This window comes from Sminthopsis crassicaudata, chromosome 5 (assembly GCF_048593235.1).
Source record: "Sminthopsis crassicaudata isolate SCR6 chromosome 5, ASM4859323v1, whole genome shotgun sequence".
Taxonomy (NCBI): domain Eukaryota; kingdom Metazoa; phylum Chordata; class Mammalia; order Dasyuromorphia; family Dasyuridae; genus Sminthopsis; species Sminthopsis crassicaudata.
Window position 1 is genome coordinate 121,196,617 of NC_133621.1, and position 144,179 is coordinate 121,340,795.

General features: G+C 33.4%; 1 protein-coding gene across 1 annotated transcript; it reads left to right on the forward strand.

The window, feature by feature from the left end:
* The first annotated feature begins 11,122 nt into the window (after positions 1-11,122).
* Positions 11,123-92,484, forward strand: SLC13A1 (solute carrier family 13 member 1). The gene is made up of 15 exons (XM_074268114.1): positions 11,123-11,252; positions 38,697-38,825; positions 47,236-47,372; positions 49,929-50,116; positions 51,615-51,672; positions 51,758-51,806; positions 62,409-62,557; positions 71,049-71,168; positions 75,042-75,140; positions 76,219-76,320; positions 80,124-80,230; positions 84,133-84,242; positions 85,851-86,012; positions 89,077-89,214; positions 90,547-92,484. Exons 1-15 carry the CDS (start codon positions 11,124-11,126, stop codon positions 90,682-90,684), a joined length of 1,815 nt encoding a protein of 604 aa, XP_074124215.1. The 5' UTR covers position 11,123; the 3' UTR covers positions 90,685-92,484.
* Positions 92,485-144,179: the final 51,695 nt, after the last annotated feature.

The following is a 144,179-nucleotide window of genomic DNA, read 5'->3' on the forward strand; positions in this document are numbered from 1 at the left end:
AAATGGGTCCAAGATTTAGGCATAAAGAATGAAATCATAAATAAATTGGAGGAACATGGGATGGTTTACCTCTCAGACTTGTGGAGGAGGAAGGAGTTTGTGTCCAAGGGAGAACTAGAGACCATTATTGATCACAAAATAGAAAAAATTGATTATACCAAATTAAAAAGTTTCTGCACAAACAAAACTAATGCAAACAAGATTAGAAGGGAAGTAACAAATTGGGAAAACATTTTTACAGTTAAAGGTTCTGATAAAGGCCTCATCTCCAAAATATACAGAGAATTGACTTTAATTTATAAGAAATCAAGCCATTCTCCAATTGATAAATGGTCAGAGGATATGAACAGACAATTTTCATTGAAAATTTAATTTCAATGAAATTAAAACTATTTCTACTCATATGAAAGATTGTTCCAAATCACTATTGATCAGAGAAATACAAATTAAGACAACTCTGAGATATCATTACACACCTGTCAGATTGGCTAAGATGACAGGAACAAATAACGATGAATGTTGGAGGGGCTGTGGGAAAACTGGGACACTGATGCATTGTTGGTGGAGTTGTGAAAGAATCCAACCATTCTGGAGAGCAATCTGGAATTATGCCCAAAAAGTTATCAAAATGTGCATACCCTTTGACCCAGCCGTACTACTACTACTGGGCTTATATCCCAAGGAAATACTAAAGAAGGGAAAGGGACCTGTATGTGCCAAAATGTTTGTGGCAGCCCTTTTTGTAGTAGCTAGAAACTGGAAGATGAATGGATGTCCATCAATTGGAGAATGGTTGGGTAAATTATGGTATATGAATCTTATGGAATATTATTACTCTGTAAGAAATGACCAACAGGAGAAATACAGAGAGGCTTGGAGAGACTTACATCAACTGATGCTGAGTGAAACGAGCAGAACCAGAAGATCATTATACACTTCAACAATGATACTATATGAGGATGTATGCTGATGGAAGTGGATATCTTCAACATAGAGAAGAGCTCATCCAATTCCAATTGATTAATGATGGACAGAATCAGCTACATCCAGAAAAGGAACATTGGGAAATGAGTGTAAACTGTTATTTTTACCTTCTGAATCCAATTCTTCCTGTGCAACAAGAAATTTGGTTCTACACACATATATTGTATCTAGAATATACTGTAATGTATTTAACATGTATAAGACTGCCTGCCATCTAAGGGAGGGGGTTGGGGGAGGAAGGGAAAAAATCTGAACAGAAGTAAGTGCAAGGGATAATGTTGTAAAAAAATTACCCATGCATATGTACTGTCAAAAAAAAAGTTATAATTATAAAATAAAATAAAAATTAAATTTAAAAAAAAAAAAGAAACTTTGGTTGTTCAGTTTTTTCAATTGTGCCCAATTCTTTGTGACCTCATTAGGAGATACTAGCATAGTTTGCCATTTTCTTCTCCATATCATTTTAGAGATGAGAAAACTGAGGCAAACAGGATTAAGTGACTTGCTTAAGATCACACAACTAGTGTCTGAGGACTGAAGGAGTCTTCTTAACTCCAGACCTGATACACTATCTCTGTGCCATCTAACTGTCTTATTAAGAAACTTCCAAAGGCATGAATCCTTTCTGCAAGGATAGGCAATCTCAGCCATGTGACATGTACAGATTACTATACGATCACTTTCTTAATCCCATTTCTCAGATTTATGATTATGGAGAAGTTAGCAATTATCCAATACTCTGCTAAACTTTACAGGGTCACACATAGACTTCTATTTCCCCAGAATTGAAATAAGTTAAATAACATACTCCCATATGACTGCAGAGCAAAATTACAAAATTAATTAAGTTTTGACTATCAGAAGATGATGTGGAATTTTTATTATCCTGAGAATCGAATCAAGAAGTATTTATTAAAACAATAAATGCTAGACATTATGCTAAGCACTCGACAAAAATAAAGCCAGTTCCTGTCTTCAAGGAGTTGCATTCTAATAAGAGAAGGTAATACATAAAAAAGAAAGCTAAGGATGCAGGGGAAATGTAGGTAAAGAGAGGGTACTGCTGTGGTGGGATGGGATATATAATAGAGAAATAAGTTTAGAGAGTAAAGAAAAAATTGAGCTTGGAGTAGGATGAAGGCATGAACAAGGCTGACCTGAACACTTCTAAAATAAAGGTTACAGAGGAAATTGACCAATCAGAGAGAGGGACTGCAAGGGTCTAAGGATATTCTAGGGTAAGAAGGCCCCAGAATCACTTAATTTACTAAGTGAGAAGTATGTTGTTATGTAGATGTCCAGAGAATCAGGAATGAAATCCAGAGAAAAAGAAAAACATGGAGGATCAGTGGTGTCCATTCAAAGAAAAGCTATCTGGGATTCCATGACATCTTCAATTATAGAGAGTGGGAATCTGAATGGTTCTTATATTAACTCACTGAGCCAAGTGGCCCAAACTTTTTATTGTCACAGGATACATATATAGAGAACCTTTATTCAACCAGCATTTTATTTAGTGCTTACTGTTTGCCTTATATTATAGACATAGGAATAGAAAAACTATAAAGGGAGTTGAGATAATACATGAAATAGAAAATGAAACAAGATAGAATACCAATATGTGCCAGATACATTTTACAGAAATTTATAGTACATGAAGACAAGTGGAACTAGTGTAAGTGGGAAGTATCAAGAAGAAAATTTGAAACAAGTCTTCATGAAAAAAAAAAAAAAAAGTATAATTTGGATACATAGGGAGAATGTGTCCTATGGAACTCAGCTTCTTAAACTGTGGTTTGCAGCTCCATATAGTATATCATAATTGAATATGAGGCTCATAAAGTTATGATTTATTATCAGTAAATGTCTGATTTGTAGGCCTATTTTGTATAACTATATGAACAAGGTCATATCAAAAAAATTTTTAAACAAAGTTTTTTATTTTCAAAATATATGCATGGATAATTTGACAACATTGACCCTTTCATAGCTTTGTTTCAGATTTTCTTCTCCTTCCCCCCCCCATCCCTCCCATAGATGGCAAGCAATTCAATATATGTTGAACATGTTAAAATACATGTTAAATCCAATATGTATAAACATTTATACAATTATCTTGCTGCACAAGAGAAATCAGATTAAAAAAGGAAGTAAATGAATAAGAAAACAGAATGCAAGGGAATAACAACAAAAAAACTGAGGCTGTTATATTGTGATCCACATTCAGTTCCCACAGGTCTTTCTCTGGGTGTAGATGGCTCTCTTCACCACAAGATCATTGGAATTGGCATCAATCATCTCATTGTTGGAAAGAGCCACGTCCATCAGAATTGATCATTGCATAATCTTGTTGCTGTGTACATGATCTTCTGATTCTCCTCATTTCACTTAGCATCAGTTCATATAAGTCTCTCCAGGCCTCTCTGAAATCATCCTGCTGATCATTTTTTATAAAACAATAATATTCCATAACATTCATATATCATAACTTATTTAATCATTCTCCAACTGATAGATATCCACTCAGTTTCCAGTTTCTTGCCACTACAAAAAACATTTCACATCAAATTTCTTGGGTGAAAAGGGGTAGCTAATGGAAAAAGTTTAAGAACCCCTGCAGAAGATCAGGAGGAACAAAAACAGTGAGGTAGAAATCAGAATTTTCTTTGCAGCAGATAGAAAGGAGACTGTTGTTTACCTGTTTGGTGTATTATAATAGATAGTCCCAGATTTAAACTCCAGTTGGAATTCTGGCACTGTAGCAAGAGCTCAGGTAAATCATTTAACCATGCTCTCAATTTTGCCTTCAATAATTGTTGTTATTTGTCCTTTGTTCTCCAGGGTATTTTGACTTGCCCGTGAATTGGATTTGTATGAGGCAGAGCTACTGATTGTCTCACTCCCAAAGTGTGTTCCTAGTTTGCTAGATAGAAAAAGCAGCATGCTGCAGAGGACAAAAAACAGAAATCAGTCAGAAAAACCTCTTAATTCATCTCTTAAGGCATACCACTGACTACCCTAGCTTTGTTAGCTCAAGCTACTTAAGATTTAGCGTTTGCTGGACTTGGAGTCAGGAAGATGAGTTCAAAACTAGTCCCAGACACTTAATAGCAGTGTGATCTGGGCCAGTCAGTTGTGAACCTCATTTTGGTCTTCTTGGCAAAGATACCAGAAGGGTTTGCCACTTCCTTCTCTAGTTCATTTTACAGATAGGGAAACTGCCGCAAATAGGGTTAAGTGACTTAACCAGGATCACACAATTAGGAATTGGAATTTGGCTCAGCATTCTATCCATTATGCCATGTTGTTGTCCTATTATTATTATCATTATTATTACTAATATTGTTATTCACTTAATGTTTTAATGTTCCAGGTAACTTTCTAAGATTTTAAGTTGCAGAGAAGATGCTGACTGGCTTTGGTAAAGGGATTATCCTTGTTGAAGAGTCTTATAACAATGAAAACACAGATTCATTCCATATGTACTAATGACTTAGAGGAAAGGCGTTATAAGATCACTTTGAACTAGAAGTAATTTTTGAGGCTATGTAGTCCAACCCTCTCATTTTCTACTCAGTAAAACTAAAGTCCTGAGCAGTTAGGTAAAAATAATATTTGCTATACCCACTTTGCCATATTGTTTTGAGAAAATTGCTTTGGAAACCATACAGAAATATGGGGATGTAAGGTATTTAATATTGGCTTCAATTTTACAAAGTGTATTGACACATATGGACAGATGGGTGGCACAGTGGATTAAGTGCAGGGCCTGGGGTCAAGAGGACCTGAGTTCAAATTCAGCCTCAGGCACTAGTTGTATGACCCTAAACAAATTACTTCACCTTCTTTGTCACAATTTTCTCATCTGTAAAATAAACTGATGGAGGAAATGGCAATTCACTCTAGTATTTGTATTAAGAAAAACCCAGATAGGGTCACCAACAGTCAGATATAAACGAAATTACAGAACAAGATGTTATCTTATTATCATAGAGGAAAAAATTAAAATAAATAAATAAATAAGGGAAAAGTTCTATACCAGGGTTCAAAATGTAATTTATATAACTATAGTATGGATAACATCACTGAAAAGAAAATTATATAATGAGGACCTAAAGGTATTAATATAGTACAAGTTTCTATATGAGCTAGTGGGAGGCGTGATCATTCCAAGATGCCCTTGTAGAAGTACAGTAATCACTTTCACATAGTGATCTGCCCTCTCCCTCCATCCCAAATATGGAAATACGAGTAAAATTATTTTAGTCCCTCTCTTAGTATCAGAAAAGAAGTATGATTTTTTCTTTTTTTTTTTTTAATTGGGTGTTTACAGCACTTTATTATAAATTTTGGGTTAATATTTATGCAATACTATACATATGTTTTAAATATATATTTCTCAGTTTCTAAACTTTTTCTGTCATCCGCCGGCCTTTGCCTGTTGTCTGCAGCAGTATATTTTAGCAGGGATGATACCAGTTGTGTTGTCATAGGGCAATTGAAAGATTGAGCACTCTGAAACAATGTCTTGTGAATTTGTGTTGAAGAAAACATGACTGTGTCACCTGAAGAAAAAGTTGGGGGTAAAAGTTTGGCAAGAGGATAACATAAAATTTTTCTTCAAATATTGAAAGGGTTGTTGTGTAGAAGATGGATTAAATTTATTCTACCTAGCTCTGGAGGGCAAAACTGGACCAATGGAGAAAAATTTGGGAGGAACTTTTTGGTTCAATAAAAGACAAAAAAAAAAAAAAAAAAAAAAAAAAAAAGCCTAACAAGTTTAAGTGACTTTATATGGTTACCTTGGGGGAATAGTGAGTCAGTGAAGGTCATCAGGAGAAGGCTGGATGACCACTTCTCAGAAAGTTCAAGCCAGGATTTGTGCTTTTAGCATGGGGCTTGACCAGATAACCTTTGAGTTCTTCTGCAATTCTGATTTCAAGGTTCTGCAGAAGAGATTAAAATTGGGAAAGTAGACAGATTTATAGAAATCCTATAAACTAATTTAAATGTGTCAAGAACTAAGCCTTAATCTTTTTTGTTCCCCTCCTCTCTTTTTTTTTTTTCCTTCATGCTTGAAACAATATTGTTATTACTGTTTATAGTGTTCTTTGGGTTTGTTCATTTCATTCATCATTATTTTGTGCAAGTCTTTCCATGTTCTAAAATTATTCAACTCATCGTTTCTTATAGCACAATAGTATTTTAACAAATGATAAGCATCCCTGCAATTTCTACTTCTTTGACACCATAAAAAGAACTGATTTAAACATTTTAGAATATATAGATTCCTTTCCATTTTCCTAATCATCTTTGGAAACAGTCAAGTAGTAATTACTGAGTCAAAGCATATAGGCAGTTTAATAATTCTTTTGTTGTAATTCCAGATTGATCTCCAAAATTGTTGCTTTATTTCATAATTCCACCAACAATGAATTAGTTTCTCAATTTTTTCCACATCTTTTCCAACATTGATCAATTTCTCCTTCTATTGTTTTAGCCAATCTGGTATGTGTAAAATACTATTGAAGGTTGTTTTAATCTTCATTTCTCTAATCAATAATGATTTAGAGCATTTTTTTCTTTTTTCTTTTCTTTTTTTTAACCTCTCCACCAAATTCATTCATTTATTTATTGATGGCTTGTTTAGTTTCTTTTTTAAAAATTATAGCTTTTTTATTTTCAAAATATATTCATGGATAATTATTGACATTCACTCCTACAAAACCCTGTGTCCTAATTTTTTTTTCCTTCCCTTCCCCCAGCCCCAGTCAGCAAATGATCCACTCTAGTAAACATGTGCAATTCCTCTATACATATTTCCACAATAATCATGCTGCACAAGAAAAATAAGAACAAAGAGAGAAAAAAAATGAGAAAAATGAAAATGCAAGCAAACAATAAAAAGAGTGAAAATACTATTTTGTGATCCACACTCAGTTCCCACAGTCCTCTCTGGGTGCAGACAACTTTCTTCATCCTAAAACTATTGGAATTGGTCTGAATCACCTCATTGTTGATGAGAGCCTTCCCTCTTCTCTTAACTCTAGGCCCAACAGGTGGGATTTGAACCCACATCTTTTGATTCCAGAACCAGTCTTCTTTTTTTTATTATGTAGCACTGCTTCCCTGAATGTTCACTGTAAATTTAAATTTTGAGAGAAAATGCTTTCTAATATAAGACTTATCAGTGCTCAAAACAATGCTCATTTACTTTTCCTAGTTCAGAAAGTCCGATCCTATTCACTAACTATAAGAAACTAGATTTTGATAAGGGGATTATCTTAAAACAATATTGTGGGGGAAGGAAAGAGGAGGAGAGGAAAGGCTGATCCATCCATGCTGAGAGTGCTAAACCTAATTCAATGCATAGAGCAAAGTTAGGGAGCTAAGAATAAAGTACTGGGTAAATATGATGGATCTCTCTATAAGCACTTCAAAATGTTCCTCCTCTCCACCTTCACACCAACACTACCACAAAAATTCTCGATGGTTTCATCTGGGAATTAAAAATCGGAAAAGTTTTTTGGCTTCTCTGGCCACAAATACATAACAAAGGCAGGAATGTGCCTGGTTTAAATCCCCTTGAGAATGTATTGTTTCTAAGCTTCTCCTTCTGCCTCCTAAACAACTCTTAAAAAAAAAAAAATGATAGCTTCTCATTTTTCTTTTTCTTTTTCTTTTCTTTAAACAATAGCTTCTTATTTTGAAAATATATGCAAAGATAATTTTCGACATTCACCCTTGCAAAACCTTATGTTCCAAATTTTTTCCTTCCGTTCCTCTCTCCTCCTCCTCTAGATGGCAAGCAATCTAATATATGTTAAAAGTGCAATTCTTCTATAAACATTTCTATATTTATTATGCTGCACAAGAAAAATTAGATCAAAAAAGGAAAAATAGCTTTTTATTTTTCAAAATACATGCAAAGATAATTTTAATCTTTGAACTTTTGCAAAACCTTGTGTTCCATATTTTTCTCCCTCCTCATTTTCTCCCTCCCCTAGACAGCAAGTAATCCAATATGTGTTAAACATGTGCAATTCTTCTATACATATTTATACATTTATCACGAGTCACAAGAAAAATCCGATCAAAAGGGGAAAAAATGAGAAAGAAAAAAATAAGCAAACAACAAGAAGAAAAAGGTGAAAATATTATATTGTGATCCACTTTCAGTTCCCATAGTCCTATGTGTGGATGCAAATGGCTCTGTCCATCACAAGTCTATTGGAACCAGCCTGAATCACTTTTTGCCCTCAACAGCTCTTGGAAGACCCTTTGAAACAGAGAAGCTGAGGGTGAGTGTGGAGAGAGGCTCTGGAGAGCACTGGAAGTGCTTAGGAGGCCAGCCCTGAAAGCTAAAGCTGATTAGTCTTTGTCCAGGGTCAGAGACGATTAGGAAGGCTGAGGGAATGTCACTCTGAGCTCGAGTTAAGTTTGCCAGGAGAAAATCAAGCAGCTAAGTAAGACCAGGAATTTGATTGCAAAGCTAAACAAGCCTGATGGTACTAGTTATTTAGGTAGGATTTTCTTAGTACTCTTAAAGAGCTTGGAACATAGATCAAAGGCTTGGCACTTAGGATAAAGAATATTTTGCTGAAGATGAAAGGCCTTCTAGTAAATAATTTGATAAGAAATCTTGGCAGGAGAAGTGGGGAATTGGGGTGGAGACCAGAAAAGTTATTTTTTTCTTCCTAGGGAAGATTTCTAGAAGTCTTTATTTAGTCCTTGCTATGTGACAGACATTTAAAAAATGTTATCTCAGGTACAGTGCCTATTGTGTGGCAGGCAGAATGCTCAGCACTTTACTAACATTTACTAACATTATCTCATTTGAGCTTCACAACAACCCTGGAAGGTAGATGCTGCTGCTACTACTACTACCACAACTACTACTACTACTACTATTATTATTATTAATGCCTATTTTCCTGAGGCAAATTGAGATGAAGTGACTTGCTGCTCAGAGTCACAAAGCAGAAAATATTTGAATCCAGACAGGTATAACTCTCTATCCATTTTAGTTGCTGTTTTCTCTAGTTCTATGAAATCTGCTCCAGAGACCTGTGATATAGCCCTGGAAAGTCTCAAAACCTGAAGTTAAAGGGGAATGGCAGAGTTCATTCTCCTCATAAAGTAAGAAAAATGTTCATAGCCTAGAACTCTAGCTGAAGCAGGAAATTTTAAAAAAATTTTTAAAATTAAAAAAATTCATACTATTTAATGCCTTGTGGAAGTATGCTTGATTGTTTCTGGCAGAAGTTATACAGCTATCAGAGCAGCATCTTGCAGAAGCTGTATGAGCAAAGCAGAATTGAATTAGCCCAAAGGAAACGTGAAATATGCAGAATTAGAGAAGCCACCCCAAATGTTTATAGAGTCTATTTGTGTTTGACCTGTGACAGAGCATTCTGAACTCATATTGATCTGATCCTGACAGTCAGGCACACTAACTTGTCACTAATATGTGCTACAATAGAAATCAAAGATTACTATATAATGCATATTTAATCACCCAACCTTTTAAATCATTTGTTTTATATGAGTCTGTCCACAGATTTCATACTCCAAAAATGTTAAAATGATGTGTAATGCTGGAGAAACTGAGCAAAATAGAGATTAGAGAGTATTCAATACAGAATTTATTAAATGGAGAGATTTACTGGGACCAATGGATCCAAGGTTGATCCCAGGGCTGAAGGAGACTATTGTCTCAAAGAATCCAGCCCTGAATATCGAATACAGCATTCTTTTATAACAAGGACAATGACAAAATGGGGGAAGTGCTGGGGGGGAGGCATCTAGGATGATATAACGGTAGGTACTGGTCTAATGATGTCTAAAATGGATAAAGACCTTTATCCCATCAATCATTAAGCGCCTAAGGTCTAAGGTATAAAACCTTTATCCTAATATTAAAAGGGAATGGTTATAACCTGATGCAGAATGACTGAATAGGAAAATTAGGGAAACTGGGCCAGGACATTAAAAGAAAACATATGTACCTCAACTGCATTGCTCACATGAGACTTCATCTTTTTATACACATTGATTAGAAAACCCTAAGTAATGATCAAAGAGCTTTATTTTTAAACTTTTAAGACCAATATTTATAATTGTACTCAGCTTTGTATTAAAAAAAAAATAAAAACACCCCTCCCCCAAAACAAACAAAACAAACCCTTTTGTTATTAACTTTAAAATAGTATAGTAGAAACAATATAGACTTTCAAGTGCAAATTCTGCCTCACCCATTTACTAACAGTTCAATCTTGGGTCAATCATTTATCTCTCTATGTCTAATTTTCCTTATCTGTAAATGGAAAGTGGGGCATGGCTTGATTAATTTCTAAGTTTCATTTTCCTATATCTCTTCTATCCTGTGGTGTTTATGGATTTAAAGTTTTATTTACTTTCAACAAGACTCAGTTTCTTAAATGGAATAATCCTGAAATCCATAAATAAAGCTAAACTTACACTTAGGAATAACTGCCTAAAAGGATTATTTTATGAGGACCAATTGCCTCTCCCACAAAAAACAAAGAAAAAACAAACAGAAAAATGCTTTACCAGCAAAACCAAATCTATTTATTCTATATATCTCTAAAATTTTCCAACCTTAAAGCTATGTCTTTTAGTGCTCCTTGTAAAGTCAAAAATTAATAAATGTATGTAATAAATACGAGTTATTTGAATACTGCTTATAGAAAATTATTTTTAAAAGTTAAATTTGCTGCCCAAAGGAAGAAGTAACATATTGACCATTCATTAAACCCTTAGTAGAATTAGTTTTTCATTTTAGTAAAAAGACTGCTTTCTAGTTAGTGTCAAAATATTTTTACACTAAAGTTGGGGGAGGGGAAAGAAGTAGAGAAAAAACATTATCAGTAGGGAAAAAAAACATCACTTTTTAAAGACAAACTTTATTAGTCACTATTCCTTCTGATTGTTCTTTGATTTCACCAAAACACTATTTGCTTTTCTCTGCATGTTAGGCACTAAAGCAATAAAAAAATCAGATTTAATGTTAACTAATGTTGACCACAGTGTTGCAATGACTCAAGATGATAGACTAGAGAAATATTAATCCAGGTTGGTTATTTAATGTCTGGCATCATTTTTTAAAGACAGTTCATATGAGAAATTGGAGATCTTTGCTCACAGAAATGAAGCTTCTTGACATCATTTTGGTTTATCGCAGGCTTATCCTCATCATCCTCACCCCACTGCTTTTATTGCCACTGCCTTTAATAATCCAAACCAAAGTAAGTAAATGATGAGAAAATTGTTCACTTGACTAGTTTCAATTGCCTTGTGTTTTCATTGCATGATCTCCCTGACTCAGATTTGAATGTGCTGAAATTATTGGAGTTTCAAAATTTACTTGGCTCATAGAGCTTTATCCATTTTTGCTTCTTAGTGATTAAGATTAGCTCTATGAGAAGATGGAGATAACAGCATTTCAACTAACTGGAATGTTCAATTAACCAGATTTTTTTTTTTAATTAAAATTTTGTGAGAATATAGGAGGGGGAAATGAGACAAAAATGAGGTAAAAGCAGGGATGAATTGAAAAGTCGACTTCTGCAAAATATCTTTAAATCAGATTTATTTCCTCTATTTCAAGGGGAAAGCCAGCTTTGGAGGTGATATATAAATTGTAGTTCTGGCTGTGATGTTTATTTGTTATGTGACCATGGCAAGTTCCTCAAGTTATCTGAGTTTCTATTTCTTAATCTGTAAAACAGGGATAGTGGTATGCATAATAAATGGAGTTAATAATAATTATAGTATTTCATAAAGCTGTTGTGAGGGAAATGCTTATAAAGCTTAAATGTGAATTGTTAGTTCTCTGTTCTTCACATGTTAAATGGATATGTATCCATATTCAGTTGTGAGAATTAAATGAGACACTGAAAAAGAAATTGCTTCGGAAAAATGTAGTATTATTCCTCATATAAAGAGTAAGCTAACCACAATACCACATCTAAATTAAGTTAGATTTTATTTTGACTCGTATGACATTCTGCTTAAACATTATTTTCTTTTAAAATATAATTATTTGAGAATTAAAAGAATAATTAAATTGACACAGACATACATAAAAAGCAACAGATCTGACTTAGCTCTTGTTTATTAAATATTAGACAGAAGATTTTTTCCATTCAAAAATAAAAATGAAGTTTTGGCAGTATAATTCTCTTTCAATGATAAAATGATAAATAGGAAAAGCATTATCTCATAAAGAGATATATTGTAAATAATGTCTATAGTATCTTTAGTGTGGGCATTTTTTAGCATGGTTTGATGGCAAAAAGATGAGTTTTAGAATCATAAGTTGTTTGTTCAGTTTTAGCTGTGTCCAATCATTGAGAACTCATTTGAGGTTTTCTTAGCAAAAATACTGGAAAAGTTTACTATTTCATTCTCCGTAGATCTATTTTTGTCAGGCAATCAAGTTAAATAACTTGAGTAGAGTCACACATCTATGAAGTGTCTGAGGCTGGATTTGAATTCAGGCCTTCTGACTTCAGTCCCTAGCTGCCTTCTGGAGTCATAGGACCTGTGTTCAAATCTTATTACTTTACATTTATGTGACATCAATTAAATCATTTTAATTAGAGTGTGTAGTTGCTCACTTGTAATGTGAGTGGATTAGACTAGATTAAGCTCTCCGGTGAGTATTTGGTACAATCACCAATATCAATCACACCTTCTTTGCATTTTGATAGTGATAAGAGTTGCTATGGTCAAAATAATTTAGTACTAATTAGCTAAGCTTTGAGATGGAGGAGAGGGGAAGGAAATAAGCCTCTCTCAACTCAGTCAGATGGTTTATTTTCTCAAACTAGAAAAGATTTGAAGATCAGAAACAACTATGAGAACCTACCTAATGATATTTGGAAATGTTATTTACCAAAGACCACCATCTAATGAATTTCTTTTGGTCATAGCAACTCATAAAAATATCGACAGAAGAATTACAGTAAAAATCAGCACTGAAAGAATCATGGATTTTTTTATATTTAATTTTGAAATTAAGACATAGTTTTTTAATATTTGGAATTTTTTCAACAGAAGAGAATTCTAACCTGAGAAATTCCTGTTGACCATTTATCAATTAGTGAATGAACTTTATTCTTAAAAATTTGAACAAGTATCATATATATTTTGAAATTGAGACTTTTATCAAAGAAACACTGCAAAGATTTTTTTCTTCAATTATTTCTTCTTTAAACTTAGCTGCATTGATTTTGTTTGTTTAAAAAAAAAACTTAAAAATTTTATGCAAATAAAATTGTTCATTTTGTCATTTGTGAGCCTCTCTTTCTCTTGTTTGCTCTTGAACTCATCCCTTAATCATAGATCTGAGAAGTAATTTCTCCCTTAGTTTTCTAATTTGCTTATAATGTGACCTTTTAATGTACTAGTTATCTATTTAGAGGTTTTTTTGATATGATATCATATTTCTGCCACACTAATTTTGACTTTTCCCAGAAGTTTTGTCAAATAGTGAATCTTTAACCCAGTAATTGGAATCTTTGTGTTCATTGAACTTTAAGCACCAATCAACCCCTTTATCTTTTAACTAGTATCAAATCATCTTGATCATTATGATTTTATAGACTAGTATGAAGTCTGGAACTCTTCAGTTTCATTCATACCTTTTTTTCCTCATTATTTCTTTTTAAGATTCTTAAAGGCTTGGGGATAGAGATGATTTTGTTTTTATTAAGAAGGTTAAGTAAGATGGGAGAGAGAAAATAGATATTTGTTAATTTTAAAAAAGTTTTAAAGAAAAAATTGAACAATCTCCATAACTTCCCTATTTTCGTTTTTTTCACTTTCTTTCATATGAACATAAGATTCATTTCAAGAAAGCCTATACTACACACTGTGTTCATAGCTGTCCATCTTTTCCTTCCTTCCTTATAAGGTTTCTTTTGTTTTCTGCTGTACACTTTTTAGTATGTTTTATACACATACACATATATATATATATATGTACACACATATGTTTATATATCTGATATATACCTATATATAAAATCACATACATATATATACATACTTAGACACAGACATCTATAATCATACAAATATATATTTATATACATCTGTGTATGGCCATACTGACCTTGTTTGTTCTTTTTTTTTCTTAAGGTGACTAATCCTTCATAACTCCAAGTATTTCTAAATTTTTCTAAATCCACCAAATCATCATTTCTTACACCATAACAATATTCTAACTTAGGTTATCTATGGATTTTAAATATTTAAATATTAAATAAATAAATAATATTAAATAATATGGCTAATATATAGTATAGTTTCCCCATCTTTCTCTGATTTTAAATCTATTTTAGCTTTAAGATCAACAATTACTAGCCCTGTTTTTTTCCTAATAAATTTGACTCCTAATCATTATTATTATGTTTCTGTTTTTCAAGTCTGTTTCAATCACATTTATTTTAGATTGAGAAAAGTAATAATAGCTAAAACTAGTTATGACAAAGCAACATTGTCTCTTTGGCCCTACTCAGCTTTTTATAACTTTTGACTTACTGAAATGTCTGAAAAGTTGATTGCTCTTTTTAATCTCAAGTATTTCAGTGAGATATTTGATCAAAATTCTTTGACAAAGAAGACAAGTAAATAAAAGCACTTTGTATTGAAGCAAAATTATTTTCTTAGAAAATGTAATTGGTACATGATGTACCATTGGCTTTTCTGTGGAGCCTTGGCTATAATGTACATGGCCCTTGTGGAAAGTAAAGGCATGAAATCAAGTGGCATTTGATGAAATGTTTCCCTTTTACCTTCCCTTCCAATCAAGCCATTTGTTAAAACTCAATTAATGGTAATGAAAGGCTTTTTCCTTGTACAATAAAGTAATTTCATTTTTGGCTACTTTTAAATACATATTTAATCATTCAATCAGCCACTAATTAAACTCAAAGAATAATGTCTTATAGTGACTTACAAAAAAAGTAATATATTTTTGAAAAGAGTGTACCTTTTGGTATAGGGTTGTTTTTTTATTTTTGCTTTTGTTTTTTAAAGAGAGCCTTTATCTGGAGGAAAAAAAAAAAAGAATGCAAAACTGGAAATATGCCATTCAAGTAGACACAGATCAAGTTAATATAAATTTCAGTGGACTAAAACTAGACGACTCTCAGGCTCTCTTGATAATCTAAATTGTATAGAACTAGGAAATGAACCCCAATTATGCAGAATTAGGATCATTGGTTGAAAGTTGTGAAAGCATGTTTAAGCTTGACTGAGGAAAAGGCCTTAAAATGATTAGAATTGTTCCAAAGTGGGATGAGTGGCCATCAGTGATAGTGAGTGGACTCCCTATGGCTTTCCAACAGAGGCTCAATGAATATTTGTGGATGATATGGTGGAGAGGATTCCTAATCATGTACAAGTTAAACTAGATGTTTTCTGATGGCCAGTTTAGGTTCATGAAAATTAATTCAAACATCCTTTCTCCAATTTATTATTATAAGAAAGAGGGAGAGGAAAGAGAAGAAAAGAAAGGAAGAGAGCTGGGGAGAAAAGAGAGGAACAGAGAGACAGAAACAGAAAGCTAACCATAACCATGAAATTATACTTATATAGACTTATCAGTTGGTTTGCTGATTTTTCTATTTTTCAACTGCTAGCTGTATTGTTGTAAAAACAACCTGAACTAGCCTCATAAAAACAGTCTATGATAAAATCTCTGAATTATTTAGCTATATTATTATTTTTCATTTTTAATGTAATCTTATGCTTTTAATCACATAATCTTATGCTTTTTATCACATTCTTTTATGACTACATCTCTTAACTTCCCTGTCCAATAAGCCATTCTTGGTTTAAAATATTTTTTTGTTTTTTAAAGAGGGAATAAAAAAATCAATTAGCACCAACCAACATATGAATAATGCCTGGCAATATGGGTAATATTCTATACCCATAGTCTTCTACTTCTGAAGAAAGAAACAGGGAGGGTTAGCTATTTGATATTTAAGGATTTTTTATCTCTCAGAGAGGATTCTCAGGTTTTCTAGTTGAAAGGAACCTTACTAATAAATTTAAATTTAATTTAAATTTAAAATAATCTTTTAAAGACATTCAGTAGTATCAGTCATATCCAACTCTTCATAACTCTGGGGTTTTCTTGGGAAAGATATTAGAGTGGTTTGCCATTTCCTTTTCCAACTCATTCTATAGATGAGGAAACTGAGGCAAAAAGGATTAAGTGATTTGTTCAGGGTCACACTGCTACTAGATATCCTATCATCTGGGGTCATCTCCAAGAATCTGATTTAATTATTGCCCCTGAATTCAGATGACTCCAGATGAGAGAAAATGAGGCTGATAACTTTGTATAGCCTCCCTCTTTTAAATCCAATTCACTTGCAACACTTGGTATCCCCTTCCCGATTTCATGGTCTTCTTCAAGAAAGACATACAACAACAATATAGTTGGCCCCAGGGCCCACGGATATCAGAATTTTAAGGTTGTTAAAAGGCAAAGTAGGGCAGTCAGAAATTCTGTCATTCACTAAGTTGAAAAATGCTAATAGACTTCCCAAGAGTTCAAAGGAAGAACAGATAGACCTTGATGCTAATTTTTACATGTCCAGAAATTTTTAACACACACGTGTGTGTGTGTGTGTGTGTGTGTGTATGTAAGGTGACCCTTTTGGCAGTCTGAGGGAAGTTATGGTAGATTTTAAAAATAAAATATATAAGATCACACACACACACACACACACAAAACAACCAAAAAAACAATTAAATACCAAAAAAATACCAAAATGTCTAAACAAAAATTTTAAGTTCATAGACAGAGAGCTAAGAACTGCTCTTGGAAATGTGGAAAGTATCATGTATCTATATGTTTCTCAAGTAAAATCAGGGAATTCATAGGAAATATGAATGTTTCTATTTTTTTCAACCTTATCTATGATTTTGTTCAATGGTCAGCCTTCTACCACTGCTGCTTACAGTCACTTAGTCTGTAATTTAAAACCTTAGAGAGTTGCTTGGGATAGAAAGGTTAAGTGGTTGGCCCAACATGACATAACCAGTACCTGTCAGAGCCGAGACTTGCAAACAGGTCTTCCTGACCCCAAGTCCAACTCTTTAACCCAATTCTTTGCATTGTAACACTGTTTGAAATCTCACTATACCAAGCAGATAAAAAGAAAAAAAGAAAAGAAAAAGACAGAGAAAGGCAACCCTAATGTTAAAAATTTATTATAGAGCTGAAAAGTGAGATGAATTTTTAAAAAAAGTACATTCATTTTCTTTTCATTTCTCCATTTGTGTTTTTTTAAAATTCAATTAAGAGGGAAAGTATGAGGGAAAAAATAAATATTTACTAATCAGGAGCAAAAATGAAGTAAAATTCTAAAAAAATAAAATTTTGCTGAAGTGAGAAATTGAGACTTCCCTGAAGTTTATTTTCCTGAATGTTAATGCTGGGAAAGATTATCTAGTCTAAGCTCCTAATTTTACAGATGAGGACTAAAAGTCAGAGAAGTTAAATAACTTAAAATCACACAGCTAATTAATCAAAAAACAGTAGTGTCTTGGTGCCAACTCTCATATTCTTTCCAGGATGTCAAATGACTAAATTTTTCATACATGCAGAATAACTAAAAAATAAGGAAAGGCTGTTGCTCAACTCTCCCCTAGTTGTGTCAATAAAAAATGTGTTAAATATCTACTATATCCTAGGTACTGTGCTAAAGGTTGATGATTTAAAAAGAGGCAAAAATCAGTCCTTACCTTCAAAGAATCAATATGAAAACATGCAAATAAATCTATATGAAGTAAACCAAGTAAAAAAGAAATAATTAACGTCTTACCTCTCGTTTTCCCCTTTCTTTCCAAATACTATAAAAGTAGGTGGGTCTGATTTGGTTCTATTGCCTTAAACTTCTTGGGAGTTTTGTGAAGAGAAAAAAAAAAATCTTTAAAAATCAGCAAATGTATTGTAACGTGTCAAGCAAATGATACCCCACTCTACTATGTGCAGGATGATATATTATGGGCTAAGTGATGCAGTGGATTGGAGCATTAGGTTTGAAATAAAGAAGATTCATCTTGAGTTCAAATCTGGCCTCTGGAACTTAATAGCTATTTGACCCTGAGCTATCAGATTAGTACTCTGGTACTATCAGAATCTCAAGTCTGTTAAAAGGTGGAGTAAGGCTGTCACTAAATACTACAATTAAATGATCTGAAGAAAGAAAGGAAAATGATTACAGTTCTTTGCCAAGAAAACCTCAAATGGGATCATAAAGAGTTGGACTAAAAATGAGTGAACTAAATATTAAGATACCTTCCTTTTCCTGCAGATCAGGATGGAGGATTTTTCAGTCATCAGGAAATGGGAAATACTGGAGAAGATATTCATCTACAAATGATGAAAAAGAGAGAAGTAGACTTAGTAAGAGGCAACAGAAAGAGAGGTGTCAAAAACCAAAAGGATTATATCTAATACCATCATTGATGGGTATGAAAGTTCAAAAATCAGTTTGTTGTAAAGGATTTTAAGTATTTTATTTTAACCCATTTTCCCCCTTGGATGAATTGCAGGTATAGGGGTGGAGTTCTATTCTTTAGGTTTTCATGGTAGTCAATGGTACCTTAATCTGCATGGATGTTATTTAAGATCAAAATAATTACAACCCATAGATTCTGGCCTTATTTTGCTACTAAAAATATTGATTCTAACATTGATCAGTCTAAACATACACAATAACTACCTTCGAATACTTTGGTCATTTCAAGGTAATTCCAGTCCTGACTTCCTTTTCTATCTTCTTTTTCCATTTCCTTCATGCTTGTGGATGATTTTAATGAAAATTAAACTTATTATTGGCAATTTTTTTTTTTTTGTCTATACAATAAACTTTTTATTTTTTCCTGGTTGATGTTCTATTGCATGTTCCACAGCAACTATTCCAAATTCCCTGTACTGTTCTAAGAAATACTTTACTACCTTCTTTTTCTTTCCCCTTCCCTATCAGCAGAAGACTTCACCTTGTATTTTATTGATAAAATAGAATTTATCAACCATGAGCTTAATTCTTATTTCAATAAATTTCCTCATTTCTTGTAATCTCTTTGTTCTAGACTCTCAAAAGGTGAGACCAGTCTTTCCACTTGTGTTCTTTATCCCATATCTACTTTTTTTTTTTCTCTTCTCTTTAATCTCTCCTTGATGTTAATTTGATTCTTGCCTTTCTTTCCCTTCTTATTCAGCTGGTATCAAGTCCTATTACTTCCTCCAAAATATCTCAAGCCTCTATACCCTTCTCTTTATTCACAAATAAGTCTTTCACTACAGGTGAATTTTACCTTTTATATCCATCAAATTTTACATAATACTTTCTATAGCTCTCTGATGCACTTCTGTTTTATTTTATAGTATATTTATTTGTGTAAGTTTCTTATCTGATCAATAAGTAGAAAGAATCACAAACGCAGTTATTGTATGTTACCTAATCTTTCTATTTCCTTTAGTACCTAGAATAATTCTCTGCACACCATTGGCATTTAATCAATATTTAATTGAATTGAAAAACTGTGGGATACCACTAAAAAATACTATCTTTCATTGCCTACTGGTTGTAAATATGCTATGGTTCAGTGTTTGTGCAGACCGTTCCTTCCAAAGTATGTGGTCACAGCTACCTTTAACCCAAGACATTAATTGAAAATTAATGCCTGTCCACATTGAGCCTATGTGTAATTGACCTTGTCTGTGGAGAATCAGTTTTTCAAGTTTATGAGTTTTGAAATGAAAAGAATTTTGGAAAGAAATACACTATGTACTGGTAAAAATTTGCTATAGATCAGCAGTTGAGAAACACTGATCTTGCCCAATTCCCTGTTTCTGAGGAATACTGCACTGTAATCATCCTCATAAGGATGCTATAAATCCTTCTCCTAAAATCTTTAGAGAAGACAATCCAATGATTTCATAGTGGTTGCCAGAGTCTCTCTATTCTTGCATTTAGGATGTGTATTTTTATATTTATTCTTTCAAATCCATTCTCCTATTTGGCCTACATCCCTTCATACAATTCCGAAGTCCATATACCTTCATCTAATCCTTAGTGGAAATAAATAGCTGTTCATCACACATGCAAAATATTTGAAAAGAGTTTTAACGTACATCTTCAACTTTCTTTTCTTTATCACAACTTCCTCAAATTCTATATGGCACAAAACAATTTGTTACTAAGGGTAGCCACTACAATGATGGGATAAGCAACTTTGATAACAATCCAGGATCTTAGCTTAATTCCCCATGATGGTGGTTCACCTCTGTATGAGCTTCTATAGAATGATTTCCAGTTTTCATGACCTTGCTAATACTTTTTTTCTATTCAGTATGATTTCTGCACTTATGGACATGATCATTGTGGGAATTTGTTGTGCTCTACTATGCATATTTGCTAAAAGCGTCTTGTTTTGCTTTTGTTCTTTTTTCAATGTGTATAGGGAAGAATAGAACATATGAGAGACTAAGTGTTTTTAATTGAGAAAAAAAAAGCATGTTATGAAGACTTTAATAACAACAACTAGCATATGAGCACTCACTGTCTTTAATGCACCAGGGGTGAGGAGTGGGTGGTGGAGGGTGAGGGGAAGGAGAAGAAAAAGAGGGATGGAGGGAGGAGGAAGAAACAATGTTTTCAGTCTCTGCCTTTAAGGAGCTTATAATGTCAAGGACAAAGACTATATAACATGTATCCAGATAAGTATATAATGTCAAGAAAAATATATTAACAAAAAACAAATCAAGAAAAAAGTGGAAAAATGGAGATCAATTCATCTATGAGATTTCAGGAAAGGTTCCATGATGGAATTGCCATATAAATGTATAATCATAGTATAGTAGGCAGGGGAACTGAGGAAAGAGAAGTTCATTTCCAAGAGCCTATGCCTTTTTTATCATGTTATGAAATACAAAAAAAAAAAAAAAATCACTAATGGAATTAAAAAGAGTAGCTGGTCAGTGGCTAGTCAAGGATTGATGTTAACATATTAATACCCAGGGCAGCTAGGTGGCGCAATGGATAGAGCACCAGCCTTGAATTCAGGAGGACCTGAGTTCAAATCTGATCTCAGACACTTAGCACTTCCTAGCTGTGTGACCTTGGGCAAGTCACTTAACCCCAGCCTCAGAAGAAAAACAAACAAACAAACAAACAAAACATATTAATACCCTTTTGCCTGTTATATATTCCTTATTTGATATGAATAAATCAAGTATGTATATTCACAGGATTGGAGGAGACTTCCCACTCTGGTCTTCCCCCTCCCTCTACACATAGTCAACAGAAGGAAAAAAAAAATTTCAATAGGTATGAGGAGATGAGGAGAGAGTGTATCTCAGAAATGGAGGGAAAGACTCTGTAATAAAAACACAAAGGTAGGAGATAGCAGGTTAAGGTCAAATACTAGTTAATAGTCCAAAGACTAGTTAATAGTGTGACTGGACTGCAGAATGAATGAAGGGAGTAATGTAAAATAAATCTAAAAAAAAGTAAGTTACAATGAGAATATAAAGTCTCAGAATAAGGTGTTTATATATTAGCCTAGAGGTAATGGAAAAGTCAATAAAGGAAGGCAATAAAGTGGAAAGAGGGCTAGATTTGGAGGCAACTAAAGGAGCATAAACATTTCTGATGCCACCCACTCCAGTACTCTTTGAAGAATAAAATGGTTTCTGAAAACTATGGACAATGATCTAAGTTTTGATTCTCAACAAAATTAGAAATTATATTTCATCCAGGGGTGGAGACAAGATGTCAAAGTAAAATCAGGAAGCTGCTTGAGCTCACTGGTTTCCCCCTAAAAGCACATGAAACCAAGCCTCTGAACAGAGTCTGACAGAATGAAATCAGTCTCCAGCTCAATAGACTGAAAAAAAACTTCAAGAAAGGTCAGTCTCACTGAGGTGAAAAGGGTGTTAAGTCTAGGTCAAATAGACTCTGGGAAAGCTGGTGGGAGAATCAGCAACTAAGATTCTCAATCATAGCTCAGTAGAGGAGCAAATTAGTGGGGCAGCTTCCAGGCCCAGCTCAGAAGGCAAACTCTGGGAAACCAGGCTGAAAGCTACTCTCTACAGTGAGCAAGACACCACCCACAGGGCCCCTGTACTCAAAGCCAAGGCTCAGAGCTGCCCAAGAAGCTTGGGACAGTGTCAGGAGCAGAGCTCTACTTTAGAAGTAAAAAAAAAAAAAAAAAAAAAAATAGGAAATACCAAAAGAAAAGGAAAGGAAATGAGCAAGAAATAGAACCTTGACCATTGAAAGCTACTACAGTGATAGGACAGAACAAAACACAAACTCTGATGAGGAAAGAATGTCCACAGAGAAAATATCAAAGAGTGATATAAGTTGATCTGAAGCCCAAAGAGACTTCTTGGAAATGATCAGGTATATACCTAATGATGAGGTCTATACCTCAATAAAATTAGGATTAATTGAGGTCTAGTGGCAGGTTTGGGGTACAGGGAGTCAAGTGGAGCTCCCCTGCAACCCCCTTGGATTCGGCGCAAGGATACAAAGTTAAATCAGGTCTAGTGGCGGCGAGAGTCCCCTGTAAATGAATTTATAGGCCCCAAAACCTAGATTGATAAAAAGAGGTTTACTGTAGGGTTTGAAAGTAAAGTTAAAGTCTGGTTAGTAAAAGGTATTAGATAGAGGCAGGACAGAGAGTCTGTGATGCAAAGCATGGTTGCTGGCATCTTTCAACTCTCTGCCCAGAGATGATTTCAGCTTGGCTCTTTTATCTGCTTGAAGGGGTATATGGGTAGAACCCAGGTTGATTCCTCGATAGCCAGAACCCACCAAATGGAGGTTGGACTACCTGAGCAGATCATTAGAATGGGGGCTGGGTACAACCCAAAGTGGCTCATATCCGGATCTTTCCCCTTGGAATACAAAAGGGTAGTTTTGACCAGATCTTGTAAATCAAAGGTCAGTCCCAAAGGAAGTTGTAGATCAGAAAAAGGAATCTTAAAGGGGGCTACACCCACATCAGGAAATGCTTCAAAAGACTTCAAAAAGCAAAAGAGAGAGAAAAAAAATGAGGAAAGAAATAAAAAGTATGCTTGAGAGAGTCAACAGTCTGGAAAAGGAAAGAAAAAAAATTATCTGAAGAAAAAAACTCCTTAAACAGTAGAATAAACCAAATGAAAAAAGAGATACAAAAAATAACTGAAGAAAATCACACATTAAAAACTAGAACAGGACAAATGGAAGCTAATGAGTTTATGAGATAGCAACAATCAATTAAAAAACTAAAAAGAAAGAAAAATCAAAGAAAATGTGAAATACCTGATTGTCAAAAGAGCTGACCTGAAAATAGACCTAGAAGAGACAATTAAAAATTATTACCCTCCCTGAAGTTCATGACCAAAAAAAGAATATGGATAGGATTCTACAAAAGGTCAATAAACCCCCCAATATTCTAGAAACAGGGGGAGAAATACTCATTGAAAGAATCCATTGACCACCTCTGGAAAGAGATCCCAAAAGGAAAACCTCAAGGAACATTGTTGTGAAACTCCAAAACAATAATCTCAAGGAAAAAATACTACAAACTGACAGACCAAAATGATTCGAATATCAAAGAGCAATAGTCAGGATTATCCAGAATCTGGCAGTTTCTACAATAAAGAATCAGAGGACCCAGAATACCATATTACGAAAGGCAAAGGATTTGGGATTACAACCAAGAAGTAACAACCCAGCAAGACTCAGATCATCTTTTGAGTAGGAGATGGAGCTTCAATAAAGTAAGAGACTTTCAATAATTTCTATTGAAAAGACCTAAACAAAAAATTTAATCTACAAACACAGGACTCAAGAGAAGAATAGAAAAGCAAATAGAGAAAATATATATGGATAAACTTTTTACATCCCTAGATAAACAAATGATATCTGTAACTCTGAAGAACTGTATCTGTCATTGGGGAAGGAAGAGAAGGACATTACTTAGACTGAGGGTGTGGTTGTGAATGCACTCTGATGTGATGACATCAAAGAAAAAGACATTAAGGGATGGGAAAAGGTCTATCCTGGAAAAAGAGGAAAGGGAAGGTATAATGGGATAATTAGTTCCCAATGCTCAAAAGACCTATAACAATGGAGGGGAAAAAGGGAGGAGGATAAGCATTGTCTGAAGCTTGACTTCATCAGTTTTGGCTCTATGAGGAAATACTTTAATCATTCAGTGGGATATAGAAATTTATTTAATCCTATAAAGAAGTAGGAGGAGAGAGAAAAAGAAAAGGGAGGGACAGGATAGAAGGGAAGGCAGAAACACTAGGGAAAAAAAGTAAGGGGGGGGGAAGAGTTTATAGTGGAAAAGGTAGTGGGTAAAGTGAGTTAAAAAAATTACTAAGAGAAGGAAGGAGCTAAGGTAGATAGGATAGATTTTAAAACACATTTTAGAGAAGTGGGAAGAGTGATAGGAGATAAGGTAGTGTAAAAAATAATAATAAGGACAGGATGGAGAGAGATTAAAAGAATATACAGGGGAGAAAAATAGGTTGGAAAAAAATTCAGAGCTGGTAATCATAACTGTTAATGTGAATGGGATGAACTCTCCCATAAAGCGGAAGCAAGTAGTAGCAAGTAGTAGCAGAGTAGATTGAAAAAAAAAAAAAAGAATCTTACTATATGTTGTTTACAAGAAACACATTTGACATAGAGTAAAGGTAAAAGGCTGAAACAGAATTTATTATGCTTCAGCTGAAGTAAGAAAAGCAAGGATAGCAATTCTCATCTTAGATAAAATAAAAGTAAAAATAGATCTTATTAAAAGAGATAAGGAGGGAAAGTACATCTTGATAAATGGTAGCGTAAATAATGAAGCAGCAACAATACTAAATATGTGTGCACCAAATGGTAGAGCAGGCAAATTCCTAAAGAAAATTTAAGCCAGTTACAGAAAAAACTAGACAGCAAAACTATTCTAGTGGGGGAGCTCAACCTTCCCCTCTCAGAATCAGACAAATCTAACCACAAAATAAACAAGAAAGAAACTAGGGAAGTTAATAGGATCCTGGAAAACCTAGCTATAATAGGCTTCTGAAGAAAACTGAATAGGGACAGAAAGGAATACATCTTTTTTCTTGGCAGTACATGACACCTACTCAAAAATTCACCATGTATTAGAGTAAAAAAACTTCACAATCTAATGCAAAAAAGGAAGAAATAGTAAATTCTCCCTTTTCATACCACAATGAAATAAAAATTATAATCTATAAAGGGCCAGCAAAAGGTAGACTAAAAACCAAATGGAAATAAAATAATCTAATTCTAAAGAATGAATGGATCAAACAACAAATCACAGAAACAATCCACAGTTTCATCCAAGGAAATGACAATAATGAGACAACATACAAAAACCTATGGGATGCATAGCTACATTAAAAAATAGAAAAAAAGAAGACCAATGAAGTAGGCATGCAACTAAAAAAGCTAGAAAAAGAACAAATTAAAACCCCCAATTAAATACCAAATTTGAAAATTTGAAACTTAAAGGAGAGATGAATAAAATAGAAACTAAGAAAACTATTTTTATGAAAAAAAAAACTGACAAAATAGATAAATCTTTGCTTAATATAATCAGAAAAAGCAAAGAAAAATTCAAATCGTCAGCATCAAAAATGAAAGAGGTGAATTTACTACCAATGAAAAAAGAAATTAAAGTAATAATTAGGAGTTATTTGCCCAACTCTATGGCAGCAAGTCTGACAATCTAATTGAAATGAATGAATATTTACAAAAATATTAATTGCCCAGGTTAACAGAAGAAGAAATAAAATATTTAAATGGCCCCATTTTAGGAAAACAAATTGAACAAATCATTAATAAACTCCCTATGAAAAAGGGTCAGAGGGATTTAGAAGTGAATTCTACCAAACATTTAAAAAACAATTAATTCCAATACTATGTAAACTATTTGGAAAAACTGGTAAAGAAGTACTATCAAATTCTTTCTATGACACAAATATGGCACTGATACCTGAACCCGGAAGGACCAAAACAGAGAAAGAAAATTACAGACCAATCTCCCTAATGAATATTGATGAAAAAAATTTAAATAAAATATTAATAAAGAAATTACAGTAACACATCAGTAGGATAATACACTATGACCAAGTGGGATTTATACCAGGAATGCAGGGCTGATTCAACATCAGGAAAACTATTACTATAATTGACTATATCAATAACAAAACCAACAGAAATCATATAATCTCAATGGATGCAAAAAAAACTTTCGACAAAATACAGCATCCATTTCTATTAAAAAAAACTAAACAGCATAAGAATAAAGGGAGCTTTCCTTAAAATAATAATCAGTATCTAAAACTTACAGCAAGCATTATTTGTAATGAAGAGATGCTGGACACATCCCCAATAAGATCAGGAGTGAAACAAGGATGCACATTATCACCACTATTATTATTCAACATTGTTCTAGACATTTTTACTTTAGCAATAAGAAAAGAAAATTAAAGGAATTAGAATAGGCAATAAAACTATCATTCTTTGCATATAATGTGTTGATATACTTAGAGAATCCTAGAAAATCATCTAAAAATCTACTGGAAACAATTCACAGCTTTAGCAAAGTTGCAGGATATAAAATAAGCCCACAGAAATCATCAGCATTTTTATATATTACTGACAAAGCCCATCTCACTCTATCAGTGAGATAGAAAGAATTTACAATTACTGTAGATAAAATAAAATACTTGAGGGTCTACCTGTCAAGACAAATCCAAGAGCTACAGAACACAATTACAAAACACTTCTCACACAAATAAAATCAGATTTAAACAAATGGAAAAATATCAATTGCTCATGACTAGGTTGAGCTAATATAATAAAAATGACAATTCTGCCTAAATTTATTTACTTGTTCAGTGCTATACCAATTAAACTGTCAAAACATTATTTAAAAAAAAATAAAAACAAAATTCATCTGGAAGAACAAAAGGTCAAGAATATCAAGGAAATTGGTGAAAAAAAAAATACAAAGGATGGTGACTTAGTAGTACCAAACCTAAAACTATATTATAAATAGCAATAATAAAAAACCATTTGGTACTGGTTAAGAAATAGAGTGGTGGATCAGTAGAATAGATTAGATACACACAACACAATAGTCAAGGCCCATGTCAATCTTGTATTTGATAAATCCCGTAAACTCCAGCTTCTGGAATAAGAGCTCACTATATGACAAACATTGGTGGGAAAACTGGAAAATATGTCAGAAATTCAGCATAAACTTATATCTCACACCCCATACCAAAATAAGGTCAAAATGAATGAATACATGATTTGGATGTAAAGGATGATACTATAAACTGAAAGGGATAATTTACTTATCATGTAATGGAATGATCAAAAAAGAACTAGAGAACATTTATGAAAGGCACAATGGACAACTTTAATTACATTAAAATAAAAAGTTTTACACAAAACCAACAGAAACAAGATTAAAAGGGAAGAACAAAGCTGAGAAAAGAATCTTTGTAGTCAGTATTTCTGATAAAGGTCTCATTTCTAAAATATATAAAGAATTGTGTCAATTTTATAACAATACAATACAAATCATTCCCAATTGATAAATGGTCAATGGATATAAATAGACAATTTTCAGATGATAAAATTAAATCAGTTGGAGAATGGCTGAACAAATTGTGGTATGTGAAGGTAATGGAATATTATTCTATAAAAAATGACGAACAAATTGATTATAGAAAGTCCTGGAAAGATTTACGTGAACTGATGCTGAGCGAAACAAGCAGAACTAGGAATACATTGTACACAATAACAGAAAAGCTTGGTTCTTCTCAGCAGTTCAGTGATCCAAAGAAATCCCAATAGACTTTGGACAGAAAATGACATCTGCATCCAGAAAAAGAACTAAGGATAATGAATGTAAATCAATACATGCTATGTTCACTTCTTTTTTCTTTCTTTCTTTCTTTTTTTAATCTGTTTCATGGATTTTGCCTTTTGCTCTGATTTTTCTCTCCCAACATGATTTATAAATCAATGTGCATTAAAAATAAATAAACTTACTACAATAAAAAATTTATATTTCAAGATTATGAACAGCTAGTAGAAGTATTGGGCAAATTACCAGAGACACAATTAGTCAGTCTTGACTTAATGTCCACTTGAGATGAGGTCTCTAGATTTTGTTACTCATTGGTTTTATTAGTATTTTTGATGAAGATATACATAACATTATAATCAAATATGAAGATGCCACAGAACTAGGTGAGAGAGCCAACATTTGAAGTTCCAGTCATGATCCCTAGAAAGATATTGATTGTAGATGCTTAATAGTTATTCATTATTGATGGAACATTGGATCAAATCTAATAACGTGATGCTGAACATGGAAAAATGCTTTTCATTTGCATCAAAAAATAACTTCACTTTAGAAATATGATATGGGAGAGATACAGCTCAGTAGCTATTTACAGAACATCTAGAGATTTCAGTGATTTGCAAGTCAATAGTGTGATATAGCGCAGCCAAGATACTAATGTTTCCTTAGACTGCACTGAGAAATAATGTCCAGGACTAGGGATGTGATAGTCTCTGTGCCCTCTATTCAGCTCAAATAGAATCTGAAGTATTATTTTTAATAATCTGAAGTATTTTTAGGAAGATCATTGATGAAATATGTATTGAATAGAAAATAATCTGAATATATCACACAGAAGAGTACAAGCATGAAGGACTGCTAGTTGATGTTTTATGAGGCTCATTTGGAGGATACAGAAAGGTTTATTAAGAAGTAGATTTAGTTACAGGCCATGCTACCTATCTTTGAACAGTCAAAAACTTTCATGTAAAAGAAGGATGAGATATATTTGTCTTAGTCAAACTTTGGCATAATGAAGAGTGGTGGGTAAGTTAATTTTACTTAATTCTCCTATTTTGCTATAAGACTTCTCATTGAGCAGGGGATATTTTGTAAATGTTGGCAAAGATCGAATAAGTCAATAAACTTAAAAACATAATTTTAGAGGAATAGACTTAGGCTTGAGGTTAGGACATAATTTCTAACCATTAGGCCAGTTTCAGGAGGTAATTTTTTTTTTCTTCAGATGCCTTGTAGAAGCATCCATTTATTTAGTCAATAGTCACTAATTAAGCTATATAATATATGATAAGCACTGTGCTAGGTGTTGAGGATACAAAGACAAAAATGATATTGCTCTCAAGGTAATTTGAGGGGGTGATAAATTTCAGCAAATTAGAGAAAGCTTTAGAGAAAAAAATGAAACTTGAGTTACTATCTTAAAGATAGATAAAGATTATGAAAATCAGGGACAGAGGAGGTTATTCATTCCAGATATGGGGAGTGGGAAAGACTTATTAAAAATATATTTTTCACTCTCTACTTAAAAAAAAAATAAGGAAAATTTTCCTTTCTCCAGTATTGTAGTCTCTCTCCAGTTCCCTGTGATCTTTCATAGTGCAATTTCTTTGCTTCTCTATGGTATAGTTCATCTGGGGCTGATAATCTGAACTCATCAAGATGAACTCTTACTATCTCACTATTTAAATTTTTTTCAAATTCCTGTTAGTCATTTATGCTCTGCCCTTTCCAGGCCAAAGATCATTCTCCTTGGCATTAAAAAAAATGCTTTTTTCAGTATTTGCTTTCTTTCCTCACTATTCTGTGCTTTTTTTGTTTCCTTTAGTATTATTATTACTTAGCTTTTTTATTTTTTGTGCTAATGAAAGAAAAATAAAAAAGGGTACCAGAATCATTTCTAGAATGGAACTACAAGGACATTGAAAAGTATTTCGTGTCGTAGTTTTTTTTTTGTTTTGTTTTGTTTTTAATTTCTTCTTCTAAGTATGTTCTTAATTTGGACTAGTTTGCTAGTTGCCTAAATTCTGAGTCTATTTTACAGACTACAAAACTAAATCTCAGAATTTAAGTATTTACTCCAAGTCAATTGATGTGGTAGATCTAGGGTTATAGCTGTATATTTTCTTAGATTGAGCTACTTTGAGGAATCCTTCTGAGAAGCAACATGAGAAATCTACAACAGATACTAACACTGGGGGTTTCCACTAAAAATATGACAATTGAAACCAAGAAATTAATATAGTGATGTTAAAGTTAAAGGAGTACATATTAAAAGCAACAAGAAGTAAAGTTATTGAGAGTAAGTAGTATCACTGAGCTGGGAAAAAACAGTCCAATATCATGGACCAGTTCTAGTTAACATGCAAGCTGTTTTGTGCTAGTTATTTTTTCCTTCACGACTAATTCTCTTGATATTAGGTTTCTGAGATTAAAAAGACTAGAGAACATAATAGATGGAAGCACAGGCACATAATAAGAGGAAATTTAGAAACACTGAATTAATAATGCTTGAGAAGGATAAAATCAAGAACAGGTGTGGAAAGATAAGGGAAATGAGACAAAACAGGAAAATGGTAAATTTTGGGAGAAGCTCAGAGATGTATTTTTCTTTTTTTTTTTTTTTTTTAATAATTTTTATAATTATAACATTTTCTTTGACAGTACATATGCATAGGTAATTTTTTTTTTTTTTTTTACAACATTATCCCTTCTGTTTCGAGTTTTTCCCCTCCTTTCCTCCACCCCCTCCCCTAGATGGCAGGCATTCCCATACATATTAAATATCTTATAATATATCCTAGGTACAATATATATGTTCAGAACCGCATTTTGTTGTTGTTGTTGCAAAGGAAGAATTGTATTCACAAGGTAAAAATAATCTGGGAAGAGAAACAAAATAAAGCAAAACAAACAAACAAACAAACAAAAAAACAATGCTCTCAGTTTACACTCATTTCCCAGTGTTCCTTTTCTGGGTGTAGCTGATTCTGTCCATCATTGATCAATTGCAATTGGATTAGCTCTTCTCTATGTTGAAGATATCCACTTCCATCAGAATACAGTATCATTGTTGAAGTGTATAATGATCCCCTAGTTCTGCTCATTTCACTCAGCATCAGTTGATATAAGTCTCAGAGATGTATTTTTCAAAGTTTGAAGAGCCTTAATTAGGAGGGAAAGAAATAAGGTTGAGGAAGACTTAATAAAAGGATTTTAGAGGAAAGCATAAAGGAGAGACAACTATAAAAAAGAGTGAAAAGAAAGTTAACAAAAATTGTCATTTTAAAGAATCATAGCAAACAACTAAAAGGTGTAATAAGAATTAAAATGATTATAATAGCTTGTAACAATAAACATTATTTAAATTAATTAATAATTGTTAAGAATTAATTATGAAGATTATTAAGAATATAATTATTAAGAATTATAACAATCACTAAAAAAAACAGGAAAATGACTATAAAATATAAGAAATAGAAACTTTCTCCAAAAAAATTAGACTGAAGAGTTCATTAGGGCATATGGTAGCTCAAGTATAAGGCATGTGATCAATACAAAGACCACTTATAATTCCAGAGGAACAATGATGAAATATGCTATCCGTTTCCTGATAGATGGTAGGTTTAGGGCAAATGCAATATTTTTGTATGACAATAAGGTTATTTATTTTATTTGACTATGCATATTTATTACAAATAATTTGTTGAGTGAAAGAGGAAATTATTTCTGTTAATAAGAAAGGAAGATGCTATAGATGAAGAATGTTTGTGCATTTTTAAATGATGTCATGGTATTGTTAGTTTTGCTTATCCAACTTTGTTAAAAGAGATCTCTGAAGGAATGGAGGGAGTCTTTTGTAAATGTTAATATGTATAAATCAAATGTAGCAATAAAACAAAAAAAATTGACACAAGGGAAAAAAGAAAAAGAAAAAGAGAAAGCAAAGAAAATGGTGGCCAGGTGGGGAGGGAAATAAATATTTCTTAAGCTTTTAGCTTGTTCTAGTCATTATGCTAAGTTTTTTACAAATACCATCTCTTTTGATGCTCACAACAGCCTTAGGAGGTAAAGTAATATTAGGACCCTCATTTTACAATTGAAGAAACTGAGATAGACATAAGTTAAATAACTTGTCCAGGATTATAAATCTAGTAAGTATCTCAGGCTGGATTTGACTTCATGTCTTCCTGATTTCATCTAATGACAGTTCTTCATTAAAAAAAAAAAGTCTTTAGAATTTTGTCTGGGGAACTTACAAATTTAATTACATTTTATTTAAAGTCATAGGATTTAGAGTTCTCAGTATCCTTGAAGTTAATTTAATACCCTTGTTTTGTGGATTTGAAAGATATGGTGCAGAGAGATGTTTGTTCATTTAATAAACAAATATTCCTCGAGCAATTGCACAGAACTCTGCTGGACATTGTAGAATCTGAGAAGAATAAGTGATGGTTTCTTTCTTCTAGGAGTTTATAGCTATAATGAAGAAATAAGGTGTGCACACAGAAATTTAAATGGCAATTAAGGTATGACAAAATACTATATGGATAGGACTTTTCTACTACATGAGGAGAAAGAGAAAGATAGACAAAAAAGAGAGTGTTCTTTCTGGCCTGACATATTATAAGAAAACAGGGCTTGTATGGGACTTTAAAGGATAGATTGGGTTTGTATTTAAATGAATATGAAATTTCTTGAGCTAATATTAGTACATCCTAGAAAGGTGAAGTAGGGATATAAAATTTTTGATGGCTAATTTTCTTTTTATTTCCATCTAGAAATATAAAACATATAAAATAAAACTGAGGGTTTCTTAGGGTGAATCATTAAGTCAATAAATAATAATATTGTGAAGAAGATAATATTATTATCCCTTTTTTACAAATGAGAAAACTAAGGCTGAGAGGTTCAGGATTTGAGATAGAATTTCAACTCAGGTCCTCTTGACTCCAAATTCTGTATTATGGGCTATCTAAATGGCAGAATTCAGAAAGACATCTTAAAGGAGGTTGAACTTGAGTTGTCTTGAAGAGGAGGTTAGAGTTCCAAGAAGCAGCATAAGATGGTAGAACCCTGTTCAAAGGTAATAATAAAGGAAATGGAATTTAATGGATGGGTATCAATAAATTATTTTGGCTGGAAAATAGAATATGTAGGAGGGAATATATAGTCATTTTCATTCAGTTATTTCTGATTCCTTGTAATCTCATTTAGTGTTTTCTTGGCAAAGGTAATGGAGTGGTTTGCCATTTCCTTCCCTAGCTCATCTTATAAATGAGGGAACTGAGGCAAACAGGGTTAAGTGACTTGCCCAAGGCCATATAGTTAGTAAGTGTCTGAGGCTAGATTTGAACTCAAGTTTTCCTGATTGCAGGTCTGGTATTCTGTCCACTGGGCCACCTATGTAAGAAGTATAGTAATCTGAAGTCAGATAGAAAGACTGGTTGGAGCTAGAATGTAAATAAAATACATTAAATGTCAGAAGGCAAGATATTTTCTTCTCGAGGCTTCTTGAGAAAAAGAAATATGGGTACTCCTTTGTTTTAAAAATATTGGTTTAGTGGCTGTGCATACAAACAAGAATGAGCTTTTGGAACAAGTGAGCAGATCAGCCTGAAGGGAGCATATATAGAGTATAACCCCTGAATGGAAGTTATACTACAGAATAGTGGGATATAATTTTGTGTGTGTGTGAGGAAAAGTGGTTAAGTGACTTGCCTATGTCACATAGCTAGTAAGTGTGTTAAAAATCTGAGACTGAATTTGAACTGAGGTCTTCCTGACTTCAGGGTTGGGGTTCTATCCACTGCATCTAGCTGCCCCTGGGCTATAAATTTGTAAAGAAAGGTTTGATCCAGATTCTGGAGGGTCTTGGGTATCAAATTTAGGGATTTGCTCTAGACTTTATTCTGAAAACAAAGGAATTCACAAGAGTCATACTTCCTAAGCAGAGGAGTGACATGGCAAAAATTGTGGGATTTTAGGAAAATTAATCTCAGGAGGAGGAAAGTCTAGTACATAGCATACTGTGTAAGCCTTTAATAAATTCTTGTGGACTGACTTGGTGAGTTGTGAGAGCTTGAATTGGGATATTGGAGAGTGGGGGTGGCAATGAGGCTATAAAGTAAGATTCCATTGTAAAAGTTATTATGAAGGAAGAGTTCAAAGAATTTGGTGACTGATTATTCACTGGAGAGTGAGGAAAAGAAGAAGTCAAAAATGAATCAAAGCTTTTTGAGTCCAGCTGCCTGATAAAAGGCAGGACCACTGAAATTTTTCTACTATTCACTATCCCCTTTTTAGCGAGGAGAAAAAAGAAAAGCTCGCTGTTTTTTCTCTTCCTCTGTAGTTTGGCTCATTTTTCTCCATATCTTTGTGGATGGAGACATTTTGAGACACTTAAAGCTTTTATATTAATTTGAATTTGAGTGGTTTAAAACTACTGCAGCAGTAGGAGTACGTATGTATCCTGAGCCATGAGGCTCTTCATAGCCTCTGTCAAATAATAATAGTGTTTTTCTTGTAGTGCACAGATTCAGAATGCATTATTTCCTCTCCCCCTTCCTTAATTGCTTCATGTTCTCTTTTGAAAATGATTGCAATGAGGGAGGCCTGTGATTGGCCCAGGTTTTCTCAAACTGTGCTTAGATGAGATCAAGCCCACTTGGGTCTTAATTCATCAGCCAAATTATTCTCTCTAATATCAGTCACTATGTCATAAAGAGAAGGGGGAGGGAGAAAACTTTTTTTTTTTAAACTGTAATTTACCTTTCATTTCCATTTAGGGCTATAATTTAAAAAAGAATGAAAGGGATTTTTAAAATATAATCAGCCACATTTCCCATGCTAATTTCAGTCTGTTAGAATTCTATTGAAATGTCCTCTAATCTCCAATCTGCCTAGTCATAGCATTCATTTCTTACCTCTGTGACAGATTTTTGGTTCTTTTTCCTTGAGAAAGGTAAGCCAGTTCAGTTGGTCTATTGTTAGGCTGAGAATGGAAAGAAGGCTGTGGAGTGGCAGGTCAGATTGGGGAGTTGGTCTAGTTAGGAAAATCATTCCCAAGAGTTGCTAGGAGTTTGAATTCCGGGATGGATATGCACAAAAGAAAACCAGAAGAGATTTACTGGGATTAATACAAACTCATAGCCACCTTTAGAGATGAGTGAAAGAGAAAGAGAAACGAAGTATTGGAAGACACAGGAAGGAAAGAATCAAACTGAGATTAAAGAAAAAAAAGAGATATTAAACTGGGGGGGGGGAAAGAATTGCAGAAATAAGTTAAGAATAAAGTGGTTCAGAATGAAAACAAGAACTTCTATGGAATAAAAAGATAGCCTAGCATGACAAGAAGCAGATTTCTTCACTAGATCTGAGAAGGGACAGTGTGGTTGCTCAGTTATTTAATCCAATAATGCAGGTGATACAGTGGATAGAGAGGTGGTCTTGGCGTCAGAAAGGTTTCAACTCAACAGGCTTCTTTAGTTGAATTTAATATTGAATTTTACTTGAAGTAAAAACAGCTTAAGCATAGTGGATAGAAGGACAGTCTTGAACAGGGAAAGATTTGGTTCAAGTCTTGTCTTTGTCTCATCCTGATTGTATGTTCTTACAATGTGACTTAACCTTTCAGTGCCCCAGGCAACTTTCTAAGAGTAGAAAGTGCCAGTCTGCATTGGCCAAAGAATTTCCTCTTTAGGTGTTCAAAACACTAGTGAAATCAGAGGTCTAGTCAGGGAAAAAAAAAAAAAAAAAAAGAAAAACTACAATGCTTGCTTTTATTAAAAAAAAAAAGTTCTTACAGATGCCAGGATTAATATAAACCCACAAGAGTGAAGTGACTTTTAATTATTATAGCCAAAATTCCCATTCTAATGTTTATTCTTGTCTTTACTTCATAATTAACTGCGAGAGACAAGACAGCAGAGAAAACATCAGTGACTCTAAGGGGAACTTTGATTTTCCAAGGCAATAGGTCAAACGAAAGAAGGTTTGGAGATCAGAGAGAAGTAGGGAAAAAAAGATATTTTAAGCAAGCCCACCTACTCTCTTCCTCTCTGATACCCAGAAAACTCTGGGCATGGTAAATTGGGGTTCCCCCTTAAGTCTTTATACTGCTTCAGATTCTGAAATTCCAATATCCCAGAGTCATTGCAAGAGTTGATTCCCAAACTTTATCTCAGGCTACCTGGAACTACCTTCTTTATGAGAGGCAGAAGCCAGGAAGGAAACTCTTACTTTTTTTTTTTTTCTTTTTATTAGTGGATAGATATAACTTAAATATATTTCTGGGCAATTAAAGTAAAAGTGGTTGATAGAGAAGGGAAATATAAATATTCTCTGCCTGTTGTAATAATCTTGTTAACCTCACAGTATCATTTAAATGGGGCATAACAGTGGTTGGACAATGGATAGAGCACCAGATCTGGAGTCTAGAGGACCTAAACTCAAATCCAATCCCAGACATTAGCTGTGTGATGCTGAACAAGTGACCTAATCTTATTAGCCTCAGTTCCTCATCTATAAAAAGAACGGGGGAAAGATGGCAAATCACTTCACTGTCTTTGCCAAAAAATTCCAAATGGGGATACAAAGAATCGAACAGGACTGAAATGATTCAACAACACTCATTTAAATATTGCTGGGGAAGGGGTATGTATATGAGGAAATAAAGCTAATTAATTTGAATAGGACCAATTGAGTGGAGTCCAAGCCCTCTGGCAAATTATGCCATGTATCCTTCCATCCTTTCTCCCAATTCCTCCACATCTTTTACACAAAGAAATATAGGTTTAAAATGAATATCAAGACCACTGTTAGGGGCAGAAAAGAAGTCATAATAGCTGCCTGAAAGCAGAGTATTTGTGTACTAGAATATAAGTTTCTTAGGACAAGGAACATGTGTCATTCTCCTATATTTTATATATTAGATATACCTGCATTGTCCATGTGCTTTATTATTTTGTCATAAAGCAAAATTCATTCTGGGGGAAGAGGAATTCAAATAATTGAGCTGTAATGATAGAAATATAACATTTTTAAAAAGACAAATCCACCTAGATACACTCCAAATACACTTATTGAGATAAGGCATCTTGAGGAGTTGAATGAATGAATGATTATTGTTCCTTTTTGATGTCCTAGCTCTTCTGGCCAGCATCTGGTACCAAAGTCAACATGTCAGGTTCAATCCCAGTCATTTTGTGATCAGAGACTGTATCCTTTCTGTTATCCCTTAAGATAAAACCATATGACAATCCATCATTTCAGTGTTAGAACCTATTAAAAAAAGAAACTGAAGGTTTTGTAATGTTTATTGAGTAAGTCCAGATTTAAGTAGATAAATGACTTAATTATTTCATAGTCTCATGATTGGACATATGTATCAAGGAAATGAAAGACAGAAACAAATTCCAAATACTTCTTGGTGGAAGCAAAGAACCAGGTACAAAATGAATGCCCCTTGATGGGGAAGGAATGAAGAAGCTATGGTATAAAACTGTAGAGGTTGGGGAAAGAACAAACATTTAGTAAGCACCTACTACGTTCTAGGCACTGTGCTAAGCACTTTACAAATATTATCTCATTTGATCTTCACAACAGGTGGAAACTATTATTGTCATTATTTTTGTAGTTGAGCAAACTATGGCAGATAGCAATTATGTGCTTTGCTCAGGGTCATCTACCTAGTAAGTATCTGAGGGTGAATTTGAGCTCATCTCCCAACTCAACTCAGCATTTTATTCTATGTGCCACCAAGCTACCCTATAAAATTAAGCAGTAAGAAATGAAGAATATGAGGCATTCAGAAAACATGAAAAGATTTATATAAACGAATTCAAGACAAAATAAGCAGAACCAACATAATGATGCATAAAATGATTACAAAAATATAAATGAAAGGATCAGCAAATTATAAACTACTTACATCTTAGACAATAGAAAAGGAAACATAGGTCCCTTCTTCTGGAGAGGAACTACATTATCATTTAACCCTAAGAACTATATTTTATATATTAGATATACCTGCATTGTCCATGTGCTTTATTATTTTGTCATAAAGCAAAATTCATTCTGGGGGAAGAGGAATTCAAATAATTGAGCTGTAATGATAGAAATATAACATTTTAAAAAAGACAAATCCACCTAGATACACTCCAAATGAATAAAGGAACTAAATTAAAGGGTTGAGAGTAAGCTACCACATGTGAAAAGTCTAACTTTAGCATTGACCATAAATTAGAAAACCATGGCTGAATTTTCTAGGCTTCAGTAGCTTACTCTATGCAAGGTCTCCTTACATTTTTTCCACTTACCACCCTTTTTCACTTGAGAAAACTCTGGGTAGAAAGACATAAAAAATAATTAGACAAATCAAACATGTACTGATAAGAAATCATAATTTCCCAACCCCCACTTTCATTATGAGACCCAAAAGGGATCACAAACCACATTTTAAGAAGCTGGAAAGTGTTATATGTTAAAGGAGTATAGACATGCTATAAATATTGATGTCATAGAAAATTAATCATGATTTTTTTCCTTTTATGACAAAGTCATTAGAGATTTTGTCTCCTTTGATTTTTTTTGTTGTTGTTTATTGATGATTTCTGTTTAAACACATTATGAATGATTATTTCTCATGCATCAAATGGACATTAAAGTCTTAGAAACACCCGCCTCTTAACCCAGTAATGTAGTTTGTATGATTTTTTTTTTCCAGTCCCATTCTCATTTTGTGTTTTTACTTTGATTCATTTTAGGAAGCAAAATGTGCATATACCCTCTTTGTTGTGGCCATTTTTTGGATCACGGAAGCTTTACCTCTGTCTATAACAGCTTTGCTGCCTGGCTTAATGTTCCCCTTGTTTGGAATCTTGCCTTCTAAGCAGGTAAGTTGTAATACAAACCCATCCTCCCCACCCTCAATTATGCTGTTCTTCACATGTTCTATATTCAATTCTTATAGAACATCAGCCAGAAGGGACCATAGATTCATTGTCTCTATCCATTATAAAAAATTGGGGTTGCACAGGCTTTTATCACAAGCCTATATTAACTCACGTTTGGTAAATCATAAATTTCCAAAGGAAAATCCTGAGGATGGGTCACAGGACAGGATGCACAACCAGCATCAAGTTCATTCAAGGGTAAATGAGATTGATGAGGGAGGGGGACGAAGGAAGAATTTTGGGATAAAAGCAGGGAAGTTGCCAGAACCTCTGGCTATGGCAGGAGGAAGAGGATCAACAGTGGTCCTGAGAGAGTCTCTCCCCTGGGCTGGGCACAATCAGTTTGTACAAACCTCCTTTAAGTTTGGTAGATGATGTCTGGGTTGTTTCCTTCACACATTTATAGACCCTCAGGCCAACAGAATTAGGTTGTTTTTGTTTTTGTTTTGTTTGTTTTTTAGTGAACCATGGGATCTTATTCAGGTTTGTCATACTGAATTCCCAGCTTTAATGTCATAATAAGTAGAAACCAAAAATTGATTACTAAGTTCCAATCGATTATGGCAATGGACTAGAAATTTCCAGCATGGTATTTTTAGATGTGGAGAATCCTGGAAAGGGAAATGTCATAGTGTTTGTTGGGTACCTTCATCTACCTTGGAAATCTCACAGGAGTGGGTATTGGCATTGGACTACCAATACTCAATGAGTCCAGCCCACTGCTTCTGCAAGAGATTGAGTTCCAGAAAAGTAAAATGACTGCCAGGCAATCCACAGCTAAAAAATGGCAGTGCTGTGGCTGGAACTGACTTTTCCTCCTTTTCTATCCACTGCTCTTTCTATCATCTCCTTCTTCCTCTGCTAGTTGCTAGTATTTGTAAGACAGAATGATGGAGTTAAAAAGAAATTAGAATGCTGAGTGAAACGAGCAGGGGATCATTATACACTACAACCATGATACTGTGTGAGGATGTATTCTGATGGAAGTGGATATCTTCAACATAGAGAAGAGCTAATCCAATTCCAATTGATCAATGATGGACAGAATCAGCTACACCCAGAAAAGGAACACTGGGAAATGAGTGTAAACTGAGAGCATTGTTTTTTTTTTTTGTTTTGTTTTGTTTTATTTTGTTTCTCTTCCCAGATTATTTTTACCTTCCGAATACAATCCTTCCTTTGCAACAACAATAACAACAAAATATGGTTCTGCACATATATATTGTACCTACGATATTTAATAAATTTAATAAATTAAGATATTTAATATGTATGGGAATGCCTGTCATCTAGGGGAGGGGGTGGAGGGAAGGAGGGGAAAAACTCGGAACAGAAGGGAGTACAAGGGATAATGTAAAAAAAAAAAATTACCTATGAACATGTACTGTCAAAGAAAATGTTATAATTATAAAAATTAATTTAAAAAAAGGAAAAAAAAGAAATTAGAATTGAATTAGAAACCAACTCTTGCAAGTCTCAATCTTACACAGTTACTAGCAAATCAAGTCACCTCTGGGAACCACAGTTTCTTCATCCTTGAAATGGGGATAATAGCACATTTGTTCTATTTGTCTTCCAAGATTGCTGTGGAAAAAGCAATTTACAAAATGTAAATCCCTATATAAATGTAAACTATATTATTATAAAATGTAAGTAGCTATATAAATGTAAGGCTATTATGTGGTGTATTAAATAGATAGCTAGTTTTAGAACCAGGAAATCTTAGTTTAAGTTTTGACAATTACTGACTGGATAATTCTGGGCAAGTTATTTAACCTCTGAGGAGTCTAGCCAACTCTCCAAGACTATAATTTGCACATAAGTTTCCAGCTTGCTTTGGTAGGAGGAATTTCCTATAGTAATCAAAAGTCCCATCTATCTACCATTTGTTGTTGTTTTTAGCTATGTATGATTCTTTTGACCTGTTTGGGGATTTTTTTTTAAATTTATTTATTTATTTTTTCAAAAATACTGGAGTAGTTTGCCATTTTTTCTTTAGCTCATTTTACAGATAAGGAAACTAAGACAGAGTTAAGTGACTTGCCCAAGTTCATACAGTTTATGAGGTCAGAACTGAACTCAAGAAGAGTCTTCTAGCTTTCAGCCATGGATCTTTATCCAGCAAGCCACCAAACTCCCCTGTTTTATGATTATGTAATAGCATTGAAAAGTTTCCCTTATGAGTGCTCAAACAGCCCCATCTACTCCCCCCAGAGTCACATGCTGCTATTAGATTCATTCCTTTAAAACAAAAAAAAAAAGGGTACTTATACCTCTATAGCCATCTTAGTCAGCAAGGGGAAATGTGAGTCATACACTTATTTGCTGATTGACATTAGTTACCTGTCACTCCCAACAAAGCTACTAAAAGGTACATCCCCTTTTTGCATTTTGAACAAACTATTTCTATTAAACTTTTTTTGTCTCACATAGTGTTAGAAAGACATTTTTTCCTAAATGAAGAAAAACCTGCCCCGTTTTCTTCCCCAGAAACCTGCTATTTCACAAGATAAAGGCAAATTAAGTTTCACATGTATTTCTATTTTGTTCTTGCTGAGAGGAGTTTATTCATGCTGAGAGATGTACAATTTAAGGTACCCGTCTGAAGAAAATGGATTCAGTCTCCCATTAAAAGCATAAAATTCGTTGGTACCAGTATATATCTGTCTCCTTGCAGTCTCTGAGAGTCAACCAGGCCATGACAGCTGTCTAAACAGTGCAGCTATAGCAGGGAAGGAAGAGAGTGCTCAAAGTTCAAGATGATATTTGCTGAAATTCATTACCTTTGGAGTTCTGTCTGAACTCAGGATTGCAATCTGTAGACTTTCATCTCTTTTCCAGTATATCTGGATTTTTTTTCTTTTGTAACAAACCCTCTCAACATAGGACTGAATGCATGTATCTTGTGGGATGGGTTGGGAAGAGATATTTCTTTTAGTACCTTCAGCTTTATTATATGTGAGTACTTTATCTCCTGTACCTATTCCTTTATCTAATCTATCCTGGAATCCTCCCATTCCCAGGTGGGAGGAAAGGGTAAAGGAGAGTTACAGGAAATAGAGGGGAAGTACCTTGTTAGTTTTGCTTTTTTCCCCTTTTTCTTTAATCCCTACTTCGAAAAGAAACACAGGTTCTATAATTCAATATATCTCTCTAGGATCTCAAATTGATATATAACTACAGATAGAGGGAATTTATGTAGAGCCAAGGGTTATCACGACTGGATTTGAACTCAAGTTCAGACAAGACAATCTACTGCAACACCTAGTTGTAAGATGCTGTGCCATGATTTTTTCCAAACATAATTGTTTGATTTTTATTCCCCCATTTCCTATTTGTCTACTCTATACCCTCAGTCCTAGCTATATATATTGATAAAACCAACTTAAGATTCCTTATATCACTGAACATTATAATCTCTACAATAACTTCTGTCATCCACTTCAGTTGGTTAGTACTGTCTGTGCTCTTAATGAAGTCCTTTAGTATTCTTACATAGGTAGCCTTGGCTGAACAACTGTAGACAGTATTCAGAAGATTTTACAATCTTGCCACACTCATAATAAACAATGCCATCTGCAGATGGATATATCTGTTAAATATTTTCATCTATAAACAATTCCCTCTTCTTTCTGGATATTATGCAGAAATGTAGTAAGCATCTTTAGTAAGCACGTATCTCCCAGTTTTATTCTTTGCTTGATATTAGGATTAATGAGAAAGTTTTAAATATGCCATGAGAAGATAGAGAAGGTATTACTTGATGCCTTTGGACATACAATCTACCTCTTTTACTCCTTTTTCATCTCTTTTTTTGGAGGAAGAACTATGATCCTTCAATTTTATTGTTGTTGTTGAGTTGTTTTGGTTGTATTCAATTCTTATGAACTCATTTGAGATTTTCTGGGCAAAGATACTGAAATGATTTGTCATTTTCTTCCCCAGCCCATTTTTAGATGAGAAACTGAGATAATTGGTGTTAAGTGACTTACCCAGTGTCACACAGCTGGTAAGGTCTCAACCCCAGGGCTAGTACTTTATCCTCTATATCACCTAGCAACCCATCCTTCTATTTATTTGTGTTTTAGGGGGTTTATTTTTATAAAGAGAATATTCATACAGAAGTGATTTAGTTCCTTCAGGTATATATTCAGTTGGTTATTTGGACAAAGACTTCACATTTAGATTACTAATAATTAAACGGTGATTCTTAGTACTTTCAGTTTCCTTTTCTGCCATTGCATAAAGAAGGGGAGCCACTCAGTATTGAGGGAAATTTTGTACTTTTATCCATTTCATGGGTCACTGTGACCAAAGTCCATTTTCTAGTCACCTACCATTCTGGTTCTATCTCTACCCATTTAACTAGGCATATATTCAAATTACTTCTCCTTAGTTCTAGAATCATTAGTTCTAGAATCATAGTGACATCTTGCCAATTTAATTTGAGAGTTTGAAAGTCACAGAGTTTATTTTACTGGCTTAAATTTTAAATGCAGAGTCATTTTTCTTTCATGATATGATTATAATTTGCTTTTATAAGTGATTAGCCTTTTAAAACAGTTTTTTTGGTACATAATATCATATATCTGAATGATTAAAATGAATTGACTTTTGTGGAGGCAGTCTTAAAACAGAGTATTTTGGAATTCATTAGAAATTTTATTTGGCATATTAAATTTTCATTGCTCAATGCAAGTGTTAGTGTTCCTAACCTGGGATTCACAAATTTCAGGGGGTCCCTGAAGTTGGATGAGAAAAAAAAATCTTTATTTTCATCAACTTTTGGTTTTCTCTATAATCTACGTTTTATTTTATTCATTTATACATTATCATGAGGTTAAACAATAAGCTTAATCTATCAAAAAGATTCATGATGCATTAAAAAGGTTAAAAGTTGCAGATTTAAGCAATCATATAAATTTGAAAGAGAACATGAATTTTTTTTTTACTGCTTGTATTTTTCAGAATATTATCTTCTTTTACTTTTACTTTTAAGCTAAGAAAATAAATGAATCTGCCTATGGATAATTTTATTTCATAGACTCAGGATGCAATGAAAACCATATGATAAGAGATGAAATGAAAGGTGGAAGAAATTCAATTTCTCCATTATCACTGGCACCTGATTCTTGTTAAGATCTTGGGCTATAGGCCAAAGCTTATTTGCACGGTTTAATTATCTAAAGAAATTAGTAGCAGGGCTTTTAACAGACCAAATATTTGTTTTCTAGCTATCTATTTTCTCTAGATATAATTATAACTTGCATTTCTATGATGCTTTAGACTTTTCAAAAGTTTTTTTTTTTAAATAATATCAATGTGATCCTGACAGTGGTGAAAGTAATCAGACATTGCCAATTCTTGAAAAAAAAATTGTGAGGTATGCATAATGTTTGATGTCATCCCATTTATCATCTTTTCCCCCCTGAAATTTCACACAAATCTAACCTTTCCCAAAAATATCAGTTCTCCCCTAGCTTTCTATCTGGTGCTCATTTTGTTGAAACTCTTATTCTGAACTGGCTGCTGCCTAATTTCAGATTTACATGGATCACCAGATTTTGAGAGATGAAAGAGATACAACAGATACCAATGTTCTTACATTTATTTTCGTTATGGAACTTTTGAATATATGGAGAAACTTATGGACCCCTTCTCAGAATTATGCTTTTTTAAAAATAAAAAACATTGAATTACATAGGAAACTAATTATACTGAAATATAGTTCTCAAAATATTGGAAAAAAGTTGGAATTTCCAATGTTAAGAAACTGATGCAAACTTCTCTTCCCATTTGCCATCTTTTACTGACAAGTAATCTGATCTTCCTAAGGTGCTGGTTGATAAAAGCTTAAGGTATGATATCTCCAAATGGTATTTATATTTTAATAGAGAATTCTAAAAGAAAAACAGCTTTCAAATGCTCAAAGAATTATCATCCTACTTCTAGTGGTATGATGAGAAGTAAGAAAGAATGTGGGAGAATGGTTATGTTGGGGATACTGTCCCCTGCAAAGCATACTCACAAATCACATCTGTAGGTTCTGCCCCTTTATACCTACTTGTAAGTTTAGCTCTGATAGAAGGTGGTATAATATTATAGTTTAAGAGCTTTAGAGAATCTATTTAGTCCACATCAGTCAGTCAATAAGCATTTATTGAATGCCTTCTTTGTGTTAATTTGGGTGCCCAGAGAAGTTCATCAGTATAGTACATCAATTTCATGAAGGCTTGCTTGCCTGGATTCTGAATAATGGACCATGCTCTTTAGCTTTCCCAGTCACCAATGGAGTTGGAACGGGCTGTGTGCTTACTCCCATGTTTCTTAGCATGATGTTTTTAGCCATATTGTAAAAAGCTTTCAATGAGAACAAATATGGCATAAAAGTCAGCTACCATACTGATGGTAAATTCTTCAAATTGAAAAGGCTACAAGCCAAAACTAAAGTGGAGGGAGCATTGGTACATGATTTTTTGTTTGCAGATGATTGTGCACTCAATGCAGCCTCCAAAGCTGAAATGCAACCAAGTGTGGATCAATTCTCTGTGGCTTGTGCTAATTTTGACCTAACAATTATTAACACCAAGAAAACACAGTTACTCCATCAGCCAGCACCACACCATCCATATATGGAATCATCACAGCGAATGGTGACGCTGTGGGTAAGTTCATTTACCTTGGCAGTACACTTTCCAGGGATAATGCGATTGATCCACAAATTGCCAGAGCCAGCTCAGTGTTTGGGAGGCTCTGAAGGAAAGTGTGGGAAGGAGAGGTATTAGATTGATTGCCAAACTGAAGGACTACAGAGCCATTGTGCAGACTTTATTGTTGTATGGCTATGAAATCAGGACAGCATACCAGCGCCAAGCAAGGAAACTGAATCACTTCCACTTAAATTGTCTCAGGAAGATTCTGAAGATCACCAGGCAGGAGAAGACACCAGACCCCGAAGTCTTCTTTTGAATTCAACTGCCAAGCACTCAGACTCTGCTGCAGAGAGTACATCTCTGTTAGGATGGCCACATTGTTCAAATGCAAACTTTACACTTGGCAAAAAGATTATTTTATGGAGAACTTACATAGGGCAAGCTCTTACATAATGGTCAGGAAAAGCAATACAAGGATACTCTCACGGTCTTAAGAACTTTAGAACTGATTATATGACATGAGAGAGACTAGCCCACATGCTGTCCTCCTCAGAGAAAGTGATGGGCTCTGGGAGCAAAGCCAAATTAAATTAGCTCAGGAGAAATGGGACATATGCAAAGTTAGAGTTCACCCAAATGTTCATAGGGACTATTTGTGTCTAGTCTGGGGCAGAGGACCCCAAGCTCATATAGGTCTGGTCAGCCATAGTCAGACACACTAACTTAACTTTAACATAATGGTGTGATTTTGGTCCCTTTGAGAATGAAGGACAACAACCAACCAGCTTTGTATTAGATGCTAAGGGCTGGGGATACAAATACTGTCCCTGCTCTCAAGGGATTCACAATATAATAGGAAAGACAATATGCAAATGTACTATATGTGCCTACAAAAAGGTAATTGAAATAGGAAAGGGAATACATTAAGGTTGATTGATAAAAGCCTCTTGTAGAAGGTTGGATTTGAGATGTGACTTGTAGGAAGGCAGGAGGCAGAACTAAGTAAGAAGAGCATTCCAGGCACGGGGAGAACTAGTGAAAATTCCAGAATTTAGAGATGGAATACCTCGTTCAAAAAAACAGCTGTACTATCCCTGTGTCACAGATTATAGAGGAAGTAGACATAAGTATAAAAAGAATGAAATGGTTGATGGAGGGAGATATGGGAAAGATAAGAAAACTGAAGTTAAGTCACTTAACCAAAGTTACACAGATAGTAGTAGAATTTGAACCCATAGTACTGTCTTCCAGTCAAACACTCTAGCTGTTTTACGGATTAGGAAACAAATGTGACTTTTATACTAGTTGATGACAGAGGTAAGAGACACGTTTCTTAATTCCTGGTTTAGGAATTTCCTTTATAGCATATTGTCTCTTTGAACAAACTCAATATTTAAAAAAAATGAAAACGTATATCCATTCTATCTCAATCCAATCAAGAGATTGTAATTGAAGGTCAAGGTGAAGAGCTGAGTGAAAGCTTTTTCTTATTGTACAATGTTAAGACATTGGATCCTCATGAGCATGTCAGTTTATCTCATTAAACAAAATTACTACAAAAAAGCCAAAAGAGAAAAACAAAGCTCTCCAACAATATACAAAACAGGATGCAAAACTGATTCTTGAACTAAGTTTTTCAATACAGTTATTGTCAAAGAAAATGATAACACTAACAATAGACTTAATTGTAATTTCAGCTGGCATCTGCTTATTTCAATGATTTTCACTTACTGCTAATTGGAGTCATCTGTTTGGCAACATCAATAGAAAAATGGAATTTACATAAGAGAATAGCTTTAAGAATGGTGATGATGGTGGGTGTGAACCCTGCATGGTAAGTCCTTCATTTGTTATTCTCAGGTCTATATTTTGAACAGAACATTTTGTACAAAACAAACAAGCCCATAACTAATGTACAGCCAGAGAATTATTTGTTTCACAGTATTATTCCCAATCCTTTTTCTTTACCTCTGTTGAAATGAAACTGATATGTATGCATTTGAGCTAGAAGAGGGAGAACTTTTCCCTTTTCATTGCAGTTCTAATTATAGGGGAGTTAGAATAAATGCCCACCTTTGTCTCACCTTTTCTCTCTCATTGAAAGCCAAAGCTGAGAAAGCAATGAACCACAGCGGATAAGACTGATAGCCTTCAAATTTGTTCCCAAATAGAACTTGTTTATGGACTGGTTATACTGTCCTCATGGAAAGTATAATGCTATCCTTGATCATCCTAAGTTAGGCTGTCATGACCTAAAGAAATAGAAAAGGTCAGTTGTGATTGAGTAAGTCTTAGATCAAAATATCACTTTTTAAAGTCAGTAGATGGAAAGTTAAACACTTGATCAACCAGTTTCATCTGAAGAATGTGAATTAATACATTTTTTTTCTTTACTGAGTGACCTAATTTTTTCCCCTTTTGTTGAATTAGCAAGTTATAGACTAGCAGTCCCCAGCCCTTAGTAAAGTCATGGTTACAAAGGAAACAGAGCTTCTAATCTCAAAGACTTAGGAAGAATAGCTTTATGCTCCAAGACCTTCTTTAGCAGTCATATTCTTTATTTGATTGCCATAAATTTAATGCAAAAATCCATTTCAACTTAGGTGTGCTATCAATTATAAAGCTAAGTAACTTCTCTAAAAAAACTCTCAATTTGTGGTAACTATTCAAAGTGTGTATATATATATATGTGTATATATATATATATATATTGTTGTTCAACTTTGTTCTCCAAAATGTTTTATTGTTTTTTATTTTCAAATGGAAATTTTCTCCATCAAAAGGAAATATTCTTGAGGATTTTTTATGTTCCTATGAAAAAATGGCACTGACTCAAAGAACAGGTGAAATACCACTGAGAAAAAAAAGGAGTCATATCATCAATATCTTTTCTTCTTGTTCCACCATAATCTAGAGATATTTTAATTGATTGCCAGGGGGAGCCCCATTAGCTATGTTATTTGAGAAGCACTTAATTGGACGTGTTTGTTTGTTTTCCTATCACCAACAAGAATTTTAACTAGAGTTATTGTTCCTCTTCAATGCCATTTTCTGAAGGGTCCATTAATAGCTTGCCAGCACCATGAGCAAAATGCACTAACATCTTTTGGCTTATACTTTTATTGTATTATTTTGTATTAATTTTTTTAAATTGTGCTAGACTGTTGTGCAGTCAGCATGGTGATCACTCCATCCAAGAGAATATGGGCTACTTGATGTATATGTATTTGTAAGTCACTAAAACAAATTTGCTAAGATTATGTGAGGTAATAGTTTCAAGTGATTTTTGATAGTGACAGTCTACTTAGGAAAGGTTAGATCTTGACTACTAACAGTGTTTTAAAGGTAGGAGAGGAACTATTAAGGGAGTAGAAATAGGACATTCTTTCCTATCCTCCCGAAGGGAAAATTGGGAAAACAAGAATAACTGGAATCCACAGACAATTCCAAAATTTCATTTTGATCATAAATCTTTTCCACTACCAAACTCTGTGCCAGAATGATTAGCAAACAATTGACTTGTTTTCACTGATCCTCTCTTTCCATGTCCATTTTTTTAGTGATTTTAACATGAGGAATCTCCAAGAAGTAAAGAGAAAGAATGAGAAGCAATATGGCATGGTAATAGAGCAGTAGATTGGGAGGCAGATAATCCAAGTTAAGATCCCCACTCTACTACCTTCTCCTGTGTGACATGGGCAAATATTTTCATCTCTCTGGCACTCTATTCTTTTACCTACAAAATGAAGGATCTTAGCTAGGCGGTCTTTTAGTTCTTTCAGATTACTCTAAGTAGGGAGCATTGAAGACCCCCAAGGTCATCCAGTACATCTTGGACCAGAGACAGTCCTCCTGATTTTTGTTTTACCACTGGACGTCATTGATTAAAACATAAAATAAGGCTGACAAGCTTGTATAACTCCGCCTCACTTAAATACAATTCATGAATGAATCAACACTTCACTCCAGGGAGTTATTGGTCCTCTTTCAAAAGAAAGAATGAACAACAACAAACAATGAACCAATATGATCAACTTCCCCAATTCAAGAACTGACTTCTCTGTTGTCATGGTCAGCTGTATATAGAGGAAGAGATGGTCTGTGGTTCAGAGATATTCAGATAAATATGCCATTTGCTGAAACATGCTTCTCTGCAGCTGACTCATAGGTCACTGAAGAGAAATGACCATTTTGAGCTGCACTAGGACAGGTGTCCCTGGGACATGATGCTTTGATTGTATTCTTGGTTGCCCATCTTGGTAGAATGCTAATGCTGTGTGATTTTAAAAGGCTACTTTTCAATGCACACCCAGCATTCCTAATAATGAAATAACATCTGGCTAATCAATCCTGATGGAGTAATAATGGACTAGAGGTCCTCCCGTTGCAGGCTTACGCTGGGCTTCATGATCAGCACTGCCTTCTTGTCTATGTGGCTTAGCAACACCTCTACTGCTGCCATGGTGATGCCCATCGTCGAGGCTGTCGCTCAGCAGATCATCAGTGCTGAAGCAGAGATCGAAGCCACCCAGATGACTTACTTCAGTGGATCTACCAACCATGGACTGGAAATTAATGGTATCAAGCTTCAATATGGCCAGGTCTAGTAGGGCAAGGAATTCTAAACTCAGAAATTCTGGGGTGCATTCCCAGCTGAGCTTTCTCTGGACTTTGTGACTAAACTTTCTCCTTTTCTATACAAAAGGAATAACTGTATTCATGCACAGCAGATTCTATTGACAATCAGTGCTTTTATTTATTCCTTAGAAATTATTACAATACATGTAGTTGATATTTATTCCATAATATAACATATTATCATACTATATGCAATTGTAGTTGAAGAATCAGGAACCAGATTTAAATCCTGACAAGCATTTACTATTAGTGGGACTTAATCATTTAATGGCTCAGCTTTTGTTTCTTATTCTCTTAAGTAGGATTGTTGTGTGTTGCAATACTTTAAAAAGTTGCGAAGAAAGCATGTTTGTACATTGTTATAAGGAAGTCAACTCATTCATTCATGAGAAGGATTCTGAATGCATCTCATGCTCAAGGATGAGAATCATGAGAATAGAGCTCATCTATTTCATCTCTCATCATTTTACAAATGAAGAAACTGAATTTTAGAGAAATTAAACAGTTTTCCAAGGTTACACAGATAGCAAATAGCAGAACTGGGATGAAACTTGGGGTTTTGTGACTCCAAATCTAAAATTATTTCCATTGTCTCCTATTGTTTCATACAGTATGCATTTGTCAATAATTATTAAATGCCTGCCTTATGAAAAGCACCATGATAAAATATAGATATATATAGATAAAACATATATATAGATAAAACATTTATAGATAAAACATTTTCCCTATTTTCATGGAATTTATGGTCTAGTGGAGGTAGTGTATATAACAAGAAAGTAAGGACTACAATAGGTATTATATGGTAAGTGCATTAAAGAAAAGAAAAATAAAATGCTCGATGGAGAGGGAAGAGTAAGGTTATTACCAACATGAGAGATTAGGAAAGGCAACATAAAAGAAGTGGTATTAGAATTGGGTTTTAAAGGAACAGTAGAATTCAACAAGCTAAAGAATAGAGTGGAGGCATTCCAGGTATAGGGAAGGACAATTATTAGCAAAAATTGCCATGATAGGAGCAAAACAGCTGGACTTTTATAATTACTTCTTATTCTCATAGAATGCCCATTATCCTTCCCTCACACCTTTTCCCTTGCTCTAAGTTAAACTTTCCAGTATGCTATCTGGGGGTTATAACCTTTGCATTCTGTACCTGTCCTTAATATGGCTGCTTGTTAATATGGCTTGCCTGTTAGGATGTCCTTACAAAAATATTGCTGCCATTTATATATGTCTCCTTCCAAAACCAAGGAAAATATGGAGGGGGTCGGGTTGAGAGAAGTTAATTTCTTTATTAAATTTCTGGCTAAATAATATTTTGTTGGTAGAATTTATTTGCATTTTCCTATCAATCTCCCTTTCTCAAGCCTCTTTACAACCCCTTCTTCCTTCCCAGATGACTTTTATTTAATGTTTTTTTTCATTTAATGTCTTGCAGAAAGTGATAATTGCTTTGAAAAAAATGAACTGAAAGAAAAAAATACTTCCCTTTCACGGTAAATAAGATACATTTTTGATTCATATTTTTCAAATTATACTTTAATAAATTATGACCTGAGCCAATTTATTTTTTTTTTCCAGTTATAGTAACGATGCAAGGAAAAGCTCAGGCAAGATAGATTTGGAAAAGGTATGTTAAATGTGATTCTTTCTAAACAAGTTTGTGTGAATTCAATATGCTTGGTAGGCAGATAGTTGGATATATATATATATATATATATATATGTATGTATATATATATATACACATATATACATATATATTTGTTATATGAGTTTAGAAATATACACGCAACTTATATAAGTTGGGTATATATTTCTAAACTCATATAACAAATTAAGAGTTGTTTTGCTTCCTTACTTCAAGCTGGTGTCCTAAGGTTCCATACAGTCCAAAGGTAGATTTTTAAAAAATTTCCCAGCTAGCAACTTTTTTTCCACTCAAAAAAAAGTTGTCATTACTCTTTTACACACCCACCAGCATCATAATAGCAGCAGTGTGAATCTAAAAAAGAAGTATAGTATTAAGTCCATGACTGGCATTTTCTTTTTCTTTTTCTTAAAATGAGATTTTGCTTATTAAGCAGTTGGATTTTAATTAAGCTTTTATTCACTTCTTAGTGTGTGGGATGCGGTTAATTTTCATTGCAGGTTATAACGCCTAATTATGAGTCTAATGATGGAAAATGTTTCTATAGTTACTAGAGAGTTGTATTTATGATGTAATAGAGCATATCTAGGTTTAAAGAAGTAGCTACTGTCAAATATAAGATGGAAGAATTGCTAAAAATAACTTTAGATATTGAAGAAAGAAAGAAAAGCTAGGAATTTATCCCAGCAAATTCAATTCTCAAAATAAATCAATATGCTACATCTAATATAAAAAAGACTCCACTAGGTTTCTTAGGGAAAAAAAAATATATATATTCTAAGAACAGTGAAAAAATAATATTGCATAGAAATAGACCTATGGTAACCATGGTATTGGAAGTAGAAGTAGGGAAACATTAGTTTCTTTTAGACTATAATACCTTACTATATAAATCAATGTGCTGAGGGGGAAAATTGTTGCATAATAGAAATCTTAGAGAATAATGTTTTTTTCCTTCTGCTATAAAGAAAAAATAATTGAAAATGCTTATACCAAGTTGTATAAGTTGAACTTTTTTTCTGATCTAAAAGATATCTAAATATTATGAAAAATTAACAACTACATAAAGATTTAATATTGAAGGGCTATACTACTTTTTTAAAAATGAACCTGAGATTTTATCTGTGTAGGGAACTCCATGTGAAACATATTCTCTTTTTTTCCCTTTGTAATCTGATGTGTTTTATTTTTAAAATTTATTTATTGAACTAAATATAAAATTAAAAAAAATTTAAAAGGAAAACAAAAAACAAAACAAAATATTGTCATATGCAGCAGAACATCAGGGAGGATTCAAAATATATAATAAAATTTTTCATTTCAATATATAATAACAGAAGAAATTGTATTCATGAATGTCCAACTTTGCTTCCTCATAGGTTATTCTTTTGTTCTCTGCTGTGTACTTTTTACTTTATTTTTTTTTCCCTTTTTTCCTTCTCCCCAATCTCTTAAGCAGGTCACAGTTAATATCTATCTATCTATCTATCTATCTATCTATCTATCTGTCTATCTATCTATCTATCTATCTCTGTGTGTGTATGTTTATGTATATATTCACACCTACTCACATAGACTTACATGCGTACATACCTACATATACTCAGACACACACATATATACTCATGCATTTATTCAAATATACACATGCATCTAAAACTATTAATATAGCTGACATATAACGTAGATTTCTCTCTTGATTGAATCTTTAAGTTTGACTTTTTCTAAGATCAATGATTATTAGCCCTACTTTTTTCCCCCCAATAAATTCTATTCTTGATCCTTGTAATGTTTCTGTGAATCTCTTATTTCCTATCCCTGCTAACTCTTCTACTTTAATTGGGTTCCTTATCTTGCCTGAACATTATGTAACCTCCTCCCACACATTGATTTCTCCCTTACTTTCTCATTACCCCCTTACTCCCGTTTTATCTATTGCCATTTTATCCTATTCCCTTCTCTTTCACTTCCTCATAGATTTTGGAAGGTGCTATAACCTTCATGGATATAGTGTATAGGTTTTCAGAACTACTCCTGTTCTGTCCCAAATCTTCTTGTTTTTCCACTAATCTGTGTTCACTCTGAGGCACAGATTTGTTCTGTTTGTAAGGGAAATCCGAAGAACCTGAAATTTTCTGACTTAGTCAATTATCTTCCCAGATCTGACACATTCTCTATCAATACAAATTGATATTTTTTCTGCTAGTTAAAAGTTTTAAAGAAATGTTTTAGGCACTGAGATCCTACTTATCCAATGCCAATAATTTTTATAAACTTTTTTGGACATTTAGATGTTCTATAAAAGGATGAATTAGAAATTCTTTTCATGTGGCTTAAATTTGGTAAATAAACAAGGATTTATATTTTTTGAAAAGAAGACAGTAGAAAGGGAAGATGAGTTCAAAGCTATTGTAATGGGACAGGTATAAATTGATAAAATTCTGAACAAATCTTGAGGATGTGAGAGGGGAAATGGTAGAAGGATGTAAGGAAACATTACAAAGGAAGAAGTAACAGAACTTAATCACCATGTAAAGGAAGAGAGGGCAAAGATATCTTCAAGATTTTGAACTAAGGGTGATTCAAGACAAATACAATAGACTTGGGATGGAAAGTAATATTGTTCTCCAGAGAGAAAATTATGGAGATTGAATGTAGATCAAAGCATAGTATTTTCACCCTTGTTTCTTTGCTTTTTCTTTCTCATGTTTTTTTTCCCCCCGTTTGGTCCCATTTTTCTTGTACACTATGACAAATATGGAAATACATTTAAAGGTATTATACGTGTTTAACCTGTATCATATTGCTTGCTGAATTGGGGAGAGGGAAGGTAAGGGAGGGAGAGAGAAAAAATTAACACATAAAATCTTATAGAAATGAACATTGAAGACTATCTTTGTGTGTATTTGAAAAAATAAAATATTATTGAGGGAAAAGATTTTTATATAAGAAACTTTAAATATTTTAATAATTTGTATAATTAATCAGGGCTTATAAGATAAATGAAGTATCCTTCATTTTGTACATATATGTGTATATGTGATTGTGTATGTATATAATCTATGTATCTATGTATATCTATGTATGTATATACATAGATATACATAGATACATAAACATACACATTTGGTCATCACTGTAATTTCTTCAATCTTTTTGGAACTCCTGGTATAGAAAATCCCTCCATCAATGTACATTGGTAAGTCATCTAAAATTTAGTCTTTACAATTTTCTTAGTAGAACTGAGAAGTTAACTAATCCTCTTATTGATACACAATTTGTATGAATCAGAAAATATACAAGTCTTCTTGACCTTAGGTTAAAATCAGTCTCTATACTAGTGTGAAATTTCAAATTTAATACTTTGATAAATCACTACTGTTTCTCTGTATGGGTAGTTTCTCTAAAGTTTAAAGTTATAAGCCATTTGCTCATCCCATACATACAATTTTTGTTCCTAGCTTTCAGTAAATCCTTTCCAAGTAATTCAGTCCTTGGGTGGGGAAGGGATATCTTCTGCATGTCTTAAAGGTTCGTAGTCCTACTTGGGATGTGCAGGCTGTATTTCTTTCCTTGTTTTTACTCTACACTTAATATGTTATCTCTTCCCCTCTCCCCAGATATACATCTTCCTTCCTGATATCATTTATGTTCTTTTTCCTATATAAATTTTTTGTCTGCCCATATCCATGTCCTTCTATCATGCCTTTTGAGCAATCTAAAATGTTAATTCCTTAGCTACTTTCACAACTCACAGTCATAAAACATCAATACGAGTCTTTTTTTTAAAAAAAACCTAGATCTGTGATTTCAATAGTTTGATAAAATTCCCAGTTAAGAAACTCATTATCCTAGTGTTCTACTAGTGCCACATTGTGATGTTAAGGTTACCCTGGTTTCTTGAAGGCTCTAGTAAGAAAACATCCTACCATACAAAAGAGTCTTCAAGTACATTCCAGGTAAATGATCATATATGCTTTTTTGAGGACTAACCTAGGTGGGTGTGGAAAGACTTTACCAATAGAGCTGGACACTTGATTCTTCGGCCCACAAAACACATGAAAAATCACAAAACATACCTCTACCTTACCTCATACATTTACTCCTATAGTGACAGTGTCAGAATGGTGAAGAAAGGATTAGAGAATGCTAAGAATCACATATTTTTATATAATCTATGAAAAAATTAATCATTGATGGTTACTTTAAATATGTAGTTTTGTCTAGCATTCTGTAGAAATTCTTATTAAAGCAGAATACAAAAAACAAAAGGAAGATAGAACTAAAGGGAAGGAGTCTCCCTGAAGAAGAAAATAAGAGAAAGCTAATGTGATATTAGACTATATCAAGAAATGAATAAGGCAATAAATGAAAGAATAAATACAAAAGTATCAAGTAGACATCTACTATGTGATGAAGGGGCAGTTAAAAAGCATACTAGAGAGAGTGCTAGGCCTGGAGTCAGGAAGATTCATCTTCCTGAGTACAAATTTGGCATCAGACACCAGCTGTTTATCCCTTGGCAAATCACTTAACTTTGCCTCTGGGTTGGGTTTTTTTTTCCCCCATTTTAAATGAGCTGGAGAAGGAAATGGCAAACCATCCAATATCGTTGCCAAGAAAACCCAAAATAGAGTCATGAAGAAACCAAGTGAAGAACAGCAACATTATGTGATAAATATTGTAATAGACATTAATGATAATGATTAATTAATAGGAAACAGTTTTTTTTTTTCCCTTAAGGAGCTTGTATTCCAGTACAATGAACAGGGAAGGAAGGTTTGGTCTGAGGAATCACAGGAATTAGTGAAGAGAGCTTTGGGGAATTTAGTTGTCATACTTTTTCCAGAAGCAATATTAGTATTGATTGGATTATTGTTCTCAGAGTGAGAGATTGAAAACGGTTATGGAAGAAGAGGGGAAAGGTGGAGTGGATATGGATTATGTACCTAGTGGCAGGGCAGATGACAAGATGTCCAGAGTGGGTAGTTGGATGATTACAAACTATGCTAAATATATAGATTAGGTGAATTTACATTTGATCACTTACTAGTTAGAGTTGATCAGCTCTAAGGTATTGTTCCAAAGTTTATTGGATTAATACTAGGTTATAGATAGGAGAAAAAAAAGGATTTTTGGAGATATAATAAAAAAGGATTCTCATATAGATGGAGAACAGAGACAAAGAACACGGCAGATTTGTCCTCAGTGGGTCTGCATTTAGATAATTCTCATGAAGATTTTGTAGATATAGCAAACTGGACATATGGGTTATTGATGCCTTCTTGGGGCACAACAACAGCAAAGAACATAAACTTTCTCTAAGACACTACAAATGTAATAATATATATGTATATTTAGGTATGTTGTATATATATATGTATATACACACACATATATATGTATAAATGTATACACACATATATACATGTATGTCCAGTGGATAGAATGTTGAGCCTGGAGTCAGCAAGGCTTATCTTCCTGATTTCAAATCTGGCCTTAGATACTTAACTACTATGTGACCCTAGTTTGCAAATCGGGTCCCAAGAAAACCTCAAAATGGAGTCACAAAAAATCAAACATGATTGAAAAATGGCTGGACAACATTAACAAAGGACATTATATTCCTTTCTCATAGCAGAGTGTATTTCCCCAATGAAGCAATGTTGAAGTGAGATGGTAGGTTCTTAGACTGTTCCATGAAAATTTAGTCAGTACAAAATGTAGTGGAGCCATCATGGAAAAAAGACATAGAAAAAGGAACAAAAAGGAGTGAATAGAGCAAAAAAGATTATATCAAAGTTTATTTTTGGAGGTTATAATATGGGTCCAAATAACCTCAGTAAAACAAGTGAAAATATAATTCCAAGTGACAAGACTGTTTCTACTAGAAAATGATTTCCTAACTCCAAATATTAAAAATTTCAAGCAACCAAACACAAAAGAAAAAGTCTAATTAAATGACAGTTTCAATGTGGTAAAGGAGTAGTGAAGAATGGATTGGAATTGGAGAGTACCTGTAGTAGAATCTTAAATTTCCTGTTTATTATCTGAATAAAGATGGGTCAGTTTTTGCATTTGTAAATTAAGTGATAGTGACCTCAGAAGTCCTTTTCTTTTACTACTAAAAATTAATAATTATAGCTAACATTTTTATAGAATTTTAAGATTTACAAAGCAATTTACAAATTTTTATCTCATTTCATCCTTATAATCCTGGAAAGGAGGTATTATTTATTATGCCCATTTGACAGATGAGAAAACTGAGGCTGAGAGGTTAAGGGATTTGTCTGTGCTAGGAAGTATCTGCTACAGATTTGAACTTTGCTCTTCTTGATTGCAAGTCCAATTCTCTATCTACTGTGTTCCTGGTTATTTTTCAACTTTTTCCATTATAAAACTTAATTCTTTTAAATAAAATCCTTTGTATATATAAAATGCTAAATCCTTCTTGCTTTGTTCTGAATATGTGCTATTTTTAAATGTAAAGCGGTAAGAAGTATGTTTTTTACCCTTAGATGCCTCTAATTATTGTTCTTCAAATGTTTTAGTCACATCTGACTTTTTTGTGACCTTATTTGAGGTTTTCTTGGCAAAGATACTAGAATGGTTTGCCATTTCCTTCTCTAGCTCCTTTTACAAATGAAAAACAAACAAAACAAAACAAACAAAAAACAAACAAACAAACAAACAAAACCGAAATAAACAAGGTTAGGTTACTTGTCCAGAGTCACATAGCTAGTAAGGCAAAATAACTGAAGTCAACAGGTTACTCTTCCAGATTTCAAATCTGGCCTTAGATAAACACTTATTAGCATTGTGTTCCTGGGCAAGTCTTTTAACCCTCTTTGGTTTTTTTCCCCCATTTATAAAATGAGTTGGAGAAGAAATGGCAAACTACTCCAGTATCTTTGCCAAGAAAATCCCAAACAAGGTCACAAAGAGTGAGACGATTAAAAAATGATTCAACTCATAGTACCTTTCACATAGTAGATACTTAAATAAATATTTATTGGATTGGATTGCTGGAACTAAAGCAAAACCTTCTGCTAAAATTTTTAGAGTAAATAGAAAAGAGCTTTAAAAATCATCAAAACCAACTCTATCATTATAGGAAAAATTCAAGACTCAGAAGCTAATTGATATGTTTAAGGTCACATAGCTAGTTCAAGAGAAATCCAGGTTCAGAATCTAGGTTTCTTGAATTCTGGCCAATTGTTTTATTCATTATAGTATATTGACTCATATTTCCTAGATCTTCAAAGAACATATCAACAAAACTCAAAAAGGGAATTTATATCATTGAAAAGGCAAATAATGAGACAAATTCTGTTATCTCATACCACTGTGCAGTCTCAGTGACTGGAGAAAAATGGGAAAGAAGGCCAATTTGTGGGGCAGCTAGATAGTGCAGTGGATAAAGCACCAGCCTTGAAATCAGGAGGACCTGAGTTCAAATCTGGTCTCAGACATTTAGCACTTCCTAGTGGTATGACCCTGGGCAAGTCACTTAACCCCAATTGCCTCTTTTAAAAAAAAGGCTAATTTGTTCAAGTGGTACTCAGTTCCTATTTGACCAATATCCTCTGAGTTCTAGTTGGCTGCCCTGCCACCATCTTGCTTTTGCAATGCCTAGGCATTTCTATACACTTAGAAAGGGCAGGCAAAGTGACCTTTTAATATAGAAGATCAAAACATAAATCATAAACTCTTTTTGTTTTTATTCCAAAATTTCCAATTGAATTTTTTTGTCAATTTATTCATTTAATTCCATTTTAAATTTCTTAAACAACTACTAAAGTACTATGTATTATGAGAGATATGATGTTTAAAATATGCTTTTTGCCCTTATGGAATTATTATCATATTATGGAAAATAATACCTGTATAAATAATTATACTACAATGTAATACATAAAAAGTTTGCAGAAAGTCCTGAGGTCTTACAGGATATAGTAATAGGTAATTTATTTATTCAGGGACTTCTTGCACATCTACTCTTAGGCATTATGTTTTGTACTTGGGTTATGAAAAGAAAAAATAAGTTCCTGCCCTCCAGAAACTTATATTCTATTGGGAATATTAAAAAAAAACACAAACACATATAAATTAAATTAATCTTTTGGCAGAGCCATTATCAGCAGAATATGTGTGTATGGAGGCAGCTAGAAATACTTTTATATAGGAGGTATGGCAAGCTTTGACGGAAATTAGGTAATTTAAGAGGCAAAGTAAGTGCATTCTAGGCTTTCTTGGCCTAGGGAACAACCTCTGCATAGTTTCCAAGATGGGATATGGAATGTCATATGTGAGAAGAAAACTTGCTTTCTTTTGGATAACTGGAACAGAATCCATGAAGTAAATTAATGCTTCATTGTGAAGGAGAGGTTAGGAAATAGGATAGAACCGGTAAAGAGCTTTAACTGATAAAAGGAAGAGTTTGTGTTTGATTCTAAAAATTAGAATATATTAGAACTTCTTAAATAGGGGAATGATACCGACAATCTTATGCTTCAAAGAACAACATCCCTTTGGCAGCTATGTGAAAGATGGATTAGAGGAGGAAGAAATTTGAGGCAGGGAAACTCACAATAATTATCTAAGTGGGAGGTAATGACTTGAACTACCAGAGAAGCAGCTGTTCAAGTGGAGAGAGGAATAGATGTCAAAAATATTGTGGGGGTAAAAGCAATAGTATTAGGCAACTAAATGGATGTGGGAGATCGAGGGAGAAGGAAAAATCAGAGTTATTCTAGGTCACAATTGGGGTGACTGGAGGGATGATGCTTATCTTTGACAGAAACAGGAAATTTAGAAGAGTGTGAATGTGTGTGTATAAGTGAAAAATAATATATTATGTTTGAGAGATGTTTAGTTTGAAATGGCTAGTTGGATGCCTAGTTAGAAAGTACCAATATTACTTCCTAATTTCCTAATTATTATTAACATTAATTATTAATAGGCAGTTGATGATGGGGAACTGGAGTCAACTGAGTTGATTATGTAAATTTGGGTGTCATCTTCAAAGAGATGGAGTCTATTAGATTACTTTTCTGTTTTCCAGCTGAAGGCAAAGGGATGAAAAAGAGGATATAGCTAAAGAGAGTACTCTTAAATATTCAAAAGAGTTTGTTATCTGGACAATTTTGGGCTTCTCTCAATAGATACCTTTGTCCATCTTGTGCAACTCTTATGCATGTCTTTCCAGTTGTCCAGCACAAAGCATCCTGAGGATCCTTTTGCTTTCTTTTTATATTGTAAGAGGACCAATGGAGCATTCTGGTCATTGATCTATCATCCCTCACTCTCATCACGTGACCAATCTATTTTCTCTTTCTATTATACAATACCTTGGTGATGACCTTTACTTCTTTTTTTCTTAGGAGTTCTTTGTTGGTTGTATGTTGGAATTTGCATTCTTCACATTTCCACCACCTTCTTTGCTCATTTTTAGTTTGGTTAGGGGCTGTGGTATTCTGGGTCTCATTCCTATACAGTAACATTGATAAAATTTTAGAATTGAAAAGATGGACCTTTATTGTTATTGAAAACTTGAGGTTAATAAAAGTACTTTTCAGTTCCCTGAAAGCAATACAGCCTTCTCTTCTCCTTTTTAATTCTGGATTTAATTCAATCAGTATTTCCATCCCAGATATGCATGCTATTGACAAATTCTATAGGGTATTTGTGCAGGCATATATTTATATGTTGGTAATGGTAATTCTTCATCCATTTGATCTTTCCTGTGTGGATGCACAGGTCAAACTTTTCAGTGATTATACAACTTTTTCCAGTTGTTCTGTAATGTCCTGGGATTTGACACAATAAGTACAGCATCATCTGCTAGTTGGATGGGTTGGAATCTGTGCTAATGGCAGAAATTCTCAGATTTGGAAATTTCCCATGGTGACATAATAACAGATCCTTTTCATATTCATACTCAGAGAAGTCATGAATATTTTAATGTATAAATATAGATATATCCATATCAATTTCTTATTTCACAGTTCTATCATAAAATGATGTTTTAATTATTACAGGCTGAATATTTTCCTTATACTCATTAGAGATGATTTTGAATTTTGTTTTAGTAAAAAATTCTAAACATTTTTCACTGTAATATATTTTTTTCAGGGAAAACTTGTATTGAATATGGAAACTAAAAGTTATCTCCAAGTAGGGGATGAATTGCAAAAGAAATTAATTTGATTTTAGGAAAGATGCTGCCTCTGGGCCAGTCTTCCAATTAAGTAGGAATTAAGAGGTTAAAGTAGTTGAGTGTTATCTCTCCCTGCCAACATGAACATCTTCATATCCATCATGACTTTTGGCAGGATCTATCTTAATAAAATGTTCCTTCTTTGTCACTGTAGTTAAAGACTAGAATTCTAGGTTGGAGGTTTTATATTCATGTGACAAATTAGATGGTTACAAACAATGTTATTAGCACTGATATAGTGATATTGATGGGAATATAAATGAAAGAAGAATTTGCATTTCTGTCACGTGGTACGATTTACAAAGCACATCCTCCACATAAAGGCTTCTCTCACAAAAATGTTTTGTTCTTATTCTTGGACAGAACTCAGAAGTTGGAAGATATCGGACACGGAAGGACCACATGATGTGCAAACTTATGTGTTTGTCCATCACTTACTCTTCTACCATTGGAGGGCTGACCACTATCACAGGCACGTCCACCAACTTGATCTTTGCTGAGCATTTCAATTCGTAAGTAGAGTATGAGTTTATGAATCTACATATAGAAAGTCCCTGACTTATAAAAAACCCACTAATGACTTGTAAATAAAAATGTTTATCTTTAAATTCTAAATCTAAATTGATTACCCTTCCAAATTCAGAAATGGGAAGTGATTTGTCTGGGACCTTATTTTATGTAAAGAGTTACCAAGATACATTACAATTTTAAAATTGGTTAGATATACTTGAAGTAACATTATTATTATTCTACTTCAGGATTATTATTCTTACTATTATTATTAGACTGAGACTTTGTTACCTTGGTCAGTGGCAATGTATAGTAAATCTGGGAAGGGTATGATCAAAATTCCCCAGGGATATCTATTGGATTATATGAAAATCAAAGGTCTAAACCAGATTAAGATTAGAGCTGAATGTCCAGATCAGTGATTCAGAAGTCTAATGAAAACTGCTGAATTCAAAAGAATATATGGCAAACTGTAAGTAGAATGCAAATAGTTTTAAACAAGATTTCCAATTACTTCCAAGCTGGCTATTTGCTCAAACTAGAATTAGGCAGATAATTGATACAAATCCAAGTGTCACTAAGTTGGAAGAAGTTCAAGTGTATATTTAATCAAAATTCTAGCAGTAATGTCAGGATACAGTTTTGGGAAAATAGGAATTCAAGTACAGGAAATTCAACTTTTGGGGGGAATTGGAAAAAATCAGGGACTCAGCAACTGATAAACTTAACAACAACATGCAGTTACTGAATGAAAAACTCAGAGGAGAAATTAAATACAACACAATGTCCAAGCAATTTACATTAAAGTGTTGATTCAACTTCATGTTCAATATGGATAAAGACTAGACCTGTGATTTCATTGGTTTTGCATATAAAACTCCCAGGTAAGGAAACATCCTTTACCAATGAAGGTTGCCACCTCTTCTGTAACTTAAAAACTTAGAGAACTACTTAATGCATGGAGAAGTTAAGAGACTTGTTTAAGGTAAAAAAGCAAGTATGTGTCAGAGCTGATTCTTAATTCCCTATGGTCTTCCCATACACTACTAAACTGCATTTATGTATTCAATTCAATTCAACAAACATTTCTTGATCATTACTTAATGTTGTGAAAGATACTATATGCAAATACAAAGATGAAGGCAAAGTACTATGCCCTCAAGGAATTTGTACTCAGGAGGGAAACTGCATGGAAAGATGCGCTGGATTTTGAGTCAGAAGACTTGAGTTCAAATCCTAGTTCTGCCACTTACTATTCATGTTACCTTTATTTCGTCTCTTAATTTCCTCATCTATAAAAGGAAAGAATGAAAACAAATTGTTCTAAGGTCCCTAACAGCTTTAAAATCTAGGTGGCAAACATACAACTAATCAAGAGAGTACAAAATAATATCTAAAAGTACTTGAGAAGTACAGAAAAGAATTGAGAGAATTCAAAAAAAGGAAGAATCACTTCTGACCTGGGATGAACCAAAAGCTACCTGAATGAAGAGACCTCTGAATTGAGCCTTGAGAGATAGGTAGGCATTGAAATGGCAGAAATGCAAAGTAGAATATTTTAGGAATATGGATAAGCAATTTAAGGAAAGGTGATTAAAGTGGCCTTGGGTAGGTGAAGATAATGTTGACCAAATACAGTAAGATTACCAGCATTTTGTTGACAAAGGAATTGGACTTAGTGAAAAGAACAATTTTGGAGGTGAGAATTCAGTCCCAAAACCTGGGATAGTTACTGTCTGTAATATCTTGGGTCATTTAACCTCCCTGCAATTTGATTTCCCTGATCTATAAAGTGAGGTGTTGGGACTGGATAGCCTCTGAGGTCCATGCTAGGCTACTAGTAAAAGCTTTAAATCATCTAGAGCTAAAGATACTGGATTGGGTTTTCTAAAGAAAAGAACATCCCAGAAATTATCCCAACCATGGAGGTTTGTCAAAAGGCCAAAGATTAATACAAAGATGAGAATATTGGGGGTAGTAATTGAAACCTTTAGAATTCTATAGTGCTTCTTTCTTTGCTATTTTTACTTTTACCACAAAGGATAACTTAAAATAAAAATTTCTCTTGTAACATATAAAAGGCTAAAACCTAAAATGAGGAAAGCCAACTAATTCTAGAAGTAAGAGAAATGGTGTTATTCCACATTAATGCAGAGAGAAATCATGAGAGAGTAGCTTATTTTGGGAGACGTGGGCTGGAATCTTGCCTCAGAGTAGCTTGGGTAACCATTATAGGTCACTTAAATCTCTCAGAGACTCAGTTTCCTCATTTTTAAAATGAAGAAAATATTTACACTATTTATCTAGCAAAGTGCCATGTGAATGTTGAGTTGTTTTTAAGCTCTTTAGTTATATGAATATTTGTCATAACTTTTTAAATCTATCTGTATCACAATATATTATCAATTATCAAAATATTATCAGTCATCAATATATAATTCCATGGCAACAGTTGATCCAAATGTTTTTAGCTTCAAGAAGATAAGTCGTAGGAGCTTCAAACAATGACAAGAAAAGTGAAATTCTTGTTTTGTCTACTGAAGATTGGAACTAGATGGTGATTACCCTTTATTCCAAAGCAGCTGCTGCTATCTCACCATCTTATCCTCTTGACATTGCTTAACATCTTTTTCAGCAATATCAATGCTCATTTTGTGGGTTTTCATTTTGCCTGTCCTATGTCAACAGAGGATCCATGTAGTTTTTCCATGTTCAGATGTAATATCTGCCTCTCTCATCTACATTTAGTAATTTTTAAAAAAAAGACAATTGTTTAAAAAGAATGAAAATGGGAGAGATTAGACAACTCATTCCTGACATATGAACCAGATAGAGGAGTCTGTAACTTCTCTTTGGATACAAAGTGGCTACCAATTTATTCAGATTCCAAATAGTTGGTATGCACTTCACTCATTCAACAAATGCTTCTTGAAAATGGCACATAAATGGTACAGTAGAAAGAATATAGAGCTTGTAGTCAGGAACACATGAGTGAAAATGCTACTTTAGACCCTAGTTCTGTCACCTTAAATTCCCTTAACTACTTTTCTACTAGATATTCTTATCTATAAAATGAGGGGGTTTGACTCAGTGGACTGCAAGGTTCCTTCCATTTAAAAAATCTATGATCCTATGATCTACTAAATCAATTACATTTAAAGTGGAAATCAAGAAATATTAGGCAAGGATGTAATCTAGTCAGGGATTTATATGGGAAGGTCTTCTCCATCCCCCCCCCTTCTTTGTAGATAAACTCTCTGCTTAAATTAATGATTAGCTATCTCACAGAAACCACAATATCCATGGGAACTAGAGAAAGTCTGACAATATCTTATTTAGTTAATCTTTATAGTAGATGAAAATTGCTTTGTGAACAGGTCAAATACAAATGCAAACAATATATTATATAAAGTCTCAAATAGGCTACTTGTTTTGTTATGATAACTTGTTATGATAACCCTGACAATTCACTGGGAGGGAGAGAAAACACATTTTATCGTGAAATTTTTCTTTGATAGATCCAGCCCAGATGGGGGAAAATGATTTTACCTATGGATGAGAAGATCAACCATAGTCATTGGTTTTGTAACTTATCTGTTGATATATAACTAGGAAATCAGTAGAGACAGCTCCATTTCTGTATAACATTAACAGGATTGAACTGAGTTTATTGAAAAAGTCTTATAAGTTCTCTCCATAGGTTCCAGTTTTGGGAAGGCTGAACCAATTAGCAATACTTTTTATTTGTATTGTTTTGGGGAACTTCTGGGAAGCTTAATTTTTTTTTAGAAAGTTATAAAATAGATGAGAATCTGGAAAGATTCTGTTATATATAGAAAGCATAGATCTGATGTTTACTATGTGTGATTGTGGACAAGTTTTCTCATCTATAAAATCAGGATATTGGTGAAGATGGTTTCTAAATTTTCTTGTATAAGACTATTGACATAGTGTAGGAAAGGGTGACAAAGATCTAATGTAGAGAGATTTATCTTTTGGTATTAAGAGAAGGATATTCCCCATATCTGAATCTTATCCTACAGGTTCATTTTGTTATCAGGACTAAACTAATAAAAGAAAAAAGAGGCTATTAGGAAGAAGCATTGCTTACAGCTCTGAATATTCAATATCTCTAAAAAAGACATTTATCAAACAAGGTAATAAGAATAGAAATACCAATGCAGACATAATTTTTTAAAAATTACTTTCCATTGATGATTTTTTTTTTGCCAATTTGTGGACTTTGTGATATCCACAAGTACAAAACACATTGGAGAAAAGTGATTGTATCAACATTTGAATTGTTATTCAGTCATTTCAGTCATGTCCTTTCTTGGCAAAGATACTGGAGTGGTTTGACATTTTCTTCTCCAGGTCATTTTATAGATGAGGAAACAGAGGCAAAGAGGATTAAGTGACTTGTCTAGGGTCACTAGCTGTATGTAAAGGTCTGAGATTGAATTTGAATTCAGGTCTTCCTGTCTTCAGGTCAAACACTCATCCATCGTCCATTGTACTATCCACTTGAAGCTCATAAAACAGTTGGGTATTTATATATTAGCAATTCATTATGTTCTTTATATATTAAATAAGACCATTTTAATTTCATAAAATGAGTTCAAGGAAAACTATTTATGAGGGTCCTTTTTAAAGAATTATCCAAATGAAAATCCACCAAGTACAGGGTAAATTGATAAAATGCGTGTGTAGAGGTCCATATTTAGAGGTCCTAGAGAAATATTCTTGAGGTATCTATGCCTCTCCTATCGATATATATATATATATATATATATATATATATATATATATATATATATATATATACACATATATATATATATATATATATACCTATATCTAAATCTCTATTTGTGTATATATATTTACATATGCATATGCAAATATATATAATATATATGTGTGTATATGTAAATCCTTATTTGTATCATGAATACAAACCTTTGAAACAGCAGAAAAACAAAGCTAGGAAGTCTCTTAATCCCAGAAATAATCAACACACACATTAATCAACAGGATGGTAATTGGTATGGACATGTGCTTATAATGAACCAAAGAGCCAGAATCTGCCATCAAGCTGGAAAATTCCATGATCACATACTTCTTAAGGATCATTTCCTGGGATTTGGTTGGTATTAAAGTCCCTCATCATTTTAATGTCAGCCTGAAAGTTGTGACAGCCAAGCTGTTATTCCAGACTTCCTCTGAAAGAGATTATTGTTTTGGCTTCAAAACAGAAAAAACCCTTTTTAGAAAGCACTGCCCTGGACCATTGGTTCAGTTATATTACAGGTCAAATCATATATATCATGTACACAGTGATATATAGTGGATGTTCTTTCTTACTGTGGAGAAAATGAGCAATATGTTTGTCCCCAGCATCCAGTTTATAATGAGAGCCTATAACTATTCATGAATCTTATTATTTATTTTGGATGAACAGATTATAATTTGTTAATGAAATGAAGTTTGTAGTGTTGAACCTGGGACCCAGAATGAGAACTCATTTCTAAGAACCAGCATTCATTTATTAATATAATCTAGCTAATTCTGCTTTTTTCTATTTCTCAAATCTGGGATGAAAGGAAGAGAGGGGAAAGAATAAAAACCATTTTCAGTTTAGTTTTCCTAGGCTTTTTCTCCTTTTTGATTGGTATCCATGAAGGTCATGCTTCTGATAGATAAGAATAACCTTGTAGTGTAGCTTATAGACTGATATCAAGGTAGGATCTACAAATGTAAGGAAGAAAGGAGGAAAGAAAGAAGGGGAGAGGAAGAATGAGATAAAGGAAGCTGTATTTAGGGATATAAATGCACACAAAAGGAGCATTATTATGCAATTCTGTAAAATGAACAAAATAATAGATTTAGTTTTTATCCTATTCCGGTAAATTCCAATAAATCCTTTGGATTCAAACCAGTTTTTCTTTTCTTTTTTCTCCTCCCCTCAGTTAAAAGTTGGAGTACATTTTTGCTTCTGTACTTTACTATTGAATAGAAGTGACTTTAGTTTCCAAGAGTTTACAGCTAAATATAAGGTCTGAGAGATCTATCCAAGAATTTAACTAGGGACTTGGCAAATTATATGTCTGTTAATCAAGGACTGATACATAGATTTATATGCTATCACCAGCTTCAGATATAGAGTTATGATACATAAGATAACCAATTTCAAAATCAAGAAACCCTGGAGATTCAAATCCATCTTCTGTCAAATACTGACTGTGTGACCTTGGACATGTGTCTTCTTTTTATGCTCTGAGTGACCTGATCAACCAAAGTTGTCTTTGGATGTGGGAGTTTTCTTACTGAGAGTTCCTTATACCAGTAGAAGCACAGCTCTACTTTTAAATAGAAAACAAAAAGTTGCACCAATATAATAATGTAGTAAATATTTTTACTACAGTAATGTTTGAAGATTGTTTATTACATAGAGGAAGGGTCAAAATCACAAATAATTGACATTTCCAAGCAGATGCAAACACACACATACACACACACACACACACATAAATTATTTATTTTTAAACATTCTTCTCTTTTTAAATTTTGAGTTCCAAATTTCTCCCTCCTACTGCTTTCCTACCCACTGAGAAGGCAAGCAATATGATATCAATTATACATGTAAAATCATGCAAAATATATTTCATATTAACCATACTTTTAAAAAAAAACAAGAAAAGTAATGTAAGAAAATGATTCTTCAGTTCACATTCAGAGTTCTGTCTCTGCAGGTAGAGAGCAATTTTTTCATCACGAGTCCTTTGGAATTGTCTTGGATCATAGTATTGATCAGAGCAGTCAAGTGTTTCTCACAGTTGATCATCCTTACAAATTGCTGCTACTGTGCACAATAATATCCCAGTTTTCGTTTCACTCATATAGGTCTGATCATGTTTTTCTGAAACCACTCCCCTCATCATTTCTCACAGTATAATATACTCTATCATAATCATGTGTCACAGCTTATTTAGTCATTCCCCAATTGATGAGTATCCTTTTCTTTTGATTTCTTTGTGACACAGATCTAGGACTGATATCACTGGGAAAAATTTTTTATAATCTTTTGAGTTTAGTGTCAAATTGCTCTCCAGAATGGTGGGATCAGTTTACTATTCCACCAACCGTTCATTAATGTAGAAATATTTAGTAGAAAAATTAGTTTCTAATTCTTTATCTTTAGCTTTTAAGGTCTTTGTATCATGTAGAGACCAGCCCATAAGAGATGAAAGGATGTTGAATATGAATAAGATCTTGGACTCTTAGATGTTCCCGCATATAATTATACTGAATGACTTCAAATTTACAGTAAACATAAAAAAAGGATGATTATCCAATACTTATCTTTCTAGCTCTAAATAACAGAGCAGTAACAGGAAATTGTATTCATTGTTATGGGCCCTTCCTTTGAGACAATGTCTCTGAGGTTACTGGGGAACTCAAATTTTAGATACATGCATGGGTATACTTGGATATGTGTGAATATGCATGTGAGTACTCACATGGGTACCTGTATAGGTGAGTGTTTGCATATGCACATGACTATTTGCATATATGCATATGTGTGTATATGTTTATTCACATATTCAAGTATAGTCTCTGACCTTTACTACCCATGTAATCTTGGGCAAGTCACATCACTGTGCCTCAGTTTCCTCATCTGCAAAGTGAGCTGGAGAAGGAAATGGCAAAGTCACTCCAATATGTTTTATAAGACAACCCCAAATGGGATCACAAAGAGTCAGACATGATTGAAACATGTCTGAATAAATACATATGCATACATATAGAGGTATATGTATGGTTATTGTGATAGATAGTATGTACATATGCATGTAAAATGTGTGTGTATATATATGTAATATATGTTTATTGGTATCTGTGTATATCTGTACATATATACATATGTTTTCGTGAATCTATATATACAACATAGATGTATCTATCTATCTACCTATACTGGTATGTATATACAATATCTATGTTCCCCTCCCCATTCATTTTGCAGAGAAATAAAAGAGCAATGCAAGTTGCTGCTATGGACAAGTGAGGATAAAGGAGGAGGATAGGAACAGAACTACTCAGGATCCATTTGTAACTAAAATTGAATTAGATGCTTGTTGTTTCATGAGAATATCATGAGAATATCTGATATGAATAAGTTCTCAATCTCCTCTCCTCTGCTTTATTTCCTTCACTTACTCATCTTCAGTTCTAAGCACATACAGTGACAGCTGTTCTCATAGTATTAGGTACAGACACAAAAGTCAAATCCTATAAAGCCCAGATTTTACTGGGGCACAACAATAATTTTGTAGCTGGTTGTTCTCAGTGATAGTCCAAGAGACCAGAGGCCCTCCCCTGTCAACAGAGGAGAAAATGGTAGGCCAGATGTCTACTTAATCCTTGAAGTTTCATATTTGTTTGTCTTTTGCTGTTAATTTTGCTTATGACTTTTTTTTTTTTTTTTAATAGGCGCTATCCAGACTGTCGCTGCATCAATTTTGGATCTTGGTTTTTGCTTTCCTTTCCTGCTGCAATTATTATTCTATTCTTGTCCTGGATTTGGCTTCAGTGGCTATTCCTTGGTTTTAAGTAAGTTAATGTTTGCTATTCATGGAATAACTAAAAAGTGAATTAATCACCCGCAAAGCATGTACACATGTACATATGCACAGGAATGTTGCTTTAATACTATTAATTATAGTGTGCATTTTGGTCTAAGTTTAGTTCATCTCAGACCTTATCTTATGGAATCTTTTTTATTAAAATAGCCAAATATCCTCTTTATATGCTGTCTTTATAAAGCAGTCTTACAGTATTTCCATTTATTATAGTGAAGTTCTAGTATACATATACTTAGTCTTGACATTATAAAACTAGACCTGCTGTTAATTCTATTTTTTATATGAGAATTTAATTTATCAGATATCATATTTTACATTTTTGGAAAAGTAAGTTGGAAATATTCTGTGCTGGGTCAGCCTCCCACTTGGCATTTCATTTCAATAGAAAAAGAAATGGGTATATATTACTTATAGATAAGATAAGATGGTTAATTATGATCAGGATCACAGCATGCTATGGTTTTAAAGGGATCTCAGAGACTATTTGGCCTAACCTATTTTTAAGCAAGAATCCCCTTAACAACTTGTTTAACAGGTAGTTATCTAGTCTTTGCTTGAAGATTTCCTCACTTCCATTGAGGGAGGAGCTCACTACTTCCCAAGATAGACCATTCTATATCAATAAAGAACTATCTTATGCTATAATTTCTGGGAAAACAATTTTTTAAAGGAATCTAACATCAATGAGTTCAGCACAGGAAAAACTTCAAGCTGTCTTAGATAGATCAAAGGATTTTCCTGTTTAATATATCAAGAGGAATGGTTTTTCAGAAAAACCTAAGATATAAACATAATTTTTCACAAAAGAAAAAAAATTAAGTACCCACACTTACTTATCCAAATCCAAAAGGGAATGTTATAAATTATTTTTAAGGGGATTAACATAAAATTCATTTTGAGAAATTATTTCAAAGCTCCTTAATAAAACATTTAATATCCTTAACAAGTAAAGTAGGAACTAGATTATAGAGGCAGCAACATTTTTGCTAACAGGCTTGGTATGTTGTGTTCACAAAGGCCTTGGCACAAGGTAGCCCCTTGCCCAGATTTTCATAGCCTGCCTGCCTGCTGACATTGCTCTTTCCCTCCTCCCTTTCCTGGGTTCTTTCCGGAGCTGCCAGTTTCTATCAGAAGGTGGGGGATAATGCTAGAAAAATTAAAAATGTATTTGTCCAGATTGTGTACACAGTGTGTGGCAACCTCCCCCAAGGAAGCCAATGTGTGGAGTGTCACTGAGATCAGCAGGTGAGCAGCAGCAGGGAAAGGACATCTGCATACTAAATGGCTCTATTGGAAATCTGATTCTTTGGTGAGCCTAAATAATTTCATATTAAGTGCTACAAGAGGGAGAGGGGACAAGGAGTGAATATGTCTTACTTAAGAACCACAGTAGTTTCCTCTATTCTTTAAGGCAACTGACAACTTTACAAATTTTAAATGCAATTAGTGTTATTTAAAAACAATGTAGGGCAAGGAGGAGAAATTAAGAGCTAAAGGGCAAATGTATTGAAATGTGTTCACTGTGATGAAGTAAAAAAAAAAAGTCCCATGAAGTACATAAATTAGTTAAAGCCCATAAATCATGATCAGTGACATATTTAAACAGTTCCCCTCACTGTCTGCTATTGGTTAGGTGCTGCACAGTTTCATTCTTAAGCTAATTTTTCAGTGTCCTTTTCAGCCCACCAGGGTACACACCTCCAGAGGGGAAAGATCGAAAAACAGAAATGATAAGCTGGCTCTTTTGGCAGGATACCATACATTCTGATTAGTGGGCTGGCTGTTAACACAGTTAACTCACCCATTATAAATGACCCAAACATATTTGGGAAGGGAGTCCCATTCATCAGTGCCACTGAAGTTTTTTAAATGGAGAGGTTGATGTATTGTCATTCGCTTCATCAGTTCCTTTGTGAAGGCATTAACCTTCGTTTTCAGGAGAGCCAATCTGGTTTTTGACTTAACTCTGTATAGTCTCAGAATCAAGCAGCATATTCCAGCTAGTATTTGGATAACTATTCATAGGAAGGATGCTTGTTGTTTTTCAGCTGTATTTTTACTACAAAGCTATGGATATCAAAGGGACATTTATCATTAAGTTGTCCTTTCAAAATGGTCTATGAATTATTTTTTAGTGACATTAGCATTTCTTATATGACAATGTATAAGTTTTTGTTACTAACTTAATGACACTATTTTAATATATTTGTGATTTGATAGACATGGGTACTCCATGAAATGATAAAAATCACTAGTTGTTTATCATTAAGTTGTCCTTTCAAAATAATCTATGGATTGTTTTCTAGGGATATTAGCATTTTTCACATGACAATGTATAAATTTTTGATGTCACTCTTAATATATTTGTGGTTTGATAGACATCGGTACTCCATGAAATGATAAAAATCATAGTCATTCATATCTTTTCATCTTGATCAGCCTTTTTCTAATTCCTCCCCTACATCTTCTACAAGAAGGTTCATCCAGAGGCCTTCCTCTAGGTCTCTCAGTATTGTGTAGATGCCAATAGAATATAGGGTTATCAGTTGATTATCTCTGTTATGCCATGTGACAGACCCATCTTCCTGATGACATGCTATGTATTTCTAGCATTATTTACAATAATAAGCATTCAACATTTAAATGGTTTATCAAATTCAATTCCATTGTTAGTTTTGTCCACTGATGGTAGTTTTTTTGTTTGTTTGTTTTTCTAGAGGGGGTAATATGTTAGAAATTAGAAGGGGTATAGAGTAAGTGATCTCTTTATTCTTTGGCCTTCTGATAATTGTTTCATCAACCACCTTGCCCGACAAGATACATTATTATTAGGGACAAAATGGGGTAGGAACTAAGACCAAGAGATACTATATTAAGACCTCAAAGAATGAGGTGTTTTGAAAAGAAGTAAAATATAAAATTTTTTATTTTTATGTAGCAATTTTAAACTTTTTTCAACTAGCAAGTATTTTTATTAGTTCTTTCCACTATACCAACCCAATTCAGTAATATTTTATACCCTGTAAAATAAATGCCTCAATACTAATCTATAATCCAGCAAAATAAATTGCCATATTAGCCATGTCTTAAAATATACGAAAATCTTTCTGTTGGAAGGTGAGTGGTATATTTCATCTACATTATTTTGGACTTGTGCTCTATCATTATGTTCATCATAGTTCTTAAGTTTTTCAATATTGCTTTTCTTCATAATATTGCTATTACTGTGCAAATTGTTCTAGTTATGTTTGTTCTGTACAATTTCATAAAAGTTCCTCCTACTTCACCTCTCCTTGTCCATTTTATCATTGCTTATGGCATAATAATGTTCCATTGAATTCACACACTACAATTTGCTTAGCTATTCCCAAATTGAAAGATTCTCCTTTAGTTTCCCATTTTGGATAAACAAAAAGTATACCAAAAAATCTCTGCCTTTGAGGACTTTGCTGTCATCCTGTAGTGTTAAGACATATGGACACAACAAACAATTAGGGACAAGTAAATCCATAATAAAATGCTGAATTAGAAAACTAGAAAGTATAGAACAAATTGCTCATTGTCCAAAAAAATCATTAAAAAAGAAAATCCTTTATAGTGAAGAGGGAAGATTTCACAAAGGAACTAGAGATGAAACTGGACCTTAAAAATTGAGAAGTAGATAGATGAGTGATGTAAGGGGCAAGGGGAGAACACAAACTTCCCTCTGTCAATAACAGGGGAGTTGAGTCTTATTTTATAAAGCTTACATAGTTGTTTTCAGATAAGGGAAGTATGGGTAAAAGAATGACAAACTCTTGTTTCATTGGTGCTTTAAAATATCATAATTCTTTAATTCCAGTTTAAAAGAAATGTTCAAATGTGGCAAGAACAAAACAGTAAAAGAAGAAGCCTGTGAAAATGTTATTAAAGAAGAGTACCAAAAACTTGGACCAATGAGGTAATTACTTATATAGCAAGAAAGAAAAGAAACTCAGGGCATGTATATATGCATGTGAGGATGTATTTTTTTCTATGTACTTAAGAAGTATATAGAAACCCCCCCCCCTTTAACCAGAGGTTTATAAACTTTTCCAAAACAAATTATATTTCAACATAATTGATTACTTCTTATCCAAAGTATTTTCTTTTACATAACTTAAAAACAATCTGAGGAGTTCACTAGAATACCAAAGAGTTTATGACAGAATAAAACTAAGGTTGAATCCTAGGATGGAAGAATGGCCTTGGAATCATGGATATTTTCGGAAATGACAACCTTTCAGTGATTTTCTAAAACTATGTTAGCAAAGCAGTTCTCCAACTTTTTTGTCTCAAGAAATCTTTATATTCCTTTAAGTTATTGAGGACCCACCCCCATAAAACTTTTGTTTTACATGAGTGATATATTTATATATCTATAGCAATAGATATAATTATATAGATCTTTATCATGCTGGAAATCATCTTGGTCGTGTAAAAAAGCCAAGCCTAGAGTCATTAGGACTCCTCCTTATTTCAAATCTGGTCTCAGACACTGTGACTCTGGGCAAGTAACTTAACCCTGTTATTCTCAATTTTCTCATCTGTAAAATGAAGAAAATGCAAATAACCCCAGTATTTCTGCCAAGAAAATCCCAAAGAGATTGACATGAGTAAAAATGATTTAACAATTATAACATTAAATATTAAAACATTTTAGTATTATTATGAAAATAGATTCCTAGAAAAGATTTCAGGGAACCCCAAGAGATTCCTGGACCATACTTTGAGAACCACTGAGCTATAGCAATTTTTCCATTCTGCCTTGATAGAAGGTACAGCTATTCAGGAGTTGCTGACACCAGTGAAATCATAGATCATAAACAAAAGATGAATTAATAATGTGTTGATTATGTTCACACAACCTGACCTTTTCAACAAATATTTATTAAGCACTTACCATGAGGAAGCACTTTCAGATAAAGTCTGTGGTCTTATGGGGTTTGTATTCTAGAGTGTTAACCATGCTACAACATGGACTTGGACTTTGTCAACAGGTTTCAAGAAATTATAACCTTGGTCCTCTTCATCATAATGGCCCTGTTATGGTTTACCCGAGATCCTGGCTTTCTTCCTGGTTGGTCCTCACTTTTTCCACAGTAAGTGGCACTCTGTCAAATTGTCTTAATTTCTCTTTACTTTTCTTCTGCTGACATCTCTAACTGAAAAAAAAAAGTCATTGTATAATTACCCACAAAATGAGAGTATAATTGGGTTAGTTGTTCTCTAATGTACATTCTAGCTCTGATATTCTGGGTGCTATTACAAATTCTTTTGAAATCACCGCACACATTTATCCAAACTCTTTGGGTTTTAGTTCCTATGGAACAACTGGAATCTCAGAGTTTAAAGGAACCTCAGAGATCACCTAGTCCAAACTTTACTTAGAGCATAAATCCCATTGATTAGTACCAAATAATTACTTATTATTTATCAATAAGTCAACAAGCGTTTCTTGAAGTGTTGCTATGGCCAGGCACCATGTTAAGTGGTGTTGGTATAAAGAATTTAAGTGACTCGTATAAACATCACACAGAATGGACAAAGTATAAGTGGGTTATAATTTGCATAATTTATTTAAATAAAGCATCACATGATGATAGTTGTGACGATCAAATGAGAATTTGCCTCTAGTGCTTTGTAAACCTTTTCTATGTGAATGTCAGTGCACTTTTTCTTTGCTTCCTCTTTTTTATGGTAGGATGTTACAGTGGAAATGGTGAATTTGGATTCAGAATCAAACTGGGAACTTTTGCTCTGTCACTTATTTTTATGATTTTATTTTTTATTTTATCACATTATTATTATTATTTATTATTATTATTATTATTATTATTATTATTTGTTGTTGTTGTTGTTGTTGTTGTTGTTGTTGTTGTTGTTGTTGTTGTTGTTGTTGTTGTTGTTGTTATTGTTGTTGTTGAGGCAATTGGGATTAAGTGACTTGCCCAGATCACACAGCTAGAAGTATTAAGTGTCTGAGGTCAGATTTGAACTCTAGAACTCCTGACCTTAGAGCTGGTGTTCTATCTACTGTGCCATCTAGCTGGCCCTATTTTATGATTTTAAACAAATAATTTGATTTCTAGGCTGCAATGTCCTTATCTTTAAGTTGAGGAATGTAAAGTCATGTAGACTCTTTACCTTACATCAGTGATCCTAAGATCCCCATTTTAAAGAGAAGGCAATAGATAAGAGAAGGAAAGTGACTTATTCAATGCCATACAACTTGGATTCAAACACCTTCCTGATGTCAGAATATGATCTTGTCTCAGACTAGGGATTAGCAAATAATGCCCTGCATATATGGGCTGTTCAAAGACAAATGGCAGGCTGGATTGAGACCACAAGCTTGCTGACCCATGTGTTAAGACCATTGACCTAGGAGAGCAGTATGAAATGGCGACAGGTAAATAAGAAAAGTTCAAGATTACAAAATAATTTGTAAATGAACTCAAATCAATTTTGTGACTCAAATAAAATTCCTGCAAACCTTGTTTGGTTTGGTATCTATTTATATACTTTCCATATAAATCATTATGGGAAATATAATGGTAGCTTTATATGTGTGTATGTACACAGATATAAACATTATAAAATAAGGTAATTTCACTATGTATGATTATGAAAATACCTAAATATCTAAAATATATAAATGATTATGACATACCTCTTCTCTATTTGGAATTTGGATCTATTCATAGGTTATCCAAATACCATATCTTATTGGCTACCTCCTAGTGTTTCCATCCCATCTGTTTGGACCTGGTTAGAAAGCAATGTGTCACTTCATATTAAACAAAATGAGGTTACAGGGAAGCTTAGGCTATCTTGGCAAAATATAGAACCAGCAATTACAACTGAAATAAAAGAAACCCAGCACGACTATTGCTGTAGATGCTGGTGTCTTCAATAGAATGACTCACTCCATGATGACTTTTTGCTCGGTCAGTAAAGAAAATAAATTTGTTTTCAAGCAAGTCAGACTCATTTTAGATAAGGAATTATAGTGAAAAAGAAAAGGCTTTATCTGGATGATTATGATTTTCAGGTAGATACTGAGGATTGCCATGTTATGAGATAGTCGAATAATATCTCTCCCTCTTTTTTCCTCACCTTCTTTCTCTCTGTATATACACACATACACATATGGTTTGAGCCTATGATTATACCTGTGTAGGTAACTCTCACTATGTAAACCCCCTCCACTGGCAAATTATAGTCTTGTAGATTTATCTAGGACATTAAGGAGTTATTCAATTTGCTCTTGGTCATGGGTTAATATATACTAGAAGCAAAACTTTTAAATGCATATTCTCCTGATTTAAAGGTTAGTCAAATCTCCACAATACTATATTGTTTCTCTAACCTTTATTTAATTAGATACACACTGTGTTTATATTGTATTAGACTTCTCAAGATAGCAGCATGGAAAGGTATTGACTTTGGGAGATAAGCTCTATATACATGACTTTCTAATCTGTAGCTTTCTAGTTTTCAAAGAGTTGAAGGTCTTTGGAGATTGCCATACTATTGACTGCCAAATGGTTCTAAAGACATCTAGTTTTGGATCTACTCTTTTAAGAACATCTTGTAGAGCTAAAAAGACTACAGATGACATCTAGTCCAATTTATTTATTTTCTAAAGAGAGGAAGTTAGCCCAAGGTGGGATGTGATTTTGCCCAAGGTCACGAGTAGTGTGCCAGACAGGATTTTGAATCTATCTTCACTTGACTATATTCACAATGGTCTCTCCATTGTACATACTGTTTTTCTCTTTTATTTTTATTACAGCCATATAAAATAACCCAAATTGTATTTTATAGCATCATAAATTCTGAGCTAGAAAGAACCACAGTGGCCATCTAGAACTAATCCCTCATTTTACAGATTAGTTGACATGGAGGAAGATGAATGTCATTCAGATTTCCCTTCCACCATATCTCTGAATGACTCTCTCCTGAATGTTGGTACAGCTACATAGAGGGGTTAGAGTAGGAAAAGAGACTAAAACCCAAAGCTAAAAATAATTCCAGCTGAAAGCCCCAGGAGAGCATGCTAGCCTCATTATTTACCCTTTCTACACCACCACTAATATAGAGACAAGCTTCCAAGTGTTGGACTGTACATCGATTATGGCTTCTCTCTCTGTGTTGTTTCCAGCTATTTTCCTTCATATACAGGCACTAAAATACAGTGTTTACTCCCCCTCACATCATGGTCCTAATTTTCTGAATCAAAACATACTCAGTGCAGAATAGCAAACAGATTGAGGGGATAGATTTTGCATTGTCATGTTACACAATGGATCCTAAATATTGACAATATAAGGAATTTTGGGACATACCTAAAGCTATAGGTAGATGCCTTTCTCAGATGCCTCCTCCAGATCTCTGTCTTTCCATACTAACATCCTCAGAGACCAAAAGAAGTTATCCACTTTACTTAGTACTCCAGAATACATACACAGATACACACATACTCACACTCTTAAGCTGATTTGGAAGTTAGGGGATACCATAGAGCACTGATTTCATCAATGTGGAGAACGTGCAATGTAGAAACTCCCTTTACTGATGCAGGCTGATTTTAAACTGAGAAGTTAGAAGATGTGTCATTGTCACACAGCTACAATATATCAGCAGCAAGACTCGAATCCTATGTATTGCAACTTCAAGAAAGACTGGTACACTAACATTAAGCAATAATTCTGAGACTTTGAGGTGTCCATTTGTACACAAATGATTTTGTGGGATGTAAATGATGTTCATTTTTATGTTTTTGTTTGTTTTTTTTTTCCCATAAAATAAGTCACAAATAGCTTCCCATTACTTGGAAGATGCTTCATTTAGTATTTTGTTCCTTTTGAACACTACTTAATACATTATTAATTTTTCTTAGGTACTCAAGTTTTGTTACAGATTCAACTGTTGCCTTAACCATAGGCATCTTTTTCTTCTTGATTCCAGCCAAGAAGTTGACTAAAACTACACCTACTGGAGAAATCAGCTGAGTATTATTTAAAATTCTGGGTTATATCATCAGTGTCATATTTGTGGATAATCTAATCCATTTTGTCAAAATAATAAAAATAGGCAGACCCAACAAATTTCAGTAGACACACAATGTTGTAGTGTAAACAAAGGTATATCTGTGTGTATGTGTACGCGTGCACATGCGCGCGCATGTGTGTTTGTGTGTGTGTGTGTGTGTGTGTGTGTGTGTGTGTGTGTGTGTGTGTGTAAAAAGAAATGAAATGAAGAGAAAAAAAGCAGAAACCAAGGTAAATGTTTAAATATGGAGTATTTGGTATATGGAGAAGGGGCATAAGTGTTTAGGGAAAAAAGGAGTAGTTCAGGGCTTTTTGTAAATTAGAAATGTATGTATACATGTAAATTTGTATATACATATACATTTTCAGTATAATATTTTTACAAATGTATTACTCAAATATTTTAAAAATAGATTGTTATGCCTTTCTTTTTATGTCACTCATCTGTACTAATTAAACCCCTTCACTTGTCAACTTTCCACCACACACATTGAACCCTCCTTTGTAGCATGTGACAGGCTATTCAATATTCCAAAACAGTAGTCTCCCATTTTTACTAAAGGGAAGGAGAAACATTTCATCATCTATTATCTGAGATCAAAAATGATTATTCAAAATTCAGTTCCACTGAAAGGTGTTCTTTTTTAAAAGATAGCCATTGCACATATATTTTATATGGATATTCCAGTCATATAAGTAAATAGTTCCCTGGCTTCCATGGTTGCTAAAAAGTACACATTAGACACTTGCTGGATGAATCAGTGAGTGTGGATTGATAAGGATTCCAGGACTAGAATAAACATGGGAATCTTCAGAGAATATGAAAACTTCAGCTTAGAGGCATCTCCATCAGCAGTACAGTCCTAAAGCATTTTGATGTTTGATATTCTAGTGGTGGCCAGTAAGCCATGTTCATGGACAGTGTTATTAGTATTAGTTATTAAAGTAGTTATTAGAGTTATGGATGAAGGAAAAACTGAGATTTACTATTAAATGAAGGAGTAGGGAAGGAACAGGACTAACAAGGTCAAAGATATACACATTTCACTCATCTGGTACTAAGTGGGTGATTGGGAAAGAACAGAAACAGAGTTGTTAGCTTATCACTTTGTGATTAACAAGATCCCTTGTTAAACATTAATTTATCAAAGAAGTTCTAACCCACCTCATGTAGTAAGTTATTTTGGAGTTATTTTTTTTAGGTCTGGGGTTCCCAATCAGGTTGGTGGAGCCACCAAAAGCTACTGCTATGTCTCCTTTCTCAGGCTCACAGACATTTCCTGTTCTCAAAAACTACCAAAGTAATTCCTTTCTCATGGGGAGTGAAGTAAATACTCAGGGGGCTTTGGTAGGGAAGATAAGATATGCTTCTTGATGAAATATATTATACTTGTGTTAGCACAGCCCCTCCAATACAACCTCAAACACTTTGGTCAATCCTCATCTCTAATATAAAATTAGTTTTGCTTATCCTTTTCTCATCCTTAAACTTTTCTCTTTGGGAAATTAAAAAAAATAATCTGTGGGGAATTCTTAAATGACTGTATTAAGCTTATGGTGATCCCCACAATTAGGTTATTATCATGATCATAGGTTGCAGGGTAACCAGTATTGTGTCATCTGCACTTTTGGATGAGATCCTTCTTATAAATGTCTAAGATACATATTTCTTATAAGGGAAGAGGTCTCTCAGAATTGAAAAGGAACCACATCCATGAATAGTAATGCCCTTTATAGTATCCCCAAGAAGTAGTTAATGAGTTTCCAATAGAAGCTTCCAGCAAATGAGGATTTGCTACCTCTCAAACGAGCTCCTTCCACATTTGAATAGATGAAACTTTTGTGATTTTTCCCTAATGCTGAGCTAAGACCTACCTGCCACCTGACCCTTGATTCTAGTTCTTCCATCTGGGGAAGAAGCAAAACAAGCCTATTCAAATACTTAGTCTTACCTCTTACCTCCACTATCTCATCTTACAATTACAAAGAATCTCCGAATTTTATCATTCCTTCATTCTCTTTTCTATCCACTCACAGAATCATCATTCTAGTCAAAAATTATGAAAAGTCTAATCATTTTTCCTGCAAAATCTCTGATTAATATCTAGAACAGTTAGACCAATTAACATCTCTACTTAATGTTTCTTTTGGCTCCTTTTTTTTAACAGGAAGTATCTCCTCATCACATTTCTCACATCATTGTTGATATTTGAACAAAAACATAGGATTTTAAATTTATCCCTATTAAATTTCCACATTTTACGTAAACTCAGTTGAGTAGTATAATTTCATTTTTTAGTCCACCACCTGTTATTATCCCATTAATCTTAAGTCAAGGTACTATTCCTAACTTTTTTTTTCCTTTCCTTAGTATGCTCAAACTTTCGTTTCTCTGGCTTTCAACATTCATGACTTTGTTCTTAAAGGATTATGCCCTATTTTGAATTTATTCTCAGTTTCCCACCCTTGTTTCCATTTTCTGTATGATTCTTTAAAAAATTTTAAATTTATCAGTAAAATTCCTGGACATTTGTAATTGATTCGTTAAACACTCTTTCCCCTACTCTCTGCTTCTGATTCATTGTCATCATTGGTATTTAATTTATTATTAAAGGATTTCATTCTCTTTAAAGTCTTCCTTTTCTCTTGAATTGACTTCTCCCATTGAATTTTTGACCATGGGATCCAATCTATTCCTCTCCCTGGTGGCTCTAAAATCATCTCTCTTAAAATCTAGGATGCCATTCAAAATATGAAATTTAACCATCACCTTTTCCCCTGAGCAACTTCCTTATTTACCTTGGTCTCTGAGATGATCTAATTACTTCCTGCCAAGAAGTCTTTCATTTGTTCAGCAATTGATTCCTCATATTTGGTCAGAAGGTCTTCCTAGTTCATCAGAATATAGTAGTATTTGTTACTACGTAAATGTGTGCTTATTTAAACAGTTGATTGCATCGTGATAATCATATAGGTTAATAGGTGTACCACTTTACGTTGAGTAAAACTAGTGTTTAACACACTTAGCCAAAAGGGACCAGAGAGCAGATGAATGTTATATGACAAAAATTTCCCAAACATTCTTATTGTCCTAGCTAATGACTTTTAACTAGCATATATTATTTTTTTCTTTTCTCCATGCTTTCCTTTAGTTGGAATTTTGGTAAGTATGACACAAGTGGGTACCATCTTTTCATGATGTTATTCAGAAAAGAGCAGAACATTTCCTAGATCAATCAACAAGCAGAAGTTCAGTCATTACTATACACTAGTAAAGAAAAGAAAAAAATAGTATCTGCCTTAAAGTAATTCACATTTGTATGGGGAAGACAGCATAGATATTAATAGATATTTACAAAATACATAGAGAACAGAACCTTAGATACAGATAAATAATAGCTACCTATTAAATTTCTGCAAAAAAGTTTTTAGGATAAGTTTGGCTTCCTAGATTTTTTGCTTAGAATCCCCCTTGGAATGTTGCATAACAAACTCTATAGTCTGGGAATTTCATTATGCATGGTGATATTGGATTTCTTTGGAAATAACATTAAAGGGATTTTATTCCCTTTTCCCCAAGTTATGTTATTTTTATCTTTTACAATACAGCTGCCTATCTAAACATGATTAATGCAACATTCTCAAAATCCAAGCCTTTTCCTGGCTATAGAAATCTGAATCACCTTTCCTCCTAAATATTCTTTATAAATAGAAAAGGAATCTTCTATATTTATTGGACAATAGCTATTATAACTGCTTCCAGTGCTGAAAATGAGGTTACCTTTAAGTATCATGTCATATAATTATTTTTCATACAATATTTGAACGTCAAATTCTTCTTCTTTTTTTTTTTTCTAGCTGCTTTTGATTACTCTCCGCTGGTTACTTGGAAAGAATTCCAGTCATTCATGCCCTGGGACATAGCTATTCTTGTGGGTGGTGGGTTTGCCCTGGCTGAAGGATGTAAGGTAATAAATTCTGTAGATTTTGGACTAATTGTGCTTGTCCAAAAAGAAAGAAGGAAAGAAAAAGAAAAAAGAAATAGAAAAAAATCACAGACTCAATCTTCCCCCACATTCATGTTCATTCTATCATTTCCATAATGTAGATTTCAATAGTCACATGCCTCGTAGACAACACAAATGAGATCAGAGTTCAAGGATTTTTAGAGTATAAGCATAACAAATTTATTTTACAGTTTTCAGCATGACAAAAGGAAATAATGCAGTTTAGATTAAAAGTCTCACTCCATGAAATAATATTGGTATAGTGAAGGCATAGAAAAAATACTGCTTATAGGAAAATTAGATATAAAAAGGCAGATTTGTCTTCTAGATACGGAGCCTTCACTGATATATGTGTACACAATGATGGAATTCATTTTATACTGCCAAATTTAAAATGGTATTATTATACCTTGAATATAAACTGAAACCCTTTAAGAATATTGGTCATTTCTATTGTTCAATACTCTTGGTAATCAATAAAGAGCCTATTACTTTTTTGCCTTCTCTAGAGAATAATTATGTGTTGAACATTCAGAAAGAAAAGTTTCCTCTAGTACATGTATTACAAATGGTGTTTTGTAGTCTATGCTAAGGAACAATTTGCTTCTGGATATCAATTTGTAGCATCTTCATATTTGGATTTTGAAACTCCTAAAAGTTCCTTTGTATATGTGGGTGTGTCACTGAACTTGTCTGGATCTCAGTTTCCTCATTTGTGAAATGAGGGAATTGGACTAGATGGCCTCATGTTCTTTCTACCTATCAAATTATCATCTAAAATTTGATATAGTGAACTTCTGCCTGATTCAATCATATCCTAGTCATATGAACTGACTGTTTGACCTAGACCTAGGACATTCAGTCTAGAAGAACTATAAGGAGCTGGATGGGTTCTTGAATTTAACCTCCTCTCTTGGCCAGGCTTAGAAATTCTAATTTGGTATAAAAACCTCAAAACAGAACCAAATTTCCACATGCTTCTAGGATAGCCCTTTTGTCAATATCCAGATTTAAAAGACAAGAATTCCATGGACCAGGGACTCAAGGAAATTTGACATTGTAACCTTTATAAAAGAAATTGATATAATTTCAGATTCTAAGAAAAGGTTTCCCCAATTATAATTACGAATCCACTTCCCTAGCCTTGGTATTGGACCAGAGCAACTTCTATGAGCACTCCTCAACATCTACTACCACTATAAAGGTTTTTGAAATGTTATTACCAGTTTGCTTTCTTTTAATCAAATTTTCCATAGTCTGGCTTCCATAATCTTCTTCCATAAACTATTTCCACAAACTGACTTCTTTTATAAACAAAGAGAAAAAAAATCAGACCTAGAGGTACAATTAGAATAAGAGTCAATGAGAACTCCTTTTTCTTAGGACCAAACTACAGAGAATTATTGCTATTACACCGATCTAGGTATTCTGGAAACTTACTCTGAGATAGGAAAAAAAAAGTTTTATTTTTATACATAGGAACATTGCTTTGCTGGAGAACTTACTATGTGAGGAGAAATTTTTTAATAAGAACTAAATATTAACAATATAATTTTATTTGTTTTGTAGATATCAGGATTATCTAATTGGATTGGCCAACAACTAACACCTCTAGGTTCATTACCAGTTTGGTCTACCATCCTTATATCTTCTTTACTTGCCACTTCTTTAACAGAGGTAGCCAGCAATCCAGCTACTATAACCCTTCTCCTACCTATACTGGCACCTCTGGTAAGTATTTGATTTACTTTTATTCATCTTGTGAGAAAATAGATTATAATCAAATCAAATAGCCATTGCTGCTAGAAAGGGGATGCCAATCTACTCTTCTATGCCTTCATTCACCATCCCCAAGTTTCTGAATCAAAATACCCTTCTCTAGTTAGTACTCCCATATACATTTTATCTCAACACATTAGAATGTAAGTTTCTTGAATGTTTGTATGTCTTCATATTTTTAATCTGTATTCAGTGCTTACTACAGGGGTTGGCGTTTGGTAAGTTCTTCATTAATGCTTTTTCTTTTGTTCCTTCATTAATCCATAATATAGAACCATTGTGATTCCCATGGACACTTTAGGTCATCTGTCCATTAGTTTTTAGTAGTATTACTTTTTAGAATATCTATTAAATACATTATATATTTATTACATTGTATATTTTGTTATATGTTAAATTATATGCAAATAATTTAACATATGATAAAATATATAATACATAATGCTGTTATTTACTCATTCTATAGACTTATATTCATGCCCATTATAAGAAGGGGGAGAGGAAATTATGAGAACACCTGGTTTTTAGTTTCATTGCTACAATAAGATATCTTCTTTTAGTCTTTTAGGTTTTTCACAAGCTTTTATCAGAGTCTAAAAGTTATGTAGCAATCAGTGACCAGGTTAATTGGAATTTAGATCTAATACAAACATCTCTCATTCAAATGTATCTTAATCCATATTTCTCTCTTTCTCCCTCTTTCCCTGAAGGATGACATTAAGTGTTTGACAAACAACTGAAAAGCATTTATTTTGTGCTTAGAGTTTTAGCACTTTCAGTCCAGAGGAGATACTAGGAAGGAAAGGAAGATGAAAAGGAACATAGAAGAAAGCATAAGAAAGAAAGGGTGAATACCATAGGAAAGAATGTGAGATGTTCATTTTTGCCTTCCTCATTTTTTTCCTAACACTGGCAAGTACGTAAGCACAACTTACTTTTACTTAACCCTTTGTCTAGCACACAGTGCACTCATTTCTATGTGAAACATTTCCTAGTGTGACAAGTGAATTACAGTGAAAAGAAAGTATTTTACATGAAGATTTCTCTTCCTCTAGTTGTAAAAACTGATTGGTATTCTTAAAACTGCCAACCAGTGTCTGCTAGCTGCCATGTTGCTATGTCAAATAGGGGTAAAATAGTTTCGTTGATTTTCTTTTCAAAATTGAAAGGGAGAATTATGTGGGGAACCAAATAATATGGGGAAATATATTGCCATAACAGTTCTCCTACAGTCAGTCCCTGGCTTATTAACATTTAATTTATAAACAATTTATGCTTACAAATAAGGGGATTCGTGGTCTGAAATCTTCATTAATATTGGGGATGGTGACGGTATGAGAGTGAGGAGAAGAACCACTATCATTTGAGCCTCAATTAGAATAGCTGGGGAATAACTCGTTTTAAAATATGCATTCCTTTATGCAAATATGGAAGTATAGTCAACAAGCTACTGGCAATCTGTATATAGTACACATTAATTATAGATTTATTTAATTGAATTGGTGTCTAAATATTTTTATGCCTCTCTTTTTCCCCACTCCCATGCTTTTAGATTCATGAGAGGTGAGATTAAAAAATAACCACCAGATTCAGAGGTGTAAAGAATGCTATAAAATATCCAGTTCAAGCCCCACATTATACAAGTGAGGAAATTAGAGTCCAGTAAAGTTGTGACTTCCAGTCTTTATGATCCTATTTAAAATTTAAATGTTTTTGCCATAGGAAAAAATTATTAATAGTAATTAGTTCTGGCTACCATTAAAATATTAGTATTATATATTTCAGGTACATTGTAAGTTAAGTAGATTTTTAAATGAGGGGATGGTGGTATGTGTGATGGACTATTTTATTTTATTTTATTTTTATTTATTTTATTCATTTTTCCAAATTATTCCCTCCCTCCCTCCACTACCTCCCCCCCCCATGACAGGTAATCCCATACATTTTACATGTGTTACAATATAACCTAGATAGAATATATGTGTGTAAATACCATTTTCTTGTTGCACATTAAGTATTAGCTTCTGAAGGTATAAGTAACCTGGGTAGATAGACAGTAGTGCTAACAATTTACATTCACTTCCCAGTGTTCCTTCTCTGGGTGTAGTTATTTCTGCAGTGATGGACTATTTTAAACATTGCCTCAGGGGGGAAAAAGAAAAGAAACAAATTGGGTTAAGTGACTTGCCCAGGGTCACACAGCTAGGAAGTGTTAAGTGAGGCTAGATTTGAACTCAGGTCCTCCTGACTTCAGAGCTTGTGCACTATCTACTGTACCACCTAGCTGCCCCCTTAAACATTGTTTCTAAGGGAAAATGTAGTCTAAATTTGAAATAAATGACTAGCTAACTTTGGAGAATGCATCTTATTTATAAATTAAAAGGTGACCTCAACTTTAGTTTCTTATTTGAAATAATCTCTTTGTTATGATGAGATAGCTAGGTGGGACAGTGGATAAAATGCTGGGCCTGGAATCATTTTTCTGAATTCAAATCTGAGCCAGGTAAACAATACAGGATAATTAGACCCTGAACAAGCCATTTAAATCTTTCTTTTTTGGTTTTCTCATTCATAAAATGAGTCAGAGAAGGAAATGACAAACCACTCCTGTATCTTTGCCAAGAAAATACCAAATGGAGTCATAGAGAGATACAACTAAGTGAAACTATTATGATATTAAAGAGCCAAAGAGATATTGCTATGTTGTCTCAAGGGACACAATTGTGTAACCATTTTTTTTTCTTTTTGTAGTAACAAAGAATACTTGTATTCCGTGTCCAAGTTGCTAGTTGAAAAAGTTTGAAAACAACTCACTGATCTAGAAAGGAACCTTTTCTATAGATTAAATCGTTTGTTTTTTTAATTTTTGAAAGTTATAACTGTAAAACATACATTATTATTGTATGAATCAATATTTAACCTGCTTCTGGTAAAGTTTTTTGAATTAATTTTAGTTTTTGCTCCATTGTTTTGTCTCAGATATCCTTAACATCCTTTCATTTTTCTTATTCAATAGGCTGAAGCTATTCATGTGAACCCTCTCTATATTTTGTTACCTTGTACTTTATGTATTTCATTTGCTTTCCTCTTACCAATCGCAAATCCACCCAATGCCATTGTCTTTTCCTATGGCCATCTGAAAGTCACTGACATGGTAAGTGATTACAAAGAATAAGATCTTGACTTACATGTAGTATGTTTTCATTTCTCTTTTGCGGGGAAAAAAAGATATGAACTATCAGTCTATATTCATTAAGGGCATGCTTTCATATGCAGTAAATAAAACTAAGGATTTTTATGTTTCTTGTCCTCTTGAAATTCACATTTTAAGAGTTGGTACAGTGATCCAGTCACCTAGGATAATACTAATGAATGCTTATGAAAGAAATATCTACATATTTACAGTTGTTAAATGAAAAAAACTAAATGGCTTAATATAATAAAAAGTTTTATACTTAATAACAAAAAATCTGCATGTATACAATACAAGAAATAGCTTATGTTTATATACATCATAAATTGATATAGGAGTCATAATGTAGCATAAATGTAAAGGATCTATTTTATCACAATCTATACCAGAGGTCAGGATCAAATTAGACTAACCTTTGTCTGCATGCTTGTTTGTTTTTGTTTTTTGTATTTTAAAATTATATTTAAAGATGCAAAAATGACTCTTAGCTATGGGAATATAAAATATAGGCTTCCATAGCAATTTGCTGATCCTTGAGCTACATTTGATTTTTAATTTTTAATTTACATTTACCATTTACATTTTAATGTGGGGACATTTGGGAAGGATACAAGTAATAACCACAAAGCAAGTTAGAATAAGAATAATAAGAAATAGTCAATTCCCCACTGTGTCTGATTTGAGTCACCAAATAAACAGTTTAAAGAAGTTTTTAAAATGATGTAAAGATTTAAAAATGTAGCTATAATTTTAAAAAGTCAGCTAAATTAGTATTACTAAACACAGAGAAAGGAACATTGAAGCCTTGTCTTTCCTGAAATATCATTTGTCAAATACTGTATAACTCAGTTATATTACATTTGATTATATTAAGACTTTGGATAGATTATGCCTTTAAATTATACCCCATGAAATATAATAACAAAAGCCACAAAACACTGATTACACATATGGTTAAAAATGAAAAATAAGAATTTCCTAATGCAAGTATTTGTTAAACATTAGAATAAGTTACCAACAAAAGTTGTAGAATTTTTTTCTTAAGAATGGCTCAAAAATGGCTTATTTATGTCTCAGATATCCTTTCCAGATTACTTACAACTCCATGATGATTTCTTTAGATTAGAACATCCAGTATTACTGAAGGAAGAACCTGTCATTTACAGAACAGTGACTCATATTTCTCCTCTAGGCTGTGTAAAAATTCAATATAGTAAATCATAAAATGATGTTCAAATCATCTTTTGATTTTCATTTCAAGAAATTAACTTTTGTATTTTATTTTTGTTTAAGGTTAAAGCTGGTTTGGGCGTTAATATCATAGGTGTTGCTGTAGTAATGCTTGGCATTTTCACGTGGATGGTACCCATGTTTGACCTTCATACATACCCTAGTTGGGTTTCTGGAACGAATAATAATACATTGCCATGACCATCAAGCAGAATGGATCTTCTAATTATTGTACAAGCCATTTTGATAAACATTAAGAGCACATCATAAGACCATACAATAAATGGTTAAGTTGGAGAATATTTGAGGGGTTAAGAAAAAAGTGCAAGCCCTCCACATCATAATTGCTATTTTATTGAACATTCAGGAATTACTTCATTTACTGTAATTACTCTCAAGGAAGCATGGTAGAATGTTGAGTTTGGGGTAAAAAAAAAGAAAAAGACCTGGGATCCAATCCTAACTCTTAGCTATTATCTGTATGATTCTGGACAAGGTATCTAGCCTTTTTATACCTTAGGCAATATCCTAGGTGTTTTCTACTAAGAGGGTTGAATTTCATTTTGATGGAATTCTGATACTGATACTAAGAAGATTCCTTGTGCAAAAGAAATCATAGATTATGTATTTGTTTATTATGATTACTTCAGCAGGCTCCACAATTCCTTTGAGAGAAAGGCAATGTAATTCCTTTGCCATCATACAAAGCATCATCAAGCAATCCATGATTGACATTGAATTTGTGTTATTTGCTTATTTATAGAAGGGTTTACTCTTTGGTCTTTCAAAGATATCAGTCAACTTGCATTATTCATATATGTATTTACTTGAGGCATGGCATGATGCTATGAACTTTCATTTTTTAAAAATCCCTACACTTTATTTGAAGGAAAAAATGTATAAAAAGGATGTGATATTGAACATCATCCTGACATGAAAACTGAAACCATGAAAAAATGTGAATCCAATTCTTCTTTAATTTTTCCTTAAACATTAAATGAATTTAATATAATTCATGTCTTTAATCAATGTTAAGGAATATATTTTACAACTGTATGGAAAATAAGGTTTGATATGATTTGGGCCACTACTGTAATACATATACAACAAACCAAGAGGAAAAAAACAAACAAAAATAATTCATCATCACTTTAATCACCATCTCAAAGGCATTTATTTTGCTTCTCCCACACTTATCTTTTTTTTTTTTTTTAAACAGAGGAAAAAACTGACAGAATTTAAGCTTTCACTAACCGCACAGACAGGCATAAATTAAAAGGCATAACAATTGGGGGAAAAAAAGAAAGTTCAAGACAAAGCGGAAAAATAGGTCATATAATGTAAACTGGGAAATACAAGCAAGGAGCAAGGTCTCACAGGAAGGTCAAGATTGGCATTTGATGACTACATTGTTAAAGGGGCAAAAGTGACAAAAACTATGTTCAGAAAAGCAGCTCTAATAATATGAATCCATGTAGGAAAAGTAAAAAAGAACAACCTTGACCATTACTTGGCTATTTTAAATTTTTATGTTTTTTGTTTGTTTGTTTGTTTGTTTTTAATCAAAAGTACTTTGTTAGGCATGGCTTGGTCTTGTAAAAATAAAAATCACAATAGAAATCCTGGCAAAATTACATGTCTGTAAGTGAGTGGGTAGTTGTATAAGTTATAGAAGATATTTAAGGGATTTTTAAATTATTCATTTTAAATATTTAGTATTTATCTCCATGCATCTTATGTAAAGGTTACCAATATATTCATATAAAAATAAATCCATTTTTTACAAAATTCTTGAGTATATCAGTCTTCTGTGGCTTCAAGAAAACATTTCACAAAAACTCTATTCAAACATTCATTTCATGTGATAAACTCATTTATTTATGACCAATTTATTGTAATTTTGCCCTTTTTTTTTAACCTAATAGTTCCTAGTACTTACCTACTGCATTATAGTCTGATGCATATTCCGTTATAAGAAAATAAAAATAACTTTACCAATTATAATAAGTAGTTTAATTTTGTTCTCAAGAAAAATAATGCCAACTTTCTAGAATGAACACTTTTTCTAAAATTACTCCCAACTTCTACCAAATACACAGTACAGGGTGGGGAAAAACCACCATTGTGGTCCAAAGAATTCTCTTGCTATATCTTAATACTTCTGATTTCCAATCCTACCCTACCACTAATACCTTCTAGACATCTTGTAGGCATTTCCAAGTTAATATAAACTAAGCAGAACTCATGTTCTCTACCATACTCATGATTTTTCCTGGATCTCCCATTTCAGTTGAAGGGACTATCATTCTTAAAATTATCTAGATTGACAACCCAGGAGTCATCTTCACTCTTCCTCATCCTTTTATACACAAGTTGCAAATCAGTTGTGGATTCTTACTCCACAATATCTCCCACATCTGTTTTAGGCTTTAGAAGCATCTAGGTAGTACTTTGGACAGAGTGGTGGGATTAGAGTTAGAAAGACCTCAAACACATACTAACTTTGTGACTGAGCAAGTCACTTTTGTCTGTCTCAATTGCCTTAGGTGTGAAATAGGGATTAAAAACAAGAATGCCTGTCTCTCAGGGTAGTTGTGATGATCAAATGAGTTAAGATTATAAAGTATTTAGCACACTGTTTAGTACAAAGTACTATACAATAAATTCTTGTTCCCTTCCCTTCTTTCCACTCACATAAACCATCACCCAAATTCAGTTCCCCTTCACTTGTTACCTAGATTACTGTAATAATCTGCCAAATTGGATTCCCTATCTCCAGTCTCTTCTCTCTCCTAAACTATCTTCTATACTGCTGCAAAAGTGATATTCCTTAGGGATAGATGTGAATATATCATTCCCTTGCTTAAGAAACTTTAGTAGTTCTTATTGTCTCTAGGACGAAATATAAATTTCTCTGTCTGGAATTATGACCCTTCACAATCAGTTCTAGATTCTCACCTCTCTTACCTCCTACCTATTTTTCTAGAGTTTTCACATGTTGTATGTAGCCCTTTGTGAATGCTATCTTTCAGACAAACTAGCCATTTCTTATTCTCAGTACGTGGCAAATTATCTCTTTCCTCCTTGCCATTGTATGGACTCTTCTCCATATTTGAAATGGTTTTCCTTCTCACTTTTTCATCATAAAATCCCTAGCTTCTGTTAAAGCAGTTCAGTCTGATCATCAATGGCCCAAAAAAGTCCAAAAGACTCATGATGAAACATACTATTCTTTTCTAGATAGAGAGTCGTGGGACACACTGTCAATTGAGGCCTGTTTTGTTGTTGTTACTTAATTTTTTGGATATGGGTAGTGTAGGAAATTTTTTGCTTAATTATACATGTTTGGAATGGGTTTTTTTTCTTGCTTTTTCAGTGAGACGTGGGGGACCAGAGGTAGGAGGAAAAAAATTCAGACATAAAAATAAAATAAACTTGAGTTGGGAAAATTGGTTGAAATGCTTCTCTTTTCTGAGGTCTTTCTAAGTTCCTCCACTCAATGCTCTTCAAGGCACCTTTCTACTTGAAATTTATTTGTATTTACTCTGTTTATATGGTATATCTACTGCCTCTTCACCTCATCTCTCCTCAGTAAAATATAATATCCATGAGGCCAGGAACTTTGTATCCCCATTGCTTCAAAAAAGTAAATACATTCTCCAGAACTTTGTAATGGCATCATGTTTAGTAATCCAGGTTCCAACTTACACTCAGTCAGGACCTAACTTTGACTTTCACAGGGCACTCCTAAAACAAAAGCCTCTGTCCTCCTACTCAAGATAAATGGTAGCTTTTATTTTAGCTTGATAGTCACTTACAGGTAAGCTTTGTCACTCTAAATACATGTATCTCTTTTGTGATCATTTCTAGTCTAGATAATAGAAGCAATTTCACTAAGTGCTTACTCACTGTGTATCTGTGCCTGAATTAAAGGGCTCCATCAGCAATTCCCATCATTCACCCAATCTTCTTCCACAAATCTTAGCATCTCAAGAAATCCCCCCCCATCAACTCCCACACCTTTCAAATATGTTTGTTGGTTTTCACCTTAAAAACTGTCTAGTGTGCTGATCTCCTCTTTAGCTGTGTAGGAGGCTGAGGAAGAAAATATACCTTCTGCTACATCTGTCCATTTATGAAAATCCAATAACCTTATTCATGTAATTCAATCTGTTGGGGAAAGTGGAGGGGGGATTGCCCAGATCTGCATAGACTGCTGGGATTTGGAGCTTTCACTAATTTCTTTAGGCCGGGAAATATGTCATTTTGGGACTGTGGCTGGATTGAGAAAGGAGAAAAAAGGAAACACTGGTAGGAGAGAGAGTAATACTTCCTCCGCAGCCTTTCTCTTCAGGATCCCAGGGGCATGAGCAAGAGACAGAAAGTGGGGTTAAAGGGGACCTAAAGAAGCTGATAAAATGAGACCTAATATGGCAGTTTTAACTGCAACCAGAAATGTAAGTTTCTCTTTTTCCAGGCTAAAGGAAAATGAAGGCAAGACTAGAGGGAACATTCAAAGAGGTAAAGCATTCCACATAATTGTATCCAATCACATACTGAGTTGCTGTTATTCCCCATCCTATGGATGATGCCTATTTCCAAGAGAATTTCTTTATTCTGTTATAAATTGTGGCTTATAGAATTAATTTTGTTTTTCATAAACTCTTGTGGCTGAATCAAACATACAGTAATTTTTCCTTGCCTCAGGAGATAAACAAAAACTTGAAATTCCATGAAAGTCTATGAAAGTGAAGGGTATTCTTCCCCTGTCTAAAGAAGCATTATTTTCACAATATTAGCAAGTGACTACCATACTTCTAGATTCTCACTTCCCCTTTATCCTATTAGACTTCCTTTGCTTCCTGGAAATAAACTATAGAATTTTAACTATTAACATGTATTATAAAATATAAAAATAATATTTTAAAAATAGCTACAATTCATGGTGCACTTTAAGGTTTGCAAAGTACTTAACATATGTTATTTAATAATCCTCTTCAGGGTCACATGCATAAGATTTAAACCTAGTCTTTCTGATTTCAAATCCAGCTCTCTAATTACTGAGCCACCTTGAATGCCTACCTCAAGTCATAAATGATTCTGAATCCCATTTTGAAAATCCCATTTAGGATCTTTACTTAACCATTTTTCTGATAAAGCAACAGATATTCCATTAACACCTTTTTTAAACTTTAAAAGCTTTTTCATTTTTGTCTGCAGTTGTATGTTCCCTCAATTCCTAAAAATATATATCTTTAATGTTGGTATTTTTCAGTTTTTCTCCCTGATATACAGCCCAAGCAAATTTAGACAACAAATCTATCATTAGGATATATATATATATATATATCTCCTAATTATATATATATGCATATATATTATAATTACACATACATATATATACACTAATTTTATATATGCATGTGTATATATATAAATATGTGTGTGTGTGTGTGTGTGTGTGTGTGTGTGTGTGTCTGTGCGCGCGCGTGTGTATACAATTACCTTACTACTTAGAAAAATGGAGCTAGGACCTTAATTTTGTCTGTCACATGAATATTGGTAAGAAATTTTTTGTGTACAAATCTCTTTGAAATTTTTTATAACTTTTTAAATTGGCATCCATAGGCATACAATATATAGCAGATTAGAAATTAAAATAATTATAATCTTTCCAGTCTCAAACATTCTATTTTTTTCTTTAGAACTGACTATAGGTACCTCCTTCTCAGCTCCAGTCTATCCATAAACCATAACATATTCTAAACTCATTCACTTGAAAAATTAATATTGGGGAACACTGAGCACTCTTCCTAACAAATCCTAAGGTTTTCCATATGTGTTTTCTTAAGTAATTTGAGATGAAATGTTGAAATCTAGAGGAATACTTAAAGATCATTTAGTCTATTCCTCCTCATTTTACAAATGAAATAACTGAGGGCTAAAGTCACACAGATAGAAGTGGTAAAAGGAGGATTCATTCATTCAGACATGAATTCAAAAGTGAATGTTTAAAACTATCTGTACATGTATTTATAAAATAAAATACTACTGAAAATAAAAAAAAATGAAGAGATTTTGGTTTACTTTCCCCAAAGTTGAATAAGTTGGCTCAGGATAACGTATTCTCCTTTAATAGAGATATTAACATAGAGGTTGGATAACTCCCTCTTTGATAATGTTGTAGAATTTTTGATCAAGTATGTTTTGCAACAGATGGTGCTTCTAATATTTAGATTAGCAAATTCTGTGATACAACTAAAAAGAACTTAGGAAGGATGCTAAGGATGTTAAATCTTAGGCAAAATTTGAACATTTTAGGGGTATTTTCAGAAATTCTACCAATTAACAATAGATCAAACAGTAATTAAACGTAAAGGGCAAACCACTCCAGTATCTTTGCCAGAAGAATCCAAAATACAGCCAGGGTGAGTTTGACATGACTGAAATGATGAGTTGCAGTATTGAAAGGAAGATTTAAGAGATAAACAGCTGGACAAGATGGCATTTGATTATTTTGGATCATAAATTTACAAAAAATGGTAATCAAAGACTATTGTCCATGAATTATACTAAAAACCGATTGGAAATTAAATAATTGAATTTTAAAGAATGAGTGGATCAAACAAGAAGTCACAGAAACAAGACATAATTTCATCCAGGAAAATGACAATAATGGGACAACCTACCAAAACTTATGGGATGGAGCCAAAGTAGTTCTTAGGGAGCTTCTTACATCTCTAAATAGCTACATAAATAAAATAGAGAAAGAGGAGATCAATGAAGGAGGCATGCAACTAAAAAAGCTTAAAAAAGAACAAATTAACCTCCCCAATTAAATACCAAATTAGAAATTTTGAAATTCAAAGGAGAGAGTAATAAAATAGAATAATAAAATAGAAACTAAGAAAACTATTGAATTAATAAATAAAACTAAGAGTTGATTTTATGAAAATATTAACAAAATAGATAAACCTTTGGTTTTGGTTTATCACCATCATCAAAAATAAAAGGGAAGTGAATTCTACCAATGAAGACGAAATTAAAGCAATAATTAGGATCTATTTTGCTCAACTGTATGGCAGTAAAAGTGATAGTTTAATCAATGAATGAATGTTTATAAAATATAAATTGGCTAGATTAACAGAAGAGGAAATAAAATACTTAATTTCTTTTTCCAAAATGAGAATCTAGGGCCAGATGGATTCACAAATGAATTCTAGTAAACATTTAAGGAACAATTAATTCCAATACTATATAAACCATTTGAAAAGAAAAATAGGTAAAGAAGTACTGCCAAATCCCTTCTATGAAACAAAAATGACATTGCTACCTTAACCAGAAAGGTCCAAAACAGAGAAATAAAATTTACAGACTCATTTTTCCTAATGAATATTGATGCAAAAATCTAAAATAAAATATTAGCAAAGAGATTACAGCAATTTATCAGCAGGATAATACACTATGATCAAATGGGATTTATACCATCCAATGCAGGGCTAATTTGATACCAGGAAAACTATTACCGGAATCGATCATATCAAGAACAAAATCATAGAAATTATATGATAATCTCAATAAATGCAGAAAAAGCTTTTGGCAAAATTCAGGACTCATTCTTATTAAAAACATTTATACAGCAGAGGGAAAAAGGGAGCTTTCCTTAAAATAATAAATAGTATCTATCTAAAACCTACAGCATTATTTGCAATGGAGAGATGCTGGGCACATTCTCAATAAGATCAAGGATGAAACAAGTATGCCCATTATTACCAATATTAATCAGCATTGTACTAGAAATTTTGCCTTTCACAATAGGAAAAGAAAATTAAAAGAATCAGACTAGGCAATGAGGAAATAAAACTATCACTCTTTGTAGATGACATGATAATGTACTAAGAATCTTAGAAAATCGGCTTTTGGATGATTTTCTTGGATTCTAATTGGAAACAATTCACAGCTTTAGCAAAATTGCAGGATATAACATAAATCCAACACAAATCATCAACATTTCTATATGTTTTTGACAAAGCCCCATCAGCAAGAGGTAGGAAAAATTCCATTTAAAATTACTGTGGACAAAATAAAATACTTGGCGATCTACCTGTTAAAACAAACTCAAGAGCTATATGAACACAATTACAAAACATTTCTCGCAAAATAAAATCAGATTAAAACAAATGGAAATATATCAATTGTACATGGTTAGGCCGAGCTAATGTAAGAAAAATGACAATTCTGTCTAAATTGGTCTGCTTGTTCAATGCCATACCAATCAAACTGCCAAAACATTATTTTATAGAACTAAAAAAAATGATAACAAAATTCATCTGGCAGAACAAAAAGTTAACAATATCAACGGAATTTATAAAAAAATACAAAGGATGGTGGCTTTTAGTTTTTAACAAAACTAAAACTATAAAGCAGCAATAATCAAAACCATCTGGTACTAGCTAAGAAATAGAGTGGTGGATCAGTGAAATAGATTAGGTATATACAACATAATAATCAAGGCCTATAGCAATCTAGTATTTGATAAACCCTCAAACTTCAACTTTTGGAATAAGAACTTAGATAAAAATTGCTGGGAAAACTGGAAAACAATATGTCAGAAAGTTGGCATAAACCTACATCTCACATCCCACATCAAAATAAGGTCAAAATAGATACATGATTTGTACATAAAAGATGATACCATAAACAAATTAGGAGAACAAAGGATAATTTATTTATCAGATTTTGGAATGACCCAAGGAGAACTAGAGAACATTATGAAAGTTACAATGGACAACTTTGATTACATTAAATCAAAAAGGTTTTGCACAAACAAAACCAACAGATACAAAATTAAAAGGGAAGTACAAAGCTGGGAAAAATCTTTACAGCCAGTATTTCTGATAAAAGTCCCATTTCTAAAATATATAAAGAATTGTGTCAATCTTATAAGAATACAAGTAATTCACCAATTGATAAATAATCAAAGGTTATAAACAGACAATTTTCAGATGAAGAAATTAAAGTCACTTATAGTAATATGAAAAAATGCTTTAAAGCACTATTGATTAGAGAAATACCAATTAAACAATTCTGAGGTATCTCACACTTCTCAGATTAGCTAAAATGACAGGAAAAGATAAAGATAAATGTTGGAGGAAAACTGGGACACTAATGCATTGTTGGTGGAGTTGTAAAATGATCCAACCATTCTGGAGAGTAATTTGGAATTATGTCCAAAGGACTCTAAAACTATGCATACCCTTTGACTCAGCAGTACCACTACTGGGTCTATAATCCAAGGAAACCATAAAGGAGGGAAAAAGACCCACGTGTGTAAAAATGTTTGTAGTAGCTCTTTAAAAAATGTTTTATTAAAGCTTTTTATTTTTCTTTTTTGTAAATAAAGCTTTTTATTTTCAAAACATGCATGGATAATTTGACAACATTGACCCTTGAATAGCCTTGTGTTTCAGATTTTCTCCTCCTTCTCCCACCCCTCCCCTAGAAGACAAGCAATTCAATGATATGTTAAACATGTTAAAATATATGTTAAATCCAATATGTATAAACATATTTATACAATTCTCTTGCTGCATAAGAGAAATCAGATAAAAAAAATAAATGAGTAAAAAAAAATGCAAGCAAACAACAACAAAGAGTAAGAATTATGTTGTGATCCACATTCAGTTCCTGCAGTCCTCTCTCTTGTGTGTAGATGGCTCTCTTAATCACAAGATCATTGGAACTGGCATCAATCATCTCATTGTTGGAAAAAGTCACATTTGTCATATAATCTTCTTGTTGTTGTGTATAATGATCTCCTGGTTCTGCTCATTTCACTTAGCATCAGTTCATGTAAGTCTCTCCAAACCTCTCTGTATTCATTTTGCTGGTCATTTCTTACAGAACAATAATATTCCATTACATTCATATACCATAACTAATTCAGTCATCCTCCAATTAATGGGCATCCACTCAGTTTCTAGTTTCTTGCCAAAAAGGGCTGGCACAAATATTTTTGCACATGTGGGGTTCCTTTCCCTCCTTTAAGATCTCTTTGGGATATAAGCCCAGTAGAAACACTGCTGGATCAAAGGGTAAACTATCATATGTTCTTCTAATTTGTTTATAATATCATTCTTTATTTCCAGATTATGAACCCATTTGAACCTTATATTAGTATGTGGTGCTATGTGTGGGTCAGTGCCTAGTCTCTGCCATATTAGGTTCTAATTTTCTTAGCATTTTTTGTCTAAATAAAAATAGTGAGTTTTATCCCAAAAGCTGGGGCCTTTGGGTTTGTAAAATATTACATTACTATAGTCATTGACTATTTTGTCCTGTGAACCTAACCTATTCCACTGATCAGTTAGTCTATTTCTTAGCCAGTAATAACTAGTTTTGATGTGACCGCTGCTTTATAACATATTTTTAGATCTGGTACAGCTAGGCTACCTTCAATTGCTTTTTTTCATTAATTCCCTTGAAATTCTTGACCTTTTGATGAATTTTGTTATTTTTCTAGGTCAATAAAATAGTTTCTTGGGAGTTTGATTGGTATAGAACTAAATAAATAGATTAGTTTAGAGAGTATTGTCATAAATTCACTCAACCTATCCAAGAGCATGTGATAAAATTTTTCAGTAGTTTAGATCTGACTTCATGTGGAAAGTGTTTTATAGTTTTGTGTAGCAGCAATTTTTTGTAGTAGCAAAGAATTGGAAAAGGAGGAGATACCCATCAATTGGGGAATGGCTGAATAAGTTGTGGTATATGAAGGTAAAATGATGAATCAGCTGATTATAAAAGGCCTGGAGAGATTTACATGAATTGATGCTGAGCGAAACAAGCAGAACTAGGAATAATACAATACAATAATACAAGAACACAATAATAGCAAGAATTTGTGATAATCAACTATGGTTGGTTCTTTTCAGTAGTTCAGTGATCCATGCAATCCCAATAGACTTTGGACAGAAAATGCCATCTGCATCCAGAGAGATAACTAGGGAGACTGAATATAAATCAACATATCCTATAGTCACTTCTTTTTTCCATTTTTTTTATCTCACTCATTGTTTTTCCCTTTTGCTCTGATTTTTATGTCCCAACATAATTCATAAAGCAATATGTATTAAAACTTACCACAATAAAAAATTGAAAAATAGTACTAACTGAATAAGGTGAAATTTAATTGAGATAAATGTAAAATCTACTATTCACACAGATAGGGAAGATGCTACTAGATATTACTTGTAAATATATGAGGACTTTAGTGGTCTATGAGTTCAATAAGAGTTGATAGTCCAACATGATAATAAAAATAACAAGTGCCTGGAGAGCAATGTGGAACTATACTTAAAGGATCTTCATGCTATGATCTAGCAATACCCCTATTATATCTACATACCAAAGAGAACATAAAAAGGAAAAAAGGAGTCACATGTGCAAAAATGTTTATAGCAGTTCTCATTGTCATGGTAAGAACTAGAAATCAAGGGGATGCCAATCAATTGGGGAAGGCTGAACAAACTGCAATATATAAAATAATGGAATATTATTGTTCTATGAGAAATGATGAGCAAGAGGATTTCAGAAAAAAACTTGGAGAGACTTACAGGAGCTGATGCTGAATGAAATGAACAGAACCAGGAGAACATTGCATACAATGATATCAACATTATGTGATGATCAGGTTTGATAGATTTAGCTCTTTTCAGCAATACAATGATTTAAAATGATTTCAAAAGACTCATGATGGAAAATGCTATCCACATCCAGAGAAATGGAGACTGATTGCAGATCAAAGCATACTGTTTTCACTTCTTTTGCTATTCGTTTGTTTTTTTCTCATGATTTTACCTCTTTGTTCTGGTTCTTCTTTTACATGACTAATATGAACTATATTTAATTTGATTGAACATGTATAACCTATATCAGGTTGATTTGTATCTTGGAGAGGGGAAAGGGAGGAAGGTAGGAAAAGAAGAAAAAATGGAAATCAAAATGTTATAAAAGTAAATGTTCAAAATTAGAAAAAAAATTTAAAATAATAAAATCTATCTGAGTTTCATTCAAAGACATCCATACCAAGAGAGATAATTCTTCTATTTTGCTTTGTTCAGGCAACGTTTGGTATATTATACTAAGTTCTAAACATTATATTTTGGGATAGCATAGCTATAGCACATTAAAAAGAAGGTGGGGAGGTTAAAGAATATTCGTAAAGGAACTTGGAATATTTATCCTGCAAAAGACAAAACTTAGAGAGTATATGATAATTGTCTTCAAATATGGATTATGTTGAAAAAGAACTAGATTTAATCTTGATTGACCTATGAAAGAACAACTAGGTGCCATTGTTGAGAGAGATGGAGATTGAGGATCATTATTTGGAACAGACTTCCCAACAATTATTCTAAGTTATTCTAAGACAGAATAGACAGCTTCAGGGGGTTCTGTCTACTCAGGATCAAAAGCAAAGACTTTAGATAAGGCAACTAAATAGTTAATAAAGCACTGGACCTGGCTTTATTTATCAGCACAAAACTTACAACTTATTGACCGATTTTTTTTTAACTGTTGAGTAGATTAGACTGCTACTTATGCCTTCAATAATTTAGACATTGTTGTTCGCCTTTTGGGAGACACTTCATCAAACTCTAATAAAATTGAACAATTTAGAAATTCCTTGAGACTGTGTTTATTGGCACAGTATATCTAATTCTCAGAGACTTTCTGAATACTTCAGAGAGGCACTCAGCTATTCAAATTAGAGGGATGATAAATAAATGGATTCTTAAGTGTAGCAATGGGAAGAAAAATGTCTCAGAACAATCCTTGTATTGTGGGAAATGTGACATTTTCCCCCAGCTTAGCAAACTCAGGGTAAAAAAAAACACCCAAACTAGAGTATTAATAGAGTGCTTATATGACAACTGTATCCCTTCCAGTTTCTTATTCTGCACTATCACTTCCGATTACTGCCATCTGCTTCTCTTTTCTTGAATCTGTCTGTCTGTCTCTGTCTCTGTCTCTGTCTCTGTCTCTGTCTCTCTCTCTCTCTGCCTCTGTTTCTCTCTATCTATCTGTTTCCTCTCTCGGCCTGTCCCTCTCTCTCTCCCTCTCCCTCTCTCTTGGCCTGTCCCTCTCTCTCTCAACCTGTCTCTGTTTTTCGGTCTGTCTGTATTTCTCCCCCCCTCCCCCCCTCCCTTCCTCCCTCCCTCCCCCCCCCCTCTCTCTCTGCCTGTTTCTCTGTTTCATCTCTCTGACTCTCTGTCTGTCTCATCTCTCTCTGTCTCTGTCTCTCTCGGTCTCATATAATTCAACTAGTCACTGAATTTAAGAAGGCCTTTTTGAAAACCAACTTTTATTATTGGTGCATCTTGTCTGTTCTTATAATTCAAGTCTAGGGAGCAATATACCAACCACAGAATGGTCCTAAATAAAACTAGCCAAAGATGAATACTCATATAACACGATTATTTTTTAAAAATGACTTCTCCTGGATTTTCCTAATTGTTTTTTGGCTCTTTAGTTCTTGCTAACTTTTTGTTCAAAATACAAATCAGAATTAGAGCTTAAAGCCTTCCACAACACAGGTCTGACTTTGACCACTCCCTGATCAAGAAGCTTTAGAGGCTCTTTATGGTCTCTGAAATATAAAGCCCTTCACAATCTAGCTTCACTCTATCTTTCCAGTGTGGTTCCATATGATTTTCTCTTATTCATTGTACTTTCTAGCCAAATTGGCTTACTTGCTATTTCTCTTAATTTACTTTTAATGACTATTTTTGTGACCTTGCAAAGTATGTATCCCATATCTAGAATGCTCTCCCTTTTCAGCTTCATGTCTTGGAATCCCTAATTCCTCCTTAATTTATAGTTGTGTGTGTATATGTATATATGTGTGTGTGTGTGTGTGTATGCATATGTGTATATTTAAAGACATATGCACACATATACATATACATGCATGTATACACATTCATACAGCATGTACACATTATATATGTTATACACACATACACACATATGAAGGCAAAAAAACTGATAAATAGGGTATCAGAAAAAACCTTAAAGTTAGAGCTCATCAAACTAAGTATTGAAGAAGGCTAGGGTTTCTAAAACATTAAGCTGAGAAAGAATGATAAGGCTATCTTTTTATTTTTATTTTATAATTGTAAATTTTTTTTGACAGTATATATGCATGAGTAATTTTTTTATAACATTATCCCTTGTATTCATTTTTCCAAATTATCCCCTCCCTCCCTCTACTTTCTCCCCTAGATGACAGGCAATCCCATACATTTTACATGTGTTACAGTATAACCTAGATACAATATATGTGTGTAAATACCATTTTCTTGTTGCACATTAAGTATTAGATTACGAAGGTATAAGTAACCTGGGTAGATAGACAGTAGTGCGAACAATTTACATTCACTTCCCAGTGTTCCTTCTCTGGGTGTAGTTGTTTCTGTCCATCATTGATCAATTGGAAGTGAGTTGGATCTTCTTTATGTTGAAGATATCTACTTCCATTAGAATACATCTTCATACAGCATTGAAGTGTACAGCGATCTTCTGGTTCTGTTCATTTCACTCAGCATTGATAAAGCTATCTTGATCATCTTTCTGGACTACCTGAAGACGTGATGCTAGGTATTGTACATGGACAACCAGGCCAGAAGACAAGACTTTCCTATGTCATCCTTTTCCCCCTCAAACTGAAACCTTCTGCCCCTGATAGATATTTGAGTTTTCATATCCTTTCCCCCAGAACCTGGCTTCCATGTCACTTCCCAACCATTTTTACTCCATACTCCACCCCTTTTATAGATTGTCTCCTCCCATTGGAATGTTGACTCTCTGAGGGCAGGAAATTCCTTTATATTTATACTCCTAGCACTTTCTTTGGCACTTGGCACACAATAATTTTTATCATTCATGATTCAAGATAATTTTCCTTCACCAGAGAGAGACCAATCCTATCAAAATTGTATGGTCCCATAAACATCCAGAGTTTCCTCTAGTAGTCTGATCTATCTGATTTTCCTTGTGTCTGGGATAAAAGCTCCTAAAATCAAATCCAACTGTAAGATAGAGCCCAAAGCAAGACTTGTCCAAGCAAGTCATAAGCAAGCAAGATATACAACTTTTATATATCAGGAACAGAATTGGAACTCAGGTCTTCCGAGTCTAGAGCAAGCATTAATTGTACTGCAACACAAAAAACGAATGCTGTTAACTGGCAGAATGGATAAAGCACTGGTCTTGGAGTCAGGAGGAACTGAGTTCAAATCCTTTAGACATTTACTGGCTATATGACCTTGCATAAGTTACTTAACCCTATTTGCTTCAATTTCTTCAATTGTAAAATGAGCTGGAGAAAATATTAGTCAACTAATTAAGTATCTTTGCCAAGAAGATCTCAAACAGGCTCAAGAAAAATCAGACACTACTGAAAAATGTTTCAACATCACCATGAAAAATCAAATCCTAACTCACAAAGCTATCCAGGATATTAAACACTTGTAATTCTTGTATGAACCAGAGTTCTCTGCCTCTGTCTAACATAAGAAATTTGCATTCCTTTTAATTACTTACAACTCCTGGCTATTTTTCACTTTTACCAATCAATATCTTATATTTTCATATCGCAGGCTATATAAATATATCCTTTGGTATGATTGTATTATAACAAGACACAACACTTCCTCTATCCCATCTTACTTTTTAATTTTCAAAACATATGCATAATTTTCAACATTCACCTTTGCAAAACCATGTGTTCCAAATTTTTTCTTCCTCCCTTCCCCCACCTTTCCTAGACAGCAAGTAATCCAATATATGTTAAACATGTGCAGTCTTCCATATGTATTTCCATAATTATCATGCTGAGCAAGAAAAATCAGATAAAAAAGGAAAGAAAAAACAAATGCAAGCAAATAACAACAAAAAAGTGAAAATACTATGCTGTGATACACACTCAGTCCCCACAGTCCTCTCTCTCTGGGTGCAGATGGCTTGCTTCATCACAAGACCATTGGAACTGGCTTGAATCACCTCACTGTTAAGGAAGCCCTGTATGTCAGAATTGATCATCTAAAATCTTCCCTTTTAACAGAAAAAAAACATTTACGCTAAACTAACCAAAACAGCAACTTCATCTACTATATATTAGTGTGCCACATTACACACCCATCCATAATCTCCAGTGATAGGGCAATGATACACTTCTGTGTCTCTGCTCTCAGGCAAAGATTGGTCACCACATCTGCACAGAATTCAATTTTATTATCTTGTCCTTTTCGTTTATGCTATTGTATATATTGTTTTCCTGTCTCTGCTTACTTCATTAATCAATGGTTCATAAAAGTCTTCCCTTGTTTCTCTGATATTCTTTTATTTGTTGTTTCTTATGGTACAATAAGTTTTTGTTAAATATGTGTATCATATTTTCTTTCAAAACGCAAGCAAGAACACATGCTTCATTTCCAATTTTTTTTTGCCTCTAAAGAAGTTCTATGTTTGCATTTAAAGGGACTTTTTTGCCTAACATCCTTGGAGTAAATATTCAAGTGTGTCACAGGGTGGCAACAATTGTTTGACTCAATTACTTCTCTGATGCATTTTGATTGCTATTTATTCAAATTCAGCACAACTATCCACCCAGTTTGTCCCATACAATGAAAATCCTTAACAATCTCAAGAACTGTCAGCTTAGTTCTCTTGCATGGTTCCCAAGAAATTGGAATATTAGGAGAACTGAAAATATCACCAAATGAAAGATACTTCCTACTTATCCTCAAGAAAGTGTTGGATTGTAAGAAGAATGAGTTACGCATTTTCAGAAATGGCTAATGTATTGATTTATGTTGCTTGAATATACTTTTTTTTTTTAAATGACAAATGTAATCATTGACAAGGGGGTTGATAGGTGTAAATTTTCTTCAGTTGACAAGAGGGATCATGGGTGTCAAAATTATACAGGAAGGAGAAGTCTGGGAAATTTAGGGTCTTAAGGAGAGGACATGGGCCCAGGTTGTTTTGACACAGCAGCACCAGTGGTCAAACTTAAAGAATTATCTGCCTGGCTAGAACTTGTAGTCCCATTGTTTTTAAGTCATTTTTCAGTCACATCTGATTCTTCATAATTCTTTTTGGAATTTTCTTGGCAAAGATACTGGAGTGATTTACTATTTCCTTCTTAAATTCATTTTTATAGATGAGTAAACTGAGGCACAGAGGGTTAAGTGACTTGCCCAGTAATACACAATTAGTGTTTGAGGTCAGATTTTAATTCAGGAAAAGGAGTCTTCCTGACTATAGATCTGGCATTCCATCCACTAAGCACCTAGCTGCCTTGTGGCCATACTGAGATAGGGTAAATTTATCATTTTTCTATTTCTTCCTTCTTTATTTGTACTTTTATCATAATTTTTCTTTCCAGGTTAAAATAGTTATTTTTATTGCATTCTGAGTGAGCAGACCACTACAATATGGAATCACAAATGAGAGCTACTAGATAGATAGCCATAGACTTAGCCTAGAGTCATTGTGAAATGTTCTTTTTCTCTCCTCACTTACCCTTTTTCCTTCTCCAAAGAGGGGATTCACTAGTAGGAATAATCATTGGGAAAAGGAAAATGTAAAAGGAAAAAATAAAAGAACATCAATAAGACATTTAAAAAGAAAAAAGGAAACATCAGCTATGACACCCACTATTAATCCTCTTTGCTCTCTTCATAACTGTGGAGTTTTATAAAAGTAGAATTCCTGCAATATAAAACATTACACCTCCTGCTCCTATAACCTCATTCAGGGACACATTGTGTCTGGCCCAAAGGTCAGTTTTGATCAATAGAAGCTTTTCCTGCTCTCAAGTCCCAGGTGCCTTTTATTAAAATTTAGTTACACTGTTCAAACAGAAAATTTCACTTACAGTGTATTGATTCCTTATAATAACACTATGTAGGTGAGATGGCCTATAAATCCACTTTTAAGTCAAGTCACCTGGAAGCCAGGTGGTAAATTTCTTTCCACCACAGAGTCCTGAAGATGCTTAGTCTAGCATTTAATCTGGCTCTATAGTAGTTGTTTATTCAATTACTTTAGGACATTCACATAACAACAAAGACCAGTCAATTCCCTTTAAAGATACATGTAAAGATAGAATTCAACAGTAATTGCTATCCTAGAGTGTATACCTAGGAATAGTTTCCCTCGATAATATTTTTAACCTCTTCAATCCTTCTTTCTTATTGCACATCAATGTCTTTGGTTTCTTTAATGGAAAACATTTCAAAATCACAACTTAATGAGATTGGCTGAGGAATTATTTAGAATGAGTATCCTGAGGAAGTTTTAGAAAACTATAATAATCAAACACTTAGTCATGAATCTAATCATCTACTAAATCTTATAAAATTGTAGAAATATTAAATTTGGATAGACTGCAAATATACGTATACATACACATATGTATGTGTGTATAAATATATATATATATGTATGTTTATATATACACACACACAATTACATATGATATAGTTTGATGAGCTCCATCTGTTACAAAAATAAATCTAGATAAGCTCATGTGGGCCTTAATAAATTCCTTCTAAATACATAAACAGAGTCATTCTTGACTTTTCCACCTTTTGATAGACCCTTTACATTCAATCCTTTTTTTGTCTCATGTCTTAACTCTTTTACATCATCACATCAAAGGCAACTTATTCCCACACCACTCTGTCTATAGATACTCTTAACTGCCCTAACAGAGATATAAGAATGACTATGTAGTTATTTTGTCTCAAGAATTACCAGTATTTTCTCATATGGAGGGTATAAATAGTTTAAACTTGTTGAATAACATGATTTTTCTTTCTTTCCTATTTACCTTTTTATGCTTCTCTTGAGTCTTGCATTTGAAGATTGAATTTTCTGTTCATCTCTTGTCTTTTCATCAGGAAAGTATGAAAATTCCTCAATTCATTGAACACTCATCTTTTCCCCTGAAAGATTATGTTCAGTTTTCTGGGTAGTTCATTCTTGATTATAATCCAGGGTCCTTTGCTTTCTGGAATATCACATTGCAAGTCCTCTGATTCTTTAATGTAGAAGCATCTGTGTCTTGTGCTGTATACTAGCTCCCCAATATTTAAATTGAAGGTATTTTGACAGTGTTGTGCTCTTCTGAGTTTGTGTTCTGATCTTCTTTGTTGCCATAGAAGCTTTCTAAGCTTTCTATGTTGATGCTCTTTTTGGGTTTTTTGTGGCTCATTTTTCAAAGTTGAGCTCACTTCTGCAGCACAGAGGCCACTATCTCAAGCTTCCTGTGCTGGAGCCCAGGGGCCTTAGGTGCTTGTGGCTTACCCACCTAACATTTAGAGGATTGATTTAATGTTGTTTCTGAGGAAAACTATGGATAGAGATCTGGCAACTTTCTGGCTTTTCTCATCCATCTTGACTCTGCCGTCATCATCCATGTCACATTTCTGCTCAAAAATCTTCTCTGACTTCCTCTTTTCTTTATGACAACTCTGTATAGTATTATCCCTATTCACCAATCTAGTCTTATTTCATATTATCACTCATACTGTTATCTGTTCCTCACTAAACACAGTCATCTCCTGCCTCAGGAATTTTATCCAAGTCTATTTTGCCTTCAGCTCCTCACTTGTATCTCATAGAAACCCTAGTTTCCTTTGCAGCACAGTTCAGCTGTTACTTCAAACACTAGGCCTTTCCTGTTCTCCCAGTTGTCAGTACTTTTACAATTGTATTTGTTTTGCATTTACCTTAATTTACCTGTGCACATGTTGTAACGATCAGGTAACATATGAATTCCCTGAGGAAGAACTCTCATTATTTGTGTTGACATCTGCAATTTCTAGTAGAGTCAATGTCTCACTGTTAAAGTAGCTACTGAAGGAGTTAGATTGAGGGTTGCTGCTATTATCTTAACATGGATTCACCTGAATGAAGTTCTCAATTATCTCAACATCTGTTCACCCTAGTGAAGCACTAGATTGTTCTCTCAGGTAATTTGACAATGGGTGTTGTATTCTCAGGTATGTGATTTAAAGTGTAAATCAAAGATTATTAAGTGATGTTCCAGAAGTCCATTTGGGATTTTCAGAAACAAAGGGTAGGCTGAGAGCTATCAAGATTATAGTTCTATAAACTTCTATCAAGATGATAGTAAATCAATCTAATCATCTCAGATATGAGGTTTGGGAAGAGGAGAGGACCGGGTGGATTATGGAGAGAAGGTTGATTTGCTGGGATACTACTATAACTCCAGAATTCATGGACAAGGAAGAAGTCATTCTGGCTAAACCATGATACTAAAAAGACTAGAGATCTATTACAGGCTGGGGCTAGTTTGGTTTTGTTTGTACATTATCCCCAGGTTAAATTTGGCATTTTATTTTCTATTCAGAGGTATAAGAAAAAAAATTAACTTGTGAGACTGAGGAATAACCAGAAAATGGGTCTTTGTGCTCTATTTGTATATTTAAGAAGTCAAGAGGACACTCAGGAGGTTATGGAGATCTTGTGGAAATTTATAGGGGAATATGAACTAGCATCTTTTAGGATGAGTTCAATGTGATCTGCATTATGGAAAAGAATAGCCACATTATTTATAAGATCGAAATTCGCTATAAATGAAGAGCTAGCTTTCTTCTCTATGTCTGCCTCAATCTTACTTTTCCCCTCCTCTCTCAATATTACTGGATTATTTATTGTAAACAGATTTCAAAAGGATAAAAAAAATTGGATGTGGGAATGGAGAAAGACACTCATGAAACCCTTTAAGAAGCACCCAGGAGAGGTTATCAAGTGCCCACCCTTCTAAAGGCATGTGCTTTTGCCATTTTCCAGGATGATCAGAGTTCAGAATTCAGATTGCAAGTAAGTATTCAATGCAATAAAGTGAAAGTGAATTTAAATGTAGACTTTCCCTAAAACACTTCTAAAAAGGTCCTTTGTTAATTCTACATGGGTAGAATTGAGTCTTCAACACTGAGAGAACCCAACCTTCCTGTGACTTTTCTGTGACCCTTTTTGGGATTTTCTTGACAAAAATACTGGCATAGTTTACCATTTCCTTCTTCAGTTCATTATACAGATGAGGAAATGAGGCATATAGGATGAAGTGACTTGCTCAGGTGCACACAGCTAGAAACTATCTGAGGTTAGATCTGAACTAAGGAAAATAAGTTTCCCTGATTCCAGACCCCTGCTCTATCCAATGTGCCACCCACCCCATACTATGAGGTTTTTGTTTAAGTGAAGGGAATTTATAATTAGCAGATCTTTTTCAGAATTACTCCTTCAGAAGGCAGGATCATTAAGGTTATTAAAGAAGCCTTTATTTTTTCTACTTATTCATTCAGGTATATTTTTAGGACAAAGAATAACCTTATATTCCTGTTTACAGTATGCAAAACAAATATTTTTGTTTTGGGTTATTTTACTCAGAATGTATTCTTTAAGTGAAGATTGAAGGCTATAATCAGAAGAGACCTACTGAATGGCCAGAAGGTGGAACAGATCCTGGATTTTTTTGTTTGCACAAGTTATGGCAGTTGCACAGTGAAAGAAATTACATTCTCAGAGATTTTAATAAACATGTTAAAAATTTTTCTGAAAAAATCTTTACATCTTTATTTTCTGTTTTAATCAAATTTTATTATAAACTTGTACAGTCACCTATAAATAGAGTCCACAAATTACAAAAAGAAAATTGCATATGGAACTATGAATCTCAATCATGTACAGCTTGTTTTTAAGTGTAAAATAAATTCAATAGTGTGATTTTAATGCTTTCTTGCTTATGTTTCTCTTTCTGATTTTTTTTTTGTTTTCTTCTATGTAATTAACATGTTTCAGGTGCATTTAAAATTTTTTTAGCATTATTATTTCTACCACCCCTGTCCCCATCATCCACTGACAATCAAAGCAGAACGACAAAAACCTAACAAATAAGTGTGATCAAGCAAAATGGTTTCACTTTTTGACTATATTAGAAAATGTATGTCTCACTTTATACCTTTAACCTATCACTTCTCTGTTAGGAGATAAATAGCATGCTTCATCATTAATCTTCTGGAGTAATGGTTATTTTCACATTGCTTAGAGTTCTTAAGACTTTCAAAATTATTTTGCTTTACAGTGTATGTGTTATTGTATAAATTGCTTTCTAACATAATTTTTTTTCAAATACAGTGAAGAGTGGAGAAAAGAGTAGGAAAGGGGAATGAATTATAAAGGGAGAATGAAGTAATTTAGTGGAAATAAGCATGAGGAAAAAATAGAATTGCAAATTATTACCCAGTATTGAAAATACATGTAAATTTGTTTTTAATAAAGAAGAGGTTACATGATATTTCTGACATTTCAGTAATCTATGAGGTATAATTTTTGCAGAACAAGAATCATAGAGGCACAAAGTGCATAATAACTCACTGACCCAGTCACACAATTGCTGCTGAAGAGGTATCAAAAGGTTAACTTCCCAGCTTAGTGTGTGTGAGAAAGCCTATAGCTGCCAAGGTTAAAAAATAAAGCTGCCAACATTATTCGTTGAACATAGATGATAATGCGTAGGAAAGTGAGATATATAAAAACCATTCATGTTAAAATTAAAGATGAATGCCATTTAAAGAGAGGAGCAGCATGGCTGAGGAGACAGAGGCAGACCTTGGAAACAGAAAAACATGACATTGTCTTATCATTGACACATACAAACTATGTGGTTATGTGCAAGTCAACTAACTTGCTAGTTTTTCAGGCAAATCTTATATTTTAAATTGCCTGGAAATTTCAGAGCTGCTTCAGTGGAAGAAGTTTGTGGCAGAAATTGCCTGTACAGCTGAAATCACAGATTATAAAACAAAGTAAATAACAGGGAAAGAAGGAAAAAACACACTTATTTAAAGAGGGTGAGTCCTGAAACTATAAATATGGTAACTCAATTCCAGTAAAGTAAATGAGTTTTTATGAAATAAAATACAAATATAATATATATTATATTTAATATATATATAATATACAAATCCTGTATAATATGAATCCTTTGTATGTATGCATTAAAACTTTTCAAGATGTCTAATATTTTATTTTTATATTGACTTTTGGGATTATTCAATTAAATAGTTTTTAATTGTAAATTTTGCAATGTCAACAAAAACCAAAAGAAAATTTTCCAAGTTCCTGAATGACCACAACTTTTTACAATAAATGTATATTCTAACACACATGTAACACTAACTTTATGTTTTCTGTTTCATTCTGATCTTTGTCCTATTACCTGCATATGTCAGATTCTTCTTCAAATAATAAATAACAAAATCCTTATTAAGTGGCTATTAGGTTTCAGGTACTAAGCTAAGCAACTAGGAACATAGGGAGAACATTTTTTAAAAAAATAGTTATGGCTCTCCAAAGTTTCATAAGCATCAGTTTTTGTTATTTTTCATTACTTTTGTTAGGTTTAGGGTGAGGCTGGAAGAGGATACTGAAGTTGCATTCATGAACATTTCTCTATTAAAAATGTTAATTCATCCTTCAGAGTTTATGCTCCCTTTTTTCTGTTAATTGTCTCTTTATGGCCCTTATTATTTATACATCTGCAAAATGAGCCGGGAAAGAAAGCAGCAAATCATCTAATACCTAAGAAAATTCCAAATGGGGGTCACAAAAAGTCAAATACACCTGAAATGATTAAACAACGATAGCAGCAACTGACATATTAAATTTATTCTTGTCTAATAATCTTGGAGGAAGCACATCAGTGAGGCCAGAGCCAATGGCAAAAAAGAAAAATCAGCTCTGACCCTTACTCCCAGAACCCTGAGAGGGAAAATGTAGAACTAACTCTTCATCAGTGGAGTGGAAATTGGAATAAAGATCTTATTCCCCACCTCCATACACACACCATTTTATCTTCTTTAGTTAAGTAGATAACTGTATTTTTGAATTTACTTTTTAGTGTCTTCAAGTTTTGTTACAGAAGAGTTTCAAGTAACTGAACTTTGTAGAATCTAACTATCCAGTTTTTGAAAGACTCATAACATTTACATTTCAGTAAAACAGAGATAATTATGATGTTTATTGTATTGATTGCCTTCCAGTGTATAAGATATAAAATTTTCATTTTCAGAAAAGGAGCAAAGGGGAAAAAGGAAAAAGAGATCTCACCTACCCTCTGAAGTTGAAAGTAAATTTTATAATGGGAAAATTCAATTAATTTTAAAGTTCTCAATCAGCTATCCTTATTTCTTCTGATGTTCGATACTCCATCCTTAAATATTTTCACAGACACATGAAAACTAAAAATTTGTCCCAAATGAGAGAAACTTCTTTGTGCTTTCACATCTTCATTTATTTCTTGATTTGGTGTCATTGTCCCTGAGGAGAAGTATGAAAGTGGTTATTTGTAGAATTGCCTGACATGAACAATAAAATGATTTCTATCCTTGTAGGACACTTATTCAGGCAGAAATCTTCCAAAGACTTTCCTGATTTTGAAAATGTCTTTGTATTCCTTCTTCTGACCTCCATGTAAGCACTTGCCTTGTTTGAATTTTCTGTAAAATAGTCTTTTAGGCAGTTGTAGGTTTGGCAGTTGACCTACTTGCTTTACTTATCTGCTCTTTAATGTCAGAACCAAATCACAGAAAACAGACTAATAATAAGATATTAAGTTATCCAGGAAGAAATTGGAAGAAATTTTTTTTGAAGTTTAACTCTAGAAATGAGGTTTCCTTAATTCAGTTTCTACTCTAAAGGAGTTTACAATTTAATGGAGGAAGGGGTTATAATATATACAAAGGTACAAGGATGGCAAGTTGACTATGGGTAACAGTTACTAGGCTAGTTTGATTGGAATATATATTGCATGAAAAGGAATAAAATGAAAATCTGTAATAGGCTCTGGGGAGAAAACAATACTCAGAGAAGAATAAGATTGCTATGCCATAGTGAACTCCCAGTCAGAAATAAACATAAATTTCCAGAAAACTCAGTCCAGTAACCTTCATTAGTGTGTGAGTAGGAATAGAGAAACTAGATGGGGGAGGGGATTACTCAGAGTTAGAATTTGGCAGTTAAGACTGAGGGGCAGATAGGTGGTACAATAGATAAAGCGCAAGCCTTAGAGTCATGAGGATCAGAACTCAAATATGGCCCAGACACTTACAAGCTTCACGACCCTCGTTAAATCATTATACCTCAATTCTCATCTATAGAATGATCTGGGAAGGAAAATGGCAATCTATTTCACTAGCTTTGCCAAGAAAACCCTGAACAAGGTCATGAAAAATCAAATACAACTAATCAAAACAAAACAAAACAAAAAACCAAAACAAATTAAGACTAATGTATAACAATTGAAGAACCAACCAGGAAAAATAAATAACATAAAGAACCCAGTCGGCAACAGTGTGTGTCTTCAGAAGTGTTTAACAGAGCAAAAGTTAGAGTTAAAAAGGCAAATGGTGAATGTAATCCAACATTGGGATTTAGCTAGATCTTAATGCTAGAAGATAAAATGGCAAGTTACTCAATGGTAGCAAATACATATTCTAATATATATATATATGCATATATATATCACATATAATTAGAAACATAGGACAATCATAGCATAAAAACTGTGAAGGAAAAAAGTGAATTTAGGAGATGATTTATAGAGTGATAGAGAAAAGATGCAAGTTAGAAGGGCAGTTCTTGGTAAAAAAGAAACAATAGCAATAATTATAAACTGTACATTATAGCTATAATGGTTGGACTCCAATGTGGAGTCACTTATGCTGAGGTCTTAATGCTCATAAAAGCACATAGATGAATAATGTATATATTTGCATTGTTAACTTTATGTCAAGCTGATAAGGCTAGTAGTTTTTGACTTGATGAAACTCTTGACTGCATGCAGGAGTCTGAACTAGTTTTCTATTCTATTGCCTTAGAGAGGTAACATTAGTCACTCCCCTTATTCTCCTGTTTGTGTCTCCAATAAACTCTCCATATCCTATCCTCATTGAAGCCTGATATCAAGAAGTGACCCCAAACTTTTCTACTATATCTGGATCTAATTCAAAATGCCCCTCCCAAATCTTGCACCTATTCTCAAACATTTTTAAGGTGTAAAATTTTGTCATTGCCACTCCATCTTTGAATGTGATTTCTCCCTGACACATTTCCTTCTCCCACATATTAAGTATGTTACTTACATCCATGGGGATGAATCTCTGTTTATGTTGCCATATATTGTGTATATATGTTTTAGTTTGCCTGGCTGCTGCACCATATAATAATAAAGCTCTGGTTTGTAGCACCTTCCTAAGTGGCAATTTCCTGAACTTTCTGGACCAAGGTCTTTGCTTTAACTCAAGGCATGAAGCCAAATAAAGCACATACTCATGAAGAAACAGAGACATTAAAATTTAGGAGAACCTAATTTTGAAAATTCATTGTTTTGGATACTGGAAGTAAAAAAGATAAGATCAAAACAATGACAACTGCTGACTGAGGTTGAGTAATTATGTAGGTTATAGTTGTTGAAGCCAAGGTTTATCGGTGAACAGGGAATTATTTGTTAAAGTTTTCAAATATAAAAGCAGGGAGAGAATGGAGAAAAAGAAATGGTGCTATAAATCCATCTGTTGCCTTTCCATTTCCCCAACAAAAATTCAGACTAAAGCTGACATTTACAATTCAAGATATACACTCCCATAGTATTTGTTTTGTTTGGATATTTTTTGAAATACAAGTTTTTTCCATAAAGCTTAAACATCTTGAGAAAGAAAAAAGAATGAACAAGAGCCCAATAGATGACTATGACAAAAAGTTGGATCTGTTGATAAGAATATGTGGAAAAATTTTAAAATAAGAGAGACTGCTGAGTGATGATGATAAAGAGACAGTCTAAAAGGCAGGGTGAGAAATGATGAGTAAGTCTACCTTCTCTCCTTGCCCAGTGCTTTAGTAGGCACAACAGCATGGTATCAGGGATCCAAGTTTCTGTTAGCAGAAGAAGATGCAAAGTGTATCAAATGAAGAAATTCGGAAGGGAGAGGGAATTTGCTAAAAATAGAACTGGGTCTCCAATGGTGCAATGGATTAGGATGATATGGACTGTGGGGTAGAAAGAAAAAAGAACAGGGACTCTGTGTGTGTGTGTGTGTGTGTGTGTGTGTGTGTGTGTGTGTGTGTGTGTGTGTGTGTATGTGTAAGACCTTCACTTTAGAAGATATCAACTCTGCATCAGAGTGACTAGAAGCTGGAGGTTTGCCCAATCATCAGTTTGTTGTCCTTTTTCTTGAAGAGGATCAAAATGGCATTATTATGTTGGAAACAAGGGATGGTGTGTCCAAGTGTGGTTAATCAGACCCATATTAATTTATAATGCTTTACGTGGAAATGTCTTAAATTCACATTTTGGACATTTCTTTTGAGCTACTACAGTTCCGCTATGGTCATAGAGTACCTTCTTTGATGGAGGCATGCCATGCTGGATTATCCTTTGCCAGTGTCTCCCATGTCATGTAATCAGTTCCAAAGTTCTTCAGAAAGAACTTAAAAGTATCTTTGTACATCTTCTTTTAACCCTGATATGAGTTCTCTTTTAGGTAGATGTACTTTAAGGATTCAAACAAAGTGGTCAGTCCATCAGAGTTGTGCTCTCTTCAGTGGTTTGAATGCTTGGCAGTTTAGCTTGAGAAAAGATCTGTCTGCTATGGAATAGAGGAATAACAAGTTGATTGGGATCCCCACTTTACAGGAATAGGTGACAACTAAACACATAGTATCGGATGGTTGTATTACATTCTATGGCTAGCTACTGTGAGATCCCTAGGGGACAAACCCTCCACTGATTCAATCGTATAAAGTATTTACACCTCTGCATCAACTGATTATACATTCTAAGATGATTAAATCTGAATTATTAAATTTTACATAATTGATAAAATACAGAAAAAGATTTCATTAACTATTCCAGTAAGGAAGGATTTGCAATTTTCTAATGTAGTACACATAGGCTCTGGACTTACTTTTCTAACTACCAAAAGCCCTGACAAGTTGGATTCCCATAGCTCTACATTTCGCCTAGTGATTATCAGTTGATATTAATTAGCTCAGCCAAACTGAATTAGCTTTTAGAAATGGGTTATTTACTAAAAACAAAATACAAAAGATTTTGAAACTGAGAATCCATTCATCTACCATTTTAGTCCCTGAGAAGGGAAAATTCATTCTTAAAGTGGTATCTTTCTTAAAACAGAGGCTCAGGGAGAATCTCTCCACTGTACACTCATAGTAAGGATTCCAGGGGCAAAGGATATTAATACGATGAGTTTCAAAGCTGAAGTGATCTTTCAAGATAAAGAAGTTCCTTGGACAAAATGCAGGAGTTCAGAGGAATAAGTCCAGTGAGAAAATGAAGGTTGCTTCTCAGAGTTGTCTTAGCTAGTGGATTTATCTGGACTCCCACTGCCGGAGCTCTTTGGACTTTTCCATCCTTTTAAAGCTCCCATGGACAAACTTTCTCTGATACTTTTTCACCTAAAATCAGGGAAGAATAAATACAACAGAAATAGAAGAAAATAAATACCATGTGTTAGAGTCTGCATGCTAATTAGCTGAGGAAGGGTCTTTTCCAATTAGAGACAACAATTTTTTCTTCCTTCCACCAAGGAAATATTTCATATTTTTCATACCTTTTCTAAGTACCTTTAGTTCTAGCTCAGCAGCCAATTAAAAGGGTTTTCAGAACCCTTCATTTAGTGAAAGGATGGTGCCACAAAATGCCTGACCAATATAAGAGTTGGGGGCAGGGTCTCTCCCTAGTACACATGGAAAAAATGTAGCAAGTCGTCACACAGCAAATACCATGCAGAGCATCCCACCAATGCTCAAAGACCTGGGTTCCTATTGGTCAGTTTTCCCAGTTAAAATAAAGCTGACATGTACAATTCAAGATATCTTCTCTGCCTCCAAAAATACATACACACACATACACACACACACACACACACATACACACAAAGAAAAACCAACAACAAAACATCTTTGTTTTGGTTCGGTATTTTCTAGAATACCAAAGATTTTCCATAATGCTTAGACTACTACCAAATAAAGATAAAAGTATAAATGAATTTTTATAATATAGTATATTTAAAAATGGAGAAAGTGAGCAGGAGAAATGGGAGAAATGGAATGAAAGACACATATCTTATGTTCTTTGGTTTTGAGAAGTCTTGGGAATGAAACCATTATAGAAATTGATAAATTTTTCATCAACTTAAATTATTCCTAATTATAAGCTAAATATTTTCTCATTGACTTTTTTCCCTCTCCCAAATGGTTATAATCAGGAGATGAAGTTTTGAAGAACTACTTGAAATGGGCTTTACATGGCATATTTCTTAGAATTGTTAGTACATTTCATGCCCCTCATTTGTACTACATTTGTGAAAATTTGGAGCCATCATCAAACCCAACATTACTTTTTTGCTTTGTTTGTATGGATAAAAAACATTTGGCATTGGAAAAACAATTGCTAACATTTATATTGTACTTTAAAGTTTGCAAAGCACTCAGTAAACATTATATTGTTTGATCATCACAACAATACTGTACTGTAGATGTTATTATTTTTCTCATTTGAGAGACAAGGAAGCTGGATAAGTAACTTGTCCAGGGATTCACCACCAGTAAATATCTAAGGCAGGATCCAACCCAGACTTTTCAAAGATAGCATTATGTAGTCTTTTGGCTTGTTTTCTGGAGGTCTCTGGACCAGCCTTTGTTTCCACAGAATAATCACCACAAGAATAGCCAGGTGTTAAAGTCCAAAGTCCAAATTATTTACTGTCTCCTTGCCTGGGGCCCAGTTAGCTTTCTTGAGACCCTTCAGATGGGCCTTGGTCTCAGTGGAGGGGATGGGGCAGGAGGACAGGCCAGCCAACAAGAGGCTGATGAAGATGGAATGAATCTGTCTCTCCTTGGCTCTGAGAGCTTGAGCTCCTGTCTCCAATCCTCTTGTCTTTTCTGGCTCTGACTCTGGCTGAGTTTGTCCCAGCTTTATATGCTCTATTTTAATTACATCATCATAGGTGTGAATCTTATAGAACTATATTAAGAACTAAGTACATGTTTTGAACTACAGAACTATTAATCACACATTGTTGGTGGAGTTGTAAAAGAATCCAACCATTCTGGAGAGCAATCTGGAATTATGCCCCAAAAGTTATCAAACTGTGCGTATTCTACTGGGCTTATATCCCAAAGAAATACTAAAAAAGGGAAAAGGACCTGTATGTGCCAAAATGTTTGTGGCAGCTCTTTTTGTAGTGGCTAGAAACTGGAAAATGAATAGATGCCCATCAATTGGAGAATGGTTGGGTAAATTATGGTATATGAATGTTCTGTAAGAAATAACCAGCAGGATGAATACAGAAAGGCTTGGAGAGACTTCTTCTGTTTCAGGGCAAGTATTTCCACTTCATTACTTTTCAACTTTGTATCTCTTCTCCATTGATAAGGTTCTGGAAATAGCCCTTGCTGCAATTTTTCCACTCTGCCCCCACTGAGGCTGTACTTTCTGGACACATTTTATACCATTAGTGACCCACACCTTCCCTTGCCTCCACTAAAGTTAATGTTGAACTCACTCCCTTCCAACTAAAGGGTGCGACTAAAGGCTAGTCAAGACATTTTGAAATCTTTTATAAGAAGTAAAAAGTGCAGACACACAAACCCATTGCTTTGATGGCTTTCATGACCTTAGTTATTTATTTTTCTCTCACTTAAAAGTTCTTAGTAATTACGTCAGTGTTTTCTAGGAAGCCTTTCCTAAACCCCACTTAATTCCAACGTCTGCTCTCTTTTAATCATTTCAATTATTTATTTGTCCTGTATATGGCAAACAAACGTACTTGTTTGCTTATTGTCTCCTCATTTGATTGTGAACTACTTGAGAATAAGGACTGTTTTACTTCTTTTTGCATCTCCAGTGCTTAATGCAAAGTAGACATTTAAAAAATATTTATTGATTGACCAACTGGCTGACCATTCCTAGCTGAGTCAGGGTAAATAAATTCTCTTTCCAAATACAGGGTATAGGTTTTATCTTTCTTCCTTGATGTCTTTCACCTCAATATGGTCTGTAACTTCCACTCAATCTTTCTGAGGTAAGGAATAAATACATATATTTAACCTTTCAACTCCTGCCTTGTCCCTGGTAGCTAGAATCTTAACTACTTAAATAACCTTTAACATTTGACAGTCACTAAGGAGGCTGATAAGTGGAGTTGATGATCTTTGCCCTGCATTCCTGCTGTCACAGCAAAAATGTCTGATCTTCCTTTCACTTATAAACAGCATGCCTATTTTAATTAGCCTTCATTTTACAGAAAATCTTTTTCAATAATTCTCCACAGAGAAGTACTTTGTACTTAGTTCCCTTCATCCAAGACTCTCAGTGTTGTCTTATTAATCCCACTACTATGCTTTAAGTGCAGGTGACAACATGATTATCTTTATTTCACATGCCATAAAGTACTCTTCTCAACTTTATAAAAAAGAGCAAAGATAATATAGAAAATCTCACAAGATGCTGTCCTCTGATCTAATACTTTTGACAATTTTCTTTCCCTTCTTCTGTAAGTAAAGATAAGATTCTTCTTCCTCCCAAAGTGCATTCTTCATTTTTCAATGGCTTTAAGTTCTAAGTAGTTGATTTTTTAGCAACCATAGAAATGAACTGAATTTCAATATGCATTTTAAAAGTTATCAGTGGGGTGTTTATGACTCTGATTAGAGGAACTCAGTGGAGAATTTAAAAGAGCAGGATACTGATTTATAGGGGTATAGATCCAGAGCTTGGAAGGTAGTTTGTTGTGATCAGTTATTCAATCATATCCGGTATTTTATGACCCCATGGACCAACTCTCAGCAGGTCCTTCTATCCTCTACTTTATCCCAAAGTCTATCCAAACTCATATTCATTATTTCCATGACTATTCTCTATCATCTACCTTTCCTTTACCTTCAATCTTTGCCAAAATCAAGGTGTTTTCCAATGAGATTCATCTTTTCATTATTTATTCAAAGTATATAAGTTTTAGGTTCAGTATTTGACCTTCTAGTGGAACATTTATGGCACAATTTCAGGTTTTTAGAAATCTTCTAATCCAATATCCTCATTTTACAAATGAGGAAACTGAGACCTATAGAATTTAAATGCTTTATTCTAGCTCACACAGGAAGGAAGGTGGCAAAGCATAATTCTTTCTGATTTCACACTCAGCCTTCCTTCCACTATATCAAATAATGCATTTATATTAAATTCACTTGATTTTTGTCTTATAAGCAAGGCCTAATACCAAGGATTAGAGAAGTGATCAATCTCTCCTTCACAATCTCTAATATTTAGTTGCAAATGCTCTCTAAATAGGGAATTATATGCTAAATATTAATATTATATTATACCACTAAAAGGCAAAAGGAAAGTCCAGTGTACTGCAAATTCCACCAGGGTTTTCTGATGAGTACAATAATTGTTGGTCAGGTCCTGGATGGATAATGAGTATAGGGAATGCACATGCTAAGATACACCTTCTCAGGTACTTCCCTGATCTAATGGAAACCACTGACAAGAATACAAGCGCCATCATCCATTAGAGAGTGAGAAGTTAGATTTTTGGCAGCAATACAATTTACATCAGTTACATTGGTATATATATACACATACATACATACATATATATACACATACATACATACATATATATACACATACATACATACATATACATACATATATGTATATATATATATATATACATATATGTATATATATATATAAAGAGAGGGAGAGAAAGAGAGAGACAGAGACAGAGAAAGACAGAGATGGAGACAGAGACAGAGACAGTGAGAGAGACAGACAAAGAGAGACACATACAGAGACAAAGAGAGAATTCAGCTTCTCATGAAATTTATCAGCAAAGTCTCACTTGTGTTTTGACTTTGAAACTATATACCTGGTTGTCCCAGGTATATATAGCTAAGATCATAAATAGTTTTTTGTTTGTTTGTTAAATTCAGCATTGGTTCTTTAGGAAAGTTGCCTTTGATACACACTGGTGATAGTTGGATAGCAGCCCCTATTTTGACCAGTTTTTTTCTGCCTAAAGATATTACACATTCAATGAGCTATTATTACCTCAGGGACTGTAAAAAATGAAGAAAGAAAGAAAAATGAAGAAGTAAGAAAAACATGTTAAGTTTTTTAGCATGAAAATTATGAGTTTACAAATGGCTATTCTTTGAATAAAATTACAAGCTCAACATGTAAATAAAATGTATTTAAATACAAATGTTTCTCCTACTTAGAAACAGTCTCTCAAAATGGAGGTGGTTCTTGTTTTGTTATAATACTAGTATTCAGTAGCTACAATATTGCCACATCACCTAACATCATTTCTAGAGGTAGAAATTCATATATAAGAAGTACCTCAAATCATGTGGCAGTTCAAATAAGGCACTGTCTAATGGATTGATCACAAAAGACAACTTTAAAAGGGAAAAGGAAAACGAAAAAAAAAGCTGAAGATTTTGAGAATTTTAACATGTGCTAGAATTTAGATAATAAGACAATAAAGAACGAAAGAAGGACCACCTGCCAATAAAATTGTTCATGGAGCTGGATCCAATGAGGAAGAAATAGCTTCTCATGCTGTGAAGAATGGGGAGGAGGAGGCACAGATGTCACCAAAAGTGAGGACATCCTACAGAGGAAAAAGAGACAAGCATGTCAGATGATTCTCAGAAGAACAGAACCAAAACTGCAGAATCTCAGCACCTCAGTTTTTTAACTGAGACTTCAGAGACCATCTACTCAAACCATGTCTAAATGATAATCCCCTCTGTAACATCCTGACATCTAATAATTCTATGAGAACACAAAGACTCCTAGCATCTTGCACTCATTGCTTCTATGGCAGTTCATCTGCTGGATCAAAGTGGAAAATCAAATCCCTTATCCACATAACAGTCATTCAAGCTGTGTTTAAAAATACTAATTATACTTATTTTGAAATTCATTTAAAATTTTTGAATTTTCAACTGTCTTTGTCTCTTCCTTCCCTCCACAACCCTTTGAGAAGGCAAGAAATATCATATAAATTTACACATGCTAAGTGATACAAAACATTTCCATATTATCCATGTGGAAAAAAAAGAGAGAAAGAAAGAAAGAATGCTTTAACCTACACTCAGAGTTCATCAATTTTGCTCTCTAGATATAGATAGCATATTTCTTTATGATTCCTTTGGAATTATCTTAAATCATATTGATTAGAATAGCTAAGTCTTTCACAATCGTTCATTGTTACAACATTGATGTTACCATTACAATGTTCTCTTGGTTCTGCTCATTTCACTGTGAATTAATTCATATAAATCAACACAGGTTGTTATGAGATCAACCCTCTCATCATTTCTTATACTAATGTAATATTCCATAATAATAATATACCACAACTTGTTCAGCCATTCCCCAACTAGTGGTCATCCTTTCAATTTCCAATTCTTTGCCACCACAAACGAGCTGCTATTACTATTTTTGTGTCTATAGGTCCTTTTAAAATTTTTTCTTTGATTCCTTTGAGATAAAATTTTATAGTTCTTTAGGTATACTTCCAGATTGTTCTCCAGGATGGCTAGACCTGTGCACAATTCCACCAACAGCATATTAATGTCCTTATTTCCCCCATATTTTTGCTAGGATTTGTAATTTTCCTTCTCTGTCATGTTAGTCCATCTGAGAAGTTTAAGATGGTACCTAAGAGTTGTTTGCATTTTTTAATCAATAGTGATTTGGAGCACTCTTTTATATGACTATTGGAAGCTTTGACTTCTTCTTCTGAAAGCTGCTTACTCATGTCCTTTGAACATTTATTTAACAAATGGGGTATGGATTTTATTTTCATAAATTTGGCTCAATTCCATTAATACTTGCTAAATGAAACTTTTATTTGAGAAACTTGCTATAAATTCTTTCCCTCAATTGGCTCCTTTTCTTCTAATTTTGGCCACAGTGTGCATGCATGTGTGTTTGTGTGTGTGTGAGTGCACGTGTGCAAGTTCAAACATATTTTAATTTTATATAAGTAAAGTATCAATTGAACTTCCTGTGATAATCTCCATCTCATTTTTATTCACAAATTCTTCCTTTATCCATAAATCTGACATTTAATTAAAATTTTATTTATTTATTTTTTTTAATTAATTTTATAATTATAACATTTTTGACAGTACATATGCATAGGTAATCTTTTACAACATTATTCCTTGTACTCCCTTCTGTTCCGAATTTTTCTCCTCCTCCCCTCCACCCTAAAATTTTCTATGATCTTCTAATTTTCTTGTATTACCCATTTGACCTAATTTTTGTATATACTATGAGATATTAGTCCATGATTGGTTTCTGCTAAATTGCATTCCAGTTTTTTCCTATAATTTTTGTCAAATAGTAAGTTCTTGCCCACAAAGATCTTTTGCTTTATCAAAACCTAGATTCCCATGGTCCTTTGCTACTGTATATTATGTACTTAAGCTATTCTAGTGATCCATCACTCTACTTTTTTCAATCACTCTATTTCTTAACTAGTATCATATTTTTTGATGATTATTGCTTTGTAATATAGTTTAAAACCTGGTACTGCTAGACTACCTTTCTTTCACTAATTTCATTGCATCCTTTGATATTCTTGACCTTTCATTCTTCCTCCTCCATGAATTATGATATTCATTTTTTCCTAGATCTATAAAATAATTCATTGGTAGTATGATTAGTATGGCACTAAATAAATTAATTTACAGATATTTGTCATTTTTATTATATTGTCTCAGTTTTCCTACGAGCAATTATTTCTTCTCTCATTAATTAAATCTATCTTTGCATAAAAAGGTTTTGTAACTATGTCCATATAGTGCCTATGTTGGTCTTGGCAGGTAGACTTCCAAGTATTTTATATAGTCTGCAATTATTTTAAGTGGAATTTTTCTTTTTATCTTTTTCTCTTGGATTTTTTGGATAACATACAGAGATGTTGATGATTTATATTTGTTTATATTATGTCCTATAACTGTACTAAAGTTATTAAATATTTCAACTAATTTTTTGGTTCTAGGATTCTTTAAATATAAATATTCTTTAACTTTAAATATAAAATATTATATTGTCTGTGAAGAATGATCCTTGGTTTCTTCATTGTCTTTTCTTATTCCTTCTATTTAGTTTCCTTCTTTTATTGCTATAATTATCATTTATAGTATAAATATTAAATAATAGTAATTATAATGGATATCCATGCTTCATTCTAATATTACTGGGAAAGATTCTAGTTTATCCCTATTACACATAATGCTTACTCTTGGTTTTAAATAGATACTACTTATCATTTGAAGAAAGTTCTACTTATTCCTATGATTTCTAGTGTTTTTAATAGCAATGGGTGTGATATTTTGTCAAAAGGCTTTTTTGGCATCTACTAATATATTCACATGATATTTTTTGTTTTTATTATTGATATGATCAGTTTTGTTGATAGTTTTCCTAAAACTAATTGAGCCTTTCATTCCTGATATAAACATCACCTAGTCTCAGTATATGATCTTTATTATATACTGCTGTAATCTTATCTCTAGTATTTTATTTACAATTTTAGGGAAATTGGAATTAGTCTATAGTTTTCTTTCTTTGTTTTTCCTCTTCCTGGTTTAGTTATCACAACGTCATATTGATTTCATAGAAGAAATTTGTTAAAAGTTCCTTCTTTTCATATTTTTCTACAGAGTTTATATTGTATTGGAATTGATTTTTAAAAAACATTTGGTAGAATTCACTTGCAAATCCATCTGATCCTAGTGATTTTTTCTTAGGGAATTAATTTATGTATTTTTCATTTTCATTTTTTTTCATAGGACTATTCATGAACTATATTTCTTCTTTTGTGAATCTTAGCAATTTATGTTTTTATAAACATTAATTTATTTCATTTCAATTGTCAATATCAGCATAACACGGGGCAAACTACACTAATAATTACTTTGATTTCATCTTTATTGGTTGTACATTTGTTCATTTAATTTTTGATACAGTTAAAATGGTTTTCTTTTTTTTTTTAAAGTTTATTTATTCCTTTGCTCTCTGTTTTTAATAGGGATAGGTGCTACATTTTGTCAAAAGCTTTCACTGTATCTATTGAGATAATCATATAATTTCTGTTAGCTTTTTTATTGATGTAGTTCATTATGTTGACAGTTTCCCAATATTGAACCAGCCCTGCCTTTCTTTCATAAATCTAAACTGATCATAGTGTATTATCCTGGTGAAAAACTGCTGTAATTTTTGCTAATGTTTTGTTTAATTTTTTTGCATCAATAGTCATTAGGGAGAGTGGTCTGTAATTTTCTTTCTCTGTTTTGACTCTTTCTGATTTGTGTATCAGCACTGAATTTATGTCATAAAAAATTTGGTAGGATTCCATCTTCACCTATTTTTCAAACAGTTTCTATAGTTTGGTATTGGTAGTAATTGTTCTTTAAATGTTTGGTAGTATCACTTGTAAATCCATCCATCCCTGGAAATTTTTTCTTAGAGTTAATTGATGGCTTTTTAAATTTCTTTTCTAAAATGGGCTAATCTAAATATTTTATTTCCTCTTTTAAAAATCTGAGCAATTTATATTTTTGTAAATATTCATCAATTTCACTTACATTGTCAGATTTCTTGGCATCCAGTTGGACAAAATGGCTCCTAATTATTGCTTTAATTTGCTCTTCATTGTGAATTTATCCTTTTTCCTTTAGGATACTGATAATTGTTTTTATTTTTTTAAATCAAATTAACCAAAGGTTTATCTATTATATTGTTTTCTCCCCATAAAACCATCTCTTAGTTTTATTAGTTTAATAGTTTTCTTACTTTCAATTTAATTCCTTTTTTTGGTTTTCCAACTTTCTAATTTGGTATATCATTGGAGATTTTTAATTTGTTCCTTTTTAAATTTTAGTTTCATGATAAATTCATTGAAATCCTCTTTCTATATCGTATTCATGTAAACATTTAGAAATATAAAATTTCTCTTAAATATTATTCTGGCTACATCCCATAAATTTTGGTATGTTTTTTCATTATTGTTATTTTCTTGAAATTATTTGACCTGCTCATTTTTTAGAATTAGATTATTTAATTTCTAATTAATTTTAGTCTATTTTCCACGGTTCTTTATTACATGTGATTTTTATTGCATCATCATCTGAAAAGGATGCATTTAATATTTCTCCCTTTTTGCATTTCAGAGATGTTTATGCCTTAATACATGGTCAATTTTTGTGCAATTCTTTGTACCATAAGAAAAAACATATCTTCCTTTCTAACTCCATTCGGTTTTCTCCAGAGGTCTGACATATCTAACATTTCTAAAATTCTATATACCTTCTTAACCTTTCTTGTTTATTTTGAAGTTATATTTATCTAGTTCTGAGAAGAGGATTGAGGTTCCCCACTAGTAGAGTCTTGCAGTATTTCCTCCTGTAATTCACTTATGTCCTCCTCTAAGGATTTGGATGCTATACTACTTGGTACATGATATTACTTCATGGTCTCTTTTATAAAGATGTCATTTATTTCCTTATGTCTTTCAATTAGATCTATTTTTGTTTTTGCTTTGTCTGAGATCTGGATTGCTACCCCTCCTTTTTTTTTTTCCTTACTTCAGCTGAAACATAATATATTCTGCTCTAGCCCTGTGTGTATCTCTTTTTTTTAAATGTGTTTCTTGTAAACAACATATTGCAGGATTTTGGTTTTTAATCCTCTCTTTATCCTCTCCCATTTTATGGAGGGGTTTTCCCATTCATATTCATAGTCATGATTACTAATTATGTAGTTCCAGCCATTCTTTTTTTTTTAATCTATTCATGCTTTTCTTTCTCCTTTCACCTATATATACATTCTTACCAGTATTTTTCTTCTGATGCCCTCTCCCTAAATCTGTCTTCCCTTCTATCAGCTTCTCCTCCCCTTTCTTTCTCTTTTCCTTCCTACTTCTTCCCTTCCTTCTGTCCTTCTTATTTCAATTAGCTTCATTTCCCTTTTCTCCCCCTTTCTCCTCTGACTTCCTTATAGGATAAGATAAAATTCTATACCTGAGTGTGTATGTTTTTCCTTCTTTGATCCAAATCCATTGAAATTAAAGTTCAAAAATGTTCACCCCATTTCTCTTCTTTTCCTCTATTGTATTACTGGTTCTCATCATGTGATATTATTTATCCCATTTTACCTCTGCTTTTCCTCTTCTCCCATACATCCTTTTTTTAACCTCTTAATTTTTTATATTATCCAATCAAAGTCAACTTATATCTACACCCCCTGCCTTTCTAACTACCCTAATAAAGATACAGTCCTCAAGACTTAAAAGTAACATCTTTCTGTGTAGTGATATAAACAATTTATTCTTATTGAATAACATGTTTTGTTTTGTTTTTACTTCTTTCCTGTTTTCTTTTTATGTTTCTCTTGGACCCTGCATCTGAAGATCATATTTTCTTGTTCTGCTCTGGTCTTTTCATCAGGAAAATTTGAAAGTCCTTACTTCATTGAATCTATCTTTTCCTCTATAATATTATGCTTTATCCCAAAGAGATTATAAAACAGGAAAAAGGACCTACATGTGTAAAAATATTGTTAGCAGTCCTTTTTTTATACTGCAAGGAACTGGAAATTGAGTGGATAGCTGAATAAATTGTGGTATAGAATATTATTGTTCTATAAGAAATTATGAGAGGCTACTCTCAGAAAAGCTTAGAAAGATTTACATGAAGTGATGCTAAGTGAGCAGAACCAAGGGAACATTGTGTACCACAACAACAGGATTATGCAATGATCAAAAATGATGGACTTGGTTCTTTTCAACAATGAGATAATTCGCAGCAATTCCTATAAACTAGTGAGAGAAAATATCATTTAATCCACTATAGAGACTGAATGTGGATCAGAACATACTATTTTCACCTTTTGTTGCTGTCATTGTTGTTTGCTAATTTTTTTTTCCTTCTCATGTTTTTTTTTCAATTTTCATCTGCTTTTTCTTGTGCAGCTCAACAAATATGTAAATATGTTTAGAAGAATAACACATATTTAACCTATGTCATCTTGCTTAATGTCTTGGGGAAGGGGAGAGAGAGAGGAAGGAAAATTTGAAATACAAGGTTTTGCAGGGGTAAATGCTGAAAATTATCTTTGCATGTATTTAAAAATGAAATATTATTAAAAACATTCACAATTTTGCTAAGTGATTGATTCATGTTTGTAATCTAAGCTCCTTTTCTTTTCAGAATATCACTTTATAAGCCCTCTGATTCTTTAATGTGGCTTTCTAAATTCAGCACTCTTTTATGTTTTTTAACTCATTTTTAAAACTTGAGCTCTGTTCTGAGGCACAGGAGATATAGTGCTAAGCTTCTTATGCTGAATTCTAGAAGTCTGATCACTTGCTTCTGCTCCAGGGCTTAAGGTTCTAGTGGCTTGCCCACTGCACTGGGTGGGTACTGCTTAGTCACATCTGTTGTGTCCTTGGTTTGGGGGCTGGCATTTTGCCTGCTGCATTGGAGCTGGAGGCCTCACATCTGGCTTACAGTGCCACTGGCCTGTAAGCCAGAATCTTAGTGGCCAAGTTACCAACTTGTGACATGACTAAAAGTCTCCCAGTAGCTTGTTCCAGCTCCACCTGAGCTGAGCTGTGCTCCTCTTTTATTCAAGTGAGACAGGGCTTTCCTGAAGTTCATGTAAGTTTTCTTGGGCTGGAAAATTGTTTCACTCTTTTTGTGGATTTGTTGCTCCAGAATTATTTTAGAGGGAAACTTACAAAGAATTCATTCAATTCCTTGGCTTCTTTTTACCATCTTGGCTCCACCCTATATGAATTATATATTCAGGTATGCTTTATTAAAGAATATAGCACAGTCATTCTGATCCTGAGATTATAGAGAAGAGTACTGGAATGCAACTGTCTTCATTGTTCCTGCTAGATATAATTTCATGATGATCTTCTGCTTTTCTCTACAGAGTAAGCAGCAATGAATATTCAGTAGCAGTGTGACTGGAGATTACCTTATTCTCAGTCACATAAACCATTCAGAAATAAGGCTTATTATTCATTTTTAAGTGATCTCTTTTCATCTGGCCTTGAAAGAGTTGGGAGTACTGACTGAATAATAGTATAGGTGACCAAGCATATGTATGGGCAGTTATTCTGCACTCACAGTTGGTCCTCCAGGAAATTCTACCTTGGCATTCAGTAACCTTTGGAGGAAGCTGTTTTCTCCTGCAACTGGCTTACCTAGTACAGTTTAAAGTAATTATCATGAGAATGTTCTTGAAGAAGCTACTGTTGTTGTTGTTGTCTTGTGTGTGTGTGTAAGTGTGGAAAATTGAAAATTTTGTATAGTAAGGTTTTGCACACACATATACATACATAACCCATTCCCACAAATCTGTTGAAATTTAAAAGGAAAATTATAAAGTTATAAGCATTTGGATAATAATAATGATGATGAGGCTAAAATTATAATGATAAATTTGAAATTATTTATATGTTTCATATAATTTTCAGATAAAGAGAATTGCAAGGCAAATAATTGGATAAGGAAATGGCAAACCACTCCAGTATCTTTGCTAAGAAAACTCCAAGTAGGATAATGAAGAGACATAAAGGAAATGACTGAACAACAAAAAGTTAAATGCTATCATAACTTCTATTTTACAAAAGAGGAAACTTAAGACAAAGAAAGCTCTCAAAGCTCACAAATGGCCCTGAGCCCAAATCCAACCATCTTGCTATATATATTTTAATGAAAACTCTTAACTCTAAATATATATCAGTGGAAAGGGATGCATACACACACACACACATACACACACACACACACACACACACAGGGAATTTCTGAAGAAATCCAGGAATTCTAAGGGGTCATAATGATGAGATTAAAGTTTAATAAAAGTCTTGGAGTAACTTTCTTACTGTTTCTTTAAGTCTTAAATTTTGCTGATGACCAGGTATAACTGTTTTTCCTGAAAATTCTCAGCCAAATGTTTTGGCATGTAATAGGTGCTAAGAAAATGCAATTTGGTTAATTTGTCCTTGCTTACACCTGATGTTGTAAAGCTTTTAAAAATCAAGTGTTAAATGAAAATTAAAAGTGTATGGAAAGGAGATAAAAAGGACATATAGAAAAATCTATTTAATGAATTTATTGGTGAAGCACTCATTATTTCAGCTAAAATGATCATTTTAAGATGGTTATGTTATCCAAATCATCCTTTCTTCTTGTCATCTCTGGCAAGTCATTGTGCCCTATACTTTTCAGCTTTTATATTTGTAAAATTCAAATCCCAATTTAGAAAGCATTTTGTAAAGAACTTTGCTAAGTCAGGGACAGGTGGTGGATAACATCCAGCATTTATTAACTGCCTCAATGTAAGGACAAGTAACATGTTGACTTGGTGAAAAACAGATCATTGAATCACAATGACCTGCATTCAAATCTTGACAGGTGACACATATTGACTGTGTGACTAGCGAAATCACTTAATCTCTCAGTACTTCCAGCAGCTCTCTAAGACAATAAATTGTAGAGAAAATGGTACCTGAAATGATAGAACCTCTTTTCCAAGAGTTCCTGACACTAATAAGAAACTCTGTAAACCAGAGGAAAACAAGCAAATAAAAAATGATGCACAGTGTCATGCTAAGACCAGAGGAACAGAAGATGAAAATATATGAACTAGCTTTTGCTCTCAAGGAACTTACATCCTACTGGGGATATATGTATAATAAGTATATGCAGGATAACTGGGAGGGGAAAAGAGCACTAAAGATTAGAATACCCAGAAAGATGTCCTGTGGGAGGTGGTACAACAAGAATCTAGAAGAGATGGGAGTAGAGCCTTGAGGGAAACTAAAGATTCTAAAGGAAGGGAGTAGTCCTCAAATTGTTGTTTAGTCATGTCCAATTCTTTGTGACCCCATTTAGATTTTCTTAGCAAACACATCAGAGTGATTTGCCATTTCCTTTTCTGGTTCATTTTACAGGTAATGGAACTGAGAGAAACAAAGTTAAATGATTTGCCCAGGGTCACATGGCCAGAATGTCTCCAAGGATGTATTTGAACTGAGATCTTCTTAACTTCTGGCCTGCACTCCATTCACTGTGCCATCTATTTACTCTTGAATGCCCAGGACCAAATCTCAGAACATAAGCTGACAACAAGCTGTTAAACTAACTGGAAAAGTCTAGGTGATGACTTTTTGAAATGTCAGTATCTTTCTCAGATGGAATCAAAGATAGCCTGGTTACTGAAGGAGAAGAAAATTGTCCCCAGTGCTTCCAAGGTCATTAAAAGAATGAGCTGCTAGCTCTGTTGTCAATCCAATTTGGGAGTCAGTAGTAAAAATGTATGAAACCTAAGGAGCGTTTACAAAGAGAAGTTTACTTTGAAGACAGAGTGAAGAGAAAAAATATAAACGTTTCCTCACCAATGTCTCAAAGGCTAACTCTTTCCTATCCTATCTTATCTTCAGGTAAAGTGGGCTTCAACTTAATTCAGTTTCTACTATTGGTCTCACCAATTCCATATCCAGATGTGCTCTGATTCCAAATGAGTCTTCATCTCAGCAACCACTGATATTCAAAGATCACTGAATGTCATTCTTAATGGTCATCACTCTTTCTTCCTTAGGGCATTAATGCCAATCTGATTCAAAAACCCTGCTGTAGACTCCAATTCCCAGAATCCTTCAGGCCTGCTCTTCTGACTTTTTGAAACTTGCAGGGTTGGAAACTTCAGATTAATATCTTTACCTAAAATAGGTAAAGGAAGCAACAGGACCAAGCCTCATTCTCAGGGGACACCATGTCATCCACAGAAGGAAGAAAGACCAAGACTTTTTCATTCATACCACTATCAGATATCTTGCCAGACAGAGCAGCTAAAGACAATAAAGGTGAAGGGAATTTAGATCCTTTTGAAAATGTCCTTAATTCTAATTTTTCCCTTTTAGCCAATCAAAGACACTGCTGTCCAGCAGGTGGTGAGCAGAGCAGATCCAATTACAAAATGTCTAGGAATGCTCCATGGAAGCATACTTCTGTCACATATCATCATGACTCTTCTAAAAAGTAGGCTTATTATCTATTTTAAAATTTATTATCTAGCTTTTTATTTATCCCAGAAGGATAATTTGGCTACATGAAGAATGCATTGCCCAGAAGAGAGCAATAAGAAATAAGTTTGGAAAGATAAGTGGTGCTAGACTTGAAGGGCTCTGATACTAAGCTCAAGTACAGTTATTTTTACTTACAGGCATTAGTGAGCCTCTGAAGATTTCTTCAACAGGGGAGTGACATTGGTTAAGCTTTTATTATTATTTTCCAATTATTTTAGCAACTGGATTTAGGGTGATTTGGAGAAAGAAGAAAATGCTATCAGGGTGACCAATTGGGAGACTACTTCAGAAGCAGCTAGGTGATACAGTGGACAGAACACTGGGTTTTCATTCAGCAAGATGAGTCCAAATCTCACCTTAGACACTTACTGTATGGGCCTAAATAATTCACTTAAGCTAAGTGCCCCAAGCTTCTGTTATCTTAACTGTAGAATGAGAATAACAAGTGCCTATTTTATAGGGTTGCTATATGGAATCAAATGCAATATATGTAAAATGCTTTATAAAACTTAAAGAGCAATGTACATTGTTTTTAAAAATTAAAGATTATTAAAATAAAATAACTGTTAAAAAACAAATTGTTGAAGATGTTTTACTTGACTACACATACATACACAATCTATTGAATTGCTTATATTCTCAATGGGAGAGTTAGGAATGAAGGAAGGGAGACTCTGGAACTCAAAGTTTTAAAAACAAATATTAAAATTATTTTTACATATAAATGGGAAAATACTACATAAATAAAAAACAAATTATTATTGTTTAAAAATAAAATATTATTATAGTAGTTCAATAAAGAGATGATAATGAATCAATCATATTTGATTTTAGACCTCAAGAATTTTAAATTTAGTTGTAATGATATTATCTAAATAAGTAACTAAAGTTTAAGAGAAACAATTGAATATAATTTCATGTTGTTTTTGTTATTGCTGAATTTAGAAAAAATACAAACTCTCAAAAAGACAGTCTTTCATTATTAAAAATTTAAAGTGTTTTTTTTTTTTAATAAACAGAAACCTATTTTTAAAATTACTGCTCCCCATTGGGAAAAAAGAAGAAAATATTGTCCTATAACAATATACTTAAGAACTGACTCAAAATGATAAGAATACAAACAAGTCTTTCCCCAATTATTAAGTGGTCAAAAATATGAACAATTTTCATATGAAGAAATTAAAGCCATATATAATCATATGAAAAAATGTTCTAAATCATTGTCAGTTAGAGAAATGCAAATTAAGACAACTCTGAGATACTGCTTTATACCTATCCAATTGTCTAAGATGACAGAAAAAAAGATAATAAATGTTGGAAGGGGATGTGGGAAAACTGGGACACTAAGGTGGTGTTGTTGGGGTTGTGAAATGATCCAACCTTTCTGAAATTATGCTGAAAGTACTATCAAACTGTTCACAATCTTTGATCCAGCAGTGTCTTCACTGGGTCTGTATCCCAAAGAAATCATAAAAGAGCGAAAAGGACTCACATGTGAAAAAAATATTTGTGGCAGCCCTTTTTGTAGTGGCTAGGATCTGGAAATTAAGTGGATGCCCATCAGTTAGGAAATGGCTGACTAAGTTATGGTATATGAATGTTATGGAATATTATTGTTCTATAAGAAATGATGAGAAGGTTGATTTCAGAAAAGCCTGGAAAGACTTATATGAACTTATACTAAGTGAAGGGAGCAGAATCTGGAGAACATTACACATAGTAACATTGTAAAAGTAAGATTATGTGATGATTAACTATGATGAGCTTAGCTCTTCTCAGCAATGTGGTGATCTAAGACAGTACCATTGAATTTGGGATGGAAAATGTCACTTGCATGCAGAGAAAACTATGGAGAGTGAATGGGGATCAAAACATAGTTTTTTTCACCTTTGTTATTGATTTATTTGCCTTTTCTTTCTTGTCCCTTTTGGTCTGATTTTTGTTGCACAATATGACAAATATGGAAATGTTTAAAAGTATTATACATGTACAATCCATATCAGATTGTTTGATTTCTTGGGGAGGTAGTAGGTAAGAAAGGGAGGAAGAAAAATTTAAAACACAAAATTTTACAAAAATAAATGTTGAATATATTGGATCACTTGCTGATGGGGGAGGGGGAGAGAAGGGAAGGAAAAAATTAGAACATAGAATCTTGTAGAGGTGAATATCAAAAATTATCCATGTATATATTTTGAAAATAAAAACTTTAATTAAAAATAAATAAATATTGAAAACTATATTTATATTTACTTATATTTGGAAAAATAAAATGCTACTGGGAAAAAAAACAAATACATTTAGTCAAGCAAAATAAATTCCTTCATTGGTCTTGTTCAAAAATGTCACATTCTGTATCCTGAGTCTGTCATCTCTCTGTCAGTAGATGGACAGCATTCTTCATCATCAATCCTTTGAAAACATTGATAGTCATTATGTTGATCAGAACTCTTAGCCTTCACAGTGGTTTGTCTTTTCATTGTTGTTGTTATTATAAAAATTGTTCACTTTTCAAATGAATTTTTTGGAGTAGTTTTGGCCACTATGGAGAAAAGCCAGAAATTTTAACTCTTCTTATATCCACTTAAGAATTATCTACATACACACACACATACACACTTTTAATTCCTAAAGTGAAAAGTACTATTCACATTCAGGTGTTATTAGAATTTTTTTTTCTCTCACTGATGCACCTGGTTAGAATATTTCTTGCAGTTCTAAATAATCGTCCCTCTCCAGATTTAGAATTATCTTCTTGAATCCATGAGTTGCTGGAGGCAGAAGCTGTTGGTGGGGGAGACATGCTGTGGAAATGGAAACTGAAAGCTTGTTTGGACAGAGAACTCCCAGGGAAATTATTCAGGCAGAGATTATGAATGTGAACGCATGACCTTGTCATCTTGCCAAGGACAACAGGATCTGCTGTATGGTGATCTGAGCATCTCACTGTTGAGCCAACTCTGAACATTTTTTATTATCACCCAGGAGCACAAACCCTGAGACTTCCCCACTTGCACATCTTTGAATAATTTCAAAGGGATTTTAGGAACCACATTCCCCTGTGCCATAGAATCCACTCCAATTTCTCAGCCGCCTTGCCCTTTGGCCACTTGAGAAACTTCTAATCTCTTCATGACAGCTCAGGAAGGAGAATACTCTTTTTATGAACCATGTAAAAGAGAAGTACTATATGATAATTTAGTATTGTTCAAGGGTTGAATTTGTTGTTTTTAAGTCTCAAATTCACAAAGCAGAAACCAGACTTTGAATGGAACATGAGGGATATTCCAAATAATGTGTTCCAAACATTAACACTTTATTGTTCCACACTAGATACTTATAGTCCTAGACTCATAAAGAACTGTTTATTGGACCAATACTTATATTACTGCTATAAACATAAAAATGTTTTTCCTTTATTTTGAAAACTTGCTGAAAATGATGTGAATGAGAGATTTGAAATTCTTGAAGGTAACTTAGAAAACATGTAGTTTAAATATGAGGAAACTGAGGCCCTAAGAAGAGAAATTCTATGGCCTAAATTATATGTGTGACAGTCAATATTTTAGGTAATGTCTCCAGAACCCCAGCCCACTATTTACTCTAAAAAACAGAGCTTTAAATAGTTTTTTTTTTTTAATGATAATGTTGGCTTGGAGTTGGGAAGACTTGTAAAAAGCTCTTAGCACAGTGCCTGGCACCTAGTAGGAACTTAATAAATGTTTGTTCTTTTCTACTCACTCTTTCTATGCCTATGACACATAGTAGTTCAGGGGATGCCCAGACGTTTATTTTTCCCAGTTGTTTCAATCAAGACAATTTTTAGCTTCATTTTTTCTGTCTTGAAATTTTAAAATTATTTTAAACTTAAGTACAAAATAAGAAAAGATAAAAAATTACCATATACATAACAGAAGATAAGAGGATTCAACATAAAGCAATAAATTTCCATTTCAAGAAAACTATATAACTATACTATAGTATATAACTACTGTATAACTAGTATATAGTATAGTATATAACTATATATATAACTATGTAACTACTATTGCTGGTAGTAGTTTTCAAAATTGTCCAGCTTTTCTTTACTTCCATGTAGGTTTTTTTTACTTTACATTTTCCCCTCCCTCAGACACTTCCCCAAAGACGTCTACAAACAGACATGAATATAACTCATACACACACACAAATATATATATGTACATATATATTGATATCTATAAACATATACATATACACTCGTACATCTATATGCAAGACATATTTATATTTGTCATTTATTTCCCTTTTGGATAGCATCTCCTTTCTTAAGTCCAAGTCTTTCCATCTTTTCTAAATTAACTAACTAATCATTTTCTAGAGAACAGCAATATTCCAACCTTATCACAGTTCTATCTGAGAGGTTGCTTTTGAATGTTCCCTTCCCCATTTTTCTGCATCACTTCTATTCTTGGTTACATAGGTTTTATTAATTTAAGAAAATTTTAATTTAAAATAATCAAAATTATCCATTTTAAATTTCAACAATGCTCTCAAGTAATAATATAGTTTAAGATCTGATATTACTGAAATTGCTTCCTTTCCATCAATTTTTCATATGATTTCTTTAAAGATCTTGACCTTTTGTTTTCTAAATGAACTTTATTTTTATTTTTTCTAACTCAATAATTTTTTTAGTAATTTAAATTGTATGACATTATATAAATAGATAAGCTAGGTAAAATTATATTGGTTTTATCTACCCATGAGCCAATACATACTCCAACTTCATTTGTATAAAAAGTGTTTTATGTTTATGTTCTTAAAGTGTTTGTGTCTGTTTTGGTAGGTATAATCTCCGATAATTTATGTTGTCTAGTTATTTTAAGTGGTCTAAAACAATTTTGAATAATATAATTGATGCATAGTGTTGTTTCCCTATTTTGTCTTTTGATTAAATCTACTTTAACTTTAGCTTTGTCTGAAATAATGGTTTCTATCCCTATTTAATAAATTTATTTCTGACCTTTAGTTTTTATGTTTGTAATGTATCATTGAATTCAAATTTCTAATCTGCTATCCCTTTGCATTTTATGGATAAATTCATCCAACTCTCATTATAAGCTATAATTACTTGTAATATATTGTCCTCCCTCCTATTTTCCCTCTCTATCCTTCTCAACCTATTTCTATCCCTCCTCACTACTCTGCTTTACTTCTATCCATTACTTTGTTTTTCTATTCCTTAAACTACTCATCTCTCCAAGAATCCTTTCCTTATTCTCTCTTTCCACCCTATCTCCTTTTCCTCTTATTTCTTTCTGAATTTGGTAGAATTTTAACTCTTCTAGAAACAGATGTTTCCACTTTAACTCATTCCTGATAATAATAAATGTCAGAACACTGTCTTCCCAAAATCAGCGGAGTCAGGATAATCAAAAGTTTTTATTCTTGGTCTTTTGCAGTCGAGGTCAGGGGATTAGAAATAGCAATCTCCACATCTCCTTCCTCTCTCTCCACCACCAGGAGAATGACTCAATTTCCTCCTCCTACTTCACCCACTCATGTCACTTCCCCTCCTTTGTCCACACCCACCAATCCAGCCAGCACCAAATAGTTAGGGAGGGTTATCCTTCAAACATATTAATAGAGAATTGTCCAATTGGCAATTAGTCTCACATGCTCCATTATCCAAGTGCATTTGCTCAGTTCTAGCCCTTTACAAATAAAGTTTCATTACTACCTGGCCTTTCCCTACCACTTTCTTTTGTACCTGCTTTTTCCTTTTGTGCTTCATTTGTATGAAACAATTGCTCCTTTTTATCTCTTCTTACACAGTTTTATATTTTTTAATCACTTACCATACTCATGTCAGCTCAAGTCTTTCTTTCAAATTACCCAAAGAAAAATATCATAAAACTGATATTTTCCTTTATAAGAAATAAACAATTTGATTTAACATTGAGTCCCTTTTAGTCTTGAATGTTTACTTTATATTCTCCTGGATGTTTTATGTCAAATTTTCTCTTAAGTTCTACTATTTTTGTCACAAGTATATGGAAGTCTTTCAGTGTGTGCATTTTTTTTTTATTCAAGAGTGTACTTAACTTTTCTGGGTAAATTATAGTTGGTCATAATCCTGGTTCATTGGTTCTATGAAATACAGTATTTTAAGACCTACACTTCTTCAATGTTGTATCCTTATTGTAGCTCCTGATATTTAAACTGCTTTTTTTTCCTCCTTCAATGCTTCCAATATTTTCTCCTTAACCTGAGAGCCTTGAAACTTGGCTATGATTTTCCTGTAAGTTGTCTTCCTGGGATCTTTTTTAGATGGTGATAGGATTTTTTTTTCTATTTCTGCTTTGCCTTCTTGTTATAAAATTTTAGGGCAATTTTCCTTGATAATTTCTTGTAATATTATATCAATTCTTTTTTTTCATAATTTTCAAGAAGTCTGACTTATTCTTATATTATTTTTTCTTCAATCTGTTCTGTAGATTACTTGTTCTGATAAGATGTTTAATATTTTCTGTTTTTTCATTCTTTTGATTTTGTTTTATTATTTCTTTGTGTCAGAACAATATTATCTTGTTGTTTGTTGATTCCACAGAGTGGGTCTGGAGGGATTTGCACCTCATTCAGGGTAATCCTTTGGGATCTTTTTAGCTTGTTTTAGGAGAACAACTGCTTTACCTTGACTTTTTACTTCTGCTATTTATTTCTGCTCTTCTATATTCCCTCAAAGGTATTATTCTATCTTTTTCTGTGGAGAAAATTTGGAGAGTCTAGTGTTTTCTAATCTTCTCTGTCATCTTCCCAGAATCTTTTCTTTAACATTCATTTTTACAAGATTTTGACTTCCAAATTTTTCTCCCTCCTTCCCTAACTCCAAAATAGCAGATAATTTGACATAGGTTATATACATGTTATCATGTAAAACTATTTCCTTGTTAATCACAGTTGTGAAAAAAGCAGATCAAAAGAAAAAAAAAGAATAATATAAGTAGAAAAAGTATGATTTGATATTCACTAAGTCCATCAGTTCTTTATCTGAATATGGCAAGCATTTTTCTTTTTTTGTACTTGTCTTGGATCATTGTGTGGCTGAAAAGACTTTAATCATTCATAGTCAATCATCACACAGTGTTGCTGATACTATTTACAATGCTCATCTGGTTCTGTTCATTTCACTTTGCATTGGTTTGTACAGGTCTTTTAAGGGTTTTTCTCCCCTGAAATCTGCCTGTTCATCATTTCTTATTGCACAATAGTATTCCATTACATTCATATACCACAATTTGTTCAGACATTCCCCAAATGATGGGCATCTCCTTGGGTAGAATTATTTCCAATAATTTGCCACTGCAAAAAGGGCTGCTGTAAATATTTTTGCAGATGTAAGTCCTTTTCTAAAGACATTTTCCCCTATTTTTACAATCACCATGTCCTAGGCAGAGTAAAACAGTTTCTTTCTGAAATTTACAGAATTGAAGCACAGGAAAGCACAGAAAATGGTATCAAAGAAGAACACTAGGCTGGGATTTAGGCTCCAAGAATAAGTAGATGATCTTGAAAAAAGTTGCTTTATATCTATGACCCTCACTTCTGTGTTGGTAAAAACAAAAAGATGTGACAAATATGCACATGGCACATATCATTCCTGAATATTGGTTGTTTTTATTATGGATGACTGAAATCATATTAAAATATAATTAAGAAATAAGTAACAAAAATAAAAATAAATAAATCACATAAAACATTACATTTTTACTATTATTATATTATTATTATTACTATGCATAACCCACAGGAATGTGGACTTAATAGTCACTGTTTGTATTTAAATTGACACCATAGGATTAAAGAATCTCTAAGATTCCTTTTCAATTTGTGTCTAAATTTTCTATGAACTTTAGTATGTAGATCTCTTTCTAGTACAGTACTTTCTGTATTAATATCTATTTAATCAGAAATTACAACTACAATCAATTAAAGCTGATATTAACTACTAAAATCAATTCGTTTGGCTTGATTTAAAACTCAATGTTGGTTGACCTAGACATGAAGTTTAATGGAAGAGTAACATAAGTAAGTGAAAAATGAAGCCCTGGAGACAAGAGGACCTGAGTTCAAATCTGGTCTCAGACACTTAATACTTCCTAGCTGTGTGACCTCGAGCAAGACACTTAATTCCAATTGCCTGAGGGAAAAAATTGTCATTTTTTTCTTTGTCTTTGTCTTTGTCAAATGATCTGAATTCCATAACCAAGCTTTACCACTTTCTTTACCACTTACTTTCAGTATAAACTTGACTAAATTAACTAAGGTTTCTGGGCTTCATTTTATCATCTGTAAAGATGAAAAGTTTGAGAAGTGGAGATAAGATGGTGGAGTAGAGACAACAATCCAGTTGAACTTTCCCATCATCTCCTTCCAAACAACTTTAAAATAACATGTTAAATAAAATTCTGGAGTGTGATAGCTAGCAAAAAATTGAGGTGAGAATTTTTTTAGAGATTGGCAAGAGAGATATGGGGCACAAGGATGGGATCCAGCTTAGACAGCATAAGATGGTAACACCAGTATTGAGCCTTAAAAGTTGTGACAGCAGCAGCAACAGCAGCTTCAGGGTTTGTCAGACCAGAAACAAAAAGGAGATTAGACAATGGTTCAGAAAGAGATTACAAGGGGACTTGAGCTGACACTGGACATAGGACAATGCTCTGTTAAACAACATCATTATTCATCTACAATTCTGGGTCATGGATCTAAAACAGAGAAAAGAGCTTTGGTCAGTCAAAAGGAAATAAGGACAATGGTCTCAATTTTCAGGGCTGAGAGAAGAAGAACTAGAGATGAAAATTGCTGAGAAAGAGGGAACCTGGTCACAGTTACAGGGACAAAGGGAGCACTAGAACTTGCAGTTGTAAGGCTCTAGAAACCTTTCTAGGTAAAGATCAGAGTTAAGAGCAAGACAACAGTGACATTACCTTTATTTGGACCACATCACCTTAAAAGCACCAAAAGCATTCAGATACTATACTTCTGAAAAGAATAGCATGAAGGAGAATTACTTGCTACACTTAGGTGAATATAGCTCAATTTTAACAGAAAATTCAAAGTAAAAAAAAAAAAGCTAGGAAAATGAGCAATGACAAAAAAAAAAAATTAACTTGACCATAAAATGTTGCTATGTTGATAAGGAAGCCCAAGACATAAACTCAGAAGAAAACAAAAATGTTAAAACAGTTATGGACAAAGCCTCAAAGGAAAAATGCATTTTTTTATTTTTTGTAAAATATGCAAAACCCCAACAAAGATTCCTGAAAGAGCTAAAAAATAAACAAATAAATAAATAAGTAAAAGTAGTAGAGATAAATGTGGTAAAACAAATAAGACTGG

Excerpts from the sequence above, each read along its gene's own strand:
- SLC13A1 (XM_074268114.1), top strand. The coding sequence starts at position 11,124 with ATGAGAAATTGGAGATCTTTGCTCACAGAAATGAAGCTTCTTGACATC. Across the intron at positions 11,253-38,696 it reads CTTTAATAATCCAAACCAAA|GAAGCAAAATGTGCATATAC; the intron begins GTAAGTAAATGA and ends GATTCATTTTAG. Across the intron at positions 51,673-51,757 it reads AAAAATACTTCCCTTTCACG|TTATAGTAACGATGCAAGGA; the intron begins GTAAATAAGATA and ends TTTTTTTTCCAG.